At 34.5% G+C, this 144,179-nt stretch overlaps 1 protein-coding gene and 1 pseudogene across 1 annotated transcript; both read left to right on the top strand.

Annotated features, from left to right (window-relative positions):
* Window positions 1–43,571: 43,571 nt before the first annotated feature.
* On the top strand, window positions 43,572–116,407 carry Tecrl (trans-2,3-enoyl-CoA reductase like). The gene is made up of 12 exons (XM_051170717.1): window positions 43,572–43,884; window positions 57,641–57,692; window positions 83,313–83,357; window positions 90,948–91,051; window positions 96,204–96,319; window positions 103,484–103,589; window positions 106,006–106,078; window positions 107,252–107,295; window positions 109,934–109,991; window positions 114,558–114,643; window positions 115,075–115,120; window positions 115,850–116,407. The coding sequence occupies exons 1-12, from the start codon at window positions 43,657–43,659 to the stop codon at window positions 115,975–115,977; spliced, it is 1,086 nt and encodes a 361-aa protein (XP_051026674.1). The 5' UTR covers window positions 43,572–43,656; the 3' UTR covers window positions 115,978–116,407.
* Window positions 116,408–122,938: 6,531 nt separating this feature from the next.
* Window positions 122,939–124,782, top strand: LOC127210487 (probable inactive allantoicase; annotated as a pseudogene).
* Window positions 124,783–144,179: the final 19,397 nt, after the last annotated feature.

Here is a 144,179-nt window from a genome sequence, read left to right as displayed (position 1 = left end):
ACATAGTCTTTCGTCCTTCTTCCAAGCCTTTCATTTACTTTACAGAGAAAAAAAAATAACAATTTTCCTTTAGTTTTTATTTAGAGAGAGGAGGATGGGAGGATGGGAAGGGGTTTATAGTTAGTATATTTGATCTTTTCATATATTTACATATTATTAACTAATTTATTTTTCCTAAGAAATGTACTTTTACTTTCTTATAGTTTAATCTTCTATTAGGATTGTGTCTCCTTATTCTTAGTCATTTTATAATGAAAAAGAAGTGAATGAACTAAAATGATTTCTGAAAAACTGAGCACTTTGCTCAAAACTTTCATTTGGGGACTGCCAAAAATATTAATGGTCAAAGTTTTAATTAAGCTCTATTGATTTCATTGATTATGATCTGCACTATACACAAAGAAAACTGACTTGGGAATCCATCTTACCACATCTATGCCTTCTTTCTTAGGTCTCAATTACAGAGTAGAAGTGGTTGAACGATTTTTTTCCATTTATCTTCCGAAATATCATCACCTGTCAAAATATTTATTCAATAATAAATTGCTAAAATAACATTCCCTGAAATTGTGATAGACAGGCTTTCATAAATAAGTAGCAGCTGGCATATTTACCTTCTCTGGAGGAGAAGTAACAGAAGCTCTTTGTGTCAATCAATATGAAAATGTAATTTAATCCAAGGAGACAAAAATCAATTTTTCCTTTTTGAAGTTTCAAAGTAGTTAAATATCACCTATCTCCTTAATTACTTTTTGATATTTGTATAAACTCACCTTTCTACTTCATAACAATACAGCCTTTTGTTTGAACTTTAAATTCCCATTCTCTGCTCTAATTGAGTTCTGTTTTAACTGTTAGAGAGAGGTAAATTCCTTTTTTTTTTTTTTCAGAGAAAATCCACGTTGTTTTAAAGATGATGAATCAGACAGTCAGGCTTCAGTGGTCAGAACAACCTTCTATTGTATTCAACTGCTGTGGGCATATGGGGGACTCTGACTGAGAAAACATAATTACCTCAAACTCAATATCGTATTTTATAGAACATTAAAGGCTATGAAGAACATTTTCTGATATGGATGTGTGTTGAAGCAAGTAGGAAAGAGAATATGTAAGGATTAAAAAATATTATGAAATGGCCTTCTCATATGACATATATTCTCTTTTTCAATAATCTCAGTTATACATACAGGCACACACACACACACACACACACACACACACACACGAGAGCTAATATGACTCATCAAAAAATAAGGAGATAAAACAACAAAGTTAATGTGTATAGTAAAGCACATAAATATTATATATATAATATAGTGCATTATAATTATTAGATATATAATATACTATAATACAATATTGTGCTATATAATATGTATATCATATGATCTGGTGACTACGGTGCAATATCTATCCCCGAAAATATAGCCCTCATAGGCTCTTTATTACAAAATCATACACCAGGCCACAAGGAATCACTGGTTCTTTAGTGTTTCTGTACTTCTATTAACATGAAGCTTTTCAGCATAGGCAATAAGACTTACCTACTTTTCATAAGATGGCCATTTTTACTATGTTAATTCTCCTGATCCACAAGCAAGGAAGATCATTCCATCTTCTCATATCATCTTCAATCTCTTTCTTCAGAGTTTTGAATTTTTTTTCAAACAAGTCCTTCACTAGCTTGGTTAGAGTAACTCCTAAATATTTTATATTGCTTGTGGCTAATGTGAAGGGTGTAATTTTCCTAATTTCTTCCTTTGCATGATTGGCCTTTGTATATAGGAAGGCTACTGACTTTTTGGAGTTAATTTTGTACCCAGCCAATTTGCTGAAGGTGTTTCTCAGCTGTAGTAGTTCTCTGGTGGAATTTTGGGTGTCACTTATGTACTCTTTGTGAGGTTTAGGTAATGTGACAATGGCTTCACAGAATACAATCCCTATCAAAATAAATTCACAATTTTTAAATACATTGAAGGTTCAATTCTCAACTTCATATGGAAAAACAAAAACCCAGAATATCTAAAACAATCTTGTACAATATGAGATCCTCTGGAGGAATCTCCATACCTGATCTCAAGATGTACTATAAAGCAACAGTAATTAAAACAGCATGGTACTGGCACAGCAATAGATTGGTTGATCAAATTGAAGACCCAGAAATGTATCCACACACATGGTCACTTGATTTTTGACAAAGAAGCCAAATCTATTCAATGGAAAAGGGATAGTGTCCTCAGCAAATGGTGCTGGTCTAACTGGATGTCTACATGTAAAAAAACATGCAATTAGACCCATATTTGTCACCATGCACAAAACAGAAGTCCAAGTGGATCAAAGACCTCAACATAAAACCAGAGACATTAAGTTAGTTAGAATAAAAAGTGGGTAAGTATCTGGTACACATTGGCGTAGGAAACAACTTTCTGATCAGAACACCAACAACACAGGCCTTAATGTCAACAATTAATAAATGGGATCTCATGAGGCTGAGAAACTTCTGTAAGGCAGGAGACACTGTCAAGAGAACAAAGCAACAGCCTACAGACTGGGAAAAGATCTTCACCAACACTTCATCTGTCAAAATTCTAATATCCAAAATATATAAAGAACTCAAGAAATTAAAACCCACCAAACCAAATAACCCAATTGAGAAATGGGGCTCAGAACTAAACAGAAAATTCTCAACAGAGGAATATCAAATGGCTGAGAAACACTTAAAGAAATTCTCAACCTCCTTCTCATCAGGGAAATGCAAATCAAAACAACTCTGAGATTTCACCTTACACCCATCAGAATGGCTAAGATCAAAAATCCAAGTGACACCACATGCAGGCAAAGATGTGGAGAGAGAGGAACACTCCTTCATTGCTGGTGGGAATGCAAACTAGTACAGCCACTTTGGAAATCTATTTGGCGCTATCTCAGAAAATTGGGAATATGGCTTCCTCACACAGCTATTTCACTCCTTGGAATATACCCAGAAGATGCTCCAGCACACAACAAGACCATTTGCTTAACCATGTTCATAGCAGCCTTATTCATAAGAGCCAAGAAATGGAACCAGCCTAAGTGTCCCTCAGTAGAAGAATGGATAAAGAAACTGTGGGACATATACATTATGGAATACTACTCAGCTATTTAAAACAAGCAATTTCCAAAATTTGTGCACAAATGGATTGAACTTGAAAAGATCATTTTGAGTGAGTTAACCCAGAATCAGAAAGAGTCAAATGATATATACTCACATATCTGGACACTAGCCCATGGTGCACGTCCCATGAGAGTCTTCGCTTACCAGGAAAGTGGGACAGAAGGGAAGACTTCCTATTAGGACTCTAGGTGAGAGAAGCAAGGGAGAGTGAGGGACATAGAAAGATCCAGAGGGTCCTAGAAACCTACAAGACGAATATTATTATGGGCGGATCTAGACCCAGAGGTCCTGCTCAAACTATGGCACCATCCAAGTACAGTATGTGAAGTAAACTTCAAACCCCTACCCAGATCTAGCTGATGGACAGGTCATTCTTCATCTCTGAGTGGAGGGTGGGGACTGACTTTCACAAGAAATCTATTGCCCTTGATGTGGAGGCCTGGTGGCACTAAGAGGAAGGATAGCAGGCTACCAAGAAGAGACTTGATACCCTGTGAGCATATACAGAGGAAGGAGGTCCCACTCAGTCACAGTTATAGGGGAGGGGGAGTAAGGGGAAAATGGGAGGGAGGGAGGAATGGGAGGATACAAGGGATGAGATAACAATTGAGATGTAATATGAATAATTTAATAATATATCTTAGAAACACTTACCTGCATTGAAGATATATTTCTGGTTATATTCTCATATTTTAAAATGTAAATACTTTCCAATTTTAACTACTATTAAGTCTATTGCAGTGCTGTGGTTAAGGTCCATGGTTTATTAAACCAGTTTTGGGTGTTAATATTCACCCAATGAAGCATAATCATTATGAAAATGAATTTTCTTCAAAACTTGATTCCGTGCATGATACAGATTTGTGTTTGATAATGTCCCTTAGTAATTTCTTAACCTGCATACGCTATTGTATAAAACAGTGATAATGGAAATCAGAAAAATTATTACTCCATAAAGCATTTTTAACTAATGTATAAAAAGCTTATATCTTATATGAGTCCTACATAATCTGTAGTACATAATCTATTAGATTTTATAAAATAAAGGAGATGGAATTGAAAATTCTATTAGTACGGATTCCATTTGAGTACCTACAGGACTTTTATCATTTAAAACATGTGAATATGGACTATAATGATAATAAATGTTTGTTTTATTTGAGGTAAGATAAAGAATGAGGACACTTAAATATTCTATCTGATGCTCAGAAATCTGTAAATAAATATTTCAACTGTGTTTTAAATGACAGAAGTATGTATATGTGTACATGTATGTATGTATGTAGGGAGGGAGGGAGGTACATATGTGTATATTTGTTAGTGTGTATATGGCATAGGTAATTTACTTAACTCTAAATGATGACCTATGTCACTATTTATTAATACTGTGATTTCTAAACTGTCATCAATGGAGTCATCCAAATTTAGAGAAATATGTAGATTTTATAAGTTTGGGAGAGGTTTAGTATGTTGTGGAAAATTCATTGTCCAGAAGCTGTGTTTCTAAAATGCTAACTTGAAAAGTGCTGGGATACAAAGGAGGGGAGCGTTAGGTCCACAGATGGACTACCCTCTGAAGGGACTGTAGGTTCACAGTCTTTGGTTCCATGGTTCAAGCAGTAGTCTCTTCCTCACATGCACTTTGCAGGTTTTCCTGACACTTACTGTGCTCTCCAGTGACCCCACCAGAGTCATTACTATGCTCTTTGTGTTGTCAGCCTCTAAAACTGTCAGGTGTACAAGCCTCTTTTCTCTACAAAATTAACTTACTTCCAATATGCGTTATTGTAATAAAAAATGGACCAATGAAAGCAGAAATTGACAAGGGTGTCCTGCATATTAATCTCAGCAAGAGTTAATTGCTTACAGACAGAAATAATAAGTAACCGATTGTTAGTGAAGCTTCCGTTAATGAATAGTTTGCACTTTAGTTGAACATAGAGCTCTACTGTCTTAACTACCTTTGATTTTACAATACTTTTCCTTATTGTCTTTAGGTTCCCTCTATTGTGATGTGTGTTGGGTTTTGAATTAATTGTTCCATCTACTCTATTGCTGAATAGTCACAGTCACTTTAACCAGTGCTGATATTTCTCTGCATTAACCACTGCCTACTGCAGAAAGACATTTTTTGGTCAATTTTTTAAATTAATATTTTTACATATACATTTATATTGTTATACATATATAAAATAAAGTATGTAGAGCTAGAAGAACTGTGAAATAAAGTGGTTCTAGTATATGGCTACAGATCCAGTCATTTAGAATGTACTTTAACAACCTGACTATCTAAAAAAGCAACAGCACTATAAATACTCTATTCAGGAGTTTATCTTCATTCACACTTACAGTATTATTGTTAAGAGAGTATTATTTTTTTAATCACAGATTAAGTTTCCATCAAGAACAAAAAAATCTTAAAATTTGAAATTATGATATAGTACACATGAACCTTAATCTTTACATGACACTAAACCTTGAATCCCTCATGTCACCAACAGTGGACAATGAAGTAGAATATCTTTTACTTCCAATAATCAGATGAGAAAAATCATTTATAATATTGCTTTATAAAGAAATTAAAACGCTCAATTTGTACATCATTGCCTGTAGTGGAATAGCTTTAGAATAGAGGAGTGTCATTAAATTAACTCCTAGAGTTTGCATTAATATATGAAAATAAATAAGTGTGAAATATTAAAAGATTACTGAAAAAATAAATTGGGACAATAGTTACTGTAGTAAAAACTCATTTCCAAGAAGGTCACGGGCATGAATGGGATATGTACCATTGTTGTTTTGCTGGATAGTCATGTTTTCAAGGTACATTCTAAATGATTAGAACTTTAACCATAGGCCAGTGCTTCTGTCAACATTGATCAGACACACTTTTTTTTTTTTTTCAATAGGCAGTGGATAACACAGATGTCGTAGATGAGATAACTACATCAAACCCCGTCACTAGCAAAAATCTTAGGAAAGGAAAAAAATGTAAGAGCCAGACAATGGAGAAATGTTATTTTAAAAAACTGTGTTCTCTGTATGATATGGTTGTTTCACACATAAACTCAAGTCAGTTGTGATTAATTCTCTATGACCTAAGGAAGACCAAACAATGTAAATATCCATCATAAATGGGTGTTTTGGTTCTTTTCCTTTGTTGTGATTTTTTTCCAATCCCAAATAATGATGATAACAAAAGAAAAGCTAACCTCCAACTGATCAACAATGAAAACTTATAATCTCTAGATTATTTGAAATGCCTATAAAGGCTCCATAAATAATGCTGGTATGTAGCTGGTCTCTTTCATATAAAAATTATACATTTAATTTTACAATTATAAAATATATAAATATAATAATATTCATCTGGTTAACAAATTGGCATGTGAAATTATCAGTTATAAAATTAGTCAGAAAGTGACGCTAAATGATTCCAGTTGCATCATTTTTCATTTCCTGTTCCATTACTCAGGAATAATCCACATATATAGAATTTTGAGAGTGCTTATCATAAAAAATTACAAAATGAAAACATTAGAAAGACATTGACTTATTTACTTATTATTTTGTTATAATATCTTATCTGTAAAAATACTGACATCTTGATTACTCTAGTTGTCTGTGTATTTGCATATGTAAATATTTCTATGCATCTATTCAAATAGAGAATGGTAGCAGAAACACATGAAGATCGAAAACATGTATTTAATATATACCTGGTTGTGGAAAGAATTTTGGAATTTTAGTTTCCCTAAAAGCATAGAAATATTATATGAATATGGTTTCATTTTAATCCCAGGTGTGAGCATATGGAGCTGCTGTGGACTGACTGTAGCAGCTGACTATGCTTTGCTTTGTGCTCCACCAGAGACATGATGTTGCCAGCTGAAGATAGTTCCTGCAGTTGTGTGATATTTTGAATTCTAGGGACTTTTCAGAGGGAATATAAAATGCTAGAGCCTGATAGGTGGTATAGGTGATTCTTGGTCATTGAGGAGGATTTGTTGCTGGTTGTTAGTAGTCATGTTCAAAGAAGAAAGAGGAAGAAAAGTAGATTCAAGGAGCTTTATGTCTTTCTCTTCTATCTAGTGATAGGGGATGAGACCATGGGGGAGGAATAAAAGGGTGGGAAAAAGAGGAGTGCACCAAGTAGTAAATACTGGCTAATATGATAACATTGTTGTTGCTGTTGTTTTTTATTTTTCTTTCTTTCCCAAGACAGGGTTTCACTGTGTCTTGGCTATCCTGAACTCCTTTGTATACCAGGCTTGTTTCAAACTCACAGAGATCTACCTGCCTCTGCCTCCCCAGTGCTGGGATTAAAGGCATGTGCTAGTATGCCCAGCTATTTTTTAAACAATTATTATTACTCATTTTTATATTTATTTATGGAATGTGTGACTGTTGGTTTTATGTCTCAACCTGCTAGATTAGTGTATTCCCATAATTAGTCCAACGTTTTTCTGGATGCATTTGTGAAGGCATTGTTAATCAAAAATTAACATTAAAAAATGGCTTTGATTGCAGCAGATTGCCTTCCTTACTGTACATTTGTTTTATCTATTCTTTTGGAGACTGAATAGGGGACAAAGGGTCCCAAGGGAGTTAGGGAAAAGAGGGGTTTCCAAATGACGATTTTTTTCCATTGGGATTGCACCATCATTTTTCACATTTTTCACTTTTTCACATTTTCACATTTTTCACATGGTCTCCATACTATGAGTCTGCCCTGCGAAATGTATATAGCACCCAAAATCATGTAAGTCAATTCCTCTACATGTTCTTTCTTTAAGGTTTCTGTATGTTACCCATCTATTGATCCTTCCATCTCTCTGATTTTATTACTTTTTTTTTGTTTTTTGTTTTTCTGGAGAATTCCTATAAATAATGCACTATTTAGGTATATATGCATACACACACCTGTATATGACCTTTATCAATGATTCATGATATGCTAAGTTCAGGGTTTAGAAGTTTCTTTTCAGCTCTGCATCTAATCTACGCTTTCATTTTTCTATTTTAACAGAAGGGATTCCTTATTACATCCCAAATTGTCTCTTGCTATATACATTTGTGTTATGAATTGCCTACTAGGACTTATTAGAACATCTGAAAGCAGAGGAAATGGAGAGTCTATGTTCTCTGGAGAACAATGATGCGAGACACTTGAGAACACTGCAGGCTTACAATGGAGGTTACACTAGTGGAAGGATTGGTAGCTATTACCCAATTTTGTTGTATTTCTCAATGGGAAATGTGGTGGGGGTATTACTCCTCTCTTGGAGATTTTCTGCTGTTTCTGAAGTTAAACCTGTGAATAACCCACCTTTAGCAGTAGCTGGGGTGTTTCTTCTTCATCACCTTTAAAATTTTCTAGAAGACCATATCATTAGCGTACATCTACTTCTACACCAAAGACTTCTGGCCCTCTAATGTTCAAAGTGGTTTCCTGTTCCTTAAAGAGTACTAAGAAATTAATTATGTATTGAACATAATAACACTCTTGATCATAAGCCTTCAACATTCCTTGCTACTAAGCAGCACATTTTCAATTATTTGAATATGTGCAACTTCAATGTCCTTAATAGAGAAGTTGAAAGAGAAGCTAAATCCAGAGAAATTGTTGCTTAGATTGTTCGAGTTATGGTTTTTCTCGCACTATAAAACACACTTGACCATAAGATGCACCTACTTTTTAGAGCAGAAAAACAGTGAAAACAGCAATCTGGCCATAAGGCACACCCTATTCTGCTCCCCCTCCCCCCGCTTTTTGTGTTGGGACGTGCACCTTCTGGTCCAAAAAAATATGGTATATCACTTCTTGAAATTTGAAGCCAGCTTATTACTTTGCAAAATTGACTTATCCCTCTCAGCATCGCAGTTTTTCCTAAATATCAGGAGTATGGTAATACATGTAAACAATTTTGAATAATTTAAAACACATTGAATTTGCTATATCAAACTTACTAAATTATAATTATTGTTATCGTTACAACATTGTGATATCATTTATTGGGTTTTATTTTCTCTTATTATTGGCAGAAGACTAATGTTCATTTTAAAGAGCCCGCCCATTCATAATAATATAATCCATCATCAATATTAACTATGAAAAATATTATAAACAATCTTGTTAAACAATTTATATAAACTTGTAAATAAAGACTGCATATCATGTTCTTATCTAATCAAATCAATGTTCATATAAGTTTTCTCTGAGAAATATGTATCTAATAAATGGAAATATATAATTAATTATGTTTCTCTAAAGTACAAAAATACTTTCATTGAAGTATGAATGTATGTACTTTCAAATAATAAAAAAGAATTTAAAACATCACCTTGTTAATGAACTACTGAAACAATGTATTTAAGTTTGTGATGTTTGAATATAGGTTTTTATTAATATTTTCCTGTGAGGTAATAGACATCTAAGTTGCTATTTCCACATTCTATTTGCCCATTTTCTGAGTCACTTGTGTTGATGTTTATGAATTTTATGAAGTACATTTTAAGAATTACTGTAACTGATTTAAATGTGTTTGCTGGCTTCATTGGCCTTTGTAGATTAGAGACAATGGGATGTGTCTTTTGCAGAGGTCAGCAGAGGATATCTTTAACTTGAGGGATCCAGAGATCTGAGCAGTGAACTGAGGGTAAGTGATGACAGGAAAGCAAGGTCAGCAGAGGCCAGAGAAGAAGTGAAGTGGTAAAAATAGAATCAATTGAGGCCAGCAAGTATTCAGCAGGAGCCAAGAGTAATTCTGAGTTCATATTGTGCCCTCTTCGATAACTCTTAGTTATGAATTGAGAGATAATCCATGGTAATTAGTCTTGCAGATATCTGCTGGTGTGTTTATGTACCAGTGCCACTATCTTTAGAGTTCTTGATGCACTGGAGAGAACTTCCCACATTCTCAACAATATTATATTTAAGTAGTTATTGTTGTAATCTGGTCACCCAAAATATCAGAACATAGTTTGTGTCCGGTATCTTAATGAAAACTACACTGGGAGTGTAGAGAGAAAAATGTAAGAAAACGGTAAACAGTTGTCTTGATAAACACATTTAATGATGCAGGTACAGACAAACATGGTCCCCTGTAAATTTTCATTTCCTTAGTGACTTTCTAAGCTGTTAGATACATTACACACAAAGAGTTCAAAGTTAATAATAAATATTCTCTTCTTGGCAGTTTAATCTGCCAAAATGAAGAAAGAAAGGCTATGAACAATACTATAAATGCCACGTTTTATTTTTGAAAAAGTGACAGGTAATTAGTTATGGAACTTATGAATGAGAGCATTGTAATTTTAAGGAGCTGCACTGTTTAGAGTTTATTTTACAGATCATTTAACATATGAATAATAAAGCTTCTGCTGCATTATCTTTACTTTCTTGGGTGCTCTTATTTAAATTTGTTCTTTGTACCAGAAAGAAATATTTTTTCTTCTTCCCCATATTCAAAGGAAATCATTATTACATAAATGTTTATCCAAATATATCTTAACTGTTTTTTTTAATCAAATTTATATTAGGGTGGTTTTATTTAACAAAATACCATGGTGACATACCATGCATGATAATTAAAATAAAATTATTTATATGTTAATTTAATATTTAAAACAAACTAGGAGAATTTTGAGATCAATAAATGAACAATTTAAGGATTTTTAAATGTAGATGCTAGGTTTTAAAAAAATATTAGTTAATGCAACTTTGTGGTGCTTTGTTTCCAAGATATTTTAAATTTTATTTAATTACTTTATTCAGATTATGTCTCAATTGTTATCCCGTACCTTGTATCATCCCATTCCTCCCTCCCTTCCGCTTTCACCCTATTCACATCCCTTATGTCTATGACCAAGGGGGACCTCCTCCCTCACTGTATGGTCAAAGGCTATCAAGTCTCATCTTGGTAGCCTGCTTATTCTTTCTCTGAGTGCCACCAGGCCTCCCCACCAAGAGGAAGTGGTCAAATATGGGGCACCATAGTTCATGTCCAAGATGGTCCTCGCTCTCCAATCTACTGTGGCGAATGTCCTGTCCATTGGCTAGATCTGAGAAGGGGTTCAATGTTTACTGCAAGTACAGTCCTTGGTTGGTGCAGTAGTTTGAGCTGAATCCCTGGGCCCAGATCCGCCCATCATGATATTCTTGTAGGTTTCTAGGACCCTCTGGTTCCTTCTATTTCCCCATCTCCCGTATTTCTGTCACCTAGAGTCACAGAAGGATGTCCTCACAACTATCCCAATCTCCTGGTAAGTGAAGACTTTCATGGGACATGCCTCTTGGGCTAGTGACCAATTATAAATGAGTATATACCATGTGAGCCTTTCTGCTTCTGGGTTAACTCACTCAATACAATCATTTCTAGGTTCCTCTGTTTCTCCACAGATTTTGGGATTTCCTTGTTTTTTTTTTATAGCTGAGTAGTATTCCATAGTTTTCCTTATTTCTAGATGTTTCCATTGAAGAAGGCTAAACAAAAGGAACATGTTGGTAACTTGATGGGTTGAACGGAACAGTAGTAGTCCACCCTTTGCTTTTTCTTGTGGGTCACTTGCTTCCTGTAACAGATGCTCTGCCTATAATGTCTCCATCCTACACATGATTCCCAGTGTTTCCAAAGTCTTAGCCAGATAGTGTACAGTGTTGGCCTCCAAGAAGCCCTTACCCTCAACATCATCAGTCTGGAGACAGAAATGGGGTCAGTGTGTGCCTAAGGGTTGCTAGTTCTCTTTGTTTTCTAGGTCACATGCATTCCTCCTTCAACATTATATGTAATACAGGATATGGCTCAGCCTCATATATGGACAGAGAAACATCTCAGTGAATGTTTTATTCTTTTCAACAATTATGTAATATCAAATGTTTCTGACAAAAACCTACATTATGTCAAGACAAATATTATGGTTTTTTGCCTATCTGTGTTAAATTCTGATGAGTTAGAACTTAATATCTACAGACATTAAAGACTCAGAGATAGATGTTTTAAGTTGATAAAGACAATATGTGATGGAGATTGATTTACGTTCTGAATTTTAGACACACCAAGATAAGAAAGATGTTTTTTTCAAGGTTGTCAAATACAAATAACCAAAACAATAAGAATGTAACATTTATATAATTCCTGATTGTGTCATGGTTTTTCTTGCTATAAGTAGTCTATATTATATATGAGTGATAATATAAATGTATATGTTAAAATAAAAATGTTTAATTAATAAACAATCATTTAAAATGATTCAGTGATAACCTGTTCATTTTCTGTGAATTATTCCAAATTCAATTGTTTAACTTATTTATTCCAAGTAAACATACCGGGAAATATTTACCAAATGACAGATTAGAATTAAAATTTGAATCAATGATATATATCACTGTAGTCAAATGTCACTTGTAAAACTGCATGAAATTCATTTTTCCTCTGGTTAACTGCTTTCATCATGTTTACATAGGAATTCCAATTTAGTATTAAATGTGAGGGAGGGGGAAATAAAAAGATAAAGAAAATATGTTTGTTTGATTTTATAAGATATTTTAAGACATTTAATAACTAATGCATTTTTACATTTATTTGCTTTCTTTCAGCCTGTAGAGAAGAGCAGGCAGAAGATCAAAGTTGACCCAGGCTTGAAAAAAGATACATCAAATAAATTCAACTAAAACACTCCATACCAACACACCAGTAATTTAGTAGAATTATATTTTTCATCTTACCATCAAACAATAAATAACCACGTAAGTTGTTGTTGAAGATACTTATAAAGCTAAGATAATTAGTTTTAGACATTTTAAGGAATATAATTCATAATCTGTATATCTGTGGAAATGCACCAAATACCAGAAGAAATGAAAATACGTGTGTAGTTATAGAAGCAAATTTCAAAAGCTAAAAATAACCATTTATCGTTTCATTCTAAGTGCTAACTTTATTCTTAAATGATAATTGGTGTGCGTAGGAGGAACACATTCCTGCTAGGTTGTGATAATGACAATTTTTAAGACATGCAAAATAATTTGCATTATTTATTCAAAATTTGCATGAAAATCATAGACTAGTGCTATAACAATGCAGCGAAGTTAAGACAGAAATAAGAACTAAATTCCAAAAGACTCAAAGAAGCAAAAGTTCTGATTCTTCAATTTTTTCTTTCCTTGACTCTCTGGAAGGTGAGAATGCAATTTCCTTCAGTGTCATCATGTTCCAATTCTACTTCCTCTCTCTGCCATATCCCATTTTTTAAATTCTTGATTACTTGTGCAGAAAAAAATTATTTTATTCATTCACATTTGCTTCATGGTACCCTTCATGTTCTTATTTCTCTTGAAAGTCTAAATATGCAAAGAAAAAGATGTCCCTGTTCAGTGGTCTCTAGAAACACACAATAATTGCCATTTTGGAAAAAATAATCTCTTGTCCTCAGATTATATATGAGTAGAAAGTGTTTTATCTTGTCGAAGGATTACCAGACCATGAAAGGAAGGCATCTGTGAAGGCAGGCAACCATTCTCATAGCAATCAGCTCTTCAACAACGTGCTGCAGAGGATTGTAGGGTTCTACATGAATAGGGTTGGTGGGTTGGTAAAGAGAAAGCTAGCTCAGAAATGCTGGACTCCAGAAGTGTTGCTCCTCTATAGTGCTTACCAAGCCTCAACAAGTGTAGTCCTCTGGCTTTATACTGCACAGACCTAAGTGTCAATATGGTTAGATTTAACTAGTCTCACAGTCATCACACAGACCTCACTTATCCTGACACTGAGCAACAGCCTGTGTTATAATTGGTGCCTAGGAAAATGCAGGATATCTTTCCTAAGTTTAAAGATTTTTCATGGTTCTCATCAATTCTTTTTTCTGTTTGTGCTTCATGTCCTCCTGTCATGGTTGCTGTCAGTCTGTTCATTTGTTTCTTTACCTATTAGACTCCTTCCACAATTTGCCTTCTTTGGCTGCTAGAATGCTTTCCTCCTTCAGGTCCAGTGAAAGTATCTAGAAGTACACCATTCCACTAACCAATGATAGATGCACCCCTAACCAATACTACTGCCTTGACCACAAAGGCACCACTCGCATGTCAGTAATGCCATTGGGACCCCTGCTAAGGTCCCTGCCAGGACTGCAGCTTCCTAGCTTCTCTGGGGAGGGAGGTGGGGGGGGGGAGCTTTTGATCAGCAACTCTTCAGTTGTCCCTGCAGTCGCTCTTCCACTGTCCCTTGTGCTGCTGTTCAATAGTCTCTGCTGTTCTTTTTTGTCTGCAGTTAAGTTCTTTATATTCAAAGCAGCCAGACGACCTTTTGAAAAAAAAAAAAAAAAAAAAAAAAAAAAAAAAAAAAAAAAAAAGCCTTTCATTTGGCTTGTTGTCGCAACTCCAGAGGAGGTAGCACACAAGGTGTGTAAACCAGTTGATTTGTTCCTGGCTTTTTCGCTAAGGCTTGTACATTTCATCACATCAAGAACATGCTTTTTTTTTTTGAAAGAGTTTTAGTTGGGGTTTGGAGAGAAAGCTTCAAAGTTCTGAGCACTTACTTGCTGCCTTTGTAAAGGTGTCTTGTTTGGTTCCCAACATCCACATGGTTACTCACCATCTTCTGTACTTCCAGATTCAGGGAATCCGATGCCTTCTTTTGTCCTCTGTGGCCACAAGACATGCAGACAACACTCAAACACACGTGAGTGTGAAACACTGATACACAGAAAAAAAACATAACACATCTAAAAGAAATTTTTATTTTATTTCTTATGATTATTCTGTATATGAATGAGGTTGTGGGTGACCAGAACATAGTGTTAGAAGCCAGCTTTTGTAAGTCACTTTTCTTCTTCCAATTATGGTTTTCAGTGATTAAACTCAAGTCTTCAGCACTCTTTTTCTACAGGTATGATTATTTATCTCTGTGCCATTTCATGACTGCCATGACTGCACTGCCTTGCCATTTAGCACAGGTCACAGCAGTCCCTCTGCTTTGGCTATGGCGAGAATGATTGGAGGGCTGAGGATTAGCTGCCAAAAGTCAGCTCTAGATGGTTATGATTCCAGATAGGCCTGCTTGAAGCAGTGTCTTTAAGAGCCAGCACAATCAGCTGAAATCTTGGTACTGTGGTCTCAAAGCATCCGCAGTGTTCAAAATACCAGGATTGGTGCAAGTGCAATCCAGCTTCTCATTAGATTTATAGTGTTTTGCTTAGGGCAGCAAGGGAAAACACAACCACTAATTAGGAAGTCAGACTGCCCATCTGTAGCATCTACTTATTTATAGGAAAAAACTTCACACAGAAAGCTTTCAGTGTAATGCTAAATCTTACCATTAACACCAAAATTAATTTTAACAGTTCTTTAACATTGCTGAATAGCCCCCTGCCTTAGGAGGAGGTGTCCTTACATTTGTCTTACTAACTGAAAGTGAAGACCACTTATTAAACATAAACATGAATATAATATATACCTATATCATATAAATATGAATGAGAGTTGATTTTTAATGAATAAAGTAAATTAAGAGTAAATGTGATTACTGAAAAAAGGACTTTACAGATATGTTAAGTTCCATCCTGATATTCAATGAAAGACCCTATGTACTATTTCAGTTTCTTACACAATACCCCACTGCAGGCTCAACACAGCATCCATTTAGTGAACTTCACTCTACCTCACATGATATGAAACCCAAATACAATGCCAGTGTCTTCACTAGTATCAAAATCTTTTTATTTAAAATATTTCCTACCAATGCATGACACTTTTGCCATAGTAGGTATCTCAGACTCAGGGCAGAGCATTCCTATTTGTATTCCTACTTTTAGTTCTGGAACTTAGTTTATTTCTGTACAACACAGGGACAGATCAGTGACAACATCTGTCTGAAGCAACACACATAATTTCAAGAATTACTAGACTGTAGTATGAAATATAACTAGCCAAACAAAGGAACATCCATAAGATGTAAGAGGAGTGAAGAGATTTGGCAAATTTGTTGCTAAAATCATATGCAGCAGTTGATATCTGTATTTTCAAATAGAGGTGTTCATTGCTTTAGTGACTGAACAATCTACTCTTAGGTCTTGCAAACTGAAATAGGTTAGACATGATAAATACTCCTTACCCCTACAAAGTCCTTACCTGCAAATGCATATGAAACCGAGTCTACAATATGTTGAGTGCAATTTATTTTCTCCTTTTCAATGTATTTTCTTAAACTCATTAGAGAAAACAGATTTCACCTTCAGGTGAAATTCATTTCTGTCTTAAGAGACAGCATATAATTGTCTTTCACTTTCCCTCCGATTGCCTCTTATTTTAGCATTTAATCCTTCACCCATTAAAATAACTACTTGGAGATGGCATTTCTTCAGGGGAAAGTTATAGATATGCTAAGTGGTGTGTGACAAATGAATTCTATAATTTGAAAACCTCATAGTTATCAGGTGGTGAGCAATGGCTCTTGCCAGCTTTATTGACTATTAAAGGGGCATTTTACAGCGCATGCTGCTTCAGATATTTATCCTCACGCTAAGCCTGATGTGTCGATCCCACAGTAGAACTGCTGTGATTATCATCCTGGAACTATGTCTTATACAGGGTGGTAAAATATTTTTACCAACTGGAACCCTTGCTAAATTGTTCAAAAAAAACAAATGCAACATTTGGGCATTTAAGAGATCAGTTTTACTGGATTTCTTTTTTCACTTCCAAAGAAAAATTAAGCCTGTATGTAAGAACTGTGTTTACAACAGAACCTTTTAATCTTTGCTTACTATGCAAATAATTCTGCACCCTATATCTAACTTTTAGATTCCTAGAGATTCATTTGTTATTTGAGATGATGTTTTCTTTCTCAGGTTGTTTTGGTACTTGCTACACAGTTCAGGCTGGCCTTGACCTCACAGTCCCTCTGTCTTCCCCTATGATGTATTGGTATCAGAGACATGCACAACGAAGACAAGAACTCATTATTTACTCCTATGATGTTTTAATATTGTCAAAGTGTAGAGGCAAACACCTGTAATCTCATAATGAGAGACACTTAAGCTGTTCCAGTTCCAGAAATGTCTAATATGATTAGTAAGACCCATTTCCAGAGAAGCCAAATACATGAATAACAGAAGAGGGTATTAAATTGTTAATATGGTAAAGGTACTGAACATTCTTGAATCAAATGTATCACTTTATAAAATGAATATATGCTACATATTTTTAGATAAAAGAAACCATACATTTCAATAGTGTAATACAATACTTAAAATATAGAATAATAACAAAATAATATGAATTTCATTGCTTTTTGTTGAGTATAATGTTTTTTATTTAATTTACTCAGATTACAACTTAATTGTTATCCTGTCACTTGTATCCTCCCATTCCTCCCTCCCCCTCCCTCACCCCCCCCCTCCGCCTTCACCCTATTACCTCCCCTAGGTCTAGGACCAAGGGCGACCTCTTCTCCCTCTTTATGGCCGTAAGCTATCAAGTCTCATCTTGGTAGCTTGCTTATTCTTTTTTTGAGTGCCACCAGGTTTCCACACCAAGGGGAGATTGTCAAACAAGGGGCACCCAAGTTCATGTCAGAGTCAGTTCCCGCTCTCCACAACTAGAGGAACTATTTAGGAAGGAGTAGGAAGTGTGGCCTTGATGGGGGAAGTGTGTTGCTGAAGGTGACATTTGAGAAGTTAAAAAAAATTCCTGCTCTTCCCAGTGTGCTTTCTGCCCCATGCTTGGGGATTGACACATGAGCTCTCATTTGTTTCTGCACCCATGCCATCACTCATCCATCAAGACTCCAATCATTTGGAACTATAAGCCTAATTAAATACCACTTCTATTAATCTGTGTTTGTTGTTTTGTTTTGTCACAATAGGAGAAACTGACTAATGCAGTTTCTTTCTACTTCTTATTTTTCATCTCTTTGATCACTGTAATACTGGTCTAAAGTCTAGGGCAAGGAGGTCATAGACCTTAGGATAGAACATAGTATTGTTGTTTCCTAAATGGCTATGGTGTCAAATCTTTGTTTCTACCCATAGGCCTGACGTACTCTAATTCTTGTTCAGATGAGTGTCTTTTTTTGCAGTTGAAATCAGTCAACAGAGAGAAATGGAACTTCTCAAAGTTCTGAGACTTATAGATTGAGTCCTCAGCCCCAAAAGTGACATCATTACTAGCCTTGCTACCACCAAAGATGAAACAAGATTATAAAATAGGAGAGAGAAAAAATATGAGACTGATAAATGGGCAGGAATTTTGTGAAATTCTGTCTTCCAGACATGTAATAGCTATCATAATCATGAACTCAGAGCAGCTTTGCTTGTCTGAAAAATACCTAGAAAAGATCAGCCAGAACAAGGCTTAACACAGCGGGTGTAGATCATCTCTAAGTCCCACTCCGCACTAGAAGCTATTTTACAGAGGTCATTCCTAAGGGAGGGAATCTCTCTCATTCTTTGTTGATGATACGGTCTCTGGTAGGTTTCTAATTATTCAGTGGAAGTTCCTTAACCCATACACATATGTAAATATGAATAGTACTAAACTAGCCTAACTAGGCTAGCCAAAAATAATTTAAAATAAATCAAAGACAAGAAATTGAAAGGAGGGCATGGTGGAAAATATGAGGAATTTTAAAAATTAAATTAATTCATTTATTTTATAATTAATTCCTAATTCCACTGTTAGGAGTCTTAGTTTCAGACCAAGCTACACAACTGTAACATATATTCACAGGGCTTAGGTCAGTCACATGCAGAATCCCTGGTAGGTGGGTGAATATCTATGAAACATTATGGACACAGGTTCGTTGATTCTGTGGGTTTTCAAGTGGTGTCCTTGTACCATGTGGCTCCTACAGTCCTTCACCTTCAGTGTAATCTGTGACAGGACAGCTACATCTATTAAATCAAGAGAAGATGGCTAAGAAAGCCTCTCTTTATAATTCACTGCCATACTAATAAATGATTTAAACTCCCATGAACAACTCATAGGATTTGATTCGGAAGCTATCATACCATGGACAAAGCTCCAATTATACAGCAAAACTTCAGAGAAAAGTTGAGTTAGTATGCATTTGTGAAGAGAGAGAGAATTCTTAGCATTTATTACAAGTATTCATGTAGAAAAAAAATGAGTTTCAAACCTAAGAGTAACAGAGTTATGAAGAAAGAAAGAAAAAATGAAGTGGTCTTGGATATTGCTATGAGGGAATTCTACCAGGAAGCTCGTGTGTTGGTGGGAATGAGAGGTGCTTGGATATAGAGTGTTGAATGTGATCGATTTCAAAGAATTTCCTTACATGTTGAACGTGCTAAGTATAGCTGAATTACTGCATCTTCAAGTTGGGCACAGGGGATATATTTTCAAAGATTTAATCTGAATAACTAGCAACTAATGTTGGATTATTTTCCTCTCTGATCAATACAATCCCTGGCTTGGTTCATGGAGCATTCCTATAGAATTTATATTAATTAACTTATGTAAACCTCTGAAACTGATCTGTATATTTAGTTCATGCTTAAAATTACAGTAAATTGAACTGAGAACACAGTGATATAGCATTAAATTATTCTCAAACTTTGCTTTCAGTAGTTTACTTAAGTACCATTCCTTTTTATGATAAAATATCTGGTATTTTTTTATTAATCCACACTTTGATAGCAAATTTCTGAAGCGGTTATAAATTGAATGATACATATATATGTGCTATTGTGTGTCAATTACATTAATAGAATTTTGAAGTGATTCTGTGTAGAATGAAGCTCAGGATACCAATCAAATTCTAACACAAGATATCTATAATGAAGTTAAACAAAAAGGCAAAAAAAAAAAAAAACCCTTATAAAATAATTAGAAGAACATTGACGAGCATAGAGTGTTATATAATTCTCTAACAAAAATATGAGGTTAGTTTTTTCCCCAGAAAAACAATTTGAACAACTGAACCTCATACTAATTCATTTATTGAATATACAAACACTACTAGACACTTTCCATGTGATGTTCAACTTTGTTTATTATGAGGTAACAATGTTCACGCTGCTTTAATCAGAAGGATGTATCAATTACATTAAAACAATTGTGCTATAACCCATTAAAAATGAATTTATCATGCTAGTTATTCCTTAAGGATAATAACCTTGTCACCTTGAAATCTGAACAAGATTTTATCCACAATGCTTTTATTACATAACATTAGTATGAGCTGGAACAATTTAAGGATTATCTGAGGAATTAAATGAGTTTCATCAGCTTCAAATCAATACAAAACTCAAAATCTTTATTGGGCAAAAATTAAAATTGTGTGTAGGTGCCAGAACAGTTATGATTCATTTTATTTTCATTGACTTATAACTGTCTCCTTTTTTGGCAAGGAGTTTTCTGCAGAATAAATCCATGTGAATTATTAATTGGATAGTCTTGTTAGTTTCCTATCTTGTAGGAATAAATGCATGACACCTAAGTTTAAGTAGGACAAATAGGATTCTTTTATTATCTTGCTAACATTTTCCCCTATTTTCTTTTCAATTACCATGCAAATGAAAGTAGCCTTCCTAATGCTACCAATGGATTTTATTTCAAAAGAAAATGTAGTTAGCACTTTTCTGGAGTGTATGACAACTGCTGCAAGTTATACAACTTACAGAAAGTAAAGTTAATTTAGTATAATTCATAGTCTAATACAAAGACTTAATAAAGTTCACAAAAATATATATATTCTCTTATAAGTAGAATCTCATATAGATGCTCTAATATAGATGGCTGTTAATTTATGGAACAGACAGTACAAAACCATTTCAAGTTACGATTACAGGTGGGGCATACCCCAATCCTTGAGAAATAGATATAATCATAAATACAATGAATCTAGTTTGTTTATATTATTAGATGCCTTTCAACCATAAGATTGAGGCAGGGTTATTTGTCAATATTTTTATCCATTTATTATATGAGCCGTTATTCATTGATCAATATAATGATTCAAAAATTCGAATGTTTAAAAATGAGAGTAACCAATGCAAATTGAAAAAATATATTTACATTTAATGCTCTTTTAAAAATTCTATGAATATTTTGAAAAGGTTACACTTGTATTTTATAATAGAAAGGATTTATCATGTGATGTTCTTTAAAAACAATTATATTTGTCACTTCATATTTTTTGGTAGTGGTCCTAGAACATTTGTAGTTAAAATTTTAAAAAGTCTTATATGCTGAACTGCATAATTTAAAATGCCTTATCATTCATGTGCAACCAATTAATCTATCCCATGTGCTCTAACTAACAGGTAGATCACTTGTAAAATTACATATAATTTAATTCTGGGTAAACAGTTATGAGACTACATTTATTAAGAAAGAATGAAAAAGAGAAAAACGACACTTTTACACTATAGATACAACTAGTTTTCTAGTTTTTTTTTTTTTTTTTTTTTTTTTTTTTTGTATAGTTTGGGGTTAGGAAAAGAGTAGATTTGATTGGGGATAGGAAAACTGGAGAGATTATTATTTTTTAATTTTTTATTTTTTACGTATACATTTATATTATTACACCTGTGTACAATAAACAACCTATGGCAAGAAGAACCATGACACAAACAGGAATTATATAAATGTTACATTTTTAGTGTTCTGGCTATTTGTATTTGACAGCCTTGTAGAAAACATCTTGGTGCGTCTAAAATTCTGAATGTAAATAAATCTCCATCACGTTTTGTCATTCTCAACTTAAAACATCTATCTAGACCTAAAGGCATCTTAACCCTTTAACAACTAAGCTTCATTGTAAAACTAAGCTATGTTGTCTTCAACTCTATCAGAGACTTGAGAAGGAATAAACTTAATAATGGTAATAGAGTTTATATTTCTTGGGTGACAAAAAAAATGAAAGGAAAATGATTGTTCTCTGTCTCATAAGCAAGTATTGCATTGCTGGTCATCTCCTCTTCCATTCATGTTGTCTCTTAGTTATGAAGTTTACTAGCCTACACGTTCTAAGTTTTCAGTTGCTGGTACTAACAACAATTTCTAGAAGCCACTTGGTACAGGACCTATACGGCTATCCATGAGAAATAATTTGCATTTACTCCACAGATACAAAATTGTATAAATAGTAGTAATGCATTAACAAGGAAAGAAAGTGTTTATGTATTCTCTCTTTTGTTATTAACTAATGTTTCTAAATAAAATGTAATTTATAATAAGAAGGCAACAAACAAGTGGACCCTAAGGTTATATCGATTAAAGTAACCTAAATAATTATCTCAGGCCCTACATTTTATTTTGGTTTATAGCATTTTTACATGCTTAAATGAGAATATTTACTGTGCCTCTAAGACAACAAAGATTAATTCTTTAATATATTGATATTTAATAATATTTATTCAACAGTACCTATCCACAGTCCTCTCTAACTTGAATGAGGAAAGGCAACAATATTTTTCATTATTTTTATATTTTTATATATTTCATCATGGATCATTCTCAGAATCTTTAAAAATGAACAATGCTTTCATATTTCACTTACAAGTAATAGAAATTCCTATAAATAATATTATCAATATATATATAAATTTTACAAAATAATATAAAAATTGTCAATAAAAGTTTATTTTCCAACAATTATAAATGCATCTTCTATACATTTCATTTGATCTTAGCAAAATTGAAACATAGTAAATATAAGATATAATTATTTTAAAATTATTTTACATCAGTAGCTGAGGAAATAAGTCTTCACACTGTCATTCATCCATTTATGAATGCTTCTAAAATACATTTATTTAGTTATTGAACTATGTAATGTGAATTTTGATATAGTTATTGAACATGTCATCTTACATTTTACCCATAATTGGCTTTAACTTTTGGTATAATGTTTCTTTATTTGGTTATAAATGCATATCCTTAACAATCTAGATAAAGATATTTTAACACACACATATGTCACTGCACAATCTAATGAGAACTGGAAGTTATTTGAATAGAAATGTAATTCTATTCAAACAAAAATAATCATGAACAGATTATTTAATTTTCAAATATAATCACTACCTTCACACCTATCACTTGCAATAAAAGTTAATATTCATTAATGATTCACTTATTATGAATAGTGTTTTTACCCCCCTTTTCTCAAGTAATTCAAGAAAACTGTAAGTTATAATATAAAGAAAATGTAAGTCTAGGAAAAGATTGGAGTATAAATAGCTAATACTCTGAGGCTTCAACCAATAGTTTCCTAATATACTCTGTGAAATTAAGTAAATAAAAGGATCCTAGAAACCTACAAGTAGAACATTATGATAGGCAGATTTGGACCCAGGGATCCTGCTCAAACTATGGCACTAGGCAAGGACAATACAGACCATAAACTTCAAACTCCTACCCAAATCTAACCAAAGGACTGGACATTCTTCACTGTTGAGTGGAGAGTGGAATCTGACTTTCACACGAACTTTGGTGCCTCATATTTGAACAAGTATCCTGGATAGGGAGACCTGGTGGCACTCAGGAAGGATAGCAGGCTACCAAGAAGAGACTTGATACCCTATGAGTATATACAGGGGGAGGAAGTTCCCCTCAGGAACAGTCATAGGGGAGGGGAGTAAGGGGAAAATGGGAGGGAGGGAGGAATGGGAGCATACAAGGGAGGGGATAACCATTGAGATGTAATATGAATAAATTAATAAAAGTAAAAAAAGAAAAAAAATAAAGTAAAAGGTTGCTATAGGGCTGGAGAGGTGTTTCAGAGGGAGGAGCACTGGCTGCTTTTGGAGAGGACCACGGTTTGATTCCTAACATGCACATGTCAGCTTACAACTTTCTGTAACTCCAGACCCAGAGGAGTTGGTGTCCTCTTCCCATCTCTGAAGAAATATAGATACATATGGAATAAACACCCATACACACAAAATTAATGGATAAACAAACAAATAAAAATAAATAACATTTTAGCTATCACATACTGGAACTACAGCAGTACATTTTTGATAAAAATTCTTTGTTTCAAAGGATTAATGTGACAATGTTGTTATATTGCCATATTGTTATGACTGACTACCTTGTCTTTAACAGATCATTATGGCCACCTTGATATGACCTTATCATGTGGATATTGCTATGACTATATTATCATGATCACCTTATTATGAGCACATTATTATATACAAATTGTAACTTTGTTTTTCTTTTAGGAGGTTGTTATGAACAAATTGTTATGTTTATATTCTGCTTCTGTTTCCTCACATATTTGCCGGTCAAAACCCCCATTTGGAAACAACCTACTCCTGAATTAATAAACTTTATCTTCTCTATGTCCAATGTTGATCTCTTGAACCCATCATTTGTGGAAAAAGAGTGCACGTATACACAAACAAAACAAAACAAAACTTTCTTTAATTAACTTGGCAATGATGATTTGGGTTGGTGGTCTTTCTCCTTGAACATGTGGGACTACCAATATATCCTTTTAAATGATGGTAAATATAAAATGAAAAAAAAAACCATTTAGCTGGTAAACATACAAGATTTTATGGTTTAAAACCTTCATTTCTATTTTCATTATTAATACCTTCATATTATTTGAATCTAATTAATTGCATTTAACTATTTTAAATGCAAATTGACTGTAATAAGAGTTTTATTTGGGCCCTTACAAGGGTATTATATACACCAAATCAGCCAGAAGAAATCTGAAGAGAATGAAGTCTCATTTCTTCTGAGGGTATTGGGTTGTTTTGGTTTGCTCTCTTGGACTACAGATACTTATTTTCACTGGGAGTTGGTTATAAGATATAATTGGTCATAATCAGAGAGAAAACAAGGTTGGACTCAGAGGTGTTTCTCTTTTCCTTTATCTTTCTTCTGTAAATATGGAGATATGGGTGGAAAAGAAAGAAGGGGGATATAAACATATATAGGAATGATAGGACAAAAAGGAATTTATTGAATCTGCTCTTCAATTTAAGGCCTTAATTCTCACTCACATATAAGGTTATTTTTTACTCATTGGTATACAATTTTGCATATAGATGAAAAATAAGATTAGTTTTGATGCATTGGTATAGATTTCAAATGTAAGATTATTCTTCACACACACACACTATATATATATATATATATATGTATATATATATATATATATATTTCTACTCTAATATGAATAGTGTACCCATACAACTGATGTATAGTACATGGTTTACTTCCAATATATTGAAAGTGCTATTGCATGTTGTTTAGGATAATCATGTTATCCAAACTTTTTGTTAGTTGGTCGAATTGTGGTCATGTCAATTACTAGTCTATTTTAATAACAAGAATATACATCCTAGGTTTAACAGATAGATAATATTCTATAGATACATAAAGCAAAATAAATAGAAATATTCAAAAGCCTCAGAGACCAACACAATATGGCATTTAAAGATTTTTTTGTTATATTAAAGATTCTCTGACCACAGGACAGGTTAACTCCTGGAAATACAAGGCCTATCTTAAAGAACATGATGATTATCAAAGGACCTCCTAATGGATATAGCTGCAAATTAGGCAAATAGCCACTGGGCAAAATGTCTGCACTTCTGTTACAGATAGAATTTCGCCTAAAAATGGGCAAGCTTGGACGCAGGCACAGTCAATGGTCAAACTCTGTCAAGACAGGGTAAGTCCTCAATAGTTTCTGCCTCACAAATATGTCTGCAGATATATTGGGCCCAAAGGCTGAACATGATGCTCCAACATTATAGAGAGTTTTGGTAACTGTTCAGGCAGCAAACTGTCTCTGTCGTTTGGGAAGCTGTTAACACGCACTTCTCCTTCACGCAGGTAATTGAGTGTTATTCCTTCTCAAGTCTCTGATGGATTACAATCCTCTGATGATGAATTACAATCTTTCTGCCTCTTGTCTTCAATGTATCCTAAGACTAATGTGCAGGACTTTCACTGTGGTATATCACTTTGGGCAGGGGAGTCTATGATCAGCTAGATTAGTAGTTCTCAGCCTTCCTAATACTTCGGCCCTTTAGTATAGTTCCTCATGTTTTAGTGACCTCCAACCATAAATTTATTTTCCTCTTCTTCATAAGCTATTTTGATACTATTATGAACTGCAATCTAAATACCTGTATAGGTAAATTTAGATGATCTCGGAGGACTCCAGTGAAAGGTTTGTTGGACCCCCACTTAAGGATTTCAATGCACAGGCTGAGAAGCACTGAGCTTGCGTCCTTCTTGTTTTGTCTAGCTGGGCCTTCCTGTGATGGTCTAGCACAGCTGCAAAAGGAAACTTCCTTAACGAGAGATAAGAGCTACACTTCTCTGTAGGGAGTAAAGGTCAGCATTTAGAATGCAGTTTGGAATCCTACTGATACAGTGTCAAGTAGCTGGCCCTCTCAGATACATGACCTCACTTGACACCCGTATTTGGCTAGGTCTTTAGTACCAGGATTGATTTCTCTTCTGTTATGTAGGCTTTGAGTTCAGTCAGACAGCTTTTGGTTACCTCCAAGATGTAAGTGCCATAATTGCACCATTAAGCATATTTGCCATTGCTGTGATTCATAGACATTACAGCTGGGAGGAACAATTGATTACTGTACTCTATTAGCTGCTTGCATATCATCTTAGGTTAATATGAACACTATTGATCAGAGATGAGGCTTTCAGGTCAGTTCTAGCTCCAAGTCTCATGTTCAAGTCTCTATTAATAAAGATATCCTTTTGTCTTTGCGAGGTAATTAATGTTTATAGCAATGCTCTATATAGTATATAAAAAAGTTTTCAAAGGAAAGCAAAGATAGTGTTATAGACTCCCCATCCCCTTTCTGGGGAACCCACATGGAGGCTTAGCTGCCTATTGGGTTTATATGTGTAGAGGATCTAGGTCTAGTCCATGTCTGGTCCTTTGTGTGTGTGTGTGTGTGTGTGTGTGTGTGTGTGTGTGTGTGTGCACGCGTGCTTCAGTCTCCACAAGCACCTCTAGGCCTAGGTTAGTTAGGACTGTTTGTCTTCTTCTGGATTTCCTGTCTCCTCTGGGTCGTTCTATCTCTCCTGATTCTTCTACAAGGTTCCCTATGCTCTGCCCGATAGTTGACTGTTGCCTTTGTGCGGCTGCCTTGCCAGGATACTGTGAAAGAGTAAGTATGCAGTCTTGATGAGACGAAAAATGCTGGAGCACATTTGGGGAGAATCTCCCTTTTCTAGGGGATGGGGTGGGGGAGGCAGGAATAGAGAGATCAAAGAGGGACAGAGGGGATGGACCTGGCGGAGAGGAGGGAAGGGCTATTCCCCATGAGACTTGATAAGATGTGGCCATATGGTGGGGGAGGATACCCCCTCTGTCAGATGTCTAGGGCAGAAGAGAGAGGAAGGATGGAAAAGGGAAGATACAAGCGAGGGGATAACGTTCATGATGTAATCTGAATAAATTATAATAAATTAAAATTTAAAAAGAATGAATAACTTTGGGAAAGTAAAATTAATGGGTATATGTTTCACTTTGCCAGAATTATGGGCAGTGTAAGAATAATGTAGAATGACAGAGCTGGTGATTGAAAAATTCATACAATATACACTCAGCACAAAATTGATTGTTCCATAGATGTTCAAGGTATGTATAACTGAGAAAGGAGTTGTGATACTTGATGAAAATACAGAGAGTTGAAGCAGAAGTATAGATAGTAATTACTGTATTTGTAAAGCAGAAAAGCCTTTTGGTCAGGATGTTTTATCATAAAAACAAAAATGAACTTAGGACAGAAATTGGTAACAGAGAAGTCATGCCCTTGCTGCAGCAAACTTGATCAAGCTGACATGGTGTAGGAACGCAGAAGAATTTAGAACTTTGGGTGGAAAAGTCATTGAGTGCGCAGAGCTTAATGAGTTATATTATAAACTGCTTGGAAGATAAGATCACTGACTCTAACCTCTTCAAGGGAACAAAGCGTGTTAAGAGCTGGAGTAGGTGGCAGTTGTATAATACTTGGTTAAGAGTCTGTGGTGGTGACCACGCTGAGGTTGAAGAACCAGCTACGATGGTCAAAGTTTTAAACAACCACTGAGCTCCTTCTGTGCTTTATTGAGACAGCAGGGAACTAAAGAGTGGGAAGCCAAAGAACAGCTGTGTCTGATAAGAGTCGAAAACACTCTAGTTTAACTCCTCTATGTTTCATTGGGACAGGAGGAAACTATTTCCTCGATTTCCACATACAGAAAATGGTCCCTGGTGGGCATGTTGAATCTTTGGCTTGCTTCAGTACATACGTAATGTGTAAGAAATCTTACTGTTTATGGTTTAAAAACATAAAAAGGTCATGAAGAATAACTAAAGCCAGGCAGATTCTGGAATCCAGAAAAGGGCAGAGAATTCATGAGTGATGATGAACCCCCAGTTGCATTGGAGATCCTAGGATTTTGGCAATCCCAGGAGTTTGGGTCATCCACCAAGATGAGCTGCAGTCAGGAAGTGCAGACGTCCCAATAGGGAGGCTAAATGGAAGGTGAAGCTGAATCAGTGAACTATCAATACCCTTTAGAGACCACGTGATTACAAACCTCGGGTATCCAGGACTAAGTAAGCTACAAGATTTGATTCACACTGCAAGAATAAAAGACAGCTAAGTCACCAACTCCAGGGTCTTAGCTCACTAAGCTAGAATCTTCAGCACATTGAACATTTTATAGGCCAATCAAAAAAAATTGGAACATTCCCTTTCTAGTAGCCACAGTTTCTCTAAACTTCTTCCAGGAAACTTGGCTGGTTTTTGCTTCTTCCAGTCAGCTGGTCTGGTTTGAGGGTCTTCTGAGAATCACCAGCTTTTATTGCTTACTCTGACTGTGAGTGTTCTTGTGAATATGATCAGTTTCAAAGACTTCCTGAAACTATTTCGTGTGTTTATATTACCTTCCTGCTTAAGAATCATCTTGCATAAGGAAATGTTTCAATCTCAAAGGAATCTTTTGCACAACAATGATAAATTGACAAACTCTGGATTGTACTCTTGGATTTAACTTGGCAGAACCTAGAATCACATGGAAAGGGAGTTCAATTAAATTGTATGGATCAAATTGACTGGGCGGTACGTTTGTAGGAATTTTCTTTAATTATGAGCTGGCACGGGAAGATTGGTCTTTAATGTGGACAGCACCATTCATTGGGTTGAGGCTTACACTGTGTAAGAATGAATAGATCTAGCTGGATATAAAAACAAGCAAGTGACAAAGCTACATTTTTTTTCTATCTTTGCTCTTGTCTATAGATGAAAACTAACTAGCAAATTGAGTACTTGCTTTAACATGGCCAAAATTGCAGCCGGTAACTTGAAACTGAAAGTCCTTTCTATCCTGATGCTCATGATTGTGGTGTTTTATAGTAGCGGAAATGAAATGAGGACAGGTTTTGTTGTTGTTGTTGGTGGTGGTGGTGGTTGTTTTAAGAATTGAAAATAAACAGGACAACTTTCTTTTCTTTTGATATTTCTGTTCTATTCATGCGTCCCAGAATTATACATTGTAAATAAGTTGACTTAATAGTTAACTCTAAATATAGGTACTTTTCTGATTCTTTCTATTCCACATTGGAAAGTAGTGGTCATGATTATTGCAGTTCAGGAAAATGTTTTTATTTTAAATGTGTTCTTTTATTATATAGAGTTTACTTCTAAGCATTACTTCTATGTACTTCTACCTTTTATTCAGAAAAAAATTCAGATAAACATAAAAATCTTCATATAATCATTATAAAATGTTGGTAGTGTATATTGATTCTCTCTTTCATCAACTCAGACTAATGGGATACTGGCCACTCAAGTTCATATAATGAAACAGGAAATAAGATGTGAGGAAATTCAGACTGAAAACTGTAAGCTGTAATAACACATGCAGAGTAAATTTCTGTTGGAATGTGTGATAGGGTTTCTCTTTTGAGGGACAGATGTTTTTCCTTATCATAAACCCTCCAAAACCCCATAGTGGAGTTTGTTGAAATAGATGTGCAGTTCAATTCTCATTGAATCATACATTTTCAATTTAAGATTTGATTTCTGCAGGGACAGAAGTATAATTGCTAATTATTAATACAGTGATAGACAGTATATGTATGAAGGAAGTGTTCAACATATGATTAATTCTCTTCACAGATGTGCTGTACTTGCCATCATGATAGCTTGAATGCTGACGAGTATAAGGATGAAAAGAAATTAACTTTGTATTAGCTCAACTATACTACTTATATGAGAAAGATATATAAAATACTAATGTACTGGGTTTCAATATAAAACAAAGTTGTTTTAGAAACATATAACATTTTAATGCAGTGTCTATTTACTTTTTATGCATTGGAAGTTTTATTGCCATGTGGAAGAATTATTAAGAAACTAAGGTATTAAGTATCATAAATAAGAGATCAAATAAAAATAATTCTGGAGGTAAATTTGAACATACATTATATACTTTAAAATACATATATATATATTACTTACAATGATAAATACAAATATAGGTCATATATGCCTATGCTATATACATATATTATGAGTCTTTAAATTGTTTGGGTAATTTAATTTTGAGAAAATAAAATAACTAAACACACCTATTTATTTGTTCAGGTGATGATATATATATCATCATATACTGCCTTCAATATATATATATAGGACTCAAAGACATATACATGTTCTAAACCACTGAACAACAATCCTATCCTCAAGAGCGCATTTTTAGTTACTTTATGTAGAGAAATTTTAATACAACAGCATGGATACTTTGGCAAGGGAATACATTCCAAAGAAATAGGTCTATGTGACCAAGCTGTTGTCTCACAGACATGCCCTTGGCACACACCTTTAATTCTGCCGGTGGGAATATAGACATAGCACTACTTTAATCCCTCTGGCTGGAATTTGATACACAGCTTTAGTCCCAAGAAATTAAGTCCAATAGAGCAACAAACAAAGTGATGAATAAGAGAAAGATTTGACAGCCCCAACTCTCCTGAGAAAAGATAGGAAAGAGAAGCTACTTAAGAGCAGCACAGAAAGGAAGCAAACCGGTTTGATCGGTCAAATTGGAGTGCAGTTTGAGCCAGAACAGCTGTGTTGAACCAGGTGGCCAGAGTTGAGAAAGAATTAGAAAGGGTGAGCTTATTCACCAGTAAGTCTCAGAGGCTGAAAAACATTTAGACCTAGATTGACAGACAGAGGCTGGAATTGAAGCCTTCACGGTCCAGGATTGCAGAAGAGTATATTGTATGGAGGATGGATGCTTCTAGGCCTAAGTCTAGTGATAGTTAAATAGAAATGTTCTGGACTCAGCCCAGGACAATTATTTGTACAGCTTGGGTATGGCTTTTATCACATGCCCTCTTAAAATGCATATTTTCCTGTTTATTTACTCTGATTCCATAATTTATTTAAGTACAGATGTAGTTGACCTGTTTTCTGACCCAATATATTCACCAGACATGTTTTCTTTAATGGAATGATGAACATTTACTAGAGGCCATCAGAGGTCATGAGTATAAAGTATTTTTAAGTATTGCATTAAAGAAAAGTTAAATTTTGTGGTAGATAAAACTTTCTGATGGTACTCAAGCCGACACATAAGCAATTGGACCCTGAACAAACTCTAACCTCTTGAAATTCAGTAAAATTAAAAACAAACCATGCATAGATGGTTGCATTTTAGTGAAACTAATTATTTTTTATATTATAAAATTTAATAGAAAAAATGTCCCCATGATAGGTTCATATGATTCTTAAACAGTTTAAATGGTCTGATTTAAATATACACAGTATATTGTGAAGTTTTGCTTTATATCTCCATATCTATCAGAGATAATGCGAGAGATATAATAAAAGCTGGATTCTTGTGGTATTGGAGACAGAGTAAATTACTAAGGATAACTCTGTACTTGATAAGTTAGAGTTTAAATGTTTATTTCATAAACACATGACACTTTCATAAGTCATCCCATTAACTTTACAAGAAATTCAATTTTGAAACTCATATGCTGCTAAATCCTATATGCCTAACAATTATGGTACTAAGGACACTCCCTTCTCAGATTCCCATGTCCATTTCATACACATGTTCAGGAATATGAGAAAATTAAATATTATGTAAGCAAGAAATAACAGATAGGCAAACAATAATTTATCACAGATATAAAATGCAAGGAAAAGTTACATTAAAGTAGTCAAATTGTTTGGTATTTTAAAAACTAAGTTTACTATATAAATGTATCCCAATTAATAAGGATAGTTAACCAGCTTTGAGACATACTTTTGTGCAAGATTAGTACAGCAGTTAAGACAATTTTTACTGGAATGTGATAATAAGTTATACAAAGTGTTGAGGATTACATAAATTAGTAAAATATACATTGAAGTTACTGATGTATAATGTAATTGTTTATATTTTTGATGTAATGTTTCATTATTAAGGGGCTCTAGTGAGGAGAAAGACCCACACTATTTACATAATGTGTTGGCCTTGTGATTATCTGGAATTGCAGGCTCTCCTTGTCTGCAATATTAATTCTCTGTAGCGAGTACAGCAGTGATTCCAGTTTGTTGTTTTTGGAGACCTTCATTTCACTTTAATCAAGCCTGTCACATCTAAAAGAGGTGTTTTTTTTTATATATATAAAAGGAAAAGTAACCTGTAATTGGTTTTACTGTTGCAATGTTGGCTCTCTAGACTGTTTTCAACTCAGCACCTAAATGCTATCACTAACCCAGACTATGGCAGTCACCTCCCACTGATCCCTCAGATAAACTCCTACCTCTTGTCTAGTGAAAGTTAGAGCCTCCCTTTAATGCTTGAAAGTATATTGTGGCATCTCCTAAAACCTGAAGCTCCTATGCTCTTTCAGCACAGCTTTGGATGGTGCTCCATAATTTGCTGCATTTTTTGGGGCGGGGGGTTGGGAATTTTTGCTAGCTGGCCTCTTTATGTTTTCTTCTACATAGCGATAATATTTATTTATAACCCATGATTAGTAAAACATCTTCTCAAGGAAACCTTGCTGCACACTATAATCAATGTTTGCAAAGCAATTCTTAACGATTATTTTTTACGTTGCTCATTTTAAGTTTCTTTTCTTAAGCATTTATTGAATTATAGATTAACGCAAGATGAGTTGCTAGTGATCCTACAATACGTTACAAGCACTATGAGGAAAAGTTCTATGCTTTTTTAAGCCATTATCATTCCTAATAATGAATTTGAAGGTGTAAAATTTGTAAGCAGTATTATTATTTGGAAAGCCGTCAATTAAATTGATTTTCATATAAAATTAAGTCAAGCTGTTGAATGTTTGTTGTAGAAAATAGCCATTTACCTTAAAACTAGGTTAAAATTTCTTAATATTAACCTGTTTAATAGTGCTTTATCTTGAATACACCACAAAATGATGGTATATAATTAAATAATATTAGCAATATGTTTTGAAATTACATTTAAACTATTTAAATTAATAAACCAAAATATTCTAAACAGTAGCTAAACTATATGTGTGTGTGAAATACTTACTACCCTTAAGTAATGTTATTTTTATAAGTGAAAACATGAAAGCAAAAATTGCTAAAATCAGTAATCGACTGAGAATAACATTGCATTCTGTTAATTCAGGTACCACAGAATGGTCTGAAAACGATCTTCAGAGAAAAATGTAAAATATTTTTTCTCAGAAATAAAAGGTATTGAAAGTAGGCTTAAGGAGCAAAGGAAAAACAGAAGGACCATGAAAATATGTATAAAAGAGAGGAAAAAGAAAGGAAAGGACAGTTAGATTACTTTGAAGAAAATAAATTATTGATGCTGTTTTAATGGTGACAAAACCAGCAGTAACAACCAAGTTCTATCTTCTTCAATTGTCTGTATCATGATTACATACTCAAGGTGATTTTCTTTGAAGAAAAATAGGATAAAATAATTGCAGATCTACCATAGCATGCATGCTTTGTCCTGCAGAGGACTTCTGTATAAACTTAGCTGCCAAGTAATAGATCTGGGAAAATGAGGATAATAAAAACATTCATAAAGATAAAACTACAGTTTGTGAGATCCCAGCAGTACTAGATACTTGAAATTTTGCAGTACCAGAGGCTTATTCTCTTCCTGTGTTTCTCAGCTGGAGTCTGAACACTGATTTTGATTTAGAGTAGGAAGCCATATTGTCTTACTGACAGTGCCAACGCCCATAGTGTAGATGGGTGTATCTGGATGTCACTATGTGAAGTGAATGACTGTCTAAATTCATTCTTGCCAAGAGACATCCTGTTAAAGTAGCTCACTAGGCATGTGAGCTGTCTTAGAGGTGATCGGTATTTGCAAGGTCTGTATATTATGCACCCCTAGAACTGCTTCCAGCTTCTGACACAATGTCAGGAGCCATTGATTTGGGGTAATTCCAGTAGGCATGAAAGATCTCTGAAAGGAAACCGGTATTTTGCAAAGTCTGTACCATGATGCACCCCAGAATTGCATCACTTCTGACTACCCTGTCAATTGTGCACTGCTCCATCTCTCTAAAATCTGGCATTAGAGCCAGACACATTGGCACATGCCGTTAATCCCAGCACCCAGGGAGGCAGAGGCAGGTGGCTGACTATGAGTCTAAAGCCAGTTTGGTCTACAAAGCGAGTTCAAGGACAGCCAAGACTATATTCAAGGCCAGCCTGGTCTACAAAGCGAGTCTAGACATACAAAGTTACACAGAGTAACCCTGTTCAAAAACCCAAAAAGAAAAAAATATCTTGCATTGGTGTGAACTTTCTGGATATTGATCAGCTCTGATTGAGCAAACTTCCTAGAGAATCTTTTTTAAAATTATAATTTAAATAATTTATTCAGATTACTACCCAATTGTTATCCCATTTCTTGTATCCTCCTGTTCCTTCCTCCCTCTCGCTTTCACCCTATTCCCCTCCCCTAGGTCTTAAGACCAAGTGGGATCTCCTCCCCCACTATATGGTCATAGGCTATCAAGTCTCATCTTGGCAGCTTGCTTAATCTTTCTTTGAGTGCCACCAGGCCTCCCCACCAAGGGGAGGTGATCAAATCTCCTAGGGGATCTTGTCAAGCATGTACTGTTTGTTGTTCAGATGAACTAATCCCTGATTACGGAATTCCTGATAGTTTTAAATCTTCTAAATTTTAAATAGTTTATGGCTTCAATAAATACTTTTGTGGCTCTCCAGATGCCTCACTAAGGATAGCCTTGTAGTAGAATTGTGACTTCAGATAAGCCTCCACTCCAGATGGCACCAGGAATTCTGGTATTTCATCATAAAAACAGCCAAGCTGGTTTAAACTTCCCATGAAACCAAGATATAATGGGAGGACCTAGAAATGTCTCAACTAAGTACAAACCTTAATGTCTATATATACAAAATATTCTGTTATGATTCCTTATACCTTGTCACTTTGTGGCATCATATGTTGTCATTTTAAATTTACTCTATTTCTTGGAATGAAAGACAGATAAAATTATTGTCCTGAACTCATTTGGAACTAAGAGATAGCTGGGTAATGTATAGTTAGATCAGTCCTAATTGGTAAGTCATATATTATCTTTGTCACTCTGAACTCACTGTGAGATTATGTAATGGATACCTAGATAAGAAATGTTTAGCTTTAAAACAAATAACCTGTTGTATTTTAGAATTCATCTATTTTCATGATTAATTGCCCTTTTTGGTCCATGAACTAATTCCTTTTTCTCAGAAGTATGAGCACGGTGACCAACAGTAAACATTGTTGAAATTGGGAGCTTAACGTCAGTTGAAGTTAAGATGCCTGACTTCATCCACCTTTCCTTTGAATGTATGTGTGTGAACGGTTTATTTTCTATCTCTTTCTTGTATCTTATTTCCCTGTAGATTTGCAAATAAATTAGCCAAGTCAGGGCTTTACCATTGGCATTTTAGGATTAACAGGTCTAAGTTGACATTAGCTAACTGGAGATCTCTGCAAGGAGGCCCATCTATAGATCAAAAGGCCTCCTTTTATAGCCCCTGTGCCGTCTCTAGCTAGAAGCCACTTTAACAGCCTCAGCTATAGGAAAATTGTGATCAGTTTAATGTTTTCCTCATCGGCCACAGTACAGCCAGTCTCCAGAGAAGAAACCCTGGGCTCCATTTCCTCTTTCTTTTTTCAATCCTCATCAATCCCCTGAAAAAGCAGCTCTGGTGACACAAGAGATAAAGTGAACTGGAAGGGCATCAGCATCCAGCCCTGGTCCTCTTCAGAGCAGCAGCTGAGCATTAACACATGCTGCCCTGGAAAGGGAGGTAGAAAGACAGGCCACCTTATTTAGCACAGAAAGCTGTAAACTTAGGTAGCCAACCTGACCCAGGAAAGAGATTGTTAGCACACAACCCAGGCAGACACGACACATGGCCTTGCCTAAAACAAGAGATTCCAAACAGCACAGAGTTCAGTGAGTAGCACAAGCATTTTAAGATTATAGGTAAAGGTAGTTAGGTTCAACTCACTGAATTTTCAAATTTTCCCTTTAATTTCTATATTTTTCTTTTTAAAACGTATATAATCATACAAAAATCACACAAAAATTTTTTTCAAAAATAATCCAATAGAATATATAACTAAAAATAATGATGGCATTGTTTAACTTTGTCTGTCTCTATGATAGGATGTACACTCAACTAAGAGATAGACTTCTGGTTGAGTTTGTAGAGGAGTCCATACATGGATGACTGAAAAATGAGAGACCCTCCCTCAGAGTGGGTGGTACTTTCTATGTTGCTAGAAGTACAATTTATGTTTTTATACTTATTTATTTATCATAATTTTCATCACATCTAGCCCAATATCTGTTTCCCACTCCAACTCCTCCCGTTGCATTCCCACATTCATAAACTCCTTTGGATTCTCCTTATAGACCAATACACATGTATGTAATTACCTTCCACTGAGTCTGTTCATTGTTTTTCAAGTGTGCAGTGTTTGCTGGTGACAATGAAAAGCCACATGGACAGATGTGTATGTAAAATTTGGATGCTTCTTCAGCAGTGGCCTCCAGTTTCCATGACATCACCCAATGTAAAAACATTATTATCCTACTCAAAATGACAAAACACGTTAAAGGATACAAACTACAGATGTTTACTCACTTTGACTGATCATTTACACATTACTCTTTGCTACTCGTTTATATATTCCGTGTGCAGGGTAGGGGTTTCATTCATTTCAATAGTCTCAGCAATCTTGGGCTCATTGATTCATTTTCTTTCAATGTCTGAATATTTCACTAAATGGACAAATAGTTGGTAGATGAGTTAATAAATGAAGTAACTTAATGAAAAAATAAAAGTTGCAAGAAAGAAAGAAAAAAAGGAATCTTAACTTCTTGCTTGTTTCTTGCAGATAAGTGCATCACTGACTGCTACTGCTCCTGCCACCTTACACTGATAGTAGACTCAAGGCTGATCAGTTTTCAGTTGTGTTCTGATGGCCACCAACTCCACAGATTGATTATTGATCACTCATTTTCTGGTCACCTGACTGTGCAGAATTTAGATAGTTCTTTTTGGACTACAGAAATCTTTTTGTGTATCCTATTTTAGTGACTCTTTTCTCATAATAAAATATGTGTTATCTTAATTTGGTTCCTTTAGAGAACCCTGGTGATGAACAGAGTTATTAAGTAATTTTACCTGAATACAAATTTAGCCTTTTTCCTTTTCTAAGCCAAAATAATTGAATTAGAAGAACAAACCTCAGATATGGCCCAGGTCATTCCTGAAATCACTTCCCCCAGAAAAATTGATATGAATTTCAAGGATTTTTTGTTCTAAAAACTATTTGAAAATTTAGGACTTCTGTAAAATTCAGTTTTAAGCCTTAGAAATTAAAACAACTTGACAGAGAAAACTCCAAATGTCATTTTTATATGTCATTACTGTGAAGCAGTCAAAATTATTGACATTTTAATTTTAAAATATGGCATTATTATATAGAAAATATAAATAATCATTTTTACTGCTAAGGGAGATTTTATTAACAAAATTTCCTTATTATATCATGCAATATGTTTATTTTGCATTCTATATACAATTTTAATTTTTATGCTTATGTTCTATTTACTATTTTACTTTATGAGACCAACTTGATGAATAAATGATATAGCTTCGTTTATCCAATCAGAAACAATGTGGCTGACATGAAATACTGACACTGACTGAAGTTTATTTATTTAGGTAGGAGAATCAGTGCTTAGAAATTCATAACAAGTACTACTGTATAATTAGGATTTAGATTAGTGAAAAGTGAGAGAAGCCACAAGAGGGAATACATTAAATAAAGTATGCATGAACTTGTTAAAATAAACATAATTGCTAAAAGCTTTTATAAAAATTTAGCATACAATATACTTTTTAAAAAATCAATAGTTCTAATTGCATTAGCTACTAATTTGACTCTGACCTCTGTTTTTAGAACACAGTCTCCTCATACTGTAGCCCAGGCTAACCTGGCCCTTATAACAGCACAAGAGTCTGCATGTCTCAGTCATAGTGTTAGGAAGACAGGTGAGAAACACCATTCCCATGTATAATACGTTTTAGGTAGATAGTAAAATTGCTGTTCTATGTGCTTTTCTTCATCTCTATTTCAATAAGTATTTGTAACAGTCTCTCAGATGATATAGCTTCCTAAATACTGAGAAATAATAACAACACATTGAACAGATTGTCATGCCCCACACTGGTAATCACTTATAAGTGGAGATAAGCCCAACATGGACATCCTCTGAGATCTTCCAGTTAGCCAAGGATCAGGACGGATGCTGGAACTTGCTGCTGGATAGCTGAGGTAGCTGGATGGCTGAAAGTGGTTTGAAAGGATAGGAAAGCACAATATCCCAGAGGAGCCACACCAGGAGACCATCAAGGCCGGTGGATCTGGACACAGAGGGTCTGCACAACTGTCAGCAATCAAGGACAATGCATGAAATTAATCTAGACCCTCCCTGTTTACATCTAGCCAATAGACAGCTCACTCTCCGGGGTTGTGGGGGGATCAGGGACTGCCTTGAGGATGAGACATGATGAGCTGTGGCCATATATTGGCAGAAGAAGTTCCCTTCTGCCAAAGGTGTTGGAGAGGAGAATGAAGGAGAGGAGGGAGGAGGGTGGAAACATGGGAACTGGCTGATATAAGAGTGGGATTACAATCTACATGTAATCTGAAAAATTATAATAACTTAAAGAAAAAATGAAATGTGGAGTTACAATACCTGGCTTTCAATGTTGTTGTGGTGAAAATATATTACAGAATGTTTGAAAGATCTGAAGTATTTTTTTCTGTTGTTTATTTCTTTTGATTTTTGTTTTTAATTAAATCTAAACCTACCATAAATCACATTCTTAAATTTGTACTCAGTTAATTCAACAAATTTATGTTCATGAAAAAACTGTACAAAATTGCCTACAACAATAGTACATACAAAATGATGTTAGAACTTCCGTTTGAATATTATGAATTTAAAATAACTCAAACTTTGAAAAGAACATAGAGGTGGTGAGAGATTAAGTATAGTTTATTAATCATAAAGCCATTTCAAGGAACAAGAGGTGTAAGAAAAGAAGGTTAGGGTTTAACCAAAGAGCATAAATGGGAGGAAAGCCGAAAGGAGGCTGCCCAGGGTTAGATGTACAAGATTAAGGCTGGTGAATTGGTAGCGAAAATGTGAAGAAAAAAAAATTCCATAGTAAAACACAATCCTTTGTATGATAAGCAGCATGAATTTTAAAAATATAGGGAAGACTTTACATTGTATTGAAAGCAAAAGGATCAGATGAACTGTAAAGAAAACATACTCAGCAATTTCAACTAGAAAATAACTTTCTAAAGTAATGTCTATGAACAAATTGTGACAAAAAAAAAAAAAAAGATGAAAAGTTCTCAAGGTCTCAAAGTAATGAGAAAAGTACAGAAAGATTACAAACCATTTTTATATCACTTGTTAATCTATATGCTACTAGTCTAATGTAGACATGATATTATTCATTTTTCTAATCTCAGAAATTGAAGCACAAAACCTGATCTTGATAATAATACATCAATATTTATTAATAATATTCTAACAAAAATGATTCTTGTAATATGCACATTATGTGTTGTAGCACGGCAAAGAATCATATAAGAACTGTATGGGCCTTCTTAGACGACTAGAGTTCTGTTCCTAGTTCACAACTTATTTAACTATGTTTTCTTTTTTTTTAAATATAGTTTATTAAGTTATTCATATTACATCTCAATTGTTATCCCATTCCTTGTATCCTCCCATTCCTCACTCCCTCCTATTTTCTCCTTACTCCCTTCCCCTATAACTATGACTGAGAGGGACCTCTTCTCCCCGTATAGGCTCATAGGGTATCAAGTCTCTTCTTGGTAGTCTGCTATCTTTCCTCTGAGTGCCACAAGGCCTCCCCATCCAAGGGATCTACCCAATGGACAGGACATTCTTCATAGTTGAGTGGAGAGTGGGGTCTGACTTTCACATGAACTCTGGTGCCCCATATTTAACTATGTTTTCTTAGGGTCTACTTCTTCTGGCCCATGTGGCTCTCTGGTCATACGCACACACTAATATAGACATAATTAAGGTATATGTAAATGGAACTAAAATCATAAACAGCTCATGTTAAATTGCTTTTATATGTTACCATTGCTATAAAATGTTCAATTATTTTTTTTTTTTTTTTTTTTTATTTTTTTTTTTTTATTATGTATTCTTGTTACATCTCAATGTTTATCCCATCCCTTGTATCCTCCATTCCTCCCCCCCCCCATTTTCCCATTATTCCCCTCCCCTATGACTGTTCCTGAGGGGGATTACGTCCCCCTATATATTCTCATAGGGTATCAAGTCTCTTCTTGGCTACTTGCTGTCCTTCCTCTGAGTGCCACCAGGTCTCCCCCTCCAGGGGACATGGTCAAATGTGAGGCACCAGAGTATGTGAGAAAGTCGTATCACACTCTCCAATCAACTGTGGAGAATATTCTGACCATTGGCTAGATCTGGGAAGGGGTTTAAAGTTTACCTCCTGTATTGTCCTTGGCTGGTGCCTTAGTTTGAGCGGGACCCCTGGGCCCAAATCTGCCTATCATATTGTTCTACTTGTAGATTTCTAGGACCCTCTGGATCCTTTTATTTTGCTGTTCTCCCATGCGTCTCTCATTTAGAGTCCCAATAGGATGCCTTCCCCTCTGTCCCAGTTTCCTGGTAAGTGAAGGCTTTCGTGGGACATGCCCCTTGGGCTAGTATGCAGATATAAGTGAGTATATACCATTTGATTCTTTCTGCTTCTGGGTTAACTCACTCATTATGATCATTTCTAGCTCAATTATTTTATGAAGTGAACCAATGAAGTGATGGGGAGATTGATCAGCAGTTAAGATCATGCCGTGCTTTAGCAGAAGACCTTCATTTGATTCTAAGCATCCACCGCAAGTGACTTACTCTCAATTCTAACTTCCCTTGTAGAAGACCCAAAACCTCTTCTTGCATCTGTGGTGTACGTGTGGACAAGCCGGCATGCATGCATACATACATACATACGTACACATAAATATAAAAATAAATTAACAAATATTAAACAAAATGAATTTGTTTTGCAAATAAGGAGATATTTGATTTGTTGTCATTGCTCAAAAAGATAAGAAAATAGCTGAGTGTGATGGTGCACACCTTTAATTCCAGCACCACGGAGACAGAGATTCGCACTATAAGTTCAAGGCCAGCCTGGTCTACAAAGTGAGTCCAGGACAGCCAAGGCTACAAAGAGAGACTCTGTCTCAAAAAAAATCAAGAAAAAAGGAGACAAAAAAATAAAAGAAAACTGATGTTCCTTTTGAAAACTCATTTATAATTTATTATAACTACATTTCATTAAAATGAAAATTTCAGCCTATAACTGATGGCTTTTTATCAACTTTCAATATGATTCTAAATTTTGTTAATTTTCTAGTGTCACATGTGTAATGAGCCTTTTTTAATTGAATTATCAATATTATAAATCAACTCAGAAAAATTGAAAGTATTCATATTCAGGACTACCTCACACAAAGAAGATAAAAACTGGCTGTAAATTTTCTTTGTTTTTCATTTTCTCATATCTTACCTAAGTAATTATCACAGATTAATACATATAATTTTCAACATTTAAGCTGTGACTTCGCCTACCATTTTCTCTCTTATAATCATTATTGGTACTATTGATAATATATTGCTGGGTAGGTTATTACGTCATATTTTACATTTTGGGATCATTTGACCAAACTATGAATAGAATTTAAGAGTTTATTATGGTTCTTCTGATCCTTAAACCACAGTTTATGTGTGCTCTTTTGTGTGATGTGGTGTGTGTGTGTGTGTGTGTGTGTGTGTGTGTGTGTGTGTGTGTGTGATGTTGAGATGGATATAGAAGTCAGAGGACAATTTGTAAGCTTAAATTTCTTTTTCTATGATGTCGCTCCTGGGGCTTCTACTTCAGACCAACAGGCTTACTTGTAAGTTTTTCTCACAGTCATATTGCTGGGTCAAGTATATAATAAATAATTTTCCATTTACTATGCATGTAATTTCCATTCCTTCCAATTTGAGATTATCACTAATAAATTATATTAATTAAAGTGAATAGTCAATGCCTAAATTTTCTGAATACATTTTGTTATTGTTATTTTTGTTTTGTTTTCATCCAAACAACAAATTAGTTTAGAAACAGAAATTTTTCTTCACATCTGTCACAAATATATCTTTTAATTTTATACATACACACATGCATGTACGCATGCATACTATATAAATACTCATACACACATTCATATATATGTGTGTATATATTTATCTATTAGCATTTATATAAGGTATCGCTAAAATGTCTCCCAGTTTGGCTTTGATGTGGTCACACGGTTAAAATGCATGCTGTGGCTATGTTTGTAAGTCTATCATTACATGAAACTCATCCTACAACTGTATTCATGAATATATAGTTAAATTTAGAAAGAATTAAAATGTATTATATAATACTTTGCAACTTTATAATTCATCCTATATGGTGTCACTCTGCTAAGCTAAAATCTGTATGAATGTGAACCAGAATGTAATAGGCTTGAAGATTACTGTATCCAGAACTGGGAGATAATAAAAGCACTCTCTTCTTTTTTGCTTTGGAATTTCAGATAAGAGTACTCATTATATCAGAGATTAAAAAAAAAAAAAAAAAAAAAAAGAGAGAGAGAGAGAGAAAGCAAGAAATAATTCCAATGCAGAAAGCAATGCACAACTCTGCAGCAATTCTCGAAAGTGTTATATATAGAAATCAGATCAGTCATTGTCTTCGAGCCTGCTAAATAAAACTAGACTGCTGGAATGGCATGCCACTTGACCTCTCAGGGCTTCCACAGCAGTATTTAACTGGTGCGAAGAGAGCACTCTTGCAAGTGTCTCCTGTTTACAGGCCAGATTCCCCTGCCAGTTCACACGATGTTCAAAAGGAACAAGTCCCTGGAACGCAAGAGGGAATTATTATTCCAGGGACTTCCACAGTCCACAATGAAGAATAATACAAGAAATTTCCACTCTTTGTCACAGCTTGTACTCTCAGCAGGCCCGCTAAAAACAACTCCAGCAGTCAAACATTCAAAAACGACCCACTTTGAGATTGAAATACTGGATGCTCAGACAAGAGAGCAGATATGTATTGTGGATAAGGTAAGCTTTATTTATCTTTCTAAATGTTTCTTACTAGGGTCAAGACTAATGACTTTACAATTAGATGAAAGGACATTGCTGAATCCATTTCTAATTTTCAAACTTTTTTAGTGAACAGGAAGATGCCTTATATACCGCAACAAGAAGAAATGCTTGCTGCCTTTACATACTCACCTTAAAATAATAATTTTAATTAATATTTATACCACATTTTCTGTTGTATTGCCCATAATCCAGAAGTAAAACTTTTAGAACAAAGCTCAGATTGCATAAAACACTTTCTTTTAATGTGTTTATAGCAATAAAATATACCCCATTTTATAATAGAAACTTTTAATGTAGAAACAGGAAAGAAAACCATGAAAATTAAAGTATTTAGTATGTAGCTAAAATATAGGACTTTAGTATACTGTTTCTAGTTGTTTACTTTTCTGAGGATTTCACCTTATAAAGAGCAGTCTTCAAATTCTTAAAGAGCATAGCTTATTTAATTCCCCATCTCTGCATCTGCATATACAGATGTTTCAAGAATGCTTCAATCTGTATATCTTAGATTAGAAAATTGAAGTAAGAACATGTGCTCGTTGGAGATATAGGTATTTGTATCATATGACAATATATTTTTCATAAATTTGAAAAACAACTTCAATTCGTTACAGCAGTGATTTTTAAAGTTACTTGTTTTGTTTCATAGAGGCACCATTTGTTTTTGTTCCTCTAAATAAAATATCCAGTCACTTACTTAACCACGGTGCAGGTGGACGCTAGATAAGAGCACTGTTCACTACTCTTCATAACTCTCAAAAATATCATACGTTTTCAATTTTAAAGCTTGTAATAGTATGGATATGTTACAATTTGAGCAAAATTATTTTCTTTTAGGCACTCAATAAATACTAATGTATTATATTTTAATACAGGTCACAAGTAACAAGGAGACTGCAATCATCTATTTGCATATGATTGCAAATCTTATACATCTATATTTCTGTAAGTGAGAAACGCGTTTTAGATTAGGGAAATATTGCTAAATAGGTTTCCTATAATCTCTTTCTGTTTAGTAATAAAATATGTCCTTTTATTTCGGAAACAATGCATTCAAGATTGAGAAAATTGTTAGCAGTTTAAATCTCATGCAGAAAGAGCTGACAGTTGCAACATTTTATTATGAAATGTCTCAGTGCACAAGGGTGAATCAATCAATGGACAAAAGGGTGGGGAATAACTTCAGAGTTCTTGTCCTAAAATGATAAGAAATTTAAATACTTGCTAATTATTGTTCTCATAACTGGTATATTTTGAAAATTGAGAATAAATTTCACTTACATAGTTATTAATTAAATTGACAAAAAAGAAAAAGTCAGAAAACTACTCTCTTAGGAATTTCACACTTCAACTGTAAAAATCTCAAGACTTGGCTTTGTAATGGTAAAATTTCATAGAAACAACTATAATAATAAGGGATTTATTTTTGATTCCTCACCATCCCATATTATTTCCTTTCATTTGTCCACCTTTTTACACCTGTTGTCCAACTGTTATTTTATTTTTTCCATTCCTTACTGAAAAGTTAACCTAGATCACAGTACATGTTATGCCCTCACCTGCTACAAGCTACCATACTCACACATGCTGTAAGATTTTGACTAATGAAATTAAGTCTCTGTTTTACATTGTGGAAGGCTTTTTTTGTTTTGATTTTGTTTGTTTTTTTATTTTATATCACAATTTGGTTCCATAATCATGAACGTGCATGAAAGAAAACAGATATGGGTAAATGTACATTTTTGGTTGTTCTTTAATGGTTTTAAATAGTTTAAATCTTTAATCATCCTAGACTGATTTTGTTTTAGGCTTTATATTTTTTTATCCTTCTCATGAAAACTATGGGGTAATATGAAGTGTTCCATCTCTCTCATTACTTTCTTCCAGTATTCATGTTGTCACCCTCAGCGCTCCTCTCCGCTTACTCTAGCTACCCAGGTACACTTCACCCTGGCCTTTATCTTCCTCACTTTTCAGAACTAGGACTTGCAGCCTCACCAGTGCAGCAGTGGCAAAGACTGCTGAAACCCATCCTCACAATCATGTTGTTACAGTGGGTTTGCAGCATGTTCTCTTATTAATCAGTTAGAAATCTTCTCAAGACACGTGCAGTGTCATTTCTATTGTATTTCTTTGGTGCTTTTTTAAAATCTCTGCTGATTCATCATCACCCAACTCATATGGTACTTGTGAACAAAGCTACCATCTGTCTGTCTATCTATCATCATCATCACCATCATCTTATATGTATCTGTGTCTTTTATAGGTATGCTTGTTTGGTATATCTGAAGCTGATAATATATGGGACATCTTAAGATCGTGCCTTATAGATATTATGAACCAAGTTATTTTGAATTATACTAATGATTTGGAGAGACATATTTGTCCATATAAACTTTAAAAAATATGGCTAACAAATTTAATTTTATTACTTTATGTTTCTGATTAGGGGTGATATTTGATATCTTTAGTTTATAATGATATTTTCTAATGCCATGAATGGACTCTGTGTAGATCTTGCACTAATTAGCTTGTCTGGAGATCTCCTAGTAAATAAATGGAAACCACCTTCAAATAACTCTCCACATACTCATTGCAGCCCTGACTCATCTCTTAATCTCACGCCCCACACAATCCATCTACTTGACAATACCTTCAAAGTATATCCAGACTCAGACAAATCCCTGCCACTTCCACTGCCAGTTTGCTTAAATCTACACCCGGCATTTGTCACTGTCACCTAGAGTGTGTTCCCCACGTGGCCACCAGAGCTAGCTGTTAAATCGTGTCCGATAACACACTCCCCCTGGTAACTAGACCAAGCCTTCCCTTTGCTTTTCACTGTCACATTTTCCCACAGGCTATTCCTAACGTTGACACTTCAATAGTATCCAATATACCCCCTTTCTCCTATTCTCTACAGATATTACTATATAACACTGTTTTTCCTTTAATTGGTCTGACTATATTATGTTGGATTTACAAACTGAGAGGTTTTATTGATTTTTTTTTTCACTTCAGAACCATCTGCATTTCAGCTAATGCTTGGTACAGTTTTAATCAATATGTGTTTACTAAATACCACCCATTTAAAGTTAGAAAGGGAATATTGTTCTCTTGTTCTAGAGTGATAGTTTTAAATTGGAGCAGTGTAAAACAAGGATATGCAACTTGCTGTTTTCCAGCTATAATTAAAGTAAATGTAAATCATCCCACACAAAGACATTTCCTTACATAATTCCATCAAAGATCTCTCTTTGTTTTCCCTAAAGATGCTTAGATAAAATTTATCTTTAAATTTGTATAAAATTACTCAGGAAACAATTTTAATCTGATGTCAAAGACTGTCCTTTGTTTACTTAACTAATTTTTTATGAATGACTAAACTAATACAAATAATTAAGGTGATACAATAAAGAATTTTAAAATAGGTTGTTGTGTCGTTCCAGAATAATTACTGGAACATCAACACATAAGAAAATGTGTACAAATCCATTTTATGAGAATGGTGAGTTATTAACAGTTATCTCCTATTGTTGTCTTGTCTATTTAAAAATACCAGAAGATTATCTGCGCTAAGTCTTTTCTTTGTGAGCAGAGCAAGGACATAAAGCTCTGCAAGTGATAGATAGTCCAGGGTCCTCCAATTCTGTTCTTCTTGATCTTTATTCAAAAAGAAGGTCCTTCCTTTTCTTTTTTCTCTTTTACAAACTCATTGTAAAGACTTCGAAGGAAAAAAAACCACAAACACCCCTCCAATGGTTCACAAATGAGCTACTGTTATAGAATTATTGGGATGATAATAGAATTAGATTGCCTTATAAAGAATGTCTTTAAATAGTTTATCTTAAGTTCTGAAAAATTCTTAACTGCGAAAAGTGCCACTTTAAGTCTTGCAACTTACAACCAGCATCTTAGTTTCTTCATTTAATCTGCTTTAAGATGTATATGGCATTTTCCTTATAATGACTTTTCCCCAAAATTCCACAAATGTTGACACTAACCGGTGTCTTTGTTTCTTTTCTTTTACTTTTTACCAGCATCCCCCAGCTCTTCTTCTCTCTCCTACAATTAGTCTTTTCTCCTTTATTCTGAGTCTTCTTCCCTCCATTTTCTATTATATAGAATGATACAACTAGCTGCTTATGAATATTTAATTCAGATAGATCAGGATGTTATTGGAAACCTGGGAGAGTTTTTTAATTGGATATTTTCAAACATATATTATTCCTAAAATGGAATAGTATAATTTACCCTTTATAGTATAGGAAAGACTGAAATATGCATCTTCCCTAATATTCGAGGAAGATGAAGGGTCTTCTGCGGTTTATGCTTCTACATATGTGAAATAAAATAGCTTAATTAAATTGTAAACATGAATAAAACATAAACCTTACATCATTATAACTATAGATTCAAACTTAGTATCTCTTCAATTTACTTTATTGAAAATAGATTCTGCTCTGAAATTGTACATCCCCACAACATTTTCCCCTCTTACCTTTCCTCCCAGACTATCCCCATGTCTGCTTTCCCCCAGATGCAGATCCTAAATTTTTCTTCAGAAATGAGTAGGCCTCCAAGAGACAACAATCAGAAAACACAAAAAAAGATACAATAAGACAAGGTGAAACCCAAGGTGACAAAAAATACTGAAAACCATAGTTTTATTTTAAAGTTCTATACATTTTTATTTCATAGATAACACTAGTATATTTATGGGTATAATGGGCTGCTTTGAGAGGTGTATGCATTGTGGAAAAGTATATCAGTCTCAGTCTAATTGGCATATCAATTACTACAAATCTTAATCATAGTTTTGTGTGAGGAACATTTAAAAATAGTCTTTTAGTTATTTTTAACATCTGGAACTTTATTACTAAGTATCTTCAGCTTGATCTGGAAAAAAATCCAGACTTTGCTAATGCTAACAACTGTTTTTTTATTAATTTATTCTAATTATATCTCAATTGTTATCCAATCCCTTGTATCCTGCCATTCCTCTCTCCTCTCCCACTTTCACCCTATACCCCTTCCATAGATCTATGACCAAGGGGGCTTCCTCCCCCACTATATGTTCATAGGCTATCAAGTCGCATCTTGGTAGCCTGCTTATTCTTTCTCTGAATGCCAAGAGCCCCCTCCCCCTGACAAAGAGAAAGTTGTCAAATATGAGTCACCAGAGTTCATGTCAGAGTCTAACAACTTTTTTTAATTTTTTTATTTTTTAATTAATTTATTCTTGTTACATCTCAATGTTTATCCCATCCCTTGTATCTTCCCATTCTTTCCCTCCCCCCCCCCCCATTTTCCCATTATTCCCCTCCCCTATGACTGTTCCTGAGGGAGATTACCTCCCCCTGTATATGCTCATAGGGTATCAAGTCTCTTCTTGGCAACCTGCTATCCTTCCTCTGAGTGCCACCAGGTCTCCCCCTCCAGGGGACATGGTCAAATGTGAGGCACCAGAGTACATGAGGAGGTCATATCCCACTCTCCACTCAACTGTGGAGAATGTTCTGACCATTGGCTATATCTAGGTAGGGGCTTAAAGTTTACCGCCTGTATTGTCCTTGGCTGGTGCCTTAGTTTGAGCGGGAACTTTTTAAATTCAATTTTAAACATATCGAACCACCAATACCTCCTTTTTTCATTGACATATATCCATAAGGACCATCTTCATAAGTTTAGTTATTATACCTAAGTTATTATTGTGTGTATTTAACTAAGTTACATCTACATTTACATTTAAATATATTATCATGTAAGGAAACATTTTTTTATTAAATTATCTACTGCCTATTATTATTTTCTAATATTTTTATGTAGGTTAGAGAAACACGCTAATACAGTCTATATATTAGGGTGCTGTTTTAAGGCTCTCTGTACTGACATGTATGGAAATGAAAATTGATTACTTATTTATAAGTAGTTACTTCCTGCAATAAGTGTTCAGTTGATGTATTGTGTGTTTAGGAAAATAGCTTAGGTCATACAATTCCAATTATTATCTTCTAAGAGTGCATTCCATGTGGAAAATAAGTGCTGAAGATAACGACAGGAGTAAAGTGAGCGACAGGGTATTCAGGAAGCACATTACTGTGTGGAGCAGGAATCCTTCTTCCAGAACTAATATTTATGTATGCATGATGAAGAGTGGATAGTGAACCAAGGGGAAAGAAATTAGGTGATACTGCAGACATCTGTGCAGTAGACACCTCATTATGTTTGGTTGACCATGGTGTTGGCGGTGGAGAGGGTGCAGACAAGATGCTGGTTTGCTTCCTGGAACCGTTCATTCCAGAATAGAGACTGATTTACTTTACTGTCTTTAATAGTAGTTACTTGTTTATTACTTTTCTCCTTTCTCAGACAAGTAGAAAGCACGACATGAACACAAGCGCATGTATCACACCCACATATGAAAATAATATACTAAAAATAGAGAACACTGTAAGTAAGGTTTGCACAGATGTGCTTAGTGGCGTAATCAGAGTATGTTAGGTGGCTGTTTGAGTGTAAGCTCTGTCTATAACTGGTTTAGGGATCAATAAGGAAGGGCTTTTGTTGGAAAGTCTATTTTGGATATAAAAGGTCTTTGGAAATAGTTTTTCAATCTTCCAATCTTCTCTCATTTAATAATATTAATTTATTTTTAGTATGTATATGCTTCTCTCTTCCTCCTCTCTGTGTGTTTGTGTGTGTGTGTGTGTATGTGTGTGTGTGTGTGTGTGTGTGTGTGTATGTGCACACATGGGCGCAGGTGCCTGTGGAGACCAGAGGTTTTTCAGATTTCTTAAGGTGGAGTTACATGTAATTATAAACTACACTGAATGGGTAGTGAGAACCAAACCATCGTCATATACAAGGGAAATATGTTCTCTAAGGACCAAACTATCTTTTCAGTTCCCACTCTGTTCTCATGATTCTGTCATTTCTTCAGCTTTGATGCTACCAAAATCAGTGTTACTGATCTGTAGACTGTCGCTTAGTTCTGTTGACAGTGTCTCCTTCTTTACAGAAGCTTCTCAGCCTCATGAGGCACTATCTCAGAAAATTGAGAATAGGGCTTCCTTAAGACCCAGTTATTCCACTCCTTGAAATAGACCCAAAAGAAGCTCCAGCACACAACAGGGACATATGCTCAACCATATTCATAGCAGCCTTATTAATAATAGCCAGAACATAGAAACAGCCTAAGTGTCCCTCAGTAGAAGATTGGATAAAGAAACTGTGGTACATTTACACTATGGAATACTACTCAGCTATTAAAAATAAGGAATTTCCAACATTTGGACAAATGGATTGAGCTAGAAATGATCATAATGGATGAGTTAACCAAGAAGCAGAAAGACTCAGATGGTATATACTCACTTATATCTGGACACTAGTCCAAGGGGCATGTCCCATGAAAGTCTTCACTTATCAGGAAAGTACGACAGAGGGGAGGGCATCCTATTGGGACTTTAGGTGAGAGAAGTATGGCAGAATGGGGAAATAGAAGGATCAAGAGTGTTCTAGAAACTTACAAGTAAAACATTATGTCAGGCAGATCTGGGCCCAGGGGTCCTGCTCAAACTATGGCACCAACCAAGGACAATACGTGCCATAATCATTGAACTCCTAACCAGATCTACCCAATGGACAGGACATTCTCCACAGTTGAGATGAGAGTGGGGTCTGACTTTCACGTGAACTCTGATGCCCCATTTTGACCATGTCACCTGCATGGGGAGGCCTAGTGGCACTCAGAGGAAGGATAGCAGGTTACCAAGAAGAGACTTGATACCCTATGAGCATATACAGTGGGAGGCGGTCCCCTTCAGTCACAGTCATAGGGGAGGGGAGTAGGGGGAAAGTGGGAGGGAGGGAGGAATGGGAGGATACAATGGATGTGATAAATATTGAGATGTAATATGAATTAATTAATAAAAAAATCAGTATTGCATAGGGAAACTTTGCACCTAGGGATGTTTGTTTGTCAGCTTGAGCAGCAAGTTGGGTGTCTCTGGACAATGTCCCCTATGTGCTAACCCAGAGGAAGTACTCCTGAGGTTTCATTATGATGATACTGGCTATTGTTAATCACAGATAATTTTTCAGTCTACCTAAGCAGCATCTTTTGTCCCAGAAAAGCAAATGTTTCATTTCCAGAGGCTCCCCTTTCAAATATATAATCTCAGATTTCCTTCTAAAACTTCTTAAGCCGGGTCGCCACTCTCTTCTTTTCCTCGACCACTCCATCTTCAAAGTTTCTGCAGAACATACAATTAAACTCCAAATACTCAACAGCCTTTTCATCCAAAAGGATGCAAATCCTTCCACAATCTTCCCTAATTCTACCCCATTAATACCCTACATCCTGTTCCACATTATTGTTCTAGTTTGCTTTCTGTTACTATGGGAAAAAAAAAAAAAACACTTACTAAAACAAAGTTAGGAAAGAGTGGGTCTAATTCATTCTATAGCTTAATTCTATCATCAGTGGAAACGAAGGCAGGTACTCAAGCTGGTAGCAGAAAGTATGAAAGGAAACTGCATACTGTTTAGTTTCCATGGCTATGGCTTACTCAGCTTACTTTCTTCGAGAACCCATGATCACCTGCCTTGAAGTAGCACAGTTTACAATGTGCAGGATTCTCTCCCATAATAATCCTCATATCAAGGAAATCCCTGAATACATACTCACCAGTCTATCTGATTGAGAGAATTCCTCAGTACAGGATCTTCCAATGACGACAGTTTGTATCACATTGATAAACCTTAACCAGCACAGAAGCATAGAATGCAAGTATAGACTGATATTTATACTAAACACATTAAACTCATAGGGGTGTTACACCTATGGTTGTTGTGTGACATCTGTGTTCACAAATGCCTTAGTTTTATACTATTAGAAGGACATATACATATACATACACACATATATAAGAATATATAATATATATATATATATATATATATATCTTATGTAATGAAATCACAGATAATCCACACAATCCTAAATTATCCATAATTATAATAATTTATATTTGGCCACATACTTGTCCTAACTGAGTAGCTATATGATAAAAATTAAATGTTTCCTAGTAAAAAAAGCATAAGAAGATATACTCAACTTTGTTGAAGCAGTTATTGTCAGATATTTTCACAAATATTTCACAATGTAATAATCCTAATAATTGTCATCCTGACTTCATCTTCTCCTTCCTTCCCTTTTTTTTCTACCTTTCTAACATGCTTTATGTACTTTTTTCAACAAATATTTACTCTCCTATTTTAGTGGGCTTTCATTGTAGATTTAATCAGCTATAAATTAAGACAGAAGAGGCTCTGTAAAGTGCATTTATAGTATACATGCAGAGTCTGTATTGTTATTATTCTCTAAAAGCTAAAACATAGCAATTATTTACTTAGCATTTGCCATACATAAGGTATTTGAAGTAACTGAACGGTGAGTAAAAGTAAATGAGAGGAATGGCATGGGGTCTTTGGGGACACCAAATCCACAATCCCTAGAATATTATATGATATAAAATCCTATAAAATCCGTGGCTTGAAAATCACACCAAACCAAAGAAATTCCGTACTCCTAAGATATTTCCATCATTACAACTGATAATCACATGTGACTAGCTCCACACAAGTAAACATAATAAAGTTTTTTTAGAAGTATGAACAAATATTTGATGAGTCCAGCTAGAGTAATTCTCCATCCCCAGTGTGTTTTGAGGGTGAGTGAGGACAAACTTTAGGTCTTTTTATAATTAGGGAAGTGTTCTACCACTAAGCCAAAACCTCAACCCTAGACTGTCATTTTATTTTCCAGACAATTTTAGAATAGCTTTAGACATCTCTTCCATTTAATATTTCCAACGTCTCCAGAACATGGAAATGTCATCAGGGAGGATATCTTTGACACTAGTGGCTCTTTCCTAAAGGAACAAATATCTCCTCCATGTGTTCTACTCGGTTGACAGAAGCCATAATGCAGTAAAGAGACCTTAGATGAGGTTAGACAGGAAAGCTAAAGCCAAGTAAACATTCTTACCCACTTAATAGCTTTTCATGTGCAGATTTCAGGCTCCAAACCACTATCATATGTTCCTGGTAGATTTCCAAGAGGAATGTCATCCAATAATCCCTGTTGATATGATAAGTCAAGGAAGTAACCCAATCCCACCTGTTTTACAGAATGATGTGTTTGAATGTCTTCTCTTTTTCAGAGATTCATTTTGAACTGTCTTTTTCCTTGGTATTGTTCTTTCTTTCAACTAAAACATGATATTTCTGTTTTCCTTCTCTTTTCACATTTTGTAAAGCAGGAGTCAGTTATTAATTGTTCTGTCTTGTTAACACTTGATTTTTTCACATTGTGTGCTTTTCAAACTTTGAAATGAATGTTTAAAATTATTTCATGTTGAATGCTTCTAACTTTGCAATTATCCATTGTTTGATTTTGAAACTCATAATCTAATTAGCAATTTTTCCCTAGTAAAGCATTTGATAAAGTTATGTCTTAATGGTCATTTATTTTTTTCCTTGTCATAATTGTCACTTCATGAAAACAGTTACAATCCGAACTTAATCAGAATTTGAACCCAAGTCAATACAGGTGTTAATTCTACATTGAATCAGGGAAGACTTCAAAAATATCAAATTATTTTACTTTCTCTATTTTTTTTTTTTAGTTTTCTGCTTAAAGCTGTACTTCTAGTAAAAATTTCACATAATTTACTAGTATTATTATAGTACTATTTACAATCATATTTATTCAAATTTATGCATTTTTGAAACTTCTAGTGTACACATTTAAAAAAATTTAGCACATATATTATTGCTCAACTATTTGACAAAAATTCGTATTTGTTATCAACATAGATTGTTATAAAATGTAAATGTTTTATAACAGAGAAATCAGATACTTACATATGAATATATACATATATGAATATATTGAGATAACAGAGAATTCATACTTAACAGCTCATTTTCATGTTTAATTTATTAAGAAATAGTAATATTTTTGGTTGTAAGCCTAGCCTTTAATGGTTGAACCATCTTTCTAGGCCTAAAATTGTTTTCTGTTTTTGAGACAGGGTTTCTTAGTGTAGCCTAGAGCTCTCTTTGTAGACCAGACTGATCTGCCTCCTAAGTGCTAGGATTAAAGACCTGTACTGTATATTCATGTCCCCTGGAGGGGGAGACCTGGTGGCACTCAGAGGAAGGACAGCAAGTAGCCAAGAAGAGACTTGATACCCTATGAGAATATATAGGGGGACGTAATCCCCCTCAGGAACAGTCATAGGGGAGGGGAATAATGGGAAAATGGGGCGGGGGGAGGAATGGGAGGATACAAGGGATGGGATAAACATTGAGATGTAACAAGAATAAATTAATTTAAAAAAAAAAGACCTGTACTGTAATTTGATATTCGATTATCCTTGGGAAGGATCCAAAATATTGACTGAAAGTTAAAAGTCTTGAAAGGTAGTAAGTCCTATGAGGCTTTTATTTAGCAGTCAAAAGTGAAAGCTATCAACTTCTTCTCAGGACATGAAATTATTTTTCCTACTTAATTCAATTCGTGACTAAGAGTTTCACTGAACTTTTTTTTTCAACTTTTTTCAACTTTTATTTATTGGCCTTTATTGCTTCAATTTCCTTATAAGATTATATTTCTATATACTGAACTTAATTGTTTCCCCTATTTTGTTCCACTGTTTGCAATTTTTATGAAGTTTTCTTTGAAGTACTTATGCATAATGTCTTTGAAGTCCTTGACCTCATTCACAATTCCTATTTTGAAGTGCTTGTAATTTGCGTCAGTTAAGTTAGATTTTCAGAGAATATTAAAATATAATTTCTTGGGGTTTGAGAAAGCATATCATCTTCTTTGTTTGCTATTTTTGTTTTTGGGCATGTATCTTTGTGTCTGGAGTTGAAATATTTATGGTGTTCCTGGTGGTGTATGTATGTTCAGTTCTTTGATTGATATTATCCAATCTGGAACCCTGTGTAATTTTCAGTTTTGGGGTTTCTTGAGTTTTAGTATTCAGATTCCAGCTGTTCACAGATATGAAGTGCGGGTCGGATCTCTGGGTTTATACCTACACAGTCCCAGGTCAGCTAAGTATGTTGTAATGGTTGTAAGATATTAGTTAGGAAAATTGAGATGACTCTTGAGCTTTATATAGTAATGTTTTGGATTCAGCTCCATGGAACAGGGAAAGGGCATAACAAGGGCTATCCGTTCTTCTAACCCAGATGGCAGTGAGTCTGAAGGGTATAAAGTGACCTGGAAGAAGGAGTGGAAGTGGGCAGCAAAGCACCGTATTATTGGTGATTGGTACCCTAAGAGGATCAGAATGGAGGAAGTAAAGGAGAGAACAAATATCTTACACTGGCCTCCACCAAATTTGGTAGCCATGAGAGACCCTAGAATATAAGTGTGTCTGATTCAGTCGGGGATTGTCACAAAGGAATGGGGAGGATGGCTGAGAAAGGGAACAGATGAAGATCTAAGGGAAATTTCTCTATACCAGACTTGGTAGAAGAGTCCCCGGGGTAAGGGCCTGGCATGGGAGGAGCAGTGAGACATTGGCAGAAGGAAGTATAAGAATAATTATGGCGATTAGAATGGAGGAATGGAAGGAGAGTACAAGTAGCCTACCTAGGTCCTCACCAAAGGTAGTAGCTGTCGCTAATATAAATACCTTAACTGTAGTAAAATACTGGTCATAGTCTCATCCAGCAGAAAAGATAAGGTGAAAGAGAAATATTCCTTTAACTGCAGTTTAAGTCTAATGCAATGTGGTTGTGCATTATTTTTATTTATATTTTTAACTATTAAAAATATCCATATTTACAAGTCAAACCAACATGATAAACATGTCCACATATAGTCAGCATAGATCTCTCCAATCTTCTAAACTTACTGGAGAAAAAAAAATCAAGCTGCAATAAGTGATAAATAAAATGTATTTTCAAGGACTATTCATAAGTAAATGTAGGAAGTGAGTGGTGAAAAGGATTTTGAACTGAGAAATTTGATATGAATAGAAAGTCCGGATTCACATGTGATAGCTTGATGGGTTCAGATAAAAGTGTCAGCTTCAAGATTTTCCCAATGTAGATAAATAATGAAATTGTATTCTTTTAAAATACATTATTTTCAGTAATTACAGCTAAAACCATTATATAATGTACCCTGTAAGTGTTCTAGTGCACCTTGTATTCATTTGAGAATCCTTGTGAAATAATATTTTAGCATAAAGTCATTAATGAGATCATGTGAGTCTCTGGTCTCATAACACTCCTAAGTATCATAAAATTTCTAATTTATCTTTAGTACAACTCAAATTCACATCATTTATCACCCTTTTCTCAATAAACCATTTTGCCTTGTTTTAACTGTTTATATTTTACTCTACCTTCTCTTTATGGTTGAAGACAGATGCCTAATAATTTGAACAGATGAAATTTTAAAAAATATCTTTAGAGGAATATGTTGATTGGGCTTAAACTACTATTGCTATATGTGAATAAAATTTGTCAAAGTAGTATTATTAACTGTTATATTACCTGTTAAGGTCTAATTTAAAAGTTATTCTAAAATATAAATTTGCTGATATTTTACCAAATTTTTTGTTAAATATTAGTATAGCAGAAATTAACATGTTTATCTTATAATTGTTTTTTCTTCTTTCAGGTAACTCAAACATCAACCATTCATGATGTCAAACAAAAGTTTCACAAAGCATGTGAGTTTAATGTATCTATTAAAATATATGTTAACTTATTTTCAAATTAGCTCAAATTTATCTTTAAGAACATGCTGGGTCAAATAGAACAAATACATGGAGTCTATATTTTAGAAAAGTGATCATTATTCATTTAGTATAGAGTAATTATTGATTATAATGCTTCTCATATTTGATAAATGTTTTGGTTGCTTAAATATACAACGTGTTTTTGTCAGTACTGTGCATGGAACGTCACTTCATATACACAGGACCCATGTACTTACCCACTGTATGCTATCTCAAGAATAATCTTCAACTTTTCAGTGAAAGTTTCTATAAAATTGTTTTAAGGTGGATTCAATGTTCATTTTTTAATGAACTTTTTAATATATGAAGGCATTAACTGAATAAATATTTCTTTCATATTACAATAAAACACTAGAAAATGATTTTATTCTACTTATTTAAATCAGTTAAATTAATTTCACAGATAAAATATTTTACAAAAACTATAATTGATGTTGCATAAAGTTATAGATCGATAACTTTGTCCTGTGAAAAATATCCCTAAAATTTGCATGAAATATTCATATTTTGTGTATTTATAATTTAATCTATAGCTTTTACAATGAAACTCATTCTTTTTAAAAATTTTTTAATAATTTATTCTTGTTACATCTCAATGGTTATCCCATCCCTTGTATCCTCCCATTCTTCCCTCCCTCCCATTTTCCCCTTACTCCCCTCCCCTATGACTGTTCCTGAGGGGGATTACCTCCCCCTGTATATGCTCATAGGGTATCAAGTCTCTTCTTGGTAACTTGCTATCCTTCCTCTGCTTGCCACCAGGTCTCCCCCTCCAGGGGACATGGTCAAATATGGGGCACCAGAGTTTGTGTGAAAGTCATACCCCATCATTCTAATTGTCAAATAGTAAAAATAGAATTACTGGAAATATGACCTTTACTATTCTATTAGAATTTTTCTGTAATTAAGGAAATTAAGTCAATGGTAGAGATATTTTTTAAGTAGATGATTGTCTATATAGATGCATAGCTCCCTTCTGTTATGAAGTTTCTTCTTCCAGTATGGTGCATTTATTATTTATCAACCTATGGCATCATGATGTGCCAACAACTTGAGGCTTAATATATATCATTATATTTCACCCTTATCCTCATTTTAAGATGAATTTTTAATAATTCTTTGTTCAATAGAACATGTGTTTTGAGGGAAATATTCAAACTCGTAAGTTAATATACTAATTTGATTTATTAAAAATTTAACATAAAACTGATAGGATAATTAAATTTTTCTTTTAGAGAAGTAGAATTTACTAAAACATCGATTTATATATAATTATTTTTATTATATGACTAGTTCTGTGACAATGCAAATAGTAACATGATTCTTAGAAAAAGACCCATATAGAAGATTCAGTATACATTGTAAGAAACAAAATGTATAACAATACATTATAATTAGTAAATAAATCTAATATATATAAATATTTTGGAGTATTTGTTTATAATATATTAAGAATCATATATGATGAAAAATATAATTATTGTAAAAGTGCTTATCATTCAAGTTGCTTTATGAAGGTGAGTTTTGATATTTTACCTTAAAGACACTTAAAAATGTGTGATCACCAAACATGTAAACCCAAGGAAGGGTTTCACATATTTTACATAGGTTTCCTAGATTCATTTTTCTAGCACCCACTTGATAGTTAAATTCACTGTAATTATGTGCCAATATTTTCTAAAATATGGAATTCTTTGGCTTTTTAATTTTAAAACACAAAATAATTTTTCACATAGTACATGTCCTTGAGGCCTTTCACTCAGAATTTAGAAGCATGTGGTTGTTGTTTTCCAGGCCTCCCTGGGCTAAACAGTGAGAAGCTTTAGGAATACTGTTTTTAGGTAATTGCAAAATCTATGTTGGCAATTACCCTCGTTATTCACACAGGATCCCGTACTTACTCTATGTGCATTTGTTTAGGAGTAATACAATCTTAGCATAAAGCACATATCATAGTTAAAAAATAATTGCAGTGCTAAACTTTTGAATGTCAGAAGTTCAGCCACGGGAAATTGTGGTATTTAAGGGAACCGACATTGAAAATGACTTTAAAAATAACAATAGTTTGATCAGATTTAATAGCTAGAACAAGACTTGATATTCATTAACTACTATTAATTAATTCTTTTTTACCACTATAGTTCTAATATTTAGCATGTTTATTATGTTTAATAAAATAACGTTACTTAAACAATACATCTTTAATTTAAAGATAAAAATTATATTCTAGCTTTTTTATTTTTAATACATTGTAAAATATTGACTGTCTTCAGTTTTTATAAATTCTTCTATTATGTTAAATTAAATCTTAAGGAATGATTTTAATTCTTTATTATGTTTTTAATACATTAAATGTTACTAATGTGGCCCATCTGCAATGATTTGGCCAATGATAACAAAATAAAGTCATGAACTGATTGCCTTTTTTAATCTTACAATTTAATATATTTAAAAATGGATTACTTACTGTCTTCATTAGGGTTCATATTTATCTGAAGAGGCATGCAGACCATGGCATCATTTATAAAGGAAACATTTAATTGGGGCTCATTTAAAGTTTCAGAGTTTTAGTCGATTATTTTCATGTTGAGAAGCATGACTGTATGCAGGCAGACACAGTTTGGAGAAGAAGTTGAGTTCTCCATCTTGATCTGTAAGACTGTTGTCCACACTGAGTGTAGCTTTAGCATATGAGACCTCAAAGACTACACCCACAATGACCTACTTCCTCCAACAAGGCTGTACTAACAAGGCCACACCTCCTAAGAGTGTCACTCCTTATTGGACAAATACTCAAACTTGTGAGTCTGTGGGGGCCATAGCTATTCCAGCACTACATATACGTACTCCCATACATAAATATAAAGTAGAGAACAATTGTATGCCTGCTAATTCACAAACTTTAGGGCTTAAACATTTTATTTTCCGATACTAAGTTAACTTCTTATGTCTTTTTCATATTATTTGTCCTCAGGCTTAAGAGTTAAGTTTAAAATTAGAACTATTCATGTCTTAAATAACTAAATGAATAAATAAACATTTCTTAGCAGAAGAATTTGTTTCTTACAGGAAAATATCTCTGTTTTTTAAGTTAATCCATTACCATGTTTACAGTACAACAGCTTTTCATTATGATATTTCCATACAGTCATGTAACATACTTTAATAATAACTGCTTCTCTATTAGTATTCATTTAAGTTCTTATTTTCCCTTTCTTCTTTTCTTCTTTTCACAGCACCTGAACCAGGCTAATTGCAAAAATTAGAACATAAAGTTTTCTTCTCATTTTACAGAGTGGCAGCATTTTGTTTTCTTGGTGAACTTAGTGTTAGTCAAATGTAGTTTTGATTTACATTTCCTTGATAGTTACCGATGATAATTAGGTAATTGATTAACCCCACCTACCTAATTTTAAAGCTTTGCAGTGTTCTGATTTTGTTTTCTAATTCCTTATTTTGTCCTTGTGGTCTCTCTAGGTTCAGGGTACAAAATTTACCATGACTCAAAATAATTAAAAAATTAATCTAGCCTTTTCCACTTCATTTTGTCAGCGTATATTAAGCTACCATCTCAGTATATTATATGCCATCTCTATATCTTGTGGGAAGGTCTATTTCGCAGCCTCAATTTTCAGCTTATTAGATAATCTATCATTTAATTCCTTAATTAGGGATTAAATTCAGCTACATAATCTTGGTATTGTCGATCATAATAAACAATTACCTCTCATATTTTATGTCATATTTACATGGTATTTACTAATGTTGAGCCTTTAGTATGCTCTGATTCTCCTCATTTTTTCATTTTGACAAATACATACACTAGTCATAGCTGAGAGGTGTATTTTCTCACTTCCGCAGTTATTTTTTATGTATTGTTCATTCCTTTTTATTTCCAGCCACATCTTCATACATTTTGTGGTACAAATGTCCCACTACTGTCTCTATACTTCTGTTATTTTAACTCTTTCTGACTTTAATTATAACATTTTAGCAATCGGCGTTCTCCATTATTTGCCTATCATGTCTTTAATTATCAATGTTCCTCATACATATATTTCAGTTTCTTTAAAAAGTCATGAATTATTCATCCTTATTTTTCACATGCTTATATCTGGTTATTCAAAAATACAAGTTCAGTATATAAAAACTTGTGCTTTACAAACAAATTACTAAAAATAATATACTGCTCCTGGAGATCATTTGGTTTTTTTTGTATTTGGAAAAAAATACACAAGACAGGGCCTAATTTTGACTCTAATAGTTAATTCTATGCATAAGCACATGGGCAGGCTTGGTGAGGGCCTTGAATGTGAGAGGGCTGACATACTTGAGTTCACTAAGAATATACATTGTGTGAACGTAATTCGCTGCTTTTTAGACAGACTATTGCTTTTAGATTTTCATTCTTATAGTCTTAACATACTTTTTGAATACTGGAAGTTAAAATGTTGATAAATTTGTGATGTGGATGTGTCTGTCTAAAATATTGTTCTGTATTGCTCTTCTTGAACTAGACATATTCAGTCCCAAACAAACATGCTCAGGCTTTTTTTTTTTTTTTTTTTCCCGGCCATCTAATAAGCAAGCTTCAGTAAATAACTTTTAAGTTATGCTTTACTAATGGACTGACAATTATGAAGTTCACTAGAAAATTTTCTGTTTCTTTACTGCTATTTTTTGGGGGGGGGCTTGAAAATTGTCTAACTACAGATGGGAATGAATTAAAAAAAATATTTTCACTTCCTGAAAAAAACTCTGGTATGTTTAGGAATAGATTTCCTGACCTTTCTATAAATTCTTGCTTATATCAGTGCTTCATCCTGTAGGAAGTGGTGAAATGGATCCTGTATGTACTTGTTCTGAGTGGATTTTCAGATTTTATTCATATATTTGCACATGTGTACCATGGTATGACAGTGGAGGTCATAGGCCAAGTTTTAAGAATTGGTGAACTTTTTACAATCTGAAATCTGGAGATTGTACTCATTTTGTCATCAGTCTTAGCTGCAGGTGCTGTTTCCTCCAGAGCTTCATGCTGGTTCCTCAATGGATATTTCATATAATAGTTTTCAGGCCCTGGGAAATTTACATACTCTTCTACAGTATGTTGAATGGTTTAATTTTGCTTTTGTGCTTTATTGATTCTTATTTACATATGAGAAGAATTGTTGATAAGTTCTGAAGATTTTGGAAATAAGTACATGTGATTTGAAAGAAAGAAATATTAGAATATTTCTTGTACTTGATTAAGAATAAGAAGAGTTCTCCACTTTTTTTCTTGACTACAAAATTTTCCTGCACCAAACTTAATTCAAGTGTTTGATTTTCATTTAGTTCTCTTTCTTTCTTAGCTGAAAAATCACATTAAAAAAACCAAAATTTTACTTACATTACTGTTTCTGAGTTACCAAGGGAATAAGGGGAGAAAAGCAGATCTCATAACATAATATGAAGTCAATGTTAAGTCCCTGATATACACAGAATAGGGGAAGAGAGTTAGTGACTATAATGTATCGGTATACTTCTTATAGTTGAAATTCTATTCTCAGGTTATTTTTCTCCTAAAATTTCTGGGTTTTTTTTTATCGTTTTAATAATTTGTTTTTATTTTATGTACATTGATATTTTGACTGAATTAACATCTCTGTGAGGATGCTGGATCTCCTGTAACCAGTGTTACAACAGTTGTCAGCAGCCACATGTGTGATAGGTATTGAGGAAAAGGCCTCTGGAAGAGCAGCCAGAGTTCTGAACCACTGAGTCATCACTTCATCCCCTAAAGGGCTTCACAATTAGGGAAGAGTCAGGGACGTCCACTGGTACCACTGTTAGGATTTCACAAGACCAGCAATCTACTCAGCCATAACATATAAGCAGAGGACCTAGGTCAGACCTTTACAGGTTCCATTTTTCAGTAAGTCCCCAGGTGTGACACTCAGTTGATGCTGTGGGCTATGTTCTCATTGTATGTCTCTGACTTCTCTGGCTCCTCCCATTCTTTCTCCCCATTCTCTGCTGGACTCCACCTAATATTTGGCTGGGGTACCCAATATCTACTCCCATCAGTTGCTGGATGAAGTCTCTCTGGCCTCTTTGATGATGATTCTGCTAGGTCCTGTGTTCTGCAGACAAGACAAACTGTGGTTGAAAGGTTTTGTGGCTGGATTAGGGGAGCAATCCCTCCACTATAGCAATACACCTGGCTGTTTCAAGAATTTGTGGGAGTGATCCTTCTTTTTCTATGTATTTTCCTGGTTATTGTAGTAGTGAGAACCTTTTTAATCTTCTTTTCACCATATCCAGCTTATTGAGCCTTAAGATTGCATGTGTTGTTGGCTAGAATAATATCTCAATGGTAAAGAGCACCTTCTGCTCTCAAGAGGACCCTGGTTCAAACTTCAGAAACAACATGGCAGGTGACAACTGCAGACTAGGAAGATCCAACACCTTCTCACTGGCTCTGGTGGCACTGAAGGCAGGTGATGCACAAACATCCATGCATGAAAAACAGACATGCACACAATGAAACAAAACAGATGCTTTGAAACACTGCATGTGTCAGTATTTTTGTGAATAATTTACAAAAAAAGTAGTCTCCTATTGAATTGGATATACTTTGGACACACTTTCCTAGTCATTTTAGTCAATGCTCCCATCAATCACCCTGTGGGAAAACCTTTCAGAATTCATTTAGTTTTAAATTATGGAAAATAATCCATCTTAACTCCACCATACTATCATAATAACTGTGCACTTGATTTTGAGAAGTTACAGGCTCCCAGGAGCCTCTCCCTGTCCCAGAGATGTCTTCCACTGATTTCTGGTCCTCTCCAGATCCTCTCCCCACACCCACTCTCCCCACATCTGATCTTTAGCCCCATTGCCCCCTCCTAGCCCTCTCTTACCAAATTTCTTCTATCTACTTCAGATGTCTAATTTATTTCCTCTTCTTTGTGAGATTAAAGCATTCTTCCTTGGGCCTCCCTTTCTTCTTTGGGCCTATGTGTGATAGCATGTTTATCCTCTATAGTATGCATAATAACTACATAAAAGTGAGTACATACCATGCATGTCTTTTTGGGTCTGGGGTACCTCACTCTGGACGATATTTTATAGTTCCATCCTTTTGCTTGGAAATTGTGTGATGCCTTCGTTTTAAATAACTGAGTAGTATTTCATTGTGCAAATGTAACACATTTTCCTTATCCATTTTTCAGTTGAGGGACTTGTAGGTAATTTCCAGATTCTGGCTATTATGAATAAAACTGCTATGAACAAAGTTGAACAAGTGTCCTTGTCGTGTGGTCAAGCATTTGGGGGTTTATGTTCAGGAGTGGTATAACTGGGTCTTGAGATAGATCTAATTGCATTTTTCTTAGAGATCTCGACATTGATTTCCAAAGTGGTTGTACAAGTTGGTACACCCATCAGCAATGGAGAAATGTTCTTACTCCATTTCTCATCCTCATCAAATACTCATCCTCCCTAGCATGTGCTGTCACTTGAGATTTTGTTCTTAGACATTCAAATGGGTATAAGATGGAATCTCAAGGTCATTTTGACTTGCATTTCCCTGATACCTAAGGACACTGAACATTTCTTTAAGTGCTTCTCAGCCATTAGAGATTCCTTTGTTGATAATACTGCTTAGCTCTGTGCCCCATTGTATTGGGTTATTTGTTTTGTTGGTGTTTAATTTCTAGAGTTTTTTGTATATTTTGCATGTTTGCCCTCTGTCAGGTATAGGCTTAGTAAAGACTTTTTCCAATTTTGAAGGTTACCATTTTGTCCCATTGACAGTGCTCTTTTTCTTGAAGAAATTTTTCAGTTTCATGAGATCCTTCCTATGTATTAATTGTTGATCTTAGTGCCTGAGCTGGTGGTGTTCCATGCAGAAAGTTGTCTTCTGTGACAATGAGTTCAAGGTTATTCTCCAATTTCTTTTTTATTAGATTTAGCTTATACGGCTTTACGTTGAATTCTTTGGTCCGCATAGTCTCCAGTTTTGTGCAGGGTGATAAATGCGAATCTATTTATATTTTTCTGCATGTAGACATCCACTTAGACCAGCACCATTTGTTGAAGATGCTATCTATTTTTCCATATTATGGTTTTGGCTTCTTTGTCAAAAATGAAGCTCAAGACGATGCTCCAACAGTATAGAGAGTTTTGGGTGACTGTTGCGGTAGCAAACTGTCACTGTTATTTTTTCATTTGGAAGCTGTTAATGTCCACTTCCTGTTTATTCAGGTAATTAAGTTTTATTCCTCCTCAAGTCTCTGATTGAAGCCAGATAGTTTAGTGCTACAATTAAGCTTAGGTTTTTTAGGGGTTAATGTGTTTTTAGGTATAGATACATATTTTAAGTTGATAGAGATGAGATATGATAGATACTGATTTTCATTCAGAATTTTATGTTTGCCAGGATAGGAAAGATGAATACAATTAGCTGAAACACTATTAATGTAACACTTATATAATTTGTGATTGTTTCATGGTTTTTCTTCTTGTATATAATTTATGTTATTTACATGTAATAATATAAATATATATCTAAAAAAGAAATATAATAAAGATAATTAAATAAAAAATAAAATTAAAAACTCAGGTGTCCATAGGCATTTCTATGTACTTCTGGATCTTCAATTTGATTCCATTGATCTACCTGTCTGCATTTATGTCTGTACCATGAAGTTTTTATTAGTATTGCTCTGTAGTATACCTTGAAATCAGGGATGGTGATACCTCCATAAATTCCTTTATTGTGTAGAATTGTTCGAGCTATCCAGGGTTTATTTTTACTTTTCCATATGAGGTTGAAGATTGCTCCATAAAGTTCTGTAAAGAATTGAGTTGGAATTTTTATGGGGATTTCACTAAATCTGTATATTTATTTTGATAAATTGGCTATTTTTACTATGTTAATCATACCAAACCATGAGTATGGGAGATCTTTCTTGAAGTTTTTGTCATATAAGTCATGTTAGAGTTACACCAAAATATTTTACATTATTTGTAGCTATTGGGAAAGCTGATATTTTCCTATTTTCTCTCTCAGCCCATTTTTCACTTTTATACAGAGAGCTACTGTTTTTTTTTTTTTTTTTTTTTTTTTTTTTTTTTTTTTTGAGTTAGTGTTGTAATCAGCCACTTTGCTGAAGTTACTTATTAGAATTTTGGAGGTAACTTATTTTTACTATAATATCTTCTGCAATTAATGATACCTTGACTTCTTCCTTTTCAATTTGTATTCTCTTGATCTCCTTAATTTTTTTTTTTTTTTTTACTGCTTTAGCTAGAACTTCAAGTACTGTAATGAATAGATACGGAGGGAGTGGGCAGCTTTGTATTGTTCCTGGTTTTAGTGGTATTTCCTTAAGTTTCTGTCCATTTAATTGTTGGCTATTGGCTTGATTTATATATAAATACTATTGTCATTATAGTGTTTCATTATATGCCATGTATCCATGATCTCTCCAAGATTTTTAACATGAAGCAGTATTGGATTGTGTCACAGGATTTTTCAGCCTCTAATGATGATCTAATAATGATTGTGTGGTTTTACCTTCAGTTTATTAATATGAAAGATATTTGTATGTTGAACTACATTCCTGGGATGAAGCCTACTTGATCTTGGTAGATGATGTTTTCGGCGTGTCCTTGGATTTGTTTGAGAATATTTTATTGAGTGTTTTTGCACCGAAAATCATAAGGGAGATTGGTCTGAAATTCCTTTTATTAGTTGAATCTTTGTGTGGTTTAGGTGTCAGGGTGACTGTGGCCTCATAGAATGTGTTTGATAATGTTCTTTCTGTTTCTATTTTGTGGAATAACTTAAGGAGCATTGGTATTAACTATTCTTTTAAAGTATGGTAGAATTCTGCACTAAAAATATCTGGCCCAGTGAGTGTGTTTATTGGGAGACCATTGATGACCACTTCTTTTTTATTAGGTGTTATAGGTCTATTTAAATTGTTTACCTTGAATACTATTAGATGCCATATTTCATGTGGCATGAATGCAGATTTACAGATGTCTCTTTTTTCTCATACAAAGAACAGAAAACCAGCCTTAATTGTTCTCTGCATCACACACACCTTATATACCTATAATTTTTGGACTGTATAATGTTTGTGAGAAATTATTTGCTTTCAGAACAAAAGAACTGGACACTGATATTGAATCAGACTGACAGGATACATTCCTCTCAGCATGCTGGACACTGACATCCTGCATCCTTCATGGTCCAGCACTAGGTGCTTCAATTGCTGTGCCTCATCAGAACATTAGAGCTCCCAGGACACTTCCAAAGTATGTTTCCAATCCTAATTGGTCCAGCATTTCAGACTGTCCCACATAGGACTCTAATTAAGCCTGGAATTTCTTAACATTTAGAAACTGGACCACAAATGCTATTCCTAGCTTGTTTAACCATTTTCCCAATTTAATTTGGGCCCCTGAAAAAGGTATTATTTGTCCTAAATCAGCCAGAAGAACCCTTAAGAGAACAACATCTGATTTCCTTTAAGGGGGGTGGGGTAGGTTTTTGGTTGCTTTCTTGGGAAACAGAGAGTTATTTTCAATGGGAGTTGGTTACAAATATTATTGGTCTTATTCAGAAAGAAAGCAAAGTTAGACTCAGAGATGTTTCTCTTATCCTTTATCTTACATTCTTAGGTTTAAAGATAGGGGTTGAAAAAAAAAAGAAAAAGGAATATAGAAATATATAAAGAATACAGAACAAAAAGTAGATAGTGAATCTAGTTATCAACTTCATGATTCAATTGGTTATTTTTAATTCACTGGTATAGAATACCTCTAATATGAGGTATTGTACCCATATAACTCAATTATAATACAAGGTTTAATTCCAATAGTTTGAATGTGCTGTTTAGGATAACTAAGCTATACAAATTAATTGTTAGTTGATCAAAACATGGTAATATCAATTACTATACTTTTATCAAAAGAATAAACATCTTAAGTGCAGATAGATATGATTCAATAGAAAGATAAGGTAGAATACTTAGATAAGGTCTTCAAAAGCCTCAGAGACATGCAGAATATGGCATTTAATTTTTTTTTTATTATTCTAAAATTTACTTAAAAGGAGACAGGTTAACTCCTGGCAACACCCATCCTGTCTCAAAGAGGATAATGAGCATCAAAGAACCTCCTTATGGAGATGGTTTCAAATGTGGCTAACAAGCAAGTGGGCAAAATGTCCTCGTTAATACCAAAGACATAATTCTGGCTAAAAAAGGGCAAACTTGTATGCAGGCAGGGACAAAGGTCAAACTCTGCCAAGACGGAGTAAACAAGTCCTCAATAATTCCTGCCTCATAAATATGTCAGTCAGATAAATTGGGCCAGATAGTTGAAGATGATGCTCCAACATTATAGAGAATTTTGGGTGACTGTTCAGGCAGCATGTTTTGGAAAGCTACTAAACTTTCACTCCTGGCATACTCAGGTAACCAAGGTTATTCCTTTTCAAGTCTCCGATGGGCTTGAAGACCAAGTAGTTTAGTTTTACAATAAAGCTTAGGGATTAAGACATTTTCAGGTCTAGATAGATGTTTTAAGTTGATAATGACAAGATGTGATGGAGATCTATTTACATTCAGAATTTTAGATGTTTTCTTTAAGGCTGTCAAATACAAATGACCAAAGCATGAAGAATGTAACATTTATATAATTCTTTTTGGTACCAAGGTTCTTTCTATAGGTAGTTTATTGTATATGTGTGTAATAATATAAATGTATATTTAAAAATTAATAAAAAATTTAACTGTTAAATTAAAAAAGAAAACAAATTGCAGCATTGTATACTTCATAGGGAATTACATGAAATATCCATGTACTAATTTAACAGTGTTCATAAAATATAGAATAATTTATAAGAAGTGCTAAAATAGAGGTTAATTTTCAAGTATTATGCTGGCCTTTAGATATCTGGCTGTCCTTTGTTTTGGCTAAATGTTCTCAGTGCAGGACTCCTCAGAGAGGCAGGCAAATCCTTGGGCCTGAGAATGGAGCTGAGAAAATAGCCCACAGCTTACTTCTGATAGCTGTGCCTCAGGTGGACCTGAATGTTTCTGATGTTCTACAGGCCTCTGCTTCCTCTGCTGGCTGTGCCCAAGTAGGACCTGGCTGGCAGAGAATAGACAGAGTCGGTTCTAAGCTCAATGTTGTTGACCCCCCCCCCCCCCCCCCCCCCCCAGCCCTCCACATGATAGCAGGCAATGGAGTTTTGGGCCCTATTCGTGTTTAATTTACGTTTTGTTTCTGTAATTCAGTATACAGACTCAAAAACATTGCATAACTCAAAACACAGAAGGAAAGCAATAACTATTAATTCATCCCTTACATATTAAATTTCAAAAAAATTTCTGAAAACAGTGATAGTCTACCAAATTGAGTAGTTTATGAAATGTTAGAGGATTAGTACAAAACACTTTTCTCTACAAAACATTGACTTTTCTAGAATTTCTTTTCTGGAACTTCCTTCAAGTTATAGTTAGTAAGATCTTTAAAAATTAACAAAATGTCTGCAAGATTTACAGAAGAAATACCTCTGGACATTTAGTACTAAAAGAAACTTGTAAAATTTGATTTTTAAAGGTAATTAATGGTAAAAATTCATGTGCTATTGATATTTTAAAGGGAAAGTAGATTTCTTTTTAAAAACTATTTAAAATGTAAATATGTATAATGTTGACATAAAACTTTTGACATAGTATCTTTTAAATGTATTTTCTATAATAAGGCTTATCTTGTGAATTGTAATTGCTTCATTGTTTCTAGGGAATTTAAAAGCTATATAAGTATTTGTTGTACCTATGATAGTTGAGAGGTTTGAATGACTGGAAGCAAGATGTGGTCGGAAATTTGGGGAAACGTAAAAATTGGTGGTTACAGTGTTGATGCTTAGAGACACTGACTTTGATGGCCATATCAACTTGATGATATTCATCTAGTTATTACTGTAGAAGGGGAATACATCAGTAAAAAAACCCAAGTAGAAAAAATAGAATCATTACATTTATAACAGACTAAATTTTGAGTTACTTTCATATTAATGAAAATAAATTTTAAAAAGGATTTGCTCATTTTATGTCTTGTAGTATTAATTTCTATTGCTCCTATAGTACACCAATTTCATAACTTCTTATGCATCATGTCTTAGAGAACTTTCCTGGCTTCTTTGTCACTAACTTAAAAAAGAAAGAAAGAAAGAAAGAAAGAGAGAGAGAAATGAATTGGTGCATCTTTTCCTAGGGGCTGTAAGGAATGGTCTTAAGCCCATGCTCAATGGTTGTAGGATCCATGCTAAGCATCTGCCTCTGTCTGCTGGGCACTCCTCATAGCCACATTTTATCCTGGCATCAATCTGCAGATTGAATTAAACATCTTTTCTGAAATTGAATTGGTTAAAGACACATGTGAATAGATCAAGCCCTTAAAGTTAGGGCACTTTATGGTGAACTCAAGAAGAAAATGGTATTATCAGAAGTACATCAACAGAGCACTGCGTTTAAACTCTTTCCTCATCCTGTTGCCAATTAAGTTCTTGGTTTCAAGCATAAATTTGAGGGTGTGATCTCTCAGCTTCCAACTCCTGCCACCGTGTCTTCTACTTGCTACCAAGCCTTTTACCATGATATAATCCTAATATCCTGATATACTCCTAATCTCCTGGAAACATAGGCCAAAACAGACACTTTAACCAAATGTTTATTTGGTGATAGTGTTTTATGAGAGCAACAGAGAGGTAACTGAAACAATTACTTTGTTTAAAGTCATGTTGCACAGTTGCATTGATTTTTCTGCAAATTGCATGATTTTTTAAAAAAAAATATCATAAAAATTACATTGTATGTATGAATCACATTTTCATTATCTATTATCTGTTGATGGACAACTAGGCTGAGTTTCTTTCTTTACTATTATGAAGAGAACATTATGATAAACAGGGAGATCGACTTACTTTTGTTGTACGATGTGACTACGTGTACGAGACTCATATCAGTGGACCATAAGATAAACCTATTTTCAAATTTTAAGCAAATCTTCCTGTTACTTTCCATAGAAGCTGCAATTTAATTTCCCTCCAACTGCAGGTTCGCTTGTTGTTTCCCATATTTTCTTCAGTGCTGTTTTACTCTTGTTTTTCTGATATTAACTGTTTTCACTGGAAAATGATACAATCTCAAACTAATTTTAACTTTTGTGGTCATATCCTATGCTATAGGGTTCTATTCATACTTCTACTTTTTCTTCTTCTTCTTTTTAACCTGTAACTAGGTCCCAAAGTGTGTCCTCTGTCTTTTGGGGGTTTTTTGTTTGTTTGTTTGTTTGTTTGTTTGTTTGTTTGTTTGTTTTTTAGGAGTTGCAGTGCTTCTTGCTTTAAATTGAGTTCTCTGATCCAATTTGAATTGATGTTGGTGCACGATGAGAGTAATGGAGTTAACATTTTGAATGTGTATATGCTTTGTTACCAGCACCACTACCTAAAATGATTCTATTTTTTTAGAAGTGTACTTTGTCGCCTTGTCAAAGATTAGGCTTCTGTAGCTGAATGAGTTTATCTGTGAGCCCATTCTATTCTGTTGGCTTAAACATCTGGTTTGTGCTGGTATCTTTATCACTACTATAATTGTGGCTATGTAGTATAGTTTCAATTCAGGAAATGAGATGACTCTGCCTTTCATTCTGCTTGGAATTGTTTTACAGATTCATAGTTCTTTCCCTCTCCCCTCTCCTCTGTGTGTGTGCATTTTCATAATAATTGCAGGACTGATTATTTATATTGCTATTAATGATGTCCCTGGAATTTAGTGAAGAACACATTAAATCTCTGGTTTTATTTTAGTAGTATATCATTTTTACAACATTGATTCTGGCAATCAGTGATCAGCAAAGTTTTTCTATCATATGGTATCTTCTTCAATTTCTTGTTTCAGATTTCTAAAACTCCCATTGTAAAGAACTTTCACTTTCTTGTGTACTTTTAGTACTGGATATTGTTTTCAAATAAACATAGCCTTATGGAAGACTGATGAAGGATTATTTTAAATTAGGAAGTCATGGAAAATACACTTGAACACACTGACTGATACACAAAGAAGTGACTTTAGAGAGATGATACATGACAAAATTCAGGGCTGAGCAATATGACAAAGAAGAAAAGAAACACTGCTATGAAGTATGAAATATGACCAAAATCTTTAAAAAGGCATTCCAACTTTAGTTTCTTTGTCTAATTTCAAAAGGATATAAGTAGATAAATCACAAGAAAGAAACATTTAAGGACCCATTATAGCATTGATTTTTCATTGTATCTGAAAACTGGTATTATATAAGCATTTGAACAGACTGTAGCTTATGGACTCTAGGAAAGGCTTAATGGCCTTCGAGGATAGGATCAAGTGCTATTTACAGAAGTGTGAGTTACTTGGTATGCATCACAGATTCCTGCACTATCTCAGGACACAGGGGAATGAGGCCCTAGCCTCTCCACATTGTTGGAATAAAGAGAAGAATAGAGGTAACACCTTTGTGAGCAAGAAGCTTTTGTAAGACTTCCACAAGGCACAATTCTCAAGATTGATGCATGAACTTAAAGGTCTTTTCTTGTGGTCAACTTAAAAGAGATCTTACAACTGGCTGAGTACCAAAAAATGTACTTCAGGCAAAATCTGAGCCTGTATGAGTGGATTGAAGAAGGTTCAAGTCCAATTAACTTTCCCAAGCATGAAAATCTGTTCAGGATAGATAACTCTCAAAAGGAAGATATTGGGGGTAATAATTTGTGAATATTGTAAATAACAGACTGCCATTCTGCCTGAAAACAGGTTAGGTGAAAGAAGCAGGTGGTATTACATAGGGACATTTAGTATAGGAATAGCCATTGAGAACGGCCTTGTGTGAAGACCTTTAACATGGGGAAACATTTCAATTGCAAGGAAAGTAGAAAATAAGCTTCATATGCTTAGTTGTTCCAAACCAGGGCAGCCACACTGAGGTTTTATGAGTGCAGGCAGCATGGCCGGCACTTATGCCTCTTCCCTAAATACGATGAACACTGGCCATTGTAACATGTGGCAAGGTTTTGTGGGGTGACAGTGTAGTGTCTTCTGTGTCAGTGCAGTTGTTCATTTTAAAGAGTGATATTTGATATGAGGAGAAAAAAATCAAGCAGAAGTTCAAGTTAATCTACCTTAGCAAGATAACCCACTAATATCAACTCTTCCATACACTTTTAGAAGATTTGACAATCTTTGCACAAATTGCAGATATTTTATTGCTAGAAGTACCTACCACCTTAGACAGTCACATAATATTTATATTTGTCTTGCCTTCTGATATAGCCTATATTACATGGAGATGTCTACATATGCATAAGTGATAAGAAAGAGCAGAATAGAAAAATTGACATAAAAAGAAGCTGATTTAAAGAGTTTTGTTTGGATGATTCCATAACTTGATATATTTTAACATATGTTGCCTGCTATTGCAGCAGTACATTAGAAACACCAAAGCCAAAGGCTGAAGCTCACTGGTATCAATGGCTGTACACCCACATGCATCTTTCAGTGTTCAAGAACAAAAAGTACATAGTTTGAGAAACTGAGATTGGTCTCCTTAGTTGAACAGAGAGCAAAGTAGCCTTTCCTCTGCCTTTTTGTTCTATGTAGGTTTTTCACAGGATGAATTTTGCCAGCCCACATAGGACTGAGAGCTAGCTTCTTTGCTCAACTAGCAAAAATCTCTGTTGGGATTTACTGGTTTCTTAAAGAATCGCTGTAGGATTTATAAGTGTCATGTTAGGTTCGCTGGGTTCAGCTAACTTTCACCTTACCCAGTTAAAAATTGCTTGTTGCACGTTGATTCTATGTAGGAAATAGTAACTGATATTATTCAAAATAATTTAAAAAAGTAAAATTAGACATTCTTTGGAGGCATTTTGCAGTTCCAATGCTCCATTCTTTTGATTTCTAATTCCTCTCAGACTAATTGCCTTTTGCTCTGAGCTATTTGTATGGGGTTAGGTATCTTTATTTGAACCTCAAAGACATTAGGCTTTAAGTAAAAGATGTGTTTAAAATACACTTGAAACTGTGAACACAGTTTTTCAACTCTGACCAGAAATATTTACCTGCTCCACTGGTAAGCAAGCATGTAGTCATTTACCTTAGACTTTTGTCCATCTGCTGCTGCTTTTCTCCATGTCATTTGTGTGTGTGTTCATTTTGTGCGGATGGGATTTCCACATACCAGATGCACTGCTTCTATCTATGTAGCTGAAGAAGACTTTAAACTCATGATTCTCGTGACTCAACCTTCCAAGTACACATGTCGCATCATGATTAAGTTTGTTGTTTGGATCTCTTATGGATACAAAATATTATGCATTGAATTATTTTATGTGTACAGAGCTTCTCACATCGAACAAGTCATTTCAGATTTCAAATTTCTACTTCAAAATCAGAACAAAACATTACCTGTAAAATTACATTGATAAATATATAGAAAATAAGTCTCTGACATATAATATAAATTAGGTATAGATTTATAGGTCTACATATAGGTTAGTTGACTATAATAATTTCCTCAATTTATGGAAACTTTCTAGATTATTTTGACTGGATTATAGCTAGATTATTTATTTCTTTCCTTTTCAATGGCAATAAATGATAGTCATAGTTACTATCAGAATTAATCTCCTAGTTAGCCCACATTTACACATCACAACTGTATTTATAATACACTTTGTGTAGAGATGTGGTGTTTCCTTTCTCAAGTGAATGTCAAAGGATAACACATATTTTTCATCCGTAAATTTAAAAAGTAAACCTTTAAATCACTTTAAAATAGAAGAATTACATCTTCTCTTAAGCCATGACAATTTGTTAACTCTCCTTTCCTACATTTGTCCAAAGATAATTGCAGTCTTTGAAAGGCAGAGGCAGCCGGATGTGAGTTGGAACCTAACTTGGTCTACATAACTAGTTTTCTATGTCATAGTATGCCTTGGGATTTCTTTTTTTTTAATATTTTATTAATTTAATCATATTACATCTCAATTGTTAGCCCATCCCTTGTATCCTCCTATTCCTCCCTCCCTCCCACTTTTCCCTTACTCCCCTCCACTGCTGTGACTGAGGGGGACCTCCTCCCCTTGTATATGTTCATAGAGTATTTCTATTGCAGAACAAGAACAGAAGCAAAACAAAATGAAAATGAAAAGAACCCCCCAACAAATAACAAACAAAAAACCAACCAACCAACCACCACAACTACCACCACCACCAACAACAACAAATTACCAAAACCAAGTTACCATCTTGGTTGGAAAGGTTTTTTTCTCCTTACATTTGACAGTTTATTGTCAAGAGATGTTTCAGCAGAAACTCAAAGGAGGAATGTGAAAGCAGGAACTAATTTAGAGACCATAGAGAAGTGTTGCTATCTGGATTGTTCCTTTTGGCTTGCTCAGCCTGCTTTCTTATACTATGCAGGACAATCATGCCATGGATGGCAGCACGCATGGTGAAACGGAAACTTCCATATCAATCATTTATCTAAAATATTGATCTCATTTTCCTACAAGCTAATCTGGTGGGGATGTTTTCACAGTTGAATTTGCCTCTTGAATAATGACATTAATTTATGTCAAGTTGACATAAAAATAAAATATTATCTAGTTATTCTGTAACCTAGAGAAATGACTAGTTGAAAAATATGGATTAATATGATTAATTATAAAGATGATATAAAGTAATATGTTAACTATGAGTAAAAGTGTTTGTTTGTAAAAAATGTAATATCAGGTAAAATTTAATATACTATAAAAGTTTAGATGAAAGATTTGTCCTAATGAATATAGAAGGAAATTTTCTGGAAATCTTTATAGAGATTAAACACATTTGAGATTTGGAATTGTTTTATTTTTTAAGTCATCCTCCTATTTCATAATTTAGAGCCTTTGTTTTTCAGCTATAAAGTTTTTATTAATTCACTTATTTCTAACTTAAACCATGTCTCTACCTTTCCTCCAAAACCCTGTTTTGTAATATTGATTCTGTGGTTTATGTTATCCTGTTTTCCTACTTGAGCATTGTAATAACATTTCCAGCAATTACAGTTTTCTGGTAAGCAAAAATATTTCTGTTTTACTGGTACTGATTTGCCTGAAATAGTTTTAGTTGTTGGAGAGGAGAGGACAAGTATCTAGTTCTGTGTCATAGATTCATAAACACTGTTCTGCATCTCCAATTAAAACTCTGAGTGTCTGCTTGCAATCCTGGATAACATTTTGGCTTGATTGCTTCATAATGTCTGTGGTTTTTACAAGGCTACAAGAAAATGGTTTCCCATGAGTCCGTGGTGTGTTTAGTTATACTGAAAGAGAACATTGAATGAATCACTTCAAACAAATGAAATTATTATGTTAGCAAAATTAACACAGAAGCCACAGTTGTAGCACATCAAGATAAGTTTCATGTAATATATTATGCTGGTTTTGACGTAAAAGCACTGAAATTGATGACCTTTGGTGCTAACTCCTCAAATACTATATAGTAATCACATTAATGCAATATACAAAAGACACTGTGCCTCTGTGCTTGCTTTATAGCTTTGTTATCTCTGTGTAGCAAGTTTATTTTGTGAAAATAAAAAACTGCGCTGGAACGGGGATTTTGGCTGCATGAAAGGGACTTATGTGCCGCTGTAAATATCAGGATGAGAAAACAGCAGCAGTTATTGGGAAAATATTTGTTAAAACAAAGCAATAGTTTTGTAAAAGTATGATGATTTCTAATAAACAAGTTCTGCTCTAAGAAGTGTGAGATCAATCAATATTTCAATGTTCTTCATAAATAAGTCCTAGAATTAATAGTTAAAGTAAGAAAAATAATTCAGTGTGTGTTGTTATTGTTAAAAATTGATTTGTTCTTTACAATAATAACTATATGACTATCATCCTTCATAATAAAATTCCCTAGCTATTTTGTATTTTATAGAATTTCCCATGTGCAGTGCCTTGTTTGGTTGACATTGTCTTATTGATACTGTTCTTTTCTCTGATCTCTTAGTTTATTTGTTGACAGGAAGACATTTTTTTAATACTCAAAGATAATATAAAGGTCATTTGAGAACTTTATAAAGTAATGAGTTATAAATTGGAAGGCTATGTACAGACAAGAGCAACCAGAAAAATATGAAGAACAGAGAAGACTTGGTTATGTATGTGATGCAATGTGAAAATGCACATTACTGACATCCAAGAACCAACATGTAAAAGACAGCACAAAGCCTTGCAGAAATGTCATTCAGAGCTTTTGAAATAACAGAAACAACACCTAAAAATTTTAAAGGAGAGAAAGCAAACAATTCAGGATTTAAAAAGACAAGGTATCAATTAACACTACTTTAATTGCAGTGAAAAACAGAAAATACTCTTTCTGTTCAGTTTCTACATTCATGGAATTTCACACTTGTGTTACAGCGTGATGTTCTACAGCATGGATGAAACCGTCTTCTTCGTAATGTCTCCTTTTATCTTCCAGCAAAAGTGCTGAATTTTGAGAAAATTGCCCACTTTCATTAAACAAGAAATGGGATGATAAAAATTGTTCTCTTTTTCCTGTAAGAATTAATCTGTTTTTAATTCACACTTGGTAGAGTACAGGCTGAGACATTGGTGTACCTTCTGGTCTTTAGCTTGACTGGAAATAAAGCCTTACTATTACATGCCTCAAAACTCTGCCTAGCTTTCTAGATCTGATCTCTCACCCTAATGCAAGGAGGAAACCTAGGACTCCTTGTTGGCCTAAGTTTCCTAGGTGTCCCTAACCTTGTCTTTTACACTCGTCCTTCACCTAATTTCTCGCTGCAGAATTTCTAATGTACTGATTGCTTCACACCTTTGTAGCTATTTTCAACAGAAGGGGTGGAATAAAAGAGGTAGATTATATTTACAGTAAGAAATATATGTATGGATATCTATATGCCTGGTATTACCTTAACATCATTCTGTGTGTTTTTACTGTTTTTCATACTTGTATCTTTTTCAAGATTAAATTTTTAGATCTGTGTAGATAAGTGTGTGTGTGTGTGTGTGTGTGTGTGTGTGTGTGTGTGTGTGTGTGTGTGTTCCAGTGTACTCACAGGTATATGAATGTGTGCCAACAGAGGTGGGAGAAGTTGTTAAATCCCCTCAAGCTGAAGTTAAAGGTACTTAGTAGCTTCTTGAACTGGGTGCTTGGAACAGAACTGTGGTCCTTGAAATAAAAGCAAACACTGTTAACCTCTGAACAGCAGAGCCCGTTTTATCTATTTCCTTTATTATTACCTTCAACTCTTCAAGGCCATGATTTTACTTACCAGTTTTCTATTCTTAAACTAACTAAATATATTACTGTTACATCGTATTTTCATCAGAGAAGCATGTGATGTGCATGGTGTCATGCCACTGTTCCTGCCTCTTGTTTTTTCCTGCTAAAAATTCTACTTCATTTTACACATATCCATGAACATAAGATTTTTCATGTATCAGTTATTTTTATCTTTCTTATATTAATCTTGTTATATAGAACATGTTGGAGGATCTTCTTTTTTTTTTCATATAAAACAGTGCGTCTTTTTTCTAGCTTTGTAGTGTGACCTGCACTGAGAGGATGGTCATTCACAAGGATTACTCCTTAACTACTTATGGAGGGGTACTGACACTGCCTTCTATTACTGTGTCAATAAACATATTAAATCACACCACAATGCTGAATTGCACAGAGAAACGTAGCATGTAGAAAATTGGCTATAACGTCTCAGAGGATTTTAAATCTTTCTTCAGAAGGAGCTTAGCACAGTTTATCTATGTCAGAGGTGAAATTCTTTTCAGTTTTAATTTTCACTGAAATTATATGCTTGTACAGAGGAAGTAAATCAACTACATTGATGTATAACTATCAAAACTTCCGCTAGTATTTTTAACATTATTATTTTTTAAAAATTTAGTATTTTCTTATTACCAACAGGTATAATTTGTATTTTTTTAAGAGCAGTGTTTTTGTGGTCTAAATAGAGATCGGGCCTCCAATCTTAAAGGTTGTGTTACTATTCATGTTCTACAGCCTGCTTCCTTCAGTTTTTATTACACAACACAAAAAGTCATTTATTTACTTAGCATTGAGAATCCTCTCTTCTATTACTTGTGTTATTTTTTGACAATGTAAATTTTAATATAAATTAATTGATACTTATCTTGTAAATTATTTCATAATTGCATGTCCTCTCAAACATTCCTCAAAAAAGCTTTTTTCCAGGAAAGTTGGAAGGACCACATCAGGACTGGGGCTGTAACAATTTGTTTGAGGGCAATGTGGCTTCATATACCTTTATCAGAAACATAATATAATAGTATTCCTAGGGTTGATACAGTTTTAGGTTCCAGGGGACAATAATGTTTGCAACCTACACCTGGTACACAAGATTGGTGTCTAAGACTGATTGTTGTGCCAAGCTTCCACGCTTCTTTGACCACTAGGGAACAAAGAGAAAAGCACAAGTGACCAGGTTCCCTCACTGCCTGAGGGAGTGCATCTGTTTCTCAGGAACTGGAAGGTTCTTTGTGCCCCTAGAACTATGGACTCTAACCTGAAAAACCTATGATGGATGCCTCTCAAGACAGCCAGGCCAGGCAAACTCCATGGTTCTCCATGGTGCTTTGCCGAATAATTTTGGTTTCAGCTTCATAAAATATGATGTAACAAAATGCTAGAGAAAAGTCAACACAAATTTAGCTTATGAGGACACTTGAAAATAAACCATATTTGGCATTTTGACAGACAGCAATTAAGCCCCCATGATAGTTGTGTGTGTGTATATATATATTTGTGTGTATCTATATGTGTGTACCACCATATATTTGGTATATATATACATATAATGCACTTATACATCACTTATAATATATATGTTTCTCTATATATAATGCACTTATGTCTATTATCACTTATTTTTAGGAAACCATCTTTCCTTTAACCTACTGTGACTCTGCTAATTTGGTTTTTTTTATGCTCTGTTTACTTGGTTGTATTAGAAAGATTACTGTGAATGGGATGTCATTTGAAACACATGTGGCAATTGGAAAGTTCACAATGGGTTTTTCACACTTCCCTTTATTTAATCTAGAAAGTTTCTATACATTATCAAGATTATTTCATAAGCTGAAAAGATTTGTAACAACATTTCCATTGGGCATTAACAATATCCCAGCATTATTTATATTTACCATTATATTATTAAATACTATTCTTTCTGCAGTAGAAAAGATGCATTAAATTATAACCCACTGTTTTGCTCAAGCGTTTACAATCAAACATCATTTAAGAACTGATGGTGCTCTTCTGCCTTGGATCATTTTCTGGCAGTAAATGCTGCATTATTCTGCATTATTGGACACATGCTATATTAGCTATACTATTTTTGATATAATTTTGAAATAATATGAATAGTTTATATTATTATTGTCTACCCAGTTTGATTTTACACAGGTACCATATCATTTTTAAATGATGCTACAATTTTGTAGATAAATTGTTACACACACACACACACACACACATATAGTTTTTAAGTGAAGCTCAGTGGCAAGTAATTTAGTAAAATATATTTTTACTTGTGGCAAGGTTCTTTTATTCACAGTATTACTGAACTGTGTTAATAAATAACTCTAAGGTGTGGTCAGAATACGTATAAAGTGGCTTTATCGTTGCAATTGATAACATGTTATTATCATTGAGTTAATCCTATAGTAATGATTTAGCAGTGGTACCATGGTCCAGTTTTAGGACTGTTAGTATCTTTCAGCTATTAACACATGCTAAGCATCTTTATATAGCGGATGTACCTTATAACTGAACAAACAACACACACACACACACACACACACACACACACACACACATTTTGCCCTTTGCCAGGCCAGGACAATTTACCTTATTTCCTCATCTAATTCTAAGGCAAGAGGAAATATTTAGGGATAACATTTGGCAGTTCTACCCAAGATGGCATTATAAGTTGCTATGAAATGTGATGTGTTCTATGAATATTAGAAAAATTGACAGACCTTACTGTTTATATACAACTATCATGGGGGCTTAATTGCTGCCTGTCAAAATGCCAATCAAATGGCTTGTATATGGTTTATTTTCAAGTGTCAAGTGTCCTCACACCCCAAATTGTGTTGACTTTTCTGTAGAATTTTGTTACATCATATTTTATGAAGCTGAATGTCACACTGCAGTAAAACTCTATTTTTAGAATTAACAATGCTAGCTTACATTTTTAAATGTAATGAAAATAATAGTAATAAGTATGTTAGCTAATACATGAGATGAAATGGAATATGATGCCTTTACCTGAAGAATATCCAAAGTGTTAAATATCACAGTATTTGTGTGTAATATTCATAATTGCCATCTAAACTTTTGTTCATGAGTAAGCCTTAATAGCCTCTGGTACATCATTATAGATTGTTTCTTAAGATTTTTCACCCATAGTAATCTTCACATACAAGTTGTCTTTTGGTGTAAATTCAAGATTTCATTCTTATATTTTAATAAAACACACCTTTTCCACTTCTAAATGAAACTCTTGTTTATTAAATATATTTACTTTTTCAACACTGGATGTGGCTATTTAGATCAGACTGCCCTTGAACTCACAATGCTTGTTTAGTATTCAGAACACTGGCACTGTAGGTCTGTGCTTCAGCTGTTCTCATTGTTTGCAATAATCACAATGTATCACTTGGAAAAATGATAATGGTAGAATTTTATTGAATATACACTTATTATTTAATTTATTATTACACATTGGATAGAATTGTTTAATATTTACTTCAAGGGGTATCAATTTTATTCATTTTTACAGAAACAGTTTACATTTCAATTTTGACAATCGTGTTTTTCAGTACTGCAACATGATATTAAAATGTTAAGGATTTCTTATATATAGAATATTATTCTTTCCATTCATATAAATTGTCCGAAAATATCACAGAAATTGATATTCCTCCTATAATTAATATATTTAAAATATTCAAAGTCCTCTGACAAATTATCCTAATGCAGTTCTTAACCTCTGTATATATTTTGATGGAGGGCTTGAGACTGTGGGTACTATTCCAACAGGACACTTCACTCCTAAAGAGAAGAGACATTTTCAGGTGCCGAAGTTAAAGACCATTTCCAGTGAAATAAAACATTATTATTTTTACATAAGTGTGTATACATTTTGTTGAAGAATTAATTTTACAACATACATTGACTGAGACCACAAGGATTGGTACATGCTCATAAGCCTTCATAGTCAAATTGCAATTTCATCCCATTACCACCCACAAAAGACGGTCACACCCTTCCAGTAGGAAGTACTGTGTTCATGCTTGATACTGAATAATTGCTTTATTCCCTTACCAGTAAGGGCACTGCCTTACCTCTATATTTTAATGCTAAGTTTCTATTTTTCACTGTATAGGTCCAGAATGGTATCCTTCTCGAGTTGGCCTACAACTAGAATGTGGTAAGATTGATTTATTTAATTTAGAATATGTCTTATTGCCTCAATAATTCACATTTATTACCTATTGTATGCATGTAAATTTTATCACATTTGAGTCTAACAGTCCAGTGCTTCTCCATTTTATCTACAAACATTATTTTGTGAAAATTATTTTTTGATTTCATGATAAAGGGGAGCAAAAATTAATGAAATTGAGAAAAGTACAACATCCACTAACAGATGTCACATTACCAGAATTTCACCAGAAAAATATATAAATGAGTCATATTAAGAACCAGTATTGACATTGGCTCAATTGGACCTGACACTTAAAACTTTTTTTATAGGACAGCTGAGCTAGAATGTATATTTGAATTTTTGCAAAGTGTATAGAATGCATTTTCAAAATTTTTAGTGGCGCATATATAGGAGTTACCATTTAAAGTACAGTGGATATATTTTTTTTAATTTTTGGTTGTTATCCTCTCACTTATATCTTCCTGTTCCCCCTCCCTCCCTCTTTCATCATGTTCCCCTCCCCTACGTAGGTGACAGAAGGGGACCTTGTCCCCTAATATAAGATCACAGTCTATCAGATGCCTTCCTGCTAGCCTGTTTGCTCTTCCTCTGAGTGTCATCAGGTCTCCCCACCAAAGGGAAGTGGTCAAATAGGGGGCACCAGAGTTATGTCCGAGTCAGTCCCTGCTCTCCATACAATTGTGGAGAGTGTGCTGTCAGTTGGCTAGATCTTTTCCCCTGAAATCCTTCACTTAGCCGGAGATTGGAATAGATACTGGGACTTACATACAATCAATAAAGTCAACATATTACATAGAGGGGGAGATAATCCCCCTCATGAACAGCATAGGGGAGGGGAATAATGGGAAAATGGGGTGGGGGGGAGGGAAGAATGGGAGGATACAAGGGATGGGATAAAAATTGAGATGTAACAAGAATAAATTAATAAAAAAATTTTTAAAAAGTATATTAAAATAAAAGAAACAGAACAAACAAACAAACAAAAATAATAATTTCAGTTTAATGTAGATTTTAAGAATAAAACAATTTTGAGCTTTCTTATCACCATGGGCTGCTTCAGAAATTCCAAATGGAATTTTCTAATGAGCCTGGAAACCAATCTGTTTATTTCTCAGATACTATGTAGTTTGGCCACAAGCCAGGACTGACCAGATGGTCCTCTTCTTTCTTGAATCCACCTGGTCTTACTGCAGACCTTTGGGTTTGGAAATAATGTATGCATCTTCCTAAATAATAGACCTGCTACTGTCCCTCATCATCTTGTTACTGGCTTCTGCAGTTGCTCAATAGGAAAACGACATCACCTTGGGTCTTTCCAAGAGGTAAATAAAATAAAGTGCTTGGAAGGTCTCAGTTCATAGATTCTCAGTCCTTTGAGCTTGCTTCTATATCAGTAAGTGTTATGCAGCGTGAGGAACTTACATGTAAACTACCAGCATCCAGTGAAGGTTCTAGAAATGGGATGGAGTCCAAATAGACTGGAAAATGGAAATAAGGCAAGCCACTGACTGTAACTGCTGTAGTGAACTACTGTCAAAGATGTCCAGGGAATCTTTGGGGTTTCCAACAGTGAGGTTAGGAGACATTTCCGTAAGTAGAAGTGATAGTTGGGAATCAAGAGGTTGGTTATGGAAATTCAATATTGACTTCTTGTTTCTTGGGTGGATCCGCTAAGTCCTAGGTTCAAGCGTTTCCTTCTTCATCTTCATTGTTAAAGTAAAAGCAGTGACTCTATAATTTGTGTGTGTGTGTGTGTGTGTGTGTGTGTGTGTGTGTGTGTGTGTATAATGTCTCAGAAGAAATCTGTAGAAGACAAAAGAGTGTATAAGATCTCCTGGAGCAAAAACTACAGATGATTTTGTGCTGCTCAGCATGAGTGCTAGAACCAAGTTTGGGTCCTCTGGAAAAGAAGCCAGTTTTTGTAATAGCTGAGCCATCTCTACAGTCCCATTAGTCTATGAATTTCTTAAAGTGTGAAGTCAGATTATGTTATAGATTCAATATTTTACATTTGAATCTATAATAGTTACAACTATTACCCAAGGAAAAAAGGTGAGTGTGGATCAAATCAGCACCACAATACCTTCTGAGATGAGGTCCTGAAATGCATTTGACCATGTGATTTGCTTAATTAACAATTTCTTCATGAAATTATAATCTTATTTTTTTTCATACAAAAGTATTGTTAAATCAAAACTCATAATGTTTATGTATTAAAGGGTATGCATCCATTTAGTCCAGTGGCTGTTTTGAACTGGTTGTCATTTGCTGAACACAACTATATTCACATATTCAGCTACAATCATCTTTCAGATAATCTGTAAGCTAAAGCAAGTAAGAGACCAGATATCTCAGAGTCAGAAAGGAGATACCAATTGTTAAGGGGGAGAGCTATAACCATACATAAAATTACACAGAAATAAATGACACGTGTTTCTTTTATCCTTGTCTGTGCTACTATGCTGCAGAATATTCTAGTTGGTACGCTTGACATTCTAGTTGTTAATGTGATTGAAATACCATACTGAAAAGGTGAAACATGTGCATTAGGGTTTTTTCATAACTACACATATTGAAAGCTTAATGTATACCACTCATAGAATACCTATAACAAACCCCTAAATTTAAGGTGTGTTCCTGATCTGGCCCATTCTTAAGAGGAATTATCCAAAGACATGCTTGAATTGAGCTTGTTTAAGCAGGAAACCATGGGATTTAAATAGAAAAATAAATCTATAGGTCTTTTTTGGCATATTTCTACCTCTGTTTATATTTCCTCCTTTAAAAATATTTTCTGGGAAGAAAAATGACGAGGTTTGTGACTTCTAAGTTTGAGAGTGCAATAAAAGATTAGGACTAGGAAAGTGGTTGTTATGAAAATTTGTATCTTCAGTACTCATGTAAGAGTCAGATGTAGAGGCATTCACTCTTAGCCCAGGGACTGACTAGGAGCAGTAGTGTCAGTAGTATCCTGGGACATAGAGGGCAAGCTAGGATCAAGAAGAGAGATTAAAAGTGAAAGGAAGGTATGTAGGCCAACTTCTGTATTCCACGTACACTTGCACAAGAAAATGAAGTATGAGTACATCTCCTCTACACACACACATGCATAAAGAGAGAGATTTGTATAATTTATTATTTATTTGAATTCCTCTTTTCAAAATTTAATGATGGGAATTCATTAAAAATAATTTTAAAAATCAGAAATAAAATGGGAGACATAACAGATACTGTGGAAATCCAAAGAATCACTAGGTCTTGCTTTAAATGTCTATATGCCACAGATTTTGAAAATCTCATTGAAATGGACAATTTTCTCGGTAGCAACCAGTTACCAAAATTGAATTAAGATCAGGTAAAAAAAATTATATAGTTCTAAATCTTCTAAGGAGGCAGTAATCAAAAGTATCCCAACCAAAAATACCCAGGGGTGGATGGATTCAGAGCAGAATTCTAGCAGACCTTGAAGAAGAGCTAATACCAATTCTCCTCAAACTATTCCACAAATAGAAACAAAAGGAAACTGGGACAGAGGGGAGGACATTCTATTGGGACTCTAGATGAGAGAAGCATGGGAGAATAGCAATGTAGAAGGATCCAGAGGGTCCTAGAAACCTACAAGTAGAACATTATGATAGGCAGATTTGGGCCCAGGGGTCCCACTCAAACTAAGGCACCAGCCAAGGACAATACAGGCGGTAAACTTTAAACACCTACCCAGATCTAGCCAATGGTCAGAACATTCTCCACAGTTGAGTGGAGAGTGGGATATGACTTTCTCATGTACTCTGGTGCCTCACATTTGACCATCCCCTGGAGGGGGAGACCTGGTGGCACTCAGAGGAAGGACAACAGGTTACCAAGAAGAGAATTGATACCCTAAGCGCATATACAGGGGGAGGCAATCCCCCTCAGGAACAGTCATATGGGAGGGGAATAAGGGGAAAAGGAGAGGGAGGGAAGAATGGGAGGACACAAGGAATGGGATAACCATTGATATGTAACAAGAATAAATTAATAATAAAAAATTAAAAAAAAACAAAAGGAACATTATCAAACTCATTCTATGAGGTCAAAGTGAGTTTGATACCTAAACCACATAAAGACTCAACGAACAATTTCAGAAAAATTTCTTTTATGAACATTGAAGAAAAATAGTCAATAAAATACTGACCAACTGAATCCAAATATACATCCAAGACGTCCTTCACCATAACCAAGTAGGCTTTATGTCAGCCATGCAAGGGCAATTCAATATATGGAAATCATCAATGTGATCCATCAAATAAGCAAACTGAAAGAAAAAACCCACAAATCATCTACTTTGTTGTTGAAAAAGCATTTGACAAAATTCAACACCCATTCATTCTAAAAGTCTTGAAGAGATCAGGTATACAAGGCACATAGCTAAACATAATAACAGCAATATACAACAAGCCAATAGCCAACGTCAAACTAAATGGAGAGAAATTTAAATCAACTCCACTGATATGGGTCAGAAGAAATGGCTGTCCACTCTTTCTGTATACTTAAATATAGTACTTGAAATCTTATCTAGAGCAATAGGGCAATTAAAGGAGATCAAGGGAATACAAATGGGAAAGGAATAAATCAAAGCATCCCTATTCACAGATGACATGATAGTATACAAAAGTGAATCCAAAAATTCTATCAGCGAACTCCTACAGCTGATAAATACCTTCAGTAAAGTGGCTGGATACAAAATCATCTCAAAAAAATCAATAGCCTTGCTCTATATAAATGGCAAAATGTCTGAGAAAGAAATTAGGGAAACTACACCCTTCACAATAGTCAAAAAACCATAAAATATCTTGGTCTAACTCTAACAAAGGAAGTGGAAGACTTGTATGAATATTACTTCAAGTTTCTGAAGAAAGAAATTGAAGAAGATATCAGAAGATGGAAAGATCTTCCCTGCTCCTGGATTAGGAGAGTCAACAGTAAAAATGGCCGTCTTACCAAAAGCAATCTACAGATTCAATGTGATCCCTATCAAAATACCTCAAAAATTCTTTACAGACCTTGAAAGATTTTCGACTTTATATGGAAAAAACTAGAGTAGAGAAAACAACCCTGCACAATAAAAGATCTTCTAGAGGAATCTCCAGCTGTACTGGATCTCAAGCTGATCCCTGATCTCAAGCTGTACTATAAAGCAACAGTAATTAAATCAGCATGGTAATGACACAGAAATAGGCTGGTCAACCAATGGAATTGAATTAAAGATCCAGAAATACATTCAAACACCTACGGACACTTGAATTTTGAAAAAAAAAAAGAATCCATACAATGGAAAAATTCTAGCATCTTCAACAAATGATGCTGGTGGACAAACTGGACTGTATGTCTACATGTAGAAAAATGCAAATATATCCATATTTATATCCCTGCACAAAACTAATGTCCAAGTGTATTAAAGACCTCAATATAAAACCAGATACTCAATCTCTTCAAAAAAAAAAATGTGGGAATAGCCTTGAATGCATTGACACAGGAGATAACTTCCTGAACAAAATTTCTATAGCCCAGGCTTTAAGGTTGACATTTAATAAATGGGACCTCATGAAACTGAAAAACTTCTGTAAGGTAAAAGATAATGTCAACATAACAAAATGACAGCCTACAGACTGGGAAAGGCTCTTTAACAACCCTATATCCAACAAAGAGCTAATATGCAAAATGTATAAAGAACTTGCGAAATTATACAGCTATAAAACCAAATAATCAAATTAAAAATGGGGTACAAAGGTCAATGGAGTTCTCAACAGAGGAATATCAAACAGCTGAGATACACTTAAAATGCTCAATGTCATTAATTATCAGAGAAATGCAAGTCAAAATGACTCTGAGATTCCATCTCAAAGCTATCAGAATGGCTAAGATAAAAAACTCAAGTAACAGCACATGCTGAGAGGGATGTGTTGAAAGGGCAATTCTCCACCATTTCTGGTGGGAGTACAAACTTGTGCAACCTCTTTGGAAATGAAACTGACACTTTTTCAGAAAATTGGGAATAGTACTACCTCATGACCCAGTTAGACAACTCCTGAGTATATTCCTGTAAGATTCTCCACCATACTACGAGAACATTTGCTCAAGTATGTTCAATGCAGATTTATTCACAATAGCCAGAATCTAGAATCAACATAGATATCCCTCAACTGAAGAATGGATAAAACTGTGGTACATTTATACAATTGAATATTAATCAGCTATCAAAACCAACAGAATCTTGAAATTTGCAGGCAAATGGATGGTAGTAGAGAAGATCACCCGGAGTAAGGTAATTGAGACCCAAAAAGACACACATGGTATTTACTCACTTATAAGTAGATATTAGTTTATCATAGATGTTCTTTGAGAGACTCCATCCAGTGTGGGATGGGGACAGATGCTGGGACTTGCAGCTGGAACTTTGAAGGAGTTAAGAGAGGTATATGGAAGGAGGGATGGAAAGACTCAGACGGGTCAGGATGTTCACAAGGAGACCAAGAAGGCCATATGGACAAGGGCACCTGCACAAACTGATGCACCAACCAAGGAGAAAGCATGCAGACTTCTTATACACCCTGCTCAGATGTAGCTGAAGGATAGCTCATGTTACATGTGTATGGGAAGGGGAGAGAGAGGGCACTGCCTCTGACATGAACTCTGGTACCTGAAATTTGATCACTGCTCCTTGCTGGGGTAGCCTTGCTGGCACACAGAAGTGGATGCAGGCTACCCTGGTGAAACCAGACAGACTGTGACCAAGTAGGGTGGATGAGGCCCTCCCATCAGAGGTCTAGGTGAAGAGAGTAGGGTGGAAGAGGGAAGTAGGGAGGGGACTAGACGATAAGAGCAAGAGATAACAATCATGATGTAATGTGAATAAATTATAATAAAAAAATTTTAAATATATTTTAGTGTTCTTTTACTAGACATTTTCAAAGGTAATAACAGAACACAAATTGATTCCCCTTGTAAAAAACCCAAAGGATGTCTGCCAGCTTTGCAGCATACATTCAAAGATGCAAAAAGAAAATATTCAACTTTTTACCTTACTAACCTACAATGATCTTGTGTGGAATTGTCATATTAGTATTAGTCAGTTTGATTTCAAATTGATATTCATGTCATGTTCACTTTCTGTTGTTACATAATACATTAGCAAAAAAGTGACACTTAAGAGCAACTTCCATATATATAATATATGAAATATATGTATATGTACATATATAAACATATATACAATATATATAATATATACTAAAGCTGGTGTCAACTGCTGGTTGAAGTGAATCTTGGAGAAAAATTTCTTGAGTTATCTACATTCCATCTCTTTATAAAAACCAAAGATAGTCTAAATTTTGCTCTGAAAGCTTTTGGAAAATGTTGTGTATTAGGAAAGTTGATACATGAATTAATCAAATGGAATTGTTCAAGTCTGATAATATTCACATTTGTTATACAATATAATGACTGTAGCCACTGGTTTCACATTAAGAAACTCTTTGACACTGTGTCATGAAATTATATTTAAAAACTATTTTCTCATTGCTTGTGCCTTAGGTGGCCCTTTTTTGAAGGACTACATCACTATTCAAAGTGTTGCAGCTTCATCTATTATCACACTCTATTTTACAGATTTAGGTCAACAAGTCAGCTGGACCACAGTAAGTGTCAATTGGAGTATAGTATATAGATGTCGTTTTTTAAATTTTAGTGTTTATATGTTAAGCTTTTTTTGCAGTGATAGGAATTGAAACCACTGCCATATATAGTTAATTTAATGTCTGACACTTTGTCACATTAATTTATAATATATTTATGTGACTATATAACATTAAAATGTTAGAGTGATATTTTAAACTCTATTAAAGTTATGGCAATAGCGTTGGCCAAATATCTATTGAAACATTCTTTTGGCTTCTATTTTTTTTATTTGAAAACAAATGCAGTTCTCAAGACTGCTACATCAGAATTTAATGAAATACAAACTGGAGGGCTACGCCATAGGAAATAAAACGGGAAAAAATTCTCAAAACCACTTCAACAGATTGAGCAACTTATGATTGATGCAATCAACTAACAGAAAAGCTTCAGCACCCAGAGTCAATGCCATAGGTATTTTAGTGCAAAACAAAATCTAATGTGATAAGTAATTCTTGCAATGATCAGCAGAGAATGGGACTTTCTCTGTTTTCATTTTATTTTCACAATAAGCATCTCTTATGCATACTCACCAAAAGTAAACATTTGTGCTTTCAACTACAATAAAATCTATAGTTGTAGTGTTCTCATTTTGTCTTCATTCAAAATAGATTTTTTTTGTTGGCACTAATGTTACTTTTAGAGTTCAAAATGTTTGAGAGCACTTTCTTTATATAATCAATTTTAAAATTGTTAAGTATGGAGGTTGGAGATACAGCTCAGGGCTTAAGGCTACCTGCTTTTGCAGGAGCTCCAGTTTTGATTCTCAACATCCCCTGAATTATAAGCAATAAAGAGGAGAAGTACTAATGTAGAATTATTTGATAGCTGTACCAGGAAAATTTGAAAGGAAAATCATCTAAGTGAAAAGGAGAACTCTGGAAATAGGCTGGCTACTTTTAAGTCAACCTTATGGTTCACAAGTTCTTTTGCTTTAAATGGATAAGTCCTCAGTCTTACTAAATGCAAAAATACACATTTCAGTCACACCTATTTCATATACCACATATTATTTATATACATGTATAAAATATTAAGATGGATATGTACAAGTCCTTTGAGAGAGTCAATAAAAACTGTTAGATTACCGAAATCAAATAATGGTTTGACCTGAATCTTATCTAAAGTATTAGTGGTCAACTATTAATGAAAAAATTTCTTCTTTACTAAATGACCTCAATGAATAGCTAAAATATTAACATATTTCCTGCCACAAAACGCTGTTATCTAAATATAATAATTTTCATCATTTTGCATTTGTCTGAATGTGCATGTATTCATGGCTCTAAGCTATTTATCTCTAGCATATATTCAAATATAAGTCACACATTTCAGAGGAAGGACAGCAGGTTACCAAGAAGAGACTTGATACCCTATGAGCATATACAGGGAGAGGAAATCCCCCTCAGGAACAGTCATAGGGGAGAGGAATAAGGGGAAATGGGAGGGAGGGAAGAATGGGAGGATACAAGAGATGGGATAACCATTGAGAAGTAACAAGAATAAATTAATAAAAACAAAAAAACAAAATACAAATTCATTTATTCACCACAGATGTACTGCATCATACTATTTCTGTGTCATCTGTTTCTATAAGGCAAGAGATCTTTTCTTATGCTATTTACTTCTTATATATTTAGAGAATGCTTTGCTGATGGGACTGAAGAGGTTTGAGGAAAACATTTATTTTTCTCTTGTTTCTCTACACTGGCTTGGTTTGATGTATAATGAATACTAGCTTTCATGTAACTGTGATCAATTTATTTAACATTAATATATTTTGTTTGAATACGTAATGTCTATAAAACATTTACATAATATATTTTTCAGATGAGAGTTAGACCAGAAACAGAGAAAAGTAAACAATACTTATCTAATCCAATACCATCAACGCATTCACGACTGCAAAGTGATGGTCCTCTCTGGAAATCACATATAATATAACCCACAGCTGCCCTTTGTTTACCTGTTGCTTAAAATCATAGTGTTTTTACTGTTGATTTCCAATAATTCTGATGTCTGCTATTTAATTTGTTGTCAGAAGTAAGGTACAAGTGTAGAATAAGAAATAGTTTAAATGTAGAAAACCTACCCAATTTATAACTATAGTTTTTAAGTTTATTCTTTTTTCAAAAGATTTTACTTTTTTTAGCATATGCATATTTTATTACATGTAAATAAAAATTACACACAGCATGTAGAACCACAAAAATATCAGGGATTATATGAATGTTACATTCATGTTGTTTTGGCTATTTGTATTTGACAACTTTTTAGAAAATATCTTTTGTGTCTTGGCAATTCTAAAATTTGAATGAAAATCAATATCTATCATATCTCATATCTGTCCAATTAAAACATCCATCTAGAGCTAGAAACATCTTAGCCCGTAAATAGTTAAGGTTCATGTTAAATTTATTCTAATTGAAACAATTCACCACGGTAAAGATTCCATAGAAGTTCCAAACATTCACAAGAACCTTTATTATAATTCTGGTGTTTTCGCGTACTTGCTGGTACTCCGTCTACACATTCAAACATCCACCAGCCTTGCTCTCTACAGTAATTGCTAACATGGCTGTGATCTATGCTCAATACATAGAAATGTGCTTTCCGTTTTCTAAGGAATATAAGACACAAGGACTCCTACAATGTGAAGATTGTATCACCCTATATAAATAGTCTAGATGCTACTTAGTCTATATACAAGTGCTTTGTTTTTATGCAGATGTTCTACCATTTCATGTGAAGAACTTAACTATGCAGGTTTTAGTATCATGGTCTTAGAGTCAGTGTTCTACAGATGCCAAAGGAAAGCAACTCACCAAGATGAAGATGTGGCACAAATTCCAAAGGCTCACAAGAACCTCAATGTCTAATTAAAGAAGTACATTTTTCAAAAGTTTATTAAGTAAGGTTAATGATAAGAATATTGAAGGAAAATCACATAAACACTTCATGAAATAAATAAATTAGAACTTAAGTGTAGAATTCAAAATAAAAACAAGGCTTTACTCTTTATAATAAAGTTTCCAGGCTTGAGTCCTCATCACTTCCTTGGCTTCTGAGTGCATGAACATCTGTCTGGGCTCCATTTATTTATTTTTATCATAACACCAATTTTATTTTGTAAGAAACCACAGTAATATATCTATGCAGTCCTTGTTTTTTATCATAAAACTATTTTGATAACCTTTTCAGCTTAATAAAATAATGTTCATCTTTTTTTTTTAATTTGCCATCAAATGAATATTTTGAAAGAGACATTGTCCAAAAGTTAGTGTCATTCTTTGGTGTATTCAAGATTTATAATTCACATCTAGTTCCCATTTGGACTGCTATGTTTCAGCATGAGAAATATTTGTGATAAAATGTTGGCTTTTAAATTGTATTCATGTCTGTGAGCATACCATCCTAAATTTTATTTAAGAGATGACAGAGAAAAAAAGCGTAGTTTAATTTCCTCCGACTCTGAAGAACTTCATACATAACATCTGATAAAATTTTATTAGTTTAAATTATAGTGGCTTTTCATCAAATTTCACTATTATTCACATTTTTCATATTGGATATACCATATAGAATTTGCCAAAAATTGACTTTGTTAAATCAGATGGAATTGAAATAAAATATTTTAAACATTTTTCATATAAAGCAAACAGCCCTCTTATTATCACAAAATGTTAACTGAAACTTATTATGGGATATTAATAATGGTTAATAATCTCACTGTCTGCGTTACCATTCCCTCCCACTCACCCCTCTTCCTTTCTTGCTGAAGTAAGGTCTTATATTTTACCCCATCTGCTTCAAAATCATAGCATTTCTACTACCTCATCTTCCTGAATGCACGGTTACATATGTGAGCCACCATGCTAAGCAGAATATTTGCATTTTATTAATGAGGTACACCATAAGCCACACTTATTATAAATTATTAGGTGGAGTTGATTTTTTAAAAAAAGTCATGTGTTTTACAGTTTTTATTATTGCTAAGCTTTTTTTGAGTCATAAGATATACATTGCTGTAGTCAGAATTATAAGTAAAAACAAAATTTATACATAAATTTATAACATTACATATTTTATTATATAACCCTGGATATATTATTTATATCTAATACACAATTACATATCTATGTAAACATATGCACATGTAGACACATAGTCTTTTTATGCAACCTAGGCTGGTCTTAACTCATGGTCTTCTTGACTCAGAATCAGTACTGTACACAATAGGATTGGATTTCTAGATCGATTTAAATGAGAAAATCCTCTACAGAACAATGTAATGTAGAAAGTCTCTCATTAAGACTACCTTCCTAAGTAATTGCAGATTTTGTCTACCATTTATTTTAAGCCTGGTATCATAAGGTATAACATTTCAAATAGATAAGACTTAGTCTTTTGTTTTTAATAATGGTCAAGTTAATTGAATTTATTAAAGAAATGTGGGCAAAAAAAGAATGAAACAAAAAAGAAAAGGAGATATGTTCACTGATGTTCTTTTCTTTGAATGGGGCACTTTATATAGAATATGGAATGCATGAAGCAAAACTAAAATATAATTTAAATAATTTGTTTAATCAAATAAGATAATTTTGGCTATTTCTATTAAAGTGTGTTACTCAAAATCAGAGGATATAAAACTAGTTGTTTTTTATTTCAAATCTGTCACATTTTTTTTTGTGAAAGATGAGTACCTAAAAGTGTAATGAATAGTAAAAATATGAAACATAAATGAAACTCACTGCTTTAAAATGACCATCATAATGATGTAGAAGTGCATTGATATGTACAGTGTTTGGTACTGGGGAAATGTTTATATATGTAGTTACAGTAATCTAACTTTGCATACTTTTGTTTATAGTTCCATTAGAAGAAATAGTTGTTTAAAATCATCTTCAAAAGTATCTCCACATTGCCCATTATCCTTAACTCTAAATAAATTATTCTGGGCAAGATTTATTTGCAGTATCTATTTTGTTTGTAAAAATTCAGCATCTATTAATATATTTCTCTAGCTCATGTATTGATGAATGGTAATGAACGTAGGTAATTCTTTAAAAACTTAATAAACCTAATTTTTAAATACAAATCTACTTTCTATTTCAGGTCTTTTTGGCTGAATACTCAGGACCTCTGTTAATATACCTTCTTTTTTACTTGAGGTGCTCATACATTTATGATGTGAAAGAGAGCGCTAGACAGCCCCGACACCCTGTAGTACAGTAAGTGACACCTGGGAGACACAAAAGTGACAGATGAACTCTTAATTATGATGGGACTACTTCTCTGTAATTAGATTATCAGTTTTTTTAAGCGTTTTAAATTATAACTTATTCAGATTACACCCTGATAGTTATCCCCTCATTTGTATTCTCCTGTTCCCACGCTCCCTCCCTCTTCAGTGCTACCCCTCTCCCTTATAGTTAAATGCACCAGAAATTAAAGTAAATTGAACATTTGAAAAAGTGGATCTTAGCCCTAGTTATAAGATATCAGCTATTCACCTTCTGATAACACACATAACTGAGTCACAGCTACCCCTAACAACAGGAGAGAATATTAAATAACGCAGCTTAACACTGGAAAAATTTTTAAAAATTCAAGATTCATAGTATAAATCATTACTAAGTCATAGGGATTTTATATAATGGAGTTGAAGGGCCTGGAATGGTGGAGCACTCCTCTAACTACAGCACTCGGTACAGGCAGAGGAGAGATGGTGCCTGTGAGTTCACATACTATGTGAGTATCAGGTCAGGCAAGCTACATGGACGGACCCTGTCTTCTGTCTCAAAAAAAAAGAAACCAATTCTCTTTCTGGAAAACCACCAATTTGGATGATGCAGGTGAAATGGGATGACCAAGAGAAACCAGAAGCCCAGCCATAGGAGACCTCTATACTTTCCTTGGAGGATTCTACAGTTTAAGGGCCTTAGTTGAAGACAGGAAGTTCATTCTTGTCACCAAGCTGGGGTGTCACCTGTTCAAGGATATGAAACTCAAGTCCCAGGAGATCTACCATTTTTCTGTGCCCACTATGGAATCTGAGATTACCAACTTTGTCCTAAAGTTTATAACGAGCAGGCCAGTGCAGAAGCAGCTTTGGGCTGGCTAGCAGACCAAGTTCAATGCTGTTGTTGCTGATTGACGGCTACAATGATCATGTTGGTCTTAGTGTTAAGTGTTCCAAGGAGGTGTAGCCATGGCCATCTGAGAGACAACTCTCTTGGCCAAGCTGTCCATCACCCCTGTGTGGAGAGGCTACTTGGAGAACAATTGAGAAACTGTACTTTATACAAGGCAAGATTAGAAACCACTGTGTCTCTGTGCTTGTCCCTGTTGCTAGAGGCACTGGCAATGTCTCTGACCATGTGCCCAAGAAGCTTTTGCTGATAGCCCATGCTTTTCACTGTTACACATCATCCAGGGGGTGCCCTGCCACCACCGACAACTTTGTCACAGTCACCTTTGTTCGTATCTCAAAAACTTACACCTGGACCGCAGATCTGAGACCTCCGAGCTCAGAAAAGAGACTGAGTTCACTAGTTTCTTTATCAGGAATTCACTGATCATCTGTGAAAACCCACATCAGAGTCTGTATTCAGTGCTGACTACCTCATTAAAGTTTTATATGGGAAAAATAAAGTGTATTAAGTTTGTTAAATAGAAGGATCCAGAGGGTCCCAGAAACCTACAAGAAGAACACTATGACGGGCAGATCTGGGCCCAGGGGTCCTGCTCAAATTATGGCACCAGCCAAAGACAATACATGCAGTAAACTTCAAAATTCTACCCAGATCTACCCAAATGACAAGACATTCTCCACAGCTGAGTGGAGAGTGGGGTCTGACTTTCACACAAACTTTGGTGCCCCGTATTTGACCATGTCCTCTGGATGGGGAGGCCTGGTGGCACTCAGAGGAAGGATAGCAGGCTACCAAGAAGAGACTTGATACCCTATGAGCATATACATGGGAAGGAAGTCCCCCTCAATCACAGTAATAGGGGAAGAGAATAAGGGGAAAATGGGAGGGAGGGAAGAATGGGAGGATACAAGGGATGGGATAACAATAGAGATGTAATATGAATAAATTAATAAAATATATTTTTTAAAAGTCTGTTAAAATAATATTCTTATATGTTAATCTTATATCATATCATCTTAAACTGAGGACCTTCCTTAGCAAGTAAGTAGTGCCCTAGTAAATATTGGGCTGAGTCCCAACTGAACTATAATCAATGTAGAACAATGTATTTTAGTTCATGATCAGATACAAACCAGTTTGCATTTTCCTAAGTCCCATATGTTCCTAAGTCCCATATGGTTACGTGCAGCTCAATTAAGTATAGCAAGCAATATCAAACAACAAACAATGCAAGTCAGGGAATTCAAACTATGAAAATGTATTTAAACCTATAAAGTTGAGAGTGATTCAAATAATTAGCAGTGTTACACAAGGAGAAGTATTTAAAAGTTCTAACTATGAGGAAAAAATTTTACTGGATACTTTTAATAAATTAAAACCCAAAATTAGCTAGTACTTGAATGTGACTGTTTTTTTTTAAGGCTGTGTAACAGTTATCAAAACATGTTACATAGCTGTGGTAGTTAGCCTGGTGTACAAACAATGCATACATTATTCTCTCTGCAAATTTATCTCCATGCCTCTCAGAAGATACATACATTAAGAAAGGGGGTATAAATATTCAAAGTACCACATTAAAATGTTTACAAAGATTGTTTCTTGGCCTTTTGGTTAAGATCAAGTGTAAAAATGTGACACACAGTAAAAGAAAGTCAAACTTTAAATTATGTGAATTAAAAATATCCCATGTGAATTAAGAAAAAAAGAACATTGCGGTTCTGTGAACAATGTATCAAAGATAACAAATATGATCCTTACTTTTCTTCTCATTACAGACACTAAGCTGCATCCATGCTAAGGAGTTCTTACATTGATGCCCAGTGTACTTTCCCCCCCCCCAAATTGTTCAACCATGCCATTACCAATTCTCATTTCCCTCTCTTCTCAATTACTGAGGTTTCAAGCATGATGTCAATATTGCTCAGTCAGAGAGACAATTCTAGTTACTTCCTTAATGTTTGGCTTGCTTTGAAACAATTTATCAATTTATTTTTATTTATTTGTTTGTTTATTTCTTTGTTTTATTTTGTTTTGTTTTGTTTGAAACAGGGTTTCTCTGAGTAGCCTTGGCTGTCCTGACTCACTTTTTAGATCAGGTTGGCATCGAACTCACAAAGATCTCTTTGCTTCTACTTCTCTGAGTTCTGCTATTACAGGAAGGAACTACTATTCCTGGCCTAGTTTATTGTTTTTAAACTATGTTACTGTCATCATTTTGAAATGTTTTCATAATGTTGTTTTTATTTCCTGTGATAAGAGAACCAACACTTTCTAATTCTTTCTGAACTCCTGCTGACTGGTCAGCTCAGGTGTTCTCAATCAAACTCCCCTCCAAATTGACTAATTAAAAATGGCTTCTCCTACCTTCTGGCTGACTTGTTCTGTGTGGCCTCAAACTAATTCTGGAAATAAGTTTCAATCTTCTGGCTTTTTCTTATTCTTTGGTTCATTCTGTCTTCACTTGTGTCTAGTTTGTTCTCTCTGCAACACGTCTGTAAAACTATCTTGGTTAAAAAAAAGAAAAAGAAAAAGAAAACTCCCAGAAAAAAAATCAAACAAAAATACCCTTCCTCTATCTCCATGAGCTGTTCTTACATGGCATCTCCTTCCCATCCTGTTCCCATGAGAATTGGGCATATCCTATTTTTGACTCATTCTGGCAGATATTTCTCTGATTCATCACTCTGTCCCTCAATTAAAAATGTCACTTTGAAACATGGCTGCTTCCTTCTGAAAACTAACATTAATTTCATTGTTTGGGATTAAAGGTTTTAACTAAAGGTGTGCCTGTATTCCAGCCATATCCTATTGTAATTCATTGTGGGTCTGTATTCCATCTATAATAAATAGACCTAAGAAGTCAGTGAATGTAATTTTTTTGCCATAGCAGGCATGCTGGTGGATTAAAATTCTTCTACGTCCCCCTCCCTTCTGATTAAGCTAAAAACTGTACACTGTTTGTTACAATAGAAACAATTATCAGTTCCATAAACTCAACCCTTCGAATGTCCTTATAGATAGCCATTAACGTGATGATATTTCTAAACTACAATCCTGATCATCTGTCCTCCAGAAAATGTCCATTTCAGCATCAAGGTTTTCCAGTCTTCCTGTCTGATGAACAATATTTCCTTTTTAGCCAGTTTGTTGAGCTGTCCCCACGCATGGTGCATCAGTTTTCTGCATCCTCTACATAGCTGTCTTTCTGTGTTTCTTCCTTTCTTGAGTGATGCCTTTCACATTGAAGCTTCTCTTACTCAGTCAGACCATTACCAAATTTTATGGAACCCATGGACTTTACTCCCTGTGGAAATATAGGCAAAACCTCTCTCTGAACATAATACATCCCCAGATATTAAAACATCTTTAAAGTGCACAGGTTGATCTAATTCAGTAGTTTTTTCCTACAATACAGTGTCTTTCAGAATCTGTTGATTCTGCCTCATTGGCATTCAAAAATATAATATTAATAAAGCATTTCAGTCTATTTCTGGAAGTTTTTATTTCTCTTTTCAGTTTATTAAGCATCTCTTTAAAGGTATGATTAGATATTGCTATAACTGCTTGACCTATTGTATTGTATGCTATACTTGTAATTTGAATTATGAGATATGAGGCAAGAAAGGTTAGTTTTAATGGGAACATACACAATGGAATTTATCATTTTTAATTCGTAAGGATCCTTCTCCTTCACTGCTAAGTAGCCTTACTTTTCAGCCTTGTTCCTTTGAGAGTTGGGTGTATCCAATTTCTGATCATTCAGTCAAATCTTTTATTTTTCACTTTGTCAGTCTCTCATTTAGTCATCACTTTCAAATATGATTGTTTTTTTTCTATGAACTAACCATACCTATAGCTTGTGATTAAAGGTGTGTACTAAAGGCATATCTGTATTTCAGACAGATCATATTGTAATCCAGAATGTGTCTACTTTTTCTTGTGAATCACATAGACCAAGAAGGTCATTGGATGTGATTCCTTGCCAAAGAAGCCATATTGCTGGATTAAAATTCCTCCACACATTTTTTCTCTCAATATAATTTAACTTCCACAATAGATGCAGTAAGTATTGATATAGCAATGTTTATAAGAAATACTTATAAAACAATTTGAATGAGTTAGGTGAATATATTACATACATCTCTATTTCACCTTTGGTAATTAATTCTCAGATTTGAACTATTGAATCTGATGACTGTTCAGATGACAGTGAACTGTGATACAAAGCAGTTTACACTCTATGCTATAGAAACAGGAGAATGGCTAATGTAACCTTCCACAAAGGGACAACAGAAAATTGATTCTTGGTAACGAGACACTTGCCAAAAGCTTTGATATATTAACCTGTTCATTTTTCTTAAATTAAATACAATGTCTAATTATTTTAAGATTGAGTTTAAGACTTTGGAAGGAGAAAATACTGACACTTGAATTTTAAGAGTGAACTCTATCATATATTGAATATACAGCAGTTTAGAAGATGAACAATTTTAGTTTCAAGTGAACTGACTGACAGTAATACCTACTCTTAAACATAAACAGCATGTTTTATGACATCTTGATAACAAATGCATCTGTACCACATATTTCCAAAGCAACAAATATATTAAGCTTCCATACATAATATAATTGCAGTTATATAAGTGTTACTCTTTTTTTTTCTTTTGATTTAGACAATTAGGAGAGGCTTATAAAAATATTTTGCACAAGTTTCAGGAATGTGATCTCAAGATGACACCATTCAAAATTAAAATCATCTTTATTTCAAATTGTTGATCATAAGAAGCAAAGAAACTGCAAAATTAATGTCACTGTTGTGATTGTTCTTGGATGCATCAAAGAATTTGAATGAAAGGCCATGTTGCCAAATACTCCCCAAAGACTCTGGACATAACACTTAAAGAAATCTAGTTGAAACTGACCTGGAAACATACTCCCCAGGACCAATTATAATAATGCAAGAAGCATGCAAGCTGCCTAGGGAGAGGAAAAATTCAGTCATATCCAGATGTGAGATTACAAACCACTACAATGACCAGGTTAGCAAAAAATGCTCAAGGGTGGAGTAGTATCACTTATATATTCAGGTTTACAAGTAACCATTTAATTTAATGGAGGCACATAAGTTAGGAGGGAATTTTGCCTGATATTATAATCCTGTGCTTAGTAATATGTGGTGATTATTTAATAACTGTTTATTAGTGTCACCACTAGGCCCAGTGTATTTATTTAATTTGAATAACCTCTTAATCTGATGAACTAATTGTCTGATAAACTAAATTACATTATATGTTAAAAATTTTATTCCATTCAATTGTTTAAAGTATATTTTAATTGATCAATGTTTATTTTAAAGATTTTAAAGAACAACCAACTTTTAACTATTTTACTTACAGTAAGAAAGTTAAATGTGTTAGTACAAAGTTTCACCTAGCAAATTGGGTCCCTTCAAAGACATTTGACATTTTCTTTCAAGATAGCAGTTATATAAAAATGGCAAGAGGAATAGCCTTAAACAAAGGAAACAAGTATATGAAGAGACAAATGTGGCAATGTGTCAGGGAGTCAAAAATAATCAAATAAAGACAGCATTATGACAGCATAAAAAATGAAATTCAAACCTCTCAGTCTTATTGTACTTCCTAAAGGACAAGCAGACAATTAAAATGTAATTTTGGATATTTCAAAATGTCAACTCCACTCAACATAGGCATTGGTTATTTTTAAACTTGTTCATTATCTCCTTCAATCTCCAGGCAATTTCTCATGAACACAATGTTAATTACTATATTTGTGCTTCTTCATAGGACATATATATGCAAAATTCATAATTGATACTATGGAATATTTCTAGTTTCATCATAAATGAAATTTTCATTATTTATTGTGTAAAACTTAAAACTGTTTCAGATAAATACATTGACATATATAGTTAATTAGCATTAAATAAGATTTGTTGTTAATAAGACATTGTGAGATACTTTAAAACTTAAATATTTGCTTGGATTTATGAAGCTCTATAAATATATATATATATAATATATATATATATATATTATATTAAATGAAAGAAGAAGAATTACTGTGGAACTAAAGGTCAAGTAAAGAGAGAACATGGCTCAGAATATAATGTTAATTTGTCAGAAAACTTAAAAAGTCAGTAACCAAATAATTCTCGTCATATGGCAAAGAAGATTCTGAAAAAGGATTTAGTTCTTTATTAATTTTTGTATTTTCCAGCTTGGCCTGTTTCTGCCATTGCATCCACTATATTCGACACATTCTGGAAACTTTATTTGTTCACAAAGTTTCTGCAGGACACAGTCCTGTGAAAAACTTGATGAAGGTGAGAATTAAGACATGTTTTGATTTTGATTTTCATTGGGAAACAATATACACTGCGAAATTGTGTTAGCGTTTCAATTGCTATGATGACCAAGAGCATCTATGACAGCAAAGGGTTATTTCACCTTCCTTTCCTAAGTTCCTCACTGAGGGAATCCAGTGGGAACTCTAGGGGCAGACACCATGGAGGAGTGCTGGTGACTATTTTCTTCTTTTTGGCTTCTGCAGCTTGCTCACCAGCATCACCTGCACAGGAGAGCCATACCAGGGGCTGCCCCGGCCCTTGACAGGGCGGCCTGAAAAGCGATAAGGAGTCTGCAAGAGAGAAATGAGTCAGGCTCAGTAGTCACAGGCTCAGTAGTCATTCAGCTCTGAGTGACTAGCAATTAGAATTTTTCTTTATTTAAGCAGGTTTCATAGAACAAAGGCAAGCTAGTGATTATCCGAGGAATATAGTTCATTATGTCTCTGGACATGTATCAAAGATTAAAAATTTATGGGGAAAAAGGGGGATTCAAACATTGCATTGAAAACATATATTAGGAGGACAATACAGGAGGTAAACTTTAAACCCTTACCCAGATCTAGCCAATGGTCAGAACACTCTCCACAGTTGAGTGGAGAGTGGGATATGACTTTCTCACGTACTCTGGTGCCTCACGTTTGACCATGTCCCCAGGAGGGGGAGACCTGGTGGCACTCAGAGGAAGGACAGCAGGTTACCAAGAAGAGACTTGATACCCTATGAGCATATACAGGGGGAGGTAATCCCCCTCAGGAACAGTCATAGGGGAGGGGAACAATGGGAAAGTGGGAGGGAGGGAAGAATGGGAGGATACAAGGGATGGGATAAACATTGAGATGTAACAAGAATAAATTAATAAAAAAATTTAAAGAAAAAGAAAACATCTATTAGGAAACACTACAATTCAAGTTTTCTATTCAAACTCAAATGTAAGTTATTTTTTTCGTTAGATTCTCCTTATTAAAATGGTATGCTCTTACCAAAAACAATTTTTTGTGTAAATATCTATAAACAGCTTTTTTCACTGTCTTAATAACAGTGAATTATTATTATTATTATTATTAATTATTTGTTTATTTTTGTTTTTTTTGAGATAAGGTTTCTCTGTGTAACAATCCTGGATGTCCTGGTCTCACTTTTGTAGACCAGGCTGGCCTGTAACTCACAGTGATCCACCTGCCTCTGCCTCCTGTGTGCCTGGATTAAAGGTGTACACCTCCATGCCCGTCCCAGTAACAGTGAATTTTAAAATGCTCAGAAAGCTTCCTCTTCGGACTATCACTTTAAAATTGTGCGAGATGTTTTATCCTCTAAAGCCTAGTCTGACGTTATATTTTAAAATCACTTGACATAAGTGCTAAGGATTTTGTTGACCACTGTTTTATTTAGTGTAAGTTCTATGCTGTAGATCACTTTTCTTTCTTCATTTATATCCAGATGAAAATAAATCACTTTTGATGAATAACTGTAAAAAATATAATCTATAATTGAACATTTTCTTGAATACCCATATGTATATATGAACTTAGTGCCATGTATACACATGGAATATTGTTTTCTTAGTGATACCAAAAGGTAGCTTTAAATGCTGCCTTATGATGAGAAGAAAAATTCCATGTATTCAGTTTAGACACTTTATACAAAAATACTTATTCCTGGTAGTTCAATATGAGAGAAAATGTCCTCAGTAGACTGATGGTAGGCCCAGTATTGTTTAAGTCCACTGTAGACAGTGTGTGATCTGTGAAGACACTCCTGCAGTGTCTGTACCCTGAGGAGAAAGCATCATTATATTGACTTTTTACTTTCTAGCTCTTATATCCTTAATGCTCCCAATTCATTGATATTCCCTGAGACTTGAGGAGGTGGTATGAGTGTCCTGTTCAGAGATGAAAAGCCAATCACATTTAGAGAGCAGTTTTGCCCAATGGCTGTTTAGCTAAATAACTATAGTAATTCACCTTAAGAGCTCAAGACTTTCTCTGGCTTTGATTTATTTTTTAATTAGGCATGAATTCCTGTGACTGTTGATTCTAGGGAATGACAGTCATTTTCTTCAGCTTATGTACCCAGTGAGGATACTACCATAGTCACACTAATGATCCTGATTAACTTCAGTGAGTCTCTAAAAAGAAACAGAAAGAGATGTAGATATGGAAAGCAAAGGAGACTTGTGTGTAGATAGGATAAAAGATTTGGAGAGAGAGGAAGAGGATGAAAGGGTATAGTAGTCAAACACACCTCATACAGGTATACAACTTTTGAAGAAGTAAGTAAAGGAAAATAATTTAAAATAATTTAAAGTGTGTGTATAAATATGTGATTATTTAAAATACAACATATTGAATATTTTGTAATTTCTATAATACAAATTATCTTGTTTTATTTGTAGGGTTGTGCATTTTATTGGGGATTCACTTCTTGGATGGCTTATTATATTAATCACCCAAGATATACACCAGCATGTATGTACAATCTCCTCTTAACTAACACCATGCTAATTTCCAAGTTCAGTTCTTAGTTACATAAAAGGGAACATCTTATACTTAACACTGTAATTAATAAAAATATCAAATTTCAATTTCTTTCATGTCATCATCTATTAAATGATTATATAGTCTAGAAATACTAAATATTACTGGCATGTATATTTTCTCTCTCTCTAGAAGCACTAAAATTTTACTATTTAATTGTTCAAAAGGAGAAATAGTGAAATGATAAAAACAAAATTTAAAAATAATTTAACTACTAATTCATTATGACTGCTAAGAAATAAAGAATCACTTTTATCCAAGAAAGAGTCCTCTAAGGGCTTCTAATCTTAAATAGTCAGCCTTAAAAATATGTGCATAAAATGAACTCTAGGCTATGTGTGTATGTAAACAGTATTTAAATATACATAAATATATGTTTATTATTCAATATATACACAATGTTTAAAAATATATAATATAGTATGTGGTATGTGTATGTATATATATATATATATATATATATATATATATATATATATTGCATAAATATATAATATATGACCTTTACATGCACAACATGGAATGGGCAACATTCCTCTAGAAATAAATATATTAAAAAAAAAGTATTAACATGATGTCTCCTACTTGTTGTTATGATAGTCCTGAAGAATTTATACAAAACCACACACTACAAAGCATGCTCAAAATTTGTACAATTGAAATACTAACTACAACATGTACAAAATAAAAGAAATAGGACTGTTTTTCATTACAGTGTTAAATGACAAAAAGAACATTGACAAGGATTGCCATTTCCTGGACCATGTTTTTTATGTACTTAAAATGAGGCCTTAGCAAGATGCACTCTGCTTTCAAAAAGCTTAATAGTATAAAAAAGTTTTATACTATTTGTTCCATTTGTTTTCTAGATTCTATTATAATAAAAGAACCTAGGTACATGAATAAACAAAAATTATTTGAACATTTGAAATTCAATTATGTAATAATGAGGTTCAAATGCATATGGCTATATTTTTGACTAGAGGATGATTACATCCTGTAATTATGTCTGTGTTATGTTTCAAGTACAATGATCCATATAGGAGTGTTTGCTTGCATCTCATCTCGTTTTTTTTGTTTTTGTTTTTTGTTTTTACTTTACAGCATTTGGAAATACGCAAATAACAGTGTCTGCTATCAATTTTTTGGTATGCATTACATACTATTTTTTATTGATGCTCTAAATTTCATATAAATAAAATATAAGGTCTATCATTTGGGGGAGAATATGTATAGAAAATGTATTAGCTATGTAGAAAATTCCCTTTTGAACTGAAAAGATAGCTTAGCAGTTAAAAGTTATGGCTGCTCTTCTAGAGGTCTTGGGTTCAAATTCAACACCGACATAGCAGCTCACAACTGTCTGCAACTCCAAGATCTGACACAGACATACCTCCAGACAAAGCAACAATGCAGATAAAATAAAATAAATAAATTTGAAATGGAAATATCTGTTTCATATTGCATTATTTTTCACATATACATATAAAATAGCATAATATATAAATGACTTTATATTATTTACTCATATGCTGTTAAGTACTCATGAAAATCCAGCAGTCATTTATAACAGATAACCATAATTATTTGAAATATAGTAAATAGTTAAAAAATAAGATCCATTGTTTTAAGTTGATAATGAGGACATATAATAGATACTGATTTACATTCAGAATTTTAGACTCACCAACTAGGAAGGATTTTTTTTTTCAAGGCTGTCAAAGACAAATAACCAAAACACTAAGAATGTAACATTTATATAATTCCTGATTGTTTCATGGTTCTTCTGGCTATAGGTAGTTCATTGTCTATATGTGTAATAATACATATGTATATGTAAAATATTTAATTAAAAATTAAGATCCATGATTGTTTTTATCATTTTTACTTTTATGAACTTACAAACTGCAAGTGTAGTAGATAAATATAAAAAGTTAATTGTTAAGTTAGTCAGCTCATTGATTCAGAATGTATGAAAAGGCTGCATCTGTTTATTCAATGGTACTGAGTATTTCATCGGAGACTAGCTCTTTCTAAATTTTCCTCTCCATCCATTTCTTCACCACCATTCTATGTAAGCAAACATTCTTAGTCATTGAAATTTATGCAAATTAATCTAGGTAGAGTACATAAGATTTTTTCTTCTTGTTAACTCAGTCCATAACGTGAAATATTTATTTGTTTTTTCTTAGTTTACTGCTATAACATGTGTTAGCTTTTATTTTATAAGTGACTAAATTTGCACATAGTAGGATATTTATATTTATTCAGTAAACATGACATATTGTTTATGTTGACAATTTCTTTAAAAAGGTGAAGTACATTAAATCATTTAGTTTTTATATTTGTACATTGCTCAGACCAGAATAATCTTGTCGCTTGATTTTTGTGACTGTTTTATGACTAATTGTCACGAATGAACTACTCACAGAATTTTGGCAGAGAAAATATTTGGTTCAAAAACAAAAATGGCGATCACATATTTCACTTCTTACTCAGCTACAGGGTCTGTTTTTGTTCTTGTTCATCTCTGCTTGTTGCTCTGATTTTTCTCCTTCCTCACATTGCAGTCATCTGCTGCTTGCAACAAGTCCAAGATCTCATTTTGTCTTTTGGTGTAATTGCACTACTGCCTTCATTCACTACTGTTGATTTATTGCACTTTCTCCAGTGTGCCATCATAATCTACAAATTCCTCCATTAATCAAATGTAAGAGGCACGTGCACATTCTTCTATAGATAATTAGAGCTCTTCTTACAGTCAATACATAATTAGACATAGGCAAGATGCTACAAACTCTCATGCAAATAATTTGTTTTTCTCTTCATTCACCTGTTGATTTTACTTGTGTTCATAAACATTTATCAATGTTATCTTTGATACAGTTCTGGGAACCTTGATGAAGTCCAGCAAGCTAATGGGCATTAATTCAATGCCTGGAATAGTAAATAGAATCTAGTTCAAATGTAGTGGGGAGAAGCATGGAGGAAATAATGGAGACATTTTATAATCTTCCTTGAAAATAATGAATAAACCTTTTCTCATCAGAAAATCAGAATTTGCAAACGAGAAATAAGTCATCATTGAACTTCTTGCAAATGTAAATTATGGTGATGAAGTAAAAAACAATTGTTGGCTCATGATATTCATGAAAATAATCCATGTTTACAAGACAGATTTAAATTTTGCAAACATTTGTTATTCAGACACATTTTAGGTAATTGATGTTATTACAGGATATAACACTTAATGATATGATCAGTTTTTAATATACATGTATTGTCAACAGAGCTAGATAATTCAATGATGCTTTATTCATTCACAAAAATTAACAGCCATATTTCATTTTAATATTAGCCCTGTATATTTCATTTGTAAAGAACTTAAGAACTCCTTTCAAGACCATAGCATTGTAAATTATCTTTCATTAAACTAATGAAATATTCTTCACTTAATTATTATGTAAATGATCAAAAGGAAATAATGATAGGTATTCATTAACGTATATTTCAAATATAAACATATGCCTCAACTGAAAGTGCTAACTTTTATTAATATTACATGTTGGCAAAATATTTGTCTTATTGACTTATGTATTTAATATAAAAATATGGCAGTCATTTAAATCTTATTTTTGCTTTTGTTGATATGTAGCCCATTACCTGGTAAGACAATATTCAAACAATGTTGAATGTTTTGCAGGTGTTTCTTGTTCAATTAGGGAAGCTTTTACAGTTTTTGTAAAATTTCTTGTTGTTTTTGAAAACCTCTAATATGTTTTACAGATTTGTGAAGCTGGAAATCATTTCATCAATACAGTGTTGGCTCATCCCAATCACACAGGTTAGTTATTTTGTATTAATCTATGTCTCTTAATTCCTTTCATTTTAGGGCATTTACCATCATTGCAAACTAAGAAACATGTCACATAGGTTTCAAACTGAGGTAATCCCTTCTGTGACAATTTAGGAGGGAAGATGATGACAATATTTTTTAATTAATGTATTTTTAGTCTTGGAGATTTTATACTGTAGCCCATGCAACTTTTTCATATCATCACATTATCTTCCATCTCACACATCTGACAGTTTCCAGGATACCAAATTACACCTCCCTCCCAACTTCATGTCCTCCTGCAAATGTTGTTTTTGTTTCCTCAGATGTGAAGATAAGATGGGAACTATTCCCAAGCCTTCCATGCTCTTTCTAAACATCCATTGGCAGGTTCAACTCGGCTGCTCTGGCTCAAACTCTTGTCCAAACTAACTGATTCAAAATGGCTTCTTAGCCCAAGAGGCATGCCCCACGAAAGCCTTCACTTACCAGGAAACTGGGACAGAGGAGAGGACATCCTATTGGGACTCTAGATGAGAGAAGCATGGGAGAATAGCAAAGTAGAAGGATCCAGAGAGTCCTAGAAACCTACAAGTAGAACATTATGACAGGCAGATTTGGGCCCAGGGGTCTCGCTCAAACTAAGACACCAGCCAAGGACAATACAGGCGGTAAACTTTAAACCCCTACCCAGATCTAGCCAATGGACAGGACATTCTCCACAGTTGAGTGGAGAGTGGGGTATGACATCCGCACGTACTCTGGTGCCTCACATTTGACCATGTCCCCTGGAGAGGGAGACCTGGTTGCACTCAGAGGAAGGACTGCAGGTTACCGAGAAGAGACTTGATACCCTATGAGCATATACAGGGGGAGGTAATCCCCCTCAGCAACAGTCATAGGGGAGGGGAATAAGGGGAAAAGGAGAGGGAAGGAAGAATGGGAGGACACAAGGGATGGGATAACCATTGAGATGTAACAAGAATAAATTAATAAAAAATTAAAAAAACAAACAAACAAAATGACTTATTTTGGCATCTGGCTGAATTGCTCTGTGTGGCCTCAAACTAATTCTGGCAATAAGTTTTAATATTCCAGCTCCTTCTCAATATATGGCAGGTCCTGTTTTCACCTGTGTTCTCTGTGCAACCTCTCGTTGTAAACCTTTCTTGGCCTAAAACAAACGAACAACCAAAAACTCCAGGCAAAATAACAACAACTTTCTTCCCTCGTCTTCATTGATCTTAAGTAGCCTCTCTTTCCTGTTCTGTTCCCATAAGAATTGTGTGTACTCTATTTCTGACTCCTGTTGAATATTTTTTTTTTTTTTTGATTCATCACTTTGTTGCTCAGTTAGACTTCACTTTCAAACACGGCTGATTTCTTCTATAAACTAACTTCACCTTCAGTATTTGGTTTTAAAGTTGACTACTAAAGTCATGTCCGTATTCCAGCCTGATCAATATTGTAATGCAGAGTGTGTCTGCATTCCAGCTGGATCACATACCTCGAATGCCTTTGGATGTGATCCCTTGCCAGAGAACCCAAGTTGCTAGATTAAAATTCCTCTCCATCTTCTTTTTACAATTTGTATTTTATCTATTTCTTCCAGGCCAGTTTTCTATAAATTTCCTTTTAAGAAGAGGATACCAGCCAGACAATGGTGGCTCAGGCCTTTAATCCCAGCACTCATAAGGCAGAGGCAGGTGGATCCCTGTGAGTTCGGGGCCAGCCTAGTCTACAAACCAAGTCCAGGATAGCCAAGGCTATACAGAGAAACCCTGTCCCAAAAAACAAAAAAACAAAACAAAACAAAAAAACAAAAAACAAAAAAACAAAAAAAGGAAATACATAAAAAAAGGATACCTAAGTTTAGTAAGAATGAGTGGCTCACTTCTGCAGTATCAAGGACTCAGAGCATATTGTAAATATTATAAGATGCTTTGACTCAGTTGGCCATCCCTGCTTACCAAGAAGCACATCAGATACATGAGTTAGTCATTCTTATAGGACAATGTGCAACTCAATGTGAATGAACCAATGAAAACCCCACTCCAGCATGTGTGAACTCACAAAACCTGCAATCCTGGATCTCCCTGCACAACTTGAGTCTTCTCTTCATAAAAACTGTTTGTGTTATCTTGGCACTAGACCTTGGGATTTTGAATACTGCCCTTCTCTATCAAATAAGGATAATTTCAATTCAGAAAATTAAGAGGAAATAGCTATGCTACACATGCTATCTATGAGACCTTAGTAGCATTCATATTATACTTTTAATTTTCATGTATCACCAGCAATTTAAATTATATTTAAACGCGTAAAGTATATTTATGCAAATTCCACTTAACTGTATTTTTTATATTAAACTTTCCAAAGGTTTCTATCTATCATTATTACATACCATAATATCAATAGTGAATAGGTATACATTTGTACTGCGTCCTTATACAAGTAACAATCTATTTTGTGTTACTTAAGACTTTATTGCAATTCTCCAGAAAGTTCAACTCTAAAAGAATATTCTAATCCCTGATTCCGTAAAAGTTGTTGTGAGAATTTCTTTGGGTTTCTTGTGATACAGATCTTGAGGAGAAAAATGATCTTATTTTCTTTTTCGGGGAGAGATTTCATGCATATGGAGAAAAAAGAGCCAGTAATATTTGAGGTTAATAAATGTCTCTAATGACTGACCATATGTAGCATTATAAATATGGTATAAACAGGAAATTTTGCCTCAATAATATGAATTAAAGATGATAAAGTCCATGTTAAGGCCAAGAAAAACTATATATAACCTTTCTCTAGGTTTCTCTCTGGGATAAACAATACCTCAGTAGGTATACCAAGAGCTAAATTTTCTGGCAACAGCACTTTCTTAGCATTAAGTAAAATCTAGAAATCTTAAGACCAATCCACATGGTGCAGCATCTCATATTATAAGTATTTTAACATTTATAGACTGGAAAAAGATTCAGTCAAGAAGGTATTTACTACATAATCATGAGGAAGGAGTTTTAATCACAGCAAACACATTAATAACCAAATGTGTTTGTGCTTCCTTGGAAACGCAGTCCTGCTGAGACTGAGGCACGAAAAGTCCTAGTGTATTTTGACCATAGAAACTTTTCAAATTGGCAAGCTCCAAGTTCAGCAGAAAACTTATCTCCAAATATATGATGGAGAATGATAGATGAAGAAATTTGGCAACACACACACCCACACACCAAAAAACACAAAACAAAAACCATAAAATTCTCCATATTGCTTTAATAGAAACAACTATTATAATTGTAACCTGAGAAAAACAATCATGGAGAATGTGTCAAATTAATAGTTCCAACTCTTACATATTATTATAATCAGCAGCAACTATAAACATTTAAACATCATTGTCTATATACTTATGTATTGATTGTAAGTCATACTAATTAGGCAATCTTCAAATAGCAAAAACAACTGAAACTTTTTGAATGTTTGATCAATGCCCTACTCCTACAAACTAAACATTCATTATCCTGAGGTTTTGCTCAGATTATCTCACAAGCATCTCTTAGCTCTAAAATGTAATGATTAATCACCGAATTAGCTTCCTTAATCAACTTTCTTTTGTCATCTCTATGACCCTTATACAATGTGTTTACATGTGTTCCAAGAGAATCAGCAATGTGTTTATCTTTGACATTAAGTGATCAGTAGTAAAATCTGGATGTTATTTCATATATTTTGTCTTGGTATTTAAACCACAGTTATATTATTGAATGCAGTATACTGACATTTTATTATTACTTTAAACTTGTAGCTAAATGAGATTAGTTGATTTCTTATCTGATTACATTTTGCTATGGAGAATAAAACAGTAATTTTGTAATTCATGTTTTCTTTTACAAGTGTCACTGCTTAAAGTTCAATTTTAAATCATTATAAATTTATTTCTTAAAATGTTCTCTGAAAAAAAAATTAATGGGACTAAATTAATGAAAATCAAGTGATACTGTACTAACTATAATGAAAGTTGTAAATAATATTTCTGACTGCTTAGCCACAATAATTTCTGTGGCACTTCTGAATATCAATTATATTGATTCAAGATAACTTCAGACTCATCTGTATAAATGACATCCATATAAATTTTCCTTTGATTTTTCACTAATGTAATAGAGATGTTTGAGGTATTCATAATTCAAGCATATATGTTTTGACATTAAGAGAGAATGTAAGAAGCCATGGAGTTATAAAGCATTTTTTATAATTTAGGAATAGAACATTGTCACAGCTGTTGTGTTATACAGGATAATTACTATATGTCATTTATTTTTTTTTAAATAGTTGGTTATACTTAGGCCGATTCACAGTTTTACAGCAACACTGGTGTAGAAATGTCAGGAAATGACAGCTATTGACTCTGAGCTGAAAGGTCATAACATGTGAAACTGGGGTTTCTCAGGGAAATTTATAAAATAATTTGCAATGGATAGGTGACATTTCATGTGTTATATGATTGTACTCAAGAATTCAGTATTACATAACAAGTGTATTTGTTACATAGTTGACATTTTTTTTCTTTCCTAAAAGGGAGCAATGCCTGTTTTCCAAGTCCAAATTATAATCCCTTTACATGGATGTTTTTCCTGGTTTCCTGTCCTAATTATACCTATGAGGTATGGTATTTACCTATGCAAGTAATTGTACTGTATTCTATACGTACTCTTCCCACAACTTTATCCTTTGAATATATTATATACAGCCTTTCTACATGGCTTTTCTAAAGATATTGGGAGAGATAGTAATATTTTACCTAAATATATGTGTACTTATGGTATTTGTAAGCTTAATACTTCACAAATTGAGTTATATTAGATTTTGGGGGTTAGCTTAGATTTTCTTTTAAAAGAATGCTCTTTTCTTTTATAAATGTTGTGATTTTTGGTGGCTTTTATGGCTTTCATATACAATGTTTAGTATATTTAGCTGTGTTTTCTATACATCTTCTAACGCTTCGAGGTTTCTAATGACTTATTTAAGACAACAATTGATAAAATACCTAGATGAGCCCGGGGTGTCTGTTAACTTTGGAATTTTATGTTAACAGATTGGTTCCTGGATTAGTTTCACAGTTATGACACAAACACTTCCAGGTAATCTTAATATTTCCTGCAATAGCTTCTGTGAACAAATAACTGTCCCAGTAGGGTTCAACTACTTGCAAGAGTATGTTATATATACATTTTTATTTGAATGGGTATTCTTTAGTATTAAACATCTGAAACATTATTCATTTCTATCTACATAACTGAATTTTGGTTCATGATCGGAAACACAATTGAAGTATATTTGTTGACTGTTTATTTCACATGTGTGTACATACATCTGTTAAAACTGGTCTTGAGAATGCTGAACATGCGATCTTGAAAACTTAATATTTTAACAGAAAGGGAAAAGTTGAGCCACTTGAATGGTACATTTAAATAAATACATGTAATATTAATGTCCTTTATTGCTCCGTTTATCACTTATGATTTATCATTAATTTAGTATATATATACATATACATACATACATAATACATACATACATAAAATGTAAACAAAAATAACATGCATACAGAAATTTATTGAAAGCCATGATTTATTTTGGAAATTTTTGACAAGGCAATATGTAAGGAGATTTTATATAATTTTTGTTCATTTATCCTTTAAATAATTATTGTACGTATAATATTCTAAGTCATGGGTAGAAGGAACTTAATAAGAAATCATGCTACATTTGGAGAATATTTTCTATTTTAAATTATTTTTGTTATTTTAAAATAGAATTTATTGTTTCTATTACAGGAATATAATATGATTATTCTGTTTTTCTTTCAGTTGGTATTTTTACAATCTTAATGAGCATCCAGATGTCTTTGTGGGCACGAAAGAAGCATAAGATATATCAGAAGAAATTCAACTATTATGTGCACAGGAAATCAGCCCTAATTCCATTCATACTATAAGTAAATGTAGTTATTAATACCTGAGCAAGAAGTTCAGCATATAAGTTCACTCAAACAGTTTAAGAAATGATAATCAGCTATTATAATGCAGCAATTGATTAACAATATTTTAATAAAAAGAAAATGATGATGGAATTTGCTAAAGTTCCCTTATGACTAGATGTCATTAAAAGCATGAGTTAAACTATGCATTGTGGCTCATGCTTGATTGATAACACACAAAGTTGAATCTGGAGGGCAGCCAGGAGTGTACGTTCATACAAGATTATATGGAGAACACATCTTAAAATTACAAATAAGAATATTAAATCAGAAGTTATTAATATAAATATTAAAATAGCAGTGAATTATTTGCAAAACCTCAATCTTGAAATAATAGTTTTGTTGCATTAATATTTCACAGCACTATTTCATATGGTAATTATATTATCTGGCTGGGAAGCTGGATTGGTGCTTAAGAAATTTTCCTTGTTCTGAGAATTTTCCATATTGTACTTCCCTATGTCCTAGAAACCTTCTTTATTACTTTCTTGGACTTTATGGCAGTTTTTTGCTGAAATGTTTCCAGTTTTACAGTGCTATATGATTAAGCATTTTAATAGATGGATAAAATTGTTACTCAAGAGCTATCATCTTTAAACTAGGTGATTATATTGTATTGTGGAACACTCAAAACAGCAGTACAACCAAACACTATCACTTCTCCTACAAGAAATCTCAGACCCAAAATCTCAAGAAATTAACAATATATGTCGCTACATTCAAAATTAATTTGTTTTTAAAAAATGTATACTAAAAGCTTGATAGACACAACTTGGATTTAATAAAGAAAAAGATAGTCTTGTTCATATAAGTACAAAGAAATTAAGAGTACTGGAAAATCAATTAAATGCATATAATGTAACCATACTAAGTTTACTCCTAGTAACATTATTTTATTGTTTGGTTACAAGGAACGTAATGAGATAAACATGTATCACCAATCCACACGTACATATTTGAAAGTGTGATGAATCTAACGACTACAATGATCTCCTTTGAAGCCATCTCTCTGAGATCCTGGAACTCATGCCCTCTTCATCACTATCATTTTATAACAAAATATTTTTATATATGACTCAAAAAATTTAAATTTAAAAAGATAACATACTGGCCAGATAAATGGTCACATTAATTTATCTCTTAGTTTGTTACTGTGTTACTGTGTGGTTGTATTCCATATAGTGAATGAGGAGTGAGTTTAGTGTGTCTTTATGAAAAAAATACCTTTTGTGACTCCACAAATTGGTCCCTCTTGTCATGGCAAAACTTACTATTGCTTCATTTTATGAAGATCCATTTAAAAAGACACATTATTAAGTAGAAGTAGAAAATAAAGCTGAGCATACCTCAGTTTCTAATTAAACATAATCTAAAGAAATACTTACTACAGTTCTCAAGGCAGACAGTAGGCTTTCACATTCTATATGAAGCTTGTTGACAGGGGTACTTGCAGGGAAGTGGTAGTGTTTGGATTGCTGTTTTGGGTGTTACATAGTACAATACTATATAAATACTTTTTTCTCTCTTTTTTTTTTTTTCCTTTTTTAAATTTAAGTAATTTATTCAGATTCTCAATTGTTATCTCCTCACTTGTATCTTCCCATTCCCCTCTCTCTCCCTCTTTTACCCTATTCCCCTCCCCTAGGTCTGTAAAAGAGGAGAACTCCTCCCCCAACATATGATTATAGCCTATCATGTATCCTACTGGTAGCCTGCTTAGCCTTACTCTGAGTTCCACCAGGCCACCCCACCAAGTAGAAGTTGTCACATAGGGGGCAAAAGTGTTCATGTCTGAGTCAGTCTCTTCTCTCTACACAACTGTGGAGAATATGCTGTCCATTAGCTAGATCTGGATATAGGTTCTAGGTTTTCCTGCATGCATTGTCCTTGGTAGGTACAGTAGTTTGGGCCAGCCTTGATAGTCTTCTTGGAGGTTTCTAGGACACTCTGGATCCTTCTATTTCTCCATTCCCCCAAACTTCTGTTACCTGGAGTCCTGAAATTTGCAGGCAAATGGATGGAACTAGAAATGATCATCATGAGTGAGTGAAACCAGACCTCCAGACCTAGAAAGTTACACATGATATATACTCACTTATAGTTTGACACTAGAATTTACTTTTGACAATTTTATTGGACTGCATAAAATAGAAAAAAATGTCAGAACGTTTAGAAGGAACAGTACAGTTCCTTCAGTATCTCGCAGTTAATTTTATGCATATGTGCTTAGAATAAGACTTTATACCAAAATAATTTCCAGGAAATTAATGTATTTAACATACGACAATCTGTGTCATTTATAGTTATTATAAGTGGCTAGAGCAATAAACATAAAAATCGAAGTCCTCAAGCATCAAATTCCATACTTATCCTCACTGGGATAGTATAGTGACTCTCAAATTCACACAACATTATTTAATACTTACACTTGTGGGCTGTTTGGATTTTATTGTTTTTTGTTTATTTGTATTTTTTATTGATAAACAGTTGTACATGTTTTTGTTCCCCAAATTCTGCCCGAAATACCTCTACACCCCACCTATCTATGAGCACAACTTGATGCCTATTTTTTCTCTTTGACCCTTCTCTGCTGTGACTTTATCTTGCTTAGATCTGTTGGTCTTGTGTGCCTCCACAGTCTCTGTGAGTTCATGTTATCAATCCTGATGAGTTTTTTTAGACATGGTTTCTTTGGAGTTCTCTGTCACTTTTAGTTCTTACAATGTTTTCATCTCTTCTTCAACATAGATCCCTGAGACTTGAGAAGTTTGATCAAGATAAAGCTTATATCTTTATTAAAATACTTTGTCCAAAACCTAAGCAAGTGATAAAGTTCCTGACTCTGTTTGCATATTGATATTTTACTGGTGATGAATCACATTTTCAAGACATTTCAGCTCAAATTAATATTACTGATCTCGATGCATGTCAAATTCTGTTATTGGTTTATGTCTATTATAGTAATATTGCTCCTAAAATAAACATTTGCATTGAATTGATATTACAATATCCTCTATATATTTATTAATACCAAAAAAAGAAAATCCTTTGGTTGTCTCCAGATATCTGATTTGATTATTGCAAATGTAGCCTTACAAATTCAACCTAAGTTATTTGTATTATTTGTGCGAAATGATAATAATTAAAATCAAGATTTTATTTTATTTTTGTAGGTATTTCATATAAACATTTATTATTTATTTCTTAAGCTCAACTAAAGTTATTTGTACTATCTGTGAGAAATGATAATAATTAAAACGAATTTTTTATTTCATTTTTGTATGTATTTAATATAAAATTTTACTATTTTATTTTTTATTACCTTTATTTTTTACATACACATTTATATTATTACACATGTATACAATAAACTACTTACAACAAGAAGAAACACAAAACAATCAATAATTATATAGTTGTTATATTCATACTGTTTGGCTATTTGTATTTGGCAGCATACTATTCTTTGAGGTTAGCTGGGAACTACCAAGAATTAACGTGTCTTACTGTCAAAGAATCCTCAAAATAAAAAAAAAAAAAGTTCTTTAAATACCATATTTTGTAAGTTTTTGAGGTTTTTGAACCCCTTATTTAACTATTTTACCTTATCTAACTATAGAATCGTATCTATCTGTTAAAGCTAGAACGTATATTCTTTTGATGAAAATAGACTAGTAGGATAAACATTGAGATGTAACAAGAATAAATTAATAAAAAAATTAAGTAAGAAAAAATAAAAAATAAAAAAAATTACATTAAAATGCAAAAAAAAAAAAAAAAAAAGAAAATAGACTAGTAATTGACATGAACATTATTTGATCAACTAACAATTAACCCATACTACTGAAGTATCCTAAGCAGCCTGTAATAACACTTTTAAAGGATTGAAAGTATACCTAATATTATAGTTGAGTTTTATGGGTATAATATTCCATATATATGTATATATAGTGTGTGGGAAGAATAATCTTAAATTTGAATTCTATACAAGTGTATCAAAAGTAAGCCTATTGTGCATCAACATTCAAAATTATATACCAGTGAAGTAAAAATAATCTTGTGAGTAACAATTAAGACATTTAGCTGAGTAGTAGATTAAATAATCTACTTTTTGTTCTATAATTCCCCATATATTTCTATATCCCCTCTTCTTTATTTTCATTTCCTATAGCCAAACTTAAGAAAAATAAAGGAAAAGAGAGACATCTGTAAGTCCAACTTTGTTTTCTCTCTGAATAAGACCAATAATAACTTATAACCAACTCCCAATGAAAATAAACATCTATAGCCAAAGAAAGCAACCAAAATCAAGTTTTTATTTTATTATTTTTTCTTTTTTTTTTCAAGATTTTTTTTATTAATTTATTCTTGTTACATCTCAATGTTTATCCAATCCCTTGTATCCTCCCATTCCTCCCTCCTCTCCCCCATTTTTTTCCCTTATTCCCCTCCCCTATGACTGTTCCTGAGGGGGATTACCTCTCCCTGTATATTCTCATAGGGTATCAAGTCTCTTCTTGGCTACCTGCTGTCCTTCCTCTGAGTGCAACCAGGTCTCCCCCTCCAGGGGACATGGTCAAATGTGAGGCACCAGAGTACGTGAGAAAGTCATATCACACTCTCCACTCAACTGTGGAGAATATTCTGACCATTGGCTAGATCTGGGAAGGGGTTTAAAGTTTACCTCCTGTATTGTCCTTGGCTGGTGCCTTAGTTTGAGCGGGACCCCTGGGCCCAAATCTGCCTATCATATTGTTCTACTAGAAATTATCATAATGAGTGAGTTAACCCAGAAGCAGAAAGAATCAAATGGTATATACTCACTTATATCTGCATACTAGCCCAAGGGGCATGTCCCACGAAAGCCTTCACTTACCAGGAAACTGGGACAGAGGGGAGGGCATCCTATTGGGACTCTAAATGAGAGACGCATGGGAGAATAGCAAAATAAAAGGATACACAGGGTCCTAGAAAAATCAAGTTTTTAAAAGGCTGCTTAAACATTAAATTTTGCCAGAATTTGTATCATGGTCTGTACTTAATCTTCTTTTCCAGAAGAAAATGTTAGACATATTTCAAAAGATTGTATTCATTGCTAACAAGGGACTGGCATTTTAAACTATAGTTTGGTGATGGTGTTTGAAAATTGTGGAATAAACAATGCCTGGTATTATTTATAAAATGAAGATATAAGTACCTTAGGAGTACTTTCTTGAGAACAAGGAATATCCATTTCAGAATTGATCAAGAAACAAAGACCTCTAGTATGGTGCCAATATAACGTAAGATTTGTATAATGTACTAAAACCAATCAAAGTAAGCATGCGATGTATTTCCTTTCTTTGTGGTTGTTATGTCCCTCTAGCAGCTTCGAAAGTTGTGTGATTTCTCAGAATAACCCTAACGTTTCAGTTCTGCTCAATAATCAATCTTCTACTTGGTATAATGTTTTCATATGGTATAATTTTCACAATAATCTACTACATATATAAATTTTAAGTAGGCTAGGCTTAGGTGTTACCATTGGCATCTAAAAAGTAGAAGAGAGGAAGGTGGTGAGAAAACTTATAATGACAAAGATGTGTTTGTTCAAAACAAGGAGCTATCCACTTGAGCAGGTTCACATTGTTAACACTCAGAATCTTGGCTATTTAGGATAGCTCACATGACCACAGTCACATTTGTGATAACAGGAAGATACATTTCAAAACAAATTACACTGTTTCACACTTTAACTCATTTGGTTTCTTTTTCTTTTTATTTCTTTTTCCTTTTTTGTTATTTTTTTATTAATTTATTCTTGTTACATCTCAATGTTTATCCCATTCCTTGTATCCTCCCATTCTTCCCTCCCTCCCATTTTCCTATTATTCCCCTCCCCTATGACTGTTCCTGAGGGGGATTACCTCCCCCTGTATATGCTCATAGGGTATCAAGTCTCTTCTTGGCAACCTGCTGTCCTTCCTCTGAGTGCCACCAGCTCTCCCCCTCCAGTGCCTCATATTTGATCATTTGGTTTCTTAAACTATGGGTTGTAGGTTTTGAAATTTTTCAAACCTACTTTATTTTATTTATTTCTTTAATGCTTATACCTCCCTTCCATCCCACTTACCATAGATAGGAGCAAAAAGATGCTAACCGTAACAGGAATGTTGTCCTGGATTCACTTTGTAGCCCAAGCTGGCCTCGAACTCACAGAGAACTGCCTGACTCTTCCTCCCTTAGTGCTGGGATTACAGGTGTGCTCCACAGCACCCAGCTGTCTTTTGTTCTTATACTACCTTATTTACAAACATTTTTAAGGAGGCTTGGATAGCTCAGTTGATAAGGCTCCTGACACTAACTCTGAGAAATATTATGAAAATTATTCTTATTTTATAAATGTGTACAAGAATGAGTTATTATGAATGCAGTAATTGGAAACCCAGTCATAAATTAGCTCAGTAAAAATGTAAACAGTTTTTAAAAATATGGTCCAACTATACCCTAAACATTTTTATTACTAATGGATTTGTCATATGTAAGCATACCAGACAAGAAAGTGTCTTGAAAAAAATGGCACTCTAAATAACTCTAAGAAAAACCCTTTACAAACAGAAAAAAAACATTTTTCATTATAAAATTTATCAATACATAATTGTCATACATAATTATATGAACATTTCTCTTCTGATGAGAAGGAAAATATAGCAATGATATGAGTTCTTATTTGCAAAATTCCCTAAGAGAAACGCTTCATAAATTGTGTCAATATTATTATTAATGATATTCACATATAATAATACTCTGTATTTTTATTACTGTAGAATTTTATTTTGGCTTTTACATGAGTCAGTTTTCTGAGACAATAACAAAATAACTTAGGAAAACAGCTATAGTGATATGAACACAGACTGAGCTCATAACCATCATCGTCATCATGCGGATGGGAAAGGCAGTGTAGACGCCCTTATCTCAGATGTGGGTGGTTGGGAATAATCTCTATCTCCAGTTCCATTTTCTTAAGTGCCTCCTAATTTTCTGTCAGTTCCAGTATCTCACATCTAAATCCTTCAGTGTTGTGACACATTTGTTACGTGAGAGCCCTCATCTTACAGTCACTTTCCAAAAGATCATCAGATAGTAACCAAGTATTTAAAGATAAGTCAGAGGTGTTCTGGGTGTGATGGAGCAAGCCTGTGATCCCAGCACTAGGGGAGGCAGAGGCAGGCACTCTGTGAGTTCAAGGCAAACCTGATCTATGAAGAAAGTCCAGGATAGACAAGGCTACACAAAGAAACTCCAAAAACAATCCTAAATTAATAATAATAATAACAACAACAACTCAGAGATCAATTAAACAAAGAAAGGAACAAAAAACAAAAACAAAACAAAAAAAGGTTATTCTACACCTACAACCTGGGCAATTCACAGCCTGGTTTCTAGAACATTAAAAAAAATCATCTAATAGAGTTTGATTTTAAATTATCCAGTAGAAGTGGCAAACGCGCTTATACTTCTGCCTGTGGATCTGGATTGAACTCTATCTCTCCGGCACTATGTCTGCCTGCATGCTACTGTCTCCCCATTGTGATGAAAATGGACTAAACCTCTGAACTGAAGCAGAGCTGTACTTCAAAGGCGAGAAAACTGACCAGATTTCTGGACTTCCTCAGCTGGTTGAGAGCCTCTGGATGCGTGGTAGGAAAGGTTTTATTTGCTACCGACGACTTTTTCGCTCCTGCAGAAAACTCCATAAGGAGCAACAGTCTGAGTTTTAAGGAACACGAATACACCGAGTTTGGGAAATGGATGGACGAATGGGAGACCGTGTGGAAACAGATTGCAGGTCACGCCTGGTGTGTCATTCAGCTAGGGATACAGGGTATCCCATGGTATCGATGTGGCCATTTCTTATTCTTCAGGGAGCTATGCTTCTCGCATGTGAATTCAAGCAGCAAACTTGAATGACGATAAAATGCCAGGCACTCCACCAAGAGGGATCCTGGGATTTCCTGGTTCTCCTGTCAGAGCTTAAGCCGGGAGACCCTGACTCCATCCACAACATTTTTTTTGGTCAATTCCCAGACGAGATGGACTCTCATAAAAGTCAATATCTTCCCAGGTGGTGGCATCGCATGCCTTCGAGTGTACTAGACAGGAGTGGATCGCGTCGGACTCCAAGGTACCTGAAAACCTGGTGGCCAGTGTTTTGAGAACTGTCTGTGTAGAATTTAGTAATGCTCACTTTGGACGTCCAAATAATATTATAGGAGTCAGTAAGCAGAGCCATGTCCATGGCAAATGGCTGGGAAACTGCAAGGAGGCTGAACAGGGCCCCCCACTCCCATCTCGGTGTTAGAAAATGATGAGGACAGCCTTCTCCAGCTTCCAGGTTCTAGTGGGCAGTGTTATGACTGGCACATCCTGGAGTCATCACTCAAATCGAAATTGATACGGAGTACTTTAAAGGCAAAAGGGATAGGTGCATCCTGACCTCACAGGAAAAGGAAAACATAGTGAGGCACAAATGGACTCTTTCTACCCATAAGTAGAAACCATTGCTTCCTGGTCATCAAGTTATCTCCGGAGCAAAACCACTTGTTGGACAACCTGGAGCTCCAGGAAGTTGTCACTCATGCCAGGCTTACCATTGTCGCTGATGGGGGTGTGAGTCGCCTTTGGCTCAAGGGCTTTCCCGGTTCCATTTGTTTGCTGTGACCTCTCTAGAAGAAGCTCATGCTGAGGTTCTCTCTTAACACGAGCCTCAGAGTGAAACTTTAAACAACATAAATATAGTAGTAGTCACCCACCTACTGCCTTCAGTGTTCCAAACACACTTGGTGATTGAATAAAATGATCACTCACTTACAAACACACACACACACAAACACACACACACACACACACACACACACGGGGGGGGGGTGGAATTCAGTGTAAAATTACCCTAGACTGCATTGAATCAAGCCTGATGGCTAATGCTTAAACAGTTACTGTATTCCAATTAGTGCACACATAATCTCTATTGATGGGATTGTGATAGTGAAAAGATTTGTAAAAATAAAATTGCTTTTAGCTTGCAAACCATGAGAAATTATTGCTCCTATCTTGAATGTACACTGTAAGCTAACTTGCCTAGTATGGAGAAGTTTTGAGTTCTTATTCTTAAAAAGTCAATTATTGAGCCTGACTATCGTGGCACAACCCTAAATCCCAGCACTGGATTGACAGAGGTAGGTAGATCTCTGGGAATTCAAGGGCAGCCTGTTCTACAGAGCATGTTCAGGGACAGCTAAGGCTACAAAGAAAAACCCAGCCTTGAAAAGCAAAACAAAAACAACAACAACAACAACAAACAAACACCCCTGATGACTGTTGTAAAATCTTTCAGTGACTCTGCCTTGCTTATTAAATATTGGGTCACAACATCAAGAAGCTAACTGCTAAATTCTTTTTTTGTACGAAATGATTGCTTGGATGTTTGAGGCATCTGCTTGACGTCTATTATAAAACCAAGTATTGCCTGAACCTAGACAGGCATTAACTTGATGTCTGAAAATTATAATTTTGTGGGTTTTTTTTTTTTTTTTTTTTTTTTTTTTTTTTTTTTTTTTTTTTTTTGCCTATAAAATCTTTGGACTAACAAAAGCAGACACCATTCCTAGAGAACTCTCTGGTTTTATCCTGGCCAGTATTGTTGCCGTTTTTTTTTTTGTTGTTGTTTTGTTTTGTTTTTATTTTTTTTTTAAAGCCTTTACTACTAAAAGTAAACTCAAGCCACACATGTGAATCACGCTGAATGACCCCAGACTTGTAATAGGAATTTTTTACTCTAAAATATCACCATTAAGTTAATAATGAAGCAAAGTAAACACAGAAAACTAATACATACAAAAAGCTATTTTTACTGAGAGAGGCTCTCAATATGTAGTTCAGGATGGATTTTCATTCATGTAAATCTTCTTAGCTCAACTTCCTGAATATACAGAGATTATAGGTATGTGCAATGACAGTGTACACACTTATTGTATGACAAAACTTTTTCCGGAAGGGATGCAACATACATTGTCTATCACACCATACAGGGTAACCATGGCAAGTCAAAGTACAGATCCCACCAAAATCCGAGTTGGTCAATCAATAAATTGTATTAAGGTGACTTACAAAGATATGAGTGAGAGATTACTTACAAGAGCAGAAATGACTCGAAGACACCAAGACCCACCCCATCCTGGGTGACAGCTTACAAAGCTGAGAACCTGGAGCACACTACACAGCTTACACATAGCTCAAGAGACTGGAGGGTGTCTTTTTCATGTATCGTAGTTGGTCTACATTTCTTTTTTATTTATTTATTTTTAATTTTATTAATTTATTCAGAGTACAACTCAATTGCCATCCCAACACTTGTATCCTCCCATTCCTCCCTCCCTCCCAGGTTCACCCTATTCCTCTCCCCTATGTCTGTGACCAAGGGGGACCTCTTCCCCGACTATATGGCCATAGGCTATCAAGCCTCATCTTGGTAGCCTGCTTATTCTTTCTTTCTTTGAGTGCTACCAGGCCTCCCCATCAAGGGAGGTGGTCAAATATGGGGCACCAGAGTTCATGTCAGAGTCAGTCCCCGCTCTCCACATAACTGTGGAGAATGTCCTGTCCATTGGGTAGATCAGGGGTTCAATGTTTACTATTGTATTGTCCTTGGTTAGTGCAATAGTTTGAGCAGACCTCTCTGGTCCCCGATCTACCCATCATGATCTTCATTGCTGGTGGGAACGCAAACTTGTACACCACTTTGGAAATCTATCTGGCGCTTTTCCAGAAAACTGGAAATAGGGCATCCTCAAGACCCAGCTATTCCACTCCTTGGAATATACCCAAAAATGCTCCATCACACAACAAGGACAAATGCTCAACCATGTTCATAGCAGCCTTATTTATAATAGCCAGAACCTGGAAAGAGCCTAAATGCTTCTCAGTTGAAGAATGGATAAAGAAACTGTGGTACATTTACACTATGGAATACTACTCAGCTATTAAAAACAAGGAAATCCCAAAATTTGTGGACAAATGGGTGAGACTAGAGATGATCATACTGAGTGAGTTAACCTAGAAGCGGAAAGACTCACATGATATATACTCACTTATATTTGGGCACTAGCCCAAAAGGCATGTCCCACGAAAGTCTTCACTTACAAGGAGATTGGGACAGATGTGAGAACATCCTAGGTACAGAGAAATATAGGAGAAGGGGAAATAGAAGAACTCAGAGTGTCCTAGAAACGTACAAGAAGAATGTCTAAATTTCTTTCAGGCAGCTCACCAGGTTTTTGTGTCTTTAGACAACTATTCTGGTCTTAGAATCTTCTTTGTTGCTCACCTTCCTTTCCTATGAAGATGAAATTTCTGCTTTCATTGCTTATTATGGCAGGGAAGGGCCTAGTGATTCTTTTCAGTTTTGAGCATTTCCTGAAACTTTTTGTGTTGTTTAATTTCTTTATATATAAATAAATATTTTAATTCATTCTTAAATTTATTCAATTCACATCCCATTCGTGGTCCAATCCTTCATCTCTTCCCAGTCTCACCTTCTTTCCCTCTTTCTCACAGGCCCTCTCTTTTAATCCTCAGAAAAGGGGCACCCTCCTCCCCTACTATCTGACCCCAGCCTGTCAAGTCTCATAAGAATGGCCTGCATCTTCTTCTGTGGCCTGGCAAGGCTGCCACCCTAGGGGGATGTGACCAACTAGCAGGCAACAGAGTCCATGTTAGAGATAGCCCCTGTTTCTTATATTTGTACTTCTGAGTGAACATTAAGCATCCCACCTAAGGTCCTTGTTTTTGAGCTTCATTAGGTCTGTGGATTATATTATGGTTATCCTGTATTATGAGGTTAACATCCATTTATGAGTGTATGCCATACATGTCTTTATAGGTCTGAGTTACCTCACACAGGCTGATCGTTTCTACTCCCATCCATTTGCCTGTAAATTTCACGATGTCCTTGTTTTTAATAGCTGAGTATTCCACTGTGTAAATATATCACAATATCTTTATCCATTCTTCAGTTGAAGGATATCTAGTTTTTTTCCCCCAGAATCTGGCTATTACAAGCTTCCCTGTTGGCTAGGACGTTTCCGTGTTGGATGAAATTGTTATACAATAACACCAAGCTTTTCTTTCTTTCTTTCTCTTAACCAGTCTTCCTGATCTCTTCCTAGCATTTATGGTCTATCACGTGTCTATCATGTGACATGAAGAGCAAGTGTTATTATTTGACATTGTTTACTATGTGTTTTCAACTTAGTTGACTTGATGCAAAAATCATATCTGAAAATATACATACAAGCAATGTTATATAGATTGAGTATTTATGTATTAATGAATGTATGGATATACTTATACATAGGTAATAACAATTAATTTAAAAAAACATGAACTTGAAAGAGAGCAAGGGCATATGAGTGGATTTTGAGGGAGTAAAGAGAAGAAGGTAAAGACATAATTACATTATAATCTCAAAAATATTTTAAGTAAAAAATTTAATGTAAATGAAAAAAATGTGCTTGTTCTACCTTCTGAAAATATCAGGTCCACATATAAGTAAGTGAATAGTAAAACATGGAGCCAAAATTAAAAACCAAATATAACATTTTTAGTCGTTCTTCTAATCCAGGTTCCTAAAGGGATAAAAACTTAAAGCTACACCTCATCTTAAAAAAAAGTGTTTTTTGTATTTCTATATGAAAACGCCCTGTAACTTGTTCTTTATTCTTACCCTTCTTTTGTGGCAGTTTATACAGTTTTTATTTATTTTAGGATCACAAACATACATATTACAGTCTCTTATGCTAATACCCTATTTTCAGGAGCTCATAATCACAATATTCCAAATGTAATTTTTATATGACTACAGTACTAGATATTCTAATCAGGGCATTTCTTAAAGATGTGGAATAAGCTTTAATAATTTTATGTGTAATTGAAAGCATTGATTGTAGAATACAGTATGTATACATCATACATATGGGAATTCGAGGTTTCATATTTTATTCATCTTAGTTTCTTGTATTGGAAATGTGGGATCTGGCAATGACGGTGTAGCATCAGATTAAATTCTATGACGGTAGAACTCATAATGATTATTATTATTAAATGTAAAAATATCTGACTATACAGCGTGGGGTAGCTTCAAGTGTCCTACACAGTGTGAGGTAGTTCTTAGACTACAGATGCAAACCACTATATATACCAGATACATTTTTTTTCTAAAAAATATTGCTTTGAAATAGTTAAAATAGAACTATCTTTTAATACAAAGTTGGTGACATGATCCCTTTCATTTGCTTGAATTCCATTCATACAAGAAACTCAATCTGAACAACAACAAAAGGCCAGTGAGAAATGTTCAGTGAAGTAAATGGTTTTGTGTCCTGAAGCCTATGAAATATATATCACGTGAGAAATGTTAGAGTGATGAAAACTGAGCATCACATTTTTTATTTGTGAATAAAGCTTCCTAGTTTCAGATATTATAAGTGCAACGTTAGGCAGTCCGTCAGTCTCATGGTGGGTTCAACAATATTATCTGGAATGAGTGTAGAAGTAATCACATGATAACACTGAATGCCAGAGACGATGAAGAGACCAATATTTCTCTTTTTGAGGACTCTCATCTCTTGGCAACTGACTTCAAGGAATATTTCTCAGCCACTTCCATTAGGACCTTCCACTAGGACATTGCTACCATAATTACAACTATGCATTCAACAAATAAACTATTAGAATAAAAAAATCAATCCATATGTGGTCTAGTTTCAGTGTAAAACATCCTCCATGGAATCATGTGTCTCACCTATGATCTCCTACATGCTTGCTTTTTGAGACAAATACGAAACTCTTAAGAGAGGAAGCCTCAATGGAGGAATCTTGTTACAGGTGATTGGCCTTGAAGATTTATAGCCTGGCCCTATTTCCTGTGTAGTGATGACATATAATCTGTCAGCTCCCTGATAAGTGACTCCTCACTCCCATACAAGTGATATAGGTAGACTAAATGTCTTTTATTCTCACACATACACACATATGCATGAATTTATACATATATGTATATATATAGTTATGCATTGATTCTATAAGATGCTAAAATGAATATTAACAATAATAGGTACTTGAACTTGTCGCAAAGTCTTGAATTGTTTTTTAAAGTTACTTTGAATGATAAAGCCACCTGAAGAAATCACTCAATATAGAATTCAACAAAAGCGTGTATCCACTTTTACAATAGCACAAGGCAGATGGAAAAAGCCAGACTATCACACACTTTGAGAAAACTTCATATTATTACAACCTTATTTGAAATAAGAGAGGCTATGACCTCTTTATTAGAAACATGCTGGAAATTTCTGGTTGAAATTATTTCTATTTTATCACACAACGATATCCATGTATTTTGACAAGAAAGGGTCTAGCTTTTAAAGACTTAAAAATATTTTTAGATCCTATATTACAAAAACTAGTGTTAAAGTTATTCATGTCATTTCTCTATTATTTTAAGGAAGAAAAGTGAAGTTAAATTGTTGTAAGTCTCGCATCACAATTAGCGCGCCTGTATTAATGTCCATTATTCGGTCACTGTTTAATGTTTTAGTGCATGTTCCTCACATAAAATTGCAGTTATATTCTCAATTGGTCTCTTTTTTTCATGTGATTTGAGTGTGTATCAGTGCATCATAGTGAACCTTAGATTTTTTAAGTCTGAATTAAATTAGAGGCCGAAAGGTCACTTGCTGAGCCAGCTTCCGTTCTCTTTTATCTGTCAATTTTATGCTTAGTGCATTGGACATGTAACAACTGAGGCAGATAATACTTCACAGTTTTTCAAGCTGTCAAATCATATGAAAAAAGAAATGACTCACTGTATCCTGTGGTTGTTCCAATGCAAACTTTGCAAATTAAATGCTCAATAATATGTTCACTCTTGTATTACTAAAAGTGGGTTTTGTAACGGTAAATATAATTTTCCTTTCAGAGAACTGTATCATCTAATTCAAAACTCACATTAGGGTGTAGGTTTAAGCCAACTCATAATATACTTGAAGCAGTTAGATTTGGTACATGAGGGAAACAGCTGTCTGTCTGTGGTATTTACCGCAACTTTAACAGACAAGAACAGACACAAGATACTAATCCTAAATGAAAGAGAAGCTCTAGGTCGGCCTATGGATAGAATTACAAATGTTCTGGGAATGCCTCAGTGATTTGTTTCTCTCTAACAGCAACCAAGTAAATCAGAGAGTCCATTACCCAAAAGAGGTGAAGTCCACACGATGTAAATGTTAACAAATTCTGAAGGCTCTTGGAACACTAGTTCTCTTCTTTCTTTCCAGTTGGCAATCCTTCAGTATTATCTTATCTTTTGACAAGGTTCCGAAGCACACATTGGTAAATCAAAGTTACTTAGTATGAGACTATAACACTGTGGTAGAGTGCGAACTAACAGCCAGAGTCCTGAGGATCAAATCTCAGCACTACAAAATACAAATAGCGAAAACACTAAGAATGTAATATTTATATAATTCCCGACTGTGTCATGGTTCTTCTTGCTATATGTAATCTATTGTATAAATGTGTAATAATATAAATGTATATATAAAAATAATTTTAAAAAATAATAATAAGGAGTCGGTGCTGACTTAGTCATTATTCTATTACTGTAAAAAACAAAACACCATAACCATGGCAACTCTTATAAGGAAAAGCATTTACCTGAGGATTTGCTTACATGGAAATGTGGCTTATTCCATTATCTTAATGGTATAGTGTACAGGTTCTGGAGAAATAGTTGAGATTTACATTTTGATTCATAGGCAGAGAGCGCAAGACTGAGATGCCTTGAGCCTTTGAAATCTCAAAGCCCATCTCCAGTGAAGTACTTCTTCCAACAAGACAACACCCACCACTGAATCCTTCTATTTATATAAAACTATTCTACCCTCTGGTGATGAAGCATTAAAATATTTGAGCCAATGAAGGCCATTCTTATTCAAGCCGCAACAGGTGGTAATGAGAGAATTTGATGAGGATGGGTAAATATATTTAAACACATGAAAAAACAACTATTTAAAATAAAACAGTAAGAGTTGTTCTTATTTGCACAGAAATGGAGATGAGAGCTGCACCCAAGCTTTACTAATATGTGGCTTAGGCTGAGCCCAGAGCATTTCTATCTAAATATCTATAAGTCTAGGCCTGGAAGTTTCTGACCTCTTTACAAATTAATATTCTGCAAGCCTAACCTTGAGGGCTTCATCTTTCAGCCTCCATCTGTTAACCTAGACCTAGAATGCACTCAGCCTCTGAGATTTACTGCTGAATAAATTCATCCTTTCCCATTCTTTCTACTTATGAACTCTGGCTGGCTGTGTGAGCTCAGCTGTTCTGGCTCAAAACTCCTCTTCAACCTGACTGATTCAAGGACTCTTTCTTGGCTTCCCGTGCTTGGAAAAACTGCCTCTGAAGTCCACAGACTGAACTATACCGAACTTCCTGCACAGCACAGTCCTGTACTCACTGCACAAACTCTCTTGTAGTCCTGTACTTTACCCTTCCTTCTACTACTCAATGAACTCCCTGAGCACACTATGTGCTGCTATTAAGGAGCCTCTCTTCCCTATCTTTTCTCCTGTCAACCCTTTCTCTGGTTCATCACTTTGTATGTCTCTCAATAGGTGGATACCATCTCAATAGGTGGATACTAAAGGTGTGTTTTTGCATTCTAGCCTGAGGGATTAAATGTGTGTACTAAGGGCATATCTTTATTCCAGATAGACCACACAGACCTAGGTCTTTGGTTGTATTCTACTGCAAGAGAAGTCATGTTTCTGTGTTAAAACTTCTTCACACAGAATAAAACAAGCAAGCAACTCCAACAACAATAAAACAGAATCAATAAGGTTTAAGTAAAAATGTTATCTGGAAATCTTCAAATTAGTGAAAAGAAAATAAATTTCCATAAGGTTACAATAAGTACTTAATTATATTTAAAATAATGTACAAGATCACTTTCTCTCACCAAAGATGAAAATAAACTATATAATATTATCAATAAAGAAAATTATCAGCAAAGCAAATGGGAGAGAATATTTTTTAAAGAGTTAATTTCTGGACTATCTGTGAATCACAAAGTACTCAATAATAAAATACAAATTTAGTTGATTAAAATGAGTATAAAATACATGAATTAAAAATAATAAAACATGACAAGCCAAGAGTTATACATGAAACAAAACAAACCAACACACACACACACACACACACACACACACACACACACACACACACACACACGCACACAAAGACCCACCAAAGTTCAATAAGACTAATCACCAAGAAAATGGAAATATAAGTTGCAATGGGAATCCCAATTGATAAACTAGTGTCAAACACTCAATTCTGCAAACATACATACAAATAACATTATATGAATTTAACAGGTTATATTTAGGAATATATACATATCTGTAAACACATAATTGCATACAATAGCAATTAGTGAAAAAGAGGCTGTAAATATGAAGTAGAGCGTGGATGGTTGTATGGAAGGCATTGGAGAAAGGAAAGGGAAAGAAGAAACTTTGTAATCCATGCCAACATTACAGAGACTGGTATTAGAATAGTGCATTGGCTTTAGTACTGTATGTGTACATTTTCAGGGTTTTCTTGTTATAATTAACTAGAAATGACATATATGCAAATGTCAAATGTATATTGCAGAGATTTAACAAACATAATAACTCAAATTCTAGCTTTTTAAGGTATATTAAATTAAGTAAATACAGTGAAAACTCATAATATTCTTTTTTATATAATATTCTTCTTGAATCTACATACAATGACCCTGCTAGGATCAGTATAAACACCGTGATTATAGAATAAAGGATAGGGGGTGAGAGTAAGATCTCTCAAGGAAAGAGAGACTGAATACATAGTAGGGAGAGATAGGAAAGACTAGGAAAGAAAGGAATGCCTAGGGAAATGTGTTAAGGAAAATGGCAAGGTAGGATATACAGGAAGAGCATGTAACTAAAGGCTATTTGAGAGGTTCTATGGAAACCTGATGCTACACAAGTTCCTTAAAATATTCACATATATGAAAGAAGTATAAATGGGGTCATCAAACAGGAGGGAAAAAAGGTCCCAAACTATACTATCTTTCTACTAGTGAAACATACAACACCAGAAATGAGCTATATCTAGATGAGTCCCTCGTCAAAAGGCTTAATAGAAAATGCCAAAAAAAAAAAACTTAGCATATTGCCAAGGCTATTGGTTTTTCTCCACAAATGATGGTAGGGCTCTATTGCTGAAGACAACACTTATATCTCTCTTTTAACATGGAGAAGTCAAGCCTAGGCGCAGCAAAGAGACTTTACACTGGTGGAACACTGTTCATGGTAATCTGCATGCTACTATCGGGAAAACCTTATCATGCACGAACCCTTCAATCTGCGATGCTGATTTGCCTACAGGATTTTCTGGTACAATAGTGCCACTAATGTGTGTGTGTTTGTGTGTGTGTGTGTGTGTGTGTGTGTGTGTGAGAGAGAGAGAGAGAGAGAGAGAGAGAGAGAGAGAGAGAGAGAGAGAGAGAGAGACACAGAGACAGAGAGAGAGAGAGACAGAGACAGAGACAGAGACAGACAGACAGAGAGACAGAGAAAAGAGATAGAGATTAATGTACATCTGAGTATGTATAAACATGAATACATTGTCATGCATGAACTTGTGTGGTCAGATATTAATTTCTATTTTTTAATCCCTCTTTTATGGCCCTTTTTTTTTTTTTTTTGAGTATAATCAGTGAAACACAGGGATCCTCCTGCCCCTGAGTTCCTTCACTACTACATCAGGGTGAGAGATACACTTTGCGCTGTCTGACTTTTAGATGCTAATCCAACATAGGTCCTCGTTCATGCGCAGCAAGCCCTCTCCATAGTGAGTCCTTTCTCCAGAGAATGTGTTTTAGAAATTGCTGTAAATACAAATGTTTGAGACCAAAAAAAAAAAAAAAAAAGTATAAAATGAAATTAATAGTGTGACTAAGAATTTACTTATTTTTGTTTGGTAAGTTAGAAAACAAACATTATTTTTAGAGATACAAGGATACCTATGACTTGAAGGATGTTTCTGAAAGGAGAAAGATCCTGTGAGAGGAGGAGGGAAGGTCAGGGCTAACAGCAAGTGAGGCTGCCACTGCTAAGTCGCATCAATGGAGAAAACGCCATGGGACATTATTCACCTAATCGTGGATAGAATGAACGTCCTCATTCTGTCAGAAAATATGTCTCAAATGACCTCTCCAGTTATCAGCAATAGTGGGCTACAGTGGCTCAGCCATTATTTATATAAAGATGAGGATGGATTGTTCTTCTTTCTGTCTTTTGTGATGATGCATACTTACTCTTATCTTCAATTCTGAATGTTCTAAATAGCATATTCATAGAATTTGAAAAAACATCTCTTTTATCATGCAATCTCTTTCATCATTAATTTTAGATGTGATATTTTTATTATATTTATTCATCTTACATTCCGATTGTTATTCCCTCCTTTGTATCTTCTCCTTCCTACCATCACTACCTTTTCTGCCCTATTTCCCTCCCCAAGACCTCTGCAGGCAGGGTTCCTCCCCCACTGTCTGACCACAGCCTATCAGGTTTCATCCTGATAGCCTGCATTGCCTTGTACTGTGTGCCAAGGGGAAGTGATCAAATCGCGGCCACCAAATTTCATGTCAGCCTTGGAGGACAAGCTGTCTATAGGCTACATCTGATCAAGTCGTCTAGGTGGACTACATGCATTGTCCTTGGTTGGGGCATCAGTTTATGCAGGTGCCTTGGGTCCAGATCCATTGGCCTTTAGGCTTTTCCTGTGGGGCTCCTGAAATACCTAGATATGAAGTTTTAAGGCAATTAGATTTCAGAAATTTGTGCAAAACTTATTTGAGTTTGAAAAACTAATATAAATATATGCACTCACATAGCCATAATTAAAAAATAATTCCTCTTATCTTCCATGTTTTTGATTGAAGGCTTTGTGTGTAGAAATTACAAATGAAAGCAACCAGCTGGTGCTGATAAGTCACCACTTTCACATAGTTGAATTATTACAGTAGAGCGTATAAGATGTATGTTTTCACGAGAATTAATTATGCATAAGTATTTAAGTGCTAAACGCAATACAGACCACATGAGTAACATGCCTACTTTAATTTGTAAAGTTATGCATAGTTGTCTTTTTGGTGGTTAGTCTGCATTGTTATGTTGACTAGAAACCGGCCTCTGCATACACCTGTGATAGATTTTTTTGATTAGGTTAATCAGAGTAGTAAGAACCAGGACAAACATGGTTTGGTGTCTTCTAGTGACAGCTCAGATAAAAGAAGACCCAAGGAAAACTACTTTTTGCCTGATTGCTTTCATGTTTAAGCAAGTTCACTCACTCTTTTCATGGGTTCATCTACCTTGTTGCTGGTGTTGAATACTTTGCTGACAATAGGAACTTTTGCCTTTGGACACTCAGTGTGACCTGTGTTCTCTGGGTCTTGGAGAATTCTCCTGAAACTTATTTCAAGACTGTGAATACTGAAGCATCCTACAGACCGTTATTGATGAACTAGCCCATCTAATAATCCCCACTTAATATATGTCTATTTTATCGGCTGAGTCTCTTGAAAACCCCATTATATTTTCTGTGTTTTACGAATTCACCTTCTTGTGTGGAGATGTATTGGAGTGAAAAGTTCTATATCCAAGTCTCATTCCATTTTCAGCAGCTCTTCTCAAATATCATATTTTAAATACTTTATAAGATCCTGCTCTTATTTCTTATGACCAAGAGGATAGCTGGTTTATGGCTAGAATACAGTCTGCCTATTCCAAACAGCATATTCAGTATTAAAGGAGATATGTTGAGTTCTTCCATGGCAAGCTTTAGAGGATCAAGGATAGGAAGACCTTTTCCTAGCTCTCTTTGAAGAGCCCCTAACTCCATTCAAAATGTCTAACCATCTGGCTTCGCACGTCCTAGCAATTCCATCTTTTAACACAGTGTCTTTGGCAGTGGCTGAGTTTAAAAGAAGACAACGTACATTCTCATCTGCTCAGGTAGGTTAGGCTAGAAATGCTACACAGGGAAAACAATAGATTCTAAATCAGATTACTGTTATAAAATATAATGGAGCAGCGGGTACCAATGTGGGCCCATGCCAATGTTATGCTCCAGAGAATTATGTCACGCAAAAGATCTGGTGTAAGGCGATATATTGGTGGAAGTGAGAAGAGTTAGGGCCTGGAGAATGGATAGAGGCAGATGAGTGGACAGGCAGACAGACCAGGGCAGAACCACAAGGGCAGAGATGAGTGTGGAGGGCCAGACAAAGAGAGAAAGGCAGGGAGTGAGACTGCTGGGGACAGAGGAAGAGCTCTGGGTGGTGGTGGTCCTTTTATTGAACTGCACACACATGTCACAGCTGTGGCAGGTAATGGATGACATAAGAAGTTGATAGGTCCTTGAAAGCAGATCAGCTGAAACATCTATACATAACAGTTATAATTTTATTCATTTTTCTCTGTGTCTTTAATGTGCTATATAATCATGTTACCTTTTTTTCAGAAAAGGATCTCCATCTTTTTTAAAATTTTTTATTATTAATTTATTCTTGTTACATCTCAATGGTTATCCCATCCCTTGTATCTTCCCATTCTTCCCTCCCTCCCCTTTTCCCCTTATTCCCCTCCCCTATGACTGTTCCTGAGGGGGGTTACCTCCCCCTTTATATGCTCATAGGGTATCAAGGCTCTTCTTTGTAACCTGCTGTCCTTCCTCTGAGTGTCACCAGGTCTCCCCCTCCAGGGGACATGGTCAAATGTGAGGCACCAGAGTACATGAGAAAGTCATATCCCACTCTCCACTCAAGTGTGGAGACTGTTCATTTTATTTTTTTAAATAAAATGAAAATAGTATATGTAAAATTTATTTTAAAAGCATAAGTCCTCATAAAGTATAGTAGTTTTGATAAGCATTATACTGAGGAAACACCTATTTAAAATAAAAACCAAGCTTTATACAGAAAAGAATATTCCAGAGTCAACACTTTTCATAATTGCTTTTTATGTACTATATATTTCATACAAATGTATGATACTAGATCATGCTCTCAAAAGATTACACAGACTGTCTTGCAAAACTCAAACTTAAACAAAAAGCAGGTGCTGCTTCTTAATGGAATGCTATAAACCTATTTCTGTAATGAGTTTTACAGACACGTAAATCTGATTTATTGTTTCTCAATTCACATTCAGCATTTTATCAGAACTGCCTACTACCAAGTCTTAAAGAGAACTAGCTATTTTAAAGTTCTTAATTTTAGAGATTTGAATGTTTAAAATTTAGAATTTTAAATTACATGGTATTTATTTTGAAGAGACATTGTGATTCTAGTATTGCCCACTCACAAATAACACTCAGGTCCAAAATGATTGATATCAATGATAATCCTTAAGGATATTGAGGGCTTTAGTACAGTACAATATATAGAATTGCCTCCCAGGGAAGAATTTGATGATGGGCACTAGTGGAGGGGACACTCATACAGAATTTTATAAAACCAAAAACCTATTTTTATATTAGGATTGTTCACTGGGCTGGAGTTATAGCTCAGTCAGCCGAGTATTTGAGTAATATAGGTAAATCCCTGGCTTCACTTGAACACGATCCATGAAATATACCATAGCAATATACTCTTCTATTCCCCAAATACAGCAGGTAGAGGCAGGGACATCAGGAGTTCAAGGTCATCCTCAACTGGAAAGCAAATTTCAGCTCAATTTCAAATATATAACATGTTATCATAAGCAGAAAAGAAAAACAAAGAAAGAAAATGAGGGTTTGTTAAGGACAAGCCAGAGGCTTTTACATAATTTTGTACCATACTGATTGACTGTGCTAGCACTAAATTTTACATGTTATGTTAACAATTTAGATCTCATACATTCTTCTTTTTTCATGTTAGTTCCTCCCATTCACGTTGGAAAGATGGTGGCATTATCAGTGAGTAGAAATGTCATCCTATATTGAACTTCAAATTATATGTAATATGTGGGCCATCATGAAAAAAAGGCCAAGAGCTGAAATTTTAGAGTGAGAAAGGAGTCCCAGAGGAGTGACTAATGGCAAAGAGTATATACAACAAAAGTCCTGTGCAAGGGGCTTCTTTGTGAAGTGATGGGTGTTAGGCAGAATATTTGAGTGAAGTGACTGTGAGGGAAGGTTAGAGCTTCATAGTACTAAAGTTTGTGTAAGAGACTATAAACTTTCCCTGAAATATCACCTAAGTGTTTAATATCAGTTAAAAGTCACAGATGTGGGTAAATTGAGAGAAGACAAAAAAAAAAACATATTTTAAGTATTATTCTTCTTATTAAATGAATGGCAGCAGTATAAGGTGCCTTTTTCTCTTTCATTGTTCCTTTCTTCCTTTCTTTTTTCTTTTTCTCTTACTTTTTTTTTTTTTTTAGTAGTTATCATCAGCAAACTGTATTCATAGCAAAGGAAATTACAGTGGACACTCCTTATCTCATTTTCATAATATATACATAGTGCTTACTTGATGTCATTTTAGCTTTAACAGTAACTTCCACTTTTATTTTTAAAAAAAAGTCTGGTTCCTATCATAGAGACTACATAGGTATTGTGTGTAAAGAATCTGATTAAATCACTCCATGTTGTTTAGCCTTTATACTGTATTACAAGGTAGGAAATTTTCAATGTAATAACTTGGAAGATATATAGAAGTGAGAGCAAAATAGTGGGCATTTTTACAGTTAAAGGCCTAAATACTGATATGAAGAGAAAAATAACTAACACACACACACAGAGAGAGAGAGAGAGAGAGGAGAGAGAGAGAGAGAGAGAGAGACAGAGAGAGAGAGAGACAGAGAGAGAGAGAGACAGAGAGAGAGAGAGAGAGAGAGAGAGAGAGAGAGAGAGAGAGAGAGAGAGAGAGAGAGAGAAAGTGTGTGTGGGGATTTAGGCTGCCCTTATTTGTCCTTTATTACTTTTGTGATATATTGAGAAGCCCATTAGAAATCGGGAGCTCCCATTAAACTAAAACACTTACATGAAAGATTAAAGAAGTCAGGTTCTTTTTCAAACACTTTGAAGAAGAAGTTTGCAAACAGGGCACATTATCACTGCTACAGTACTCAGTGCCTTGTAGCACTTGAAAAAGAGACAGTCATCTGTGACAGGGGCAAACTTCTAAGGGAAGGGGAGCAGCAAGCATTGAAATGAGAAACTCTAAGGGAAAACTCAATATCCAGACAGAGTTAGTGACCACACATTCATGGGTAATGATAGAGGGCTATTTAAATTTAGTCTACGTTTGCCAAACAAATGTTGATAAACTAATACAAATAAAAAGGCAACACAGAATTGAGGGTGAATCTAGAGCAGGTTGCTCCATTAACCATCCATATCCTTGATTTTAAAATGTCAGGAATTCACAGGGAAGATGCCAAGACTATTTGGAAGCACAGACTGAGGAACATGCCTTTCTAAGTGTCATTAACTCATGACAGTTACAATGGAATTCAATCAGAACAATTAACATCTAATTTTGAACGAGTCTCCCTTTTTAACAGAAAACACTTTTCAGATAATGAATGACTTAAAGCCAATGTTAGTTCTAATTTAGAAGGTCTGTAGAGTTTATAAAGACAGAAATCAATGTTTTTGCTTTGGGCCAACAACCTGAACACTCAAGTACAGATGGTTTGGGAGATGTGTCTGCCTTTAACATTTATGACTGTATCTGGAACTATTTTGTTTTACCATAAGATTATCTGCCCCTATATTGTGTTAAATAATAGCGGCTCAGCCTAATCTTAGCTCTGCTTTTCTGTGGCTAGTTTTTGCTAAGTAAGCAGTTACGGTATTTCATAGAGAGAAGATAAATCTTTAATCAATTTTGTCATGTCTTGATTATTTGCAAAACAAGATGACAGTCAGAAAAGAAGAACTAAAAACTGTCCAGCGTAAGTTGAAATTTATTGCTGTAATTTTACAGAAGAGTCCCTTTGATGTCATAAATGGCAAGAATAAAGCATGAACAGTTTATTAAAAAGCAGAACAGTGAGATGAGATTGCAGTCGTTATAGCTCCCACTTTATATTGGATAATTCATTCATTCTCCACAGTAAAAAAACAGTAAATTGATTTTGATTTCAAATATAGCTGTCCCATTAATTTTCAAGGCATAACCTTATGAAGAGCAAAATGGAGGAATATGCTTATATCAGCTTCACAACTGAGCACTTCCTGCTTCCTAGAGGGAAAGTGTGCTATTACCAAGAAAAACATCTGTAAATGCCGCTGCTGTCCAGGCTCTGCAGTATGTAAATCACAGCCATGGCACAGTTGGTGATTACCCCTTTTTACTAAGAGAGTTAATAAAAAGTTTGAAGCATAGAAAATGAGAACCATGTTTTCAAGGGTATCATCAGTTTTATAACAGTTTGTAATTGGAATATTTTATTTTGTACATCATAATACAGAGTGCATTTTTACAATTTTTTGAGCCAACATTACTAATGGCAAATGAGGTAATATAATATTGCAAAAAAATGTCTCTCACATTCTGAGAGGTTGCGGTGTTTGATGGGCTTCATAGCCAAGTTAATGATGTACTTATAGCCATTAAGAATTAAGACACATGTCCATCATGTATTCAGCCTATATGTTTAACCTGTTTTTAGAAGAGAACAATATTATAAGCAACCTGACTTATTTGGCTGGATATCTGATGAAAATACATTTTACAGCATATGCAAACACATATTTGTAATCTCACATTATGACTCTTCTGCATCTTGCCTATATTAATATAACAGGCTTTGTATATTATGGTAATCATTTTTCCATAAGCAGCTAACAGATGAAAAGTGGATATGTAGAAATACCCATCATAAATGTTACAAAGTGCCATTAGTCCAGGCTGGTGTGTTAGTTTTTCTTCTCATGTTTGCTTTTCAGAATATTTCTAGGTCAATTAGAGCCAGTGAAGATTCAGATACTGTAAGGTTCTGTTAAATATCCTGTCCTTCATCTAGATCTGGGTAGAGGTTTGAGGTTTACTTCATGTATGGTCCTTGGCTGGTGCAATAGTTTGAGCAGGACTCTGGGCCCAGATCTGCCCTTCTTAATATTCTTCCTGTATGTTCCTAGGACCCTCTGGATCCTTCTATTTCCCCATTCTCCCTTGCTTCACTTACTTAGCATCCTAACAGGAAGTCTTCCCTCTGTCCCACTTTCCTGGTAAGTGAAGACTTTCATGGGACATGCCCCATGGGCTAGTGTCCAGATATAAGTGAATATATACCGTGTGAGTCTTTCTGCTTCCGGGTTAACTCACTCATTAAGATCATTTCTAGATCTATCCAATGGACAGGACATTCTTCACAGATGAGTGGAGAGTGGGGTCTGACTTACACATGAACTCTGGTGTCCCATATTTGATTACGTCCCCTGGATGGGGAGGCCTGGTAGCACTCAGAGGAAGGATAGCAGGCTACCAAGAAGAGACTTGATACCCTATGAGCATATACAGGGGCAGGAGGTCCCCCTCAGTCACAGTCATAAAGGAGGGGAATAAGGAGAAAATGGGAGGGAGGGAAGAATGGTAGGATACAAGGGATGGGATAACAATTGAGATGTAATATGAATAAATTAATATAATATATTTTTAAAAGGGGCTCTGTTAAATAACTGTATAATGTATTGTTCATTTCTCCCCCCATTCAGTACTTTCTGTGCTGAAAAATAAATGTAGAACAAAAGCCATTTGTTAGGAATATAGATACCAGGACAAAGAATTATACTTCAGGTAGCCATATGGAAAAGTATACAACAGACAGACTAGAGACACACCCCAAACTATAAATTATAGTGAGACAGAAGCCATAGCGGGAAAAGTGAAAAATTAAAACTTGGGCTTGGTTGAACTACACCAACAGGAAGTACTTGATTTCTTTCCTAATGTGATCAATATGTTATGATCTTTCTTAAGCTATCTTTAATGCATTCACCTACTGCAGGAGAAAGCTAGATGGGACAATTCACTCAGAACTAAAGGTTTAACTGTCATTATTTGATTTCACAATAAGATAATATCTTTGTTATTGATACTTTGGATCATTAAATATATCCTGCATTGATTTTTTTTAAAAAATGATGGTAAAAATAATTTAATCTTTTATCACAATATTAACTAAAAATAATTACTCAAATAATTTATTAGCATTGTTGCCAAGATCACAGATTGTGTACCTGTAATCCTAAGTGTTGGTTTCTTTTCCATTCTGATTTTATGCACCTAACCTTGCACTTGAAAGGAGTAAGAAAACATTTAATATTTTAGTCAACTGACTTAGTTTCAGATAAAGCCCAGAAAAGTTATGTAAAGTCTCTGTGACTCACTAAAATATTATAGTTACTCGGAAGACTTGAATGCCTATGATTACATTTATGCATGAGCTGAGACTGTAAAAGTTGATTACATGGAAATCCAAGGCAAGTAAGGTGGTGGTCAAATGGTCCTCCTAAAGGCAGGGGAAACAAACAGGCTAGTGCAGAGTAGGACAGCAGCAGTATTGTCTTCATTGGCTTCAATGTATATTATTAACTTTGACTATGTTGTTCAGCTGAAGTTTCAGTCTCATAGATTTTTAGAGATATTACTACTTTTTGCACTCATTCCACTAACAATTGCAGCCTTAAAATCTACTGAGACACTATGGGGAAATTTTCACTTTAGAAGCAGCTATTGTACCAGAAGTTTGACTCTATTGTACAGAGTGTGTTTCCAGTTTTGGAAAAATCAAATCTATGTCCAAAACAAGGACATGTTTGAATGTATAACATATGCTCTTCCCTTAAACAATTCAGTTCCCAACACCAGTTGGGATGGATAGGCTTGATTTGACAGTGCTGAGTTTCTGAAGTTCTAGTGACTTTGATGGTTGAAAGCAATATGCATGTTATTCTGTGATGATGAGTGACTATGGAGGCAGGACTTATTCACCAATGTCTACAATTGACAATTCAAATGGTTATAACCT

Source organism: Acomys russatus, chromosome 28, assembly GCF_903995435.1.
Source record: "Acomys russatus chromosome 28, mAcoRus1.1, whole genome shotgun sequence".
In the NCBI taxonomy this organism is placed as follows: Eukaryota; Metazoa; Chordata; class Mammalia; order Rodentia; family Muridae; genus Acomys; species Acomys russatus.
Note: the sequence above shows the minus strand (reverse complement) of the source record. Positions and strands in the feature narration are given on the sequence as shown.

Excerpts from the sequence above, each read along its gene's own strand:
- Tecrl (XM_051170717.1), top strand. The coding sequence starts at position 43,657 with ATGTTCAAAAGGAACAAGTCCCTGGAACGCAAGAGGGAATTATTATTC. Across the intron at positions 57,693-83,312 it reads ACAAAAGTTTCACAAAGCAT|GTCCAGAATGGTATCCTTCT; the intron begins GTGAGTTTAATG and ends TTCACTGTATAG. Across the intron at positions 103,590-106,005 it reads CTGTGAAAAACTTGATGAAG|GGTTGTGCATTTTATTGGGG; the intron begins GTGAGAATTAAG and ends TTTTATTTGTAG.